The sequence below is a fragment of the Carcharodon carcharias genome, chromosome 2 (genome assembly GCF_017639515.1).
Source record: "Carcharodon carcharias isolate sCarCar2 chromosome 2, sCarCar2.pri, whole genome shotgun sequence".
Taxonomy (NCBI): Eukaryota; Metazoa; Chordata; class Chondrichthyes; order Lamniformes; family Lamnidae; genus Carcharodon; species Carcharodon carcharias.
Window position 1 is genome coordinate 179,948,512 of NC_054468.1, and position 144,179 is coordinate 180,092,690.

A 144,179-nucleotide genomic window follows, 5' to 3' on the forward strand; every position below is an offset into this window, starting at 1 on the left:
TCCCCTTTCCTGACTCCCTCAGACACCCTTACTTCTTTCATCACCCTTAGTCCTTACTCCTTCCCGACTCCTTCCTCCAGCCTTACCTCTTCCTCCAGCCTCAATTCTTCCTCCAGTCTCAATTCTTCCTCCAGCCTTACTCCTTCCCCCTTCCTGACTCCCTCAGACACCCTCACTTCCTCTTCCAGATTTACTCTTTCGCCCACCCCAACTCCTTCCTCCACCCTTACTTCTTCCTCCACCCATACTCCCTCCTCTCTCCGCACTCCTTCCTCCCATGGACTCCCTCCCCTCTCCATACTCCTTCCTCCCCCGGGACTCCCTCCCCTGTCCTCTTTCCTCCCCCACCCCAGACTCCTTCCCCTCTCCTTCCTCCCCATGGACTCCCTCCCCTTTCTGCATTCTTTCCTTCCCCTCTCCGAACTCCTTTCCTTACACCTTCCACCTTCCACCCCCTTTACACCTATTTCTCCAAATGCCATCTTCTCCCCCGTTAACCCCTCCTACCTTGTACTTCCTTACCCCTCTCAACCTCACCCCCAACCTCACACCCCCAATCCCAACCTCACTGCCCCCACCGACATCCATTCCTCTCCCAGTCGATCCTACACCTTCCTCTCCCACCCCCTTAACCATCATCTATTGTGAGCATCAATGGCGACGTTCCAACTTCCATGAGCTGCTTCACAGCAGGGCCATGTCCATGAGAATCCACCCAGCATGCCATGGACGTTCCCCCAGTGTGCCGTTGCTGTCGGACTCCTACATCTTCTGCTCCTTGGATATCTGGGATGTGAGCAAGGCCCTGGCGGTAAGTCCCATCATAGTTGTCAAGATGTGTTCTGCACAGGTGTGTTTTCCCACCAATGTGGGTGGGAGATTCAGCGGGGTGGGGTTAAATCCAGTGGGCTGGCCTTATAATGATTTGCTGATTATTGCAACGAGGTTCCCGATGTCCGATGGTGGGGATTGGCGGGCTGAGCGGACGATTGCAAACAGGTTTCACAACGTCGTGAAACCAATTTTTAGCCTTCTCACCATATTGTCTGCTCACAGCACCAAGCACGCCAGCAGGAATGGAAAATCCTGGCCAGCTTGTTTTACACAGGATTACATGGAATGTATGGCACAGAAACAGAACATTTGACCCAATTGGTCCATGCCAGTTTTAATGCTCCACACTATCCTCCTCCCACTCCATTTCATCTAATTTCATCAGCGTATAATAGTGCCAGCCTGCAATAAATTCAGAAGAATATTCTTCCAGTCAAACCTGAACTTTCTTCCTAGTCTCAAATCGTCAATGTTTCCACACTGCCCTATTCACCTACAGTAAAAAAGGTATTAACAGCTGTGATCAAGTTCCAGCATGACTTGTTAACAGTGTGTCTAATTTTTATCACCAGAATATTTCCCTCTTACCCACTTTTCCATGGTGATGATACATGTCCCAGTGCTCCTTATAAGTGAACTCCCAATGATAAAGATTTTTGTACAAAAACAAAAAAACTGCGGATGCTGGAAATCCAAAATAAAAACAGAATTACCTGGAAAAACTCAGCAGGTCTGGCAGCATCGGTGGAGAAGTAAAGAGTTGACGTTTCGAGTCCTCATGACCCTTCAACAGAACTGAGAGAATATTAGGAGAGGGGTGAAATATAAGCTGGTTTAAGGTGGGGGGGGCGGGGGGGGGGGGGGAGGGGGGGGGGTGGGGAGGGGTGGGGGGGGAGGGAGAGAAGTGGGGTGGGGTGGTGGAGGGGGTCAGAGAGAGAGAGAGAAGTGGAGGGGGTTGGTGTGGTTGTAGGGACAAACAAGCAGTGATAGAAGCAGATCATCAAAAGATGTCACCAACAACAGAACAAAAGAACACATAGGTGTTAAAGTTGGTGATATTATCTAAATGAATGTGCTAATTAAGAATAGATGGTAGGGCACTCAAGGTATAGCTCTAGTGGGGGTGGGGAGAGCATAAAAGATTTAAAAATATTTAAAAATAATGGAAATAGGTGGGAAAAGAAAAATCTATATAATTTATTGGAAAAAAACAAAAGGAAGGGGGAAACAGAAAGGGGGTGGGGATGGAGGAGGGAGCTCAAGACCTAAAGTTGTTGAATTCAATATTCAGTCCGGAAGGCTGTAAAGTATCTAGTCAGAAGATGAGGTGTTGTTCCTCCAGATTACGTTGGGCTTCACTGGAACAATGCAGCAAGCCAAGGACAGACATGTGGGCAAGAGAGCAGGGTGGAGTGTTAAAATGGCAAGCGACAGGGAGGTTTGGGTCATTCTTGCAGACAGACCACAGGTGTTCTGCAAAGCGGTCGCCCAGTTTACGTTTGGTCTCTCCAATGTAGAGGAGACCACATTGGGAGCAACGAATGCAGGACACTAAGTTGAGGGAAATGCAAGTGAAATGATGCTTCACTTGAAAGGAGTGTTTGGGCCCTTGGACGGTGAGGAGAGAGGAAGTGAAGGGGCAGGTGTTGCATCTTTTGCGTGGGCATGGGGTGGTGCCATAGGAGGGGGTTGAGGAGTAGGGGGTGATGGAGGAGTGGACCAGGGTGTCCTGGAGGGAGCGATCCCTACGGAATGCCGATAGGGGTGGTGAAGGGAAGATGTGTTTGGTGGTGGCATCATGCTGGAGTTGGCGGAAATGGCGGAGGATGATCCTTTGAATGCGGAGGCTGGTGGGGTGATAAGTGAGGACAAGGGCGACCCTATCATGTTTCTGGGAGGGAGGAGAAGGTGTGAGGGCGGATGCACGGGAGATGGGCCGGACACGGTTGAGGGCCCTGTCAACGACTGTGGGTGGAAAACCTCGGTTAAGGAAGAAGAAGGACATGTCAGAGGAACTGTTTTTGAAGGTGGCAACATCGGAACAGATGCGACGGAGGTGAAGGAACTGAGAGAATGGGATGGAGTCCTTACAGGAAGCGGGGTGTGAGGAGCTGTAGTCGAGGTAGCTGTGGGAGTCGGTGGGTTTGTAATGGAAATATTTTTGTACAGCTGTTTGTGTCATCATTGAGCCCTCACGGTGGAGAGGGAAAAGCAGGGGACTGGGTTTTATTCTATCCAAGGATGCCTGCAGGTTTTGCAAACTAACCTTCAGCGCTGTACTTGACTGACTGTCAGACTCCAGATGAGCCATCATTTAATCTGTTAGAAGCATCTTCGCAGATCCACCCATGGCCACAACACTGTTGTGTGCAGAATATGCCCTTCTTAAAAGATGCCCATGGAAATCAGAGTCCCTGTTGCCAGCATTTGGAATTGCCAGTCACCTCACCTCCAGTAGGTGCTGTTTGCTCCTCTTTCTTGATCTGTTCCTGCACCTGTCCATTAATTTTAAGTAACTCAGCACTGTGAATGCCTCTGACCTGGTGAGTGTGTAGGGTAAGTGCAGCTACAGAATGCTAGGTGTGCCGCTTCTTTAAGAGGGGCTGGTATATCCTCAGAGGATTCAGCTCTGGAAGCTAGTGAAGACCTGACATAAGGAAAAAGGACTGAATGATTGTAATGGTCAGACTAGACTGCATAGATAAATATTTTGCATGTATTCATTGCTCCTGGAATGATTGGGAACTAATTTTCTACAGGAGTTTCTCTGGCTCATAGCTGTAACTTCAGTGGAAGAGCCACACAATCCCCAGAAAAATGGTTGAAATGCTGTTCAACACCATTTTTCTGAAGTTTCTGTGATTTATCTTCCAAATTTGTGGTGGATAAGTGAAAGAAATCAGTTTTGCCTCCAAAATGATGCCCATATACACACACTTCTGGACTGCACCATCTTGGCATGTTTGGCAGTGGTCTGGTTAGGGTGACTGACAGACAACAACATGGGCACTGCTGGAATAACAGTAGTGGTAGGATGAAAATGCTGTTGCCCTGAGAAGGGACAGCAGCTCATACTCCATGGAGAAACTGCCAGTCCTTCGGGGCAACGGCTTAGCATTCCAAATAATCTGCTGGAGGACAGATTGCTGGACTGCTGTGAGAGCTTACAAACCCCCTTAAAGGTTGTAACCACAGCCATGGTGGCCACAGTTTGACCTTGCATGGCAGCAAGCTGACCTTGCGGGACTTTAGTCTCAGGGTGGAATTTTCTGCTGGCATTGGGTGTCATGATGGGGGTGAGCAGACAAAATGGTGGGAAACCAAAATTCGGTTTCAGGATGTGGTGAATCGTCCGCTCCACCCATCAATAGCGGGTCACCCTTCCCTCCACCGCACTTTGGGAACTTCATTGTAATACCTGCATATTATTATAAGCCCAGCTCGCCAGAATCATCTCCCCACGCTGGATGATCCCGACACAATCACACTGACATTTTTCACAACTGAATATAAGCAGCGTGCAACTGGTGAGCAGCACTTCTCTTGGGATTTTGAGCTTTGTTTGCCTACCTAGCTTTGGGCAGCATTCATGGTCATCATCACCAGGCTCACAGGCAGCACTATGTCACTTGTAGGGGGGGCTCATGGGCAGGTCTCTACTTACGAGACCAGCCGTAAGGTGGGGATGGCGTTTCAATGGCAGCAGGGCAAGGTATTGCTTGGGGAAGGGGGGCAGGTGGCTTCAGGCAAGGGAAGAGGCTGCGGGGCTAGTGCATTACTGGGGAAAGGAGGGTATCCTAGGGTGTGTGTGTGGACACATGTTGATCTAAGCAAATGGTCTCAAGAGGGTGAGAGCTGAGGAGGCAGTCTCCAGAGAGATGAGGCCAGATGAAGATGTGAGGGCATGTGTGAGAGAGTGAATGTTCCTAGAACTGGCAGTGAGTGAGATGCCAGTGAATGTGTGATGGGCTTGTGAATGTGTGAGTTTAGACTGATGAGTTGGTTGCCTTACCTGGCGGCACAGATGAGATCATTCACCCTCTTTAAGCACTGGATGGCAAACTTTTTCTGTGCAGCATGGGCACTGATCACCACTGCCATTGCCTCCCAAGCTGGAGCGGAGGCACTGATGGGCCTCCTGTGACCAGAGCGGTGGTAGAGGACATCGCAGCAAGCTCCAACGGTGTCTAAAAGGAGCCCCAGGGATGTGTCACTGAATCAGGGGACTGCAGTCAGTTTGCCTTTCAGGGCCATGTCTTCCATGCAGCAATCCTGGGCTGGAAATGCTGAGAGGTGTGCATGCAACTTCACTTTAAATATGGCGCATGGCAAGAAGCAGCAAGGTGATGGCCTGTCAGCCAAATTGGAACAGCATGTTTCCCAGGAATGCATGCATAATATGGTGGGTTTGGGAAGATATGGCATGAAAACCCACCATTGTGGCCAGTGGGTAAAATATCCTTTTTCCTGCCTGCTACCACGCTTAGTGCAAATCTAGGACGATTTCACCCTTAGTTTCCGCTTGACACACTTAACACAATTTTTTTGTTCTTTATTTTAGATGGCCTTTTATTTCCCAGAAATAACCTGCTTTGTTGTGCCTAAGATTTCACAATTACCCCAAACTGAACAACTGTGTTGCTGTCTATAATTATTCTCTATAATTATTCATTTTTAATTCTCCCATAAAAGAGGCTATTTCTTCTCAGGAAACATCCAGACTGCTTTTCATTAGTTTCTTTGAATGAAAATTTGATTATCCCCTTAAACTTCAGTTAAACTTTCTCTTATCAAATGCTTGAAATAACAATTCGTATCAATTTAGCATATCGATTCCAATCTCAGAAACAATGATGGCCAAGTTTGTTGACCACATCCAAATATCTCTTCCTGGGCACTTTGTCTCCAAAGCTAACAAACTACTCCATCAGCCTAAATAGGTTGAAGCCAAATCTTTGAAAAACAAAGCTTTTAATTCAAATTGTCAAATTGTGCTGTGATATTTGATATCTACAGATAAGCTCTTACACTCTGAAAGCTTCTAGATCTCTTTCTGTACTGTCAGAATTCAAGGCCACTTTAGGAATTATGGTTTTTTATTTAGTGTATAATGTACCTTTAAGGATAATATTTGCTAGGCAAGATCACATGATCTGTAGTAACCAATAGGAGAATAGCTTGGGCTACCTCAGCAGTCAGTGCAGAGACAGAGTTGGAGTTGAAAGCACACGTGTAGTTCCTGCTAAGTATATTGCAAACAAACTTAAAGTTTCCACCCAAGAAGTGTCTGCTGATCAACTCTATCATTAATAGCACAATGCGGTTGCCCGACAACAAACTGGCGATGAGGATGAAACAGGATTGAACAGAAAAAATCAAGTTAGAAAGAAATTGGCACTGTACCTCACCCAGTGATTGTAAGTAGCAAGCTCCATTAGAATTGAAGAAATTGACCCCTCTCAAAATGTTGCAATTTGGAAGAATTGATCCTTTTGAACCTCCCACAAATGATTGGTCTCAGTTCATAGAAAGCCTCACGTTCTCTTTTCAAGTGAACAAGATTACAGGGGAAAAAAAAAGGTGAGAAAAACCTACAGCTTCATTTGAAGTTTGGTAGCATCCAGTGCCTCAGATTCAAAGAATTGTGATGAATTGGTGGACCTTGTGAAGGGTCATTTTCAACCAAATCCCTCAGTCATGATGCAGAGGCTTAGGTTTAATTCACGAATTAGAGCCCCAGGTGAGACAATTGCATGCTACGTGGCAAGTTTGAAGCAGCTAATGAAACATTGTGAGTTCGACACAACTCTGAATGACGTGCTCAGAGATCATTTAGTGTGTGGTGTGAAAGAGGATACTATTCAGAAAAGATTATTGTCTAAAGTGAATCTGGATTTCAGGAAGGTGCTAGATTAGTGCTGGCCATGGAAAGTGCGGTAAGAGATTCAAAAGCAATATAGGATGTGCAAAATGGCACCATCCTCGAAATTGAAGGATAATTTTAATGGAGGTGGAAGCAATCAGGCTTTTAGCGATTGGCTTTTTAAAACATTGAATACTACTATTGTCACAGAAATGGCCATATAATGAGGCAGTGCAAGGGGAGATTCAAGCAGGCTTGCAAACAAAAGATGAAGCCCAATGAAATCTACAATGTAGCAGAGCCTGAAACAACAAATTCAGACATTTACTCGTTGTTTAATCTGAAAGTTGGAAAGACAGAACCAATATTTGTCACAGTGAAAGTAAATGGCAAACCTGTTAGAATGGAAATGGACACAAGAGCTTCCACTACGGTAATTGGGGAACGTACCTTCAGATATTTGAATAATGGTAACAATCAACTCAGTTTAGAAGAAATAGATGCCAAGTTAAAAACATATATGAGTGAAGACATTCAAGTAAAAGGCATAAGCAGAGTAACTGTCCAATATGGAAGCTAATCGGCAAAGCTATCTTTGATTATGGTAGCAGGCCAAGCTTCCAAGGGCAAAATTGGTTAAAGGAGAATAAGTTGGAATGGGCTGAAATTTTCCAGTTGAGAACAAGTGGACTACCAGAGCTACTTAGGAAGTATGCTGCCGTACTGGGGAAACTGGGGAAAATCCAGGGCCTGCAAGGCAAGATTCATGCGGATCCAAAAATAATCCCTCGCTTCATGAAGGTGACACCAGTGTCATATGTCTTGTGAGCAAAAGTCAAAATTGAACTGAGCAGAATAGAGAAATGGGCATAATACAACCTGTTCAGTTCTCAGAATGGGCAGCACCCATGGTCCCCGTCCTTAAACCCGACCAAAGCGTCTGAATTTGTGGAGACTACAAACTGACGATTAATAAAGTAGCTAAGCTAGACAGACACCCCATTCCAAAAATCGAAGACCTGTATGCCAAGCTGGCAGGAGGGACAATGTACACAAAGCTTGACATGAATCGTGCTTACCAACAACTAGAGTTGCATAATGCCTTCAGGGAATTTGTCACAATAAATACCCACAAAAGGTTGTACCAATATACACGATTGCCTTTCGGTGTCTCTACTGCTTGTGCCATCTTTCAGAGAACAATGGAAAGCTTACTGCAGGGACTGCCCCAGGTTATAGTCTATTTAGATGATGTATTGGTGACAGGATTCACTGAAAAAGAGCATTTGGCAAACTTAGAAGAAGTCTTAAAATGTTTCTTGCAAGCTGGAGTGTGTTTAATAAAAGAAAAGTGCACGTTCCAAGCGCGGGAATTAATCTATTTGGGTCACCGGGTAGATACACAGATCCTCCACCCGGTTGAGGAGAAAGTGAGAGCCATAAGAGAGGATCCTGCACCAAGAACGCCTCAGAGCTCAAATCATTCCTAGGAATGGTCAACTATTATGGGCAGTTCTTACCCAATTTGTCCACAGTGCTGGCCCTCCTGCATTTTCTACTCAAAAATAACCAACGTTGGTCTTGGGAGGCGCCCCAGAAAGAAACAATGGTTGCATTCGTCCAACCTATTAGTGCATTATGACCAGATGAAAGAATTGGTGCTGACATGTGATATATCTCCCTATGGAATGGAGTTAGTGCTCTCTCATCGGATGGACGACAGCATGGATCGGACAATAGGTTACCTATCAAGAACGCTCACCACAGCGGAAAAGGGATACTCGCAGATAGAAAAAGAAGGCCTGTCCATCACCTTTGGCTTTCTCCAGTATGTGCACGGCCATCAGTTTACAATCGTTTCAGATCACAAACCATTGCTAAGATTATTTAGTGAGGACAAGGCTATGCCATTCAGAGCCTCAGCAAGAATACAATGATGGACCTTAATTGTGGCAGCATATGAATACACTTTTGTACATAGGCCTGGCAATCAAATCGCAAATGCCGATGCCCTTAGTCATTTGCCTTTACAAGAAAATGCTGAGCACATCCCAGTTCCACAGGAACTTGTTTTACTGTTAAACCTCTTAGATTCCTCACCAGTATGTGCTCGACAGATCAGAGGCTGGACAAGTTGGGACCCAGTCTTATCTCAAGTACGAGAACAAGTGCTACATGTTTGGTCACAGGAGCCCATATCAGATTAAATAAAACCATAATTCAACAGAAGACATGAAATAACCAGACTGGATGGTATCTTATTGTGGAGATCATGAGGAACCACTTTTAATTGAACTACACAGTGCCCACCCAAGCATTTCCTGAATGAAGACCATAGCACACATCTATAGTGGCCTGGGATGGATGGGAGAGTTTAGTAAAGCACTGTGTGCAATGTCAGCAACTGCAAAAGTTGCCAGTGATAGATCTGTTACACCCATGGGAGTGGCCAGGTAGACCCTGGATGCGGCTACATATGGCCCAAGTTGGACCTTTCCTGGGAACAATGTTTCTGATCATTGTCGATGCCCAGTCAAAATGGTTGGACGTATATGAGGTGAAGTCACCAACATCGGCTGCCACAATTGAGAAACTATGTCAGAGTTTTGCCTTTCATGGACTATCAGAAGTAGTCCGATAACGGCAGGGCATTTACGAGTGCTGAGTTTCAACAGTTTATCAGCCTCAACGGTATACTCATGTGAAAACTGCAGCATACCACCCTTCCTCAAATGGATTGGCTGACAGGGCGGTTCAAGCATTCAAGACAGACATAAAAAAAACTAACTGGCGATTCCTTGACTACCAAATTTTTCATTACAGGACTAATGCAACAACTGGTGTCACACCTGCGGAGTTATTGTTGAAATGCCGTCTCAGGACGAGATTGAGCTTAATAATGCTGAACTTAGAGTGGAAGGTGGAAAGGAGTCAGGGAAGCCATAAAACTAGACCAATTGGCATAGTCACGAGAGAAAATTTACCGTGGGAGAGCTGGCACACGTGAAAAATTTGGGGAAGGACCAAAGTGGTTACTAGGTGAAATAAGTGCGGTGACTAGACCTCTGTCTTACTATGTGGAGGTGGAAGGCCAGATCATCAATAAGCATGTGGACCATTTAAGGAAGAAAGAGACAAATCACCAAGATTAGGTTCCACCAGAGATCATGACTGGATCGGCATTTCCTGTTGGGGATACTCAACTACCTCAGCAGTCAGTGTAGAGACAGAGTTCGAGTTGAAAGTACAGATGTAGTTGCTGTTGAGTATATTGTAAATAAGTTAAAGTTTCCACCCAAAAAGTGTCTGCTGATCAACTCTGACATTACCAGCACAGCTTGGCCATCCTACAACAGTCACCAGTTAAAAAGAAAAAGATAATCCATTGTGGCTGTGCCTAAGAGCCCAAGAAGTGAATTTGTCTACCATATCAATCAATCTAGAAACATAAAATTCAAAATCCCCAATATTTTAATTTACATCGACAATACAAAATTTGATGTGTGCTGAACTAAATGAAAGAAAACTGTCAGTTCACACCGCCTTACACACATTAACTTCTCTGCTTGTTTGCAAGAAAGTGGAGCGAAACATTCTTAGGCCTCTGCAATTTTGTTACTTTGTGTAAATTTCTTTTCCATTGGTTGAAGAAGAACCAAATACCATTCTCAAGTTTTAGTACTTTTTAAACTTGTGTAAATATTCTCCTTAGAAATTGAAAATAACAAAAATCATCAATAGCAAAATTGCTTCAATGGAAAAGCTCTCATCAGAGAAGACTGCATTTCAGATTCAACTTTTTAGTCTTTAATATAAACAGCATGAATTAGTAACAGCTTTAAAAAAAACTCTAGTCCAATTAAAGTGTTTCAAAAATTACCAGACACTTGAACTTCAAGGCTTCGAGATTGAAGCGTATCTTTTATCAAACCAACTATTTGTTGCCTTTCACAGTTGCACATGTACGCTTTAATCATAATAAATCCAAACCAGCATCTTTATTTGAAAATGCTCTTCCTTTCTCCCAATACAGATGGTGCACCATCTTAAATTGAAATTATTATTCTCAACAATCACATTCATACTTCCATATTTTCATGAGTCTTAAAACATATTGATTCCTGAATGAGTTATAAACGCAAAGTGCCAAATTTTATGCTACTCATGAGCTCTAGGAAAAATTCACATTTTCAAACAGCTCAAATTCAAAAGGTTGGCTCCAGACCCCTTTACACATAGAACAATCAACAAACGTCAAACAACATCCAAAACAAGACCACAAAGAGTTCAATCACTTTTAGTCCTGCACACAAAATAGAAGTTGTATTAAAAGACAGGCCTTCAAACAAAGGAAATTCTACACCTTCCACAAATTCACCACACTTTTTCACAAATTGAAACAAGCAGAACACAGACCACTTTTTTTCCCCCCATAAATACAGAACATGTTACCTTGTGCTTTTTTCCAGCAGTTCAGCATTTGCTGTGGGCATCTTTAACTTTTCCTCTTAAAAAAAAACCCTGAAATAGGAAAAAATGTTATGGAACTATTTTAGAATATTTGAATGCTGTAAGTCCACATCCCCCGCACCAACTCTTTACTTCTTCTCATATACCTTTTGTTGGCACATAGGTAACCATGCTGAATTTAGAGTGGAAGGTGGAAAGGAGTCAGGGAAATCATAAAACTAGACACAATTGGCATAGTCTCGAGAGAAAATTTACCGTGGGAGAGCTGGCGCACGTGAAAAATTTGGGGAAGGACCAAAGTGGTTATTGGCGAAATAAGTGCGATGACTACAGCTCTATCTTACTATGTGGAGGTGGAAGGACAGATCATCTATAAGCATGTGGACCATTTAAGGAAGAAAGAGACAAATCACCAAGATTGGGTTCCGTAACAACCTGCTTTTCACTCCTAGGTGTTATGCAGTGAGTTGGTTCTACAGCACTTATCATTGCTTTCCAATTAAGACTGCTCTTCCACTTTAATGAAGTATTAACGAGTAAAACAGTTCTGTGGAAATGTCTTTCACAGAATCACAGAATCATACAGTGCAGAAGAGGCCCTTCGGCCCATTAAGTCTGCACCGACACCATTTACCAGCACTTAGCCCTTAGCCTTGAATGTTATGACGTGCCAAGTGATCATCCAGGCACTTTTTAAAGGATGTGAGGCAACCCGCCTTCACCACCCTCCCAGGCAGTGCATTCCAGACCATCACCACTCTCTGGGTAAAAAAGTTTTTCCTCACATCCCCCCTGAACCTCCTCTCCCTCACCTTGAACTTATGTCCCTTGTGACTGACCCTTCATTAAGGGGAACAACTGCTCCCTATCCACCCTGTCCATGCCCCTTATTATCTTGTACACTCGATCAGGTCACCCTTCAGTCTTTTCTGCTCCAATGAAAACAACCCAAGTCTATCCAACCTCTCTTCATAATTTAAATGTTTCATCCCAGGCAACATCCTGGTGAATCTCTTCTGCACCCTCTCCAGTGCAATCACATCCTTCCTATAATGTGGCGACCAGAATTGCGCACAGTACTCCAGCTGTGACCTCACCAAGGTTCTATACAACTCCAACATGACCTCCCTACTTTTGTAACCTATGCCTCGATTGATAAAGGCAAGTGTCCCATGTGCCTTTTTCACCACCCCGTTAACATGCCCCTCCACCTTCAGAGATCTATGGACACACAAGCCAAGGTCACTTTGTTCCTCAGAACTTCCATGTGTCATGCCATTCATTGAATACTTCCTTGTCAAATTACTCCTTCCAAAGTGTATCACCTCACACTTTTCAGGGTTAAATTCCATCTGCCACTTATCTGTCCATTTGACCATCCCATCTATATCTTCCTGTAGCCCAAGACACTCGACCTCACTGTTAACACTGGGCCAATCTTTGTGTCATCTGCAAACTCACTAATCCTACACCCCACATAGTCATCTATGTCGTTTATATAAATGACGAATAATAAGGGATCCAGCACAGATTCCTGTGGTATGCCACTGGACATTGGCTTCCAGTCACTAAAGCATCTTTCTGTCATCACCCTCTGTCTCCTACAACTAAGCCAATTTTGAATCTACCTTATCAAATTACCCTGTATCCCATGTGCATTTGCCTTCTTTAGAAGTTTCCCATGTGGGACCTTGTCAAGGTCTTTGCTGAAATCCAAATAAACTACATCAACTACACTACCCTCATCTTCACCTGGTCACCTCCTCAAAAAACTCAATCAAATTTGTTAGGCATGACGTCCCTCTGACAAAGCCATGCTGACTATCCCTGATCAAACCTTGCCTCTCCAAGTAGAGATAAATTCTCTTCTTCAGAATTTTCTCCAATAGTTTCCCTACCACAGATGTGAGACTCACTGGCCTGTAGTTCCCTGGCTTATCTCTACAACCCTTCTTAAAAGCGGAACCATATTAGCTGTTCTCCAGTCCTCTGGCACCTCCCCCGTGGCCAGAGAGGAATTAAAAATTTGGGTCAGAACCCCTGCGATTTCTTCCCTTGCCTCCCTCAGTAATCTGGGACACAAATCATCTGGACCTGGAGATTTGTCCACTTTTAAGCCTGCTAACACCTCTAATACCTTGTCACTCCCTATATCAATTTGCTTAAGAACCTCACAGTCTCTCTCCCCGAGTTCCATACCTTCATCCTCATTCTCTTGGGTGAAGATGGATGTGAAGTATTCATTCAACATTCTAGCAATGTCCTCTGGCTCCACCCATAGATTGCCCCTTGGTCCCTTATGGGCCCTATTCGTTCCCTGGTTATCCTCTTGCCATTGATATACTTATAGAAATCTTGGGATTTTCCCTTCCTTTACCAGCCAGAGCTTTCTCATATCCCCTCTTTGCTCTCTGAATTGCTTTCTTAAGCTCCACCCTTCACTTTCTGTACTACACTAATGCCTCCACTGATTTCCTCCCCTTGTACCTGCTAAAAGCTCTCTTTTCCTTTGCATCGTAACCTGAATATCTCTGGTCATCCATGGTTCTCTGGGCTTGTTACTCCTTCCTATCACCCTAGAGGGAACATGTTGAGCCTGTACCCTACCCATTTTCATTTTGAATGCCCCCCACTGCTCCTCTGTAGATTTCCCCACAAATAGCTGTTCCCAGGCTACCTTGGCCAGATCCTACCTTATTCTCCTAAAATCCACTCTCCTCCAATCCAAAACATTTTTTTGCAACTTGTCTATTTCTTTGTCCGTAACAAACTTAAGCTGTACCATGTTGTGGTCACTATCACTAAAGTGCTCACCACCACCTCAGCCACCTGTCCGGCTTCATTCCCCAGAATTAGGTCTAGCACTGCGCTGTCCCTTGTTGGACCCTCTACATATTGACCTAAAAATTTCTCCTGTACACATTTCAAGAAATCCACTCCATCCAATCCCTTAACACAATGTCTATTCCGATTAATGTTGGGAAAGTTGAAATCACCAAATATAATTACCTTATTGTTATTGTTTTTATACACCTCTGCAAACTGTGCACATATTTGTTCCTCAATTTCACGCTGACTATCTGGGGGTCTATAATAAATACCTAACAATGTGGCTGTCCCTTTTTTATTCCTAAGCTCTACCCACAAAGCTTCATTTGATCCTTTAAGATATCATCTCTATTTACTGCAGTCACTGACTCCTTAACTAATAATGCAATGCCTCCTCCTTTTTTACCCCCTCCCCTGTCTCGCCTGAAGATTCTATATTCCGGAATGTTGAGCTGCCAATCCTGCCCCTCCTGCCCCTCCCTCAACCACGTCTCAGTGAAGGCTATTACATTACAATTCCACATGTCATTCATCCCTTAACTCATCTGTTTTACCTGTAATACTCCTGGCATTAAAGTAGAGGCCATCCAGCCTTGCCTTACTCCCTTGAAGCTTAATGCAGCTGTATTATCTCTGACTTGATTGTTTTACTGTATTCTCTCTGACTTGATTGTTTTACTGTATTATGATGTGTCCCTATTGTGCTAACATTCTGTGTCCCCTCCCCCGCTGAATTAGGTTAAACTCCTCCCAACAGCACAAGCAAACCCGCTTGCAAGGATGTTAGTCCCGCTCTGGTTCAGATGTAGACCGTCCCGCTTGTACAGGTCGCACCTTCCCTGGAAACGGTCCCAGTGATCCAGGAATCTAAAACCCTCCCTCCTGCACCAACTCTTAAGCCACGTATTCATCTGCGCTATTCTCCTATTTCTGAGCTCACTAGCATGTGGCACTGGGAGTAATCCAAAGATTACAACCCAATAGGTCTTGCTTTTTAGTCTATTGCCTAACTCCCCGAATTCTTGATGCAAGACCTCATCCTTCTTTCTACCTATGTCATTAGTACCAACATGTACCATGACTTCTGCCTTATCACCCTTCTCCTTCAGGATGCCCTGCAGCCATTCAGTGACATCCCAGACCCTGGCACCAGGGAGGCAACACACCATCCTGGAGTCACATCAATGGCCACAGGAGCGCCTATCTGTTCCCCTGACTCTATAATCCCCTATTACTATTGCTCTTCCTCCCTTCCTCCCCTCCTGCACATACAGGCTGCTTGTGGTGCCAGAAGCTCTGTCTGCACTCCCTGGAGGAACCAGCGCTCTCATCAGCCTCCAAAATGGAATATCGATTTGCGATCGGGACCCCAGGGGTCTCCTGAACTACCTGCCTGTTTCTCTTGGACTGCCTGGTGGTCACCCATTCCTTTCCTTCCTCAAGTCCCTTCATCTGCAGTGTGGCCACCTCTCTAAATGTGCTATCCACGATGCTCTCAGATTCGCGGATGCTCCACAGTGTCCCCAGCCACCATTCCAGCTCTGAAATCCAAGCTTCCAGGAGCTGCAACTGGACACACTTCCTGCACACATGCTGGCCCTGGGTACTGGAAATGTTCCCGGCTTCTCACATGGCGCACGAGCAACACACCATGGCTTTGAGCTTTCCTGTTATAACTTATCCCTTTAAATTAAAGCTTTTAAATCAATAACTCTTGGGCCCTTCTTTCCTGATCCTCATTACTATAGAATATACAAACTATAAACCACAAAAAGACCTAAACTATAAGCAATTAAAGTAGTACCCATTCTTTACCAGTCCTTCCTTTCCTTTGTAGCCTCTACTGCTGCAGCACGGTGAAACCATGCTCTGGAGATTTAAGAAGTTGGATAGCAAGGAAAAAATGCAAAGTGCACCCCTTCCCCTCTGCACCGAATTCCCACTGTGCACCAAATTTGCCAATACCCACTCTGGCTGTGTCTCACTCAGGATGAGCTCTCTTCCCTGTTTGTGGGAAAAGAATTTTATCAACCTGTTTAGTTTTTAATGTCTTGCCCTATTGCATTCAACAACATTAACAAACCTAGAGCAGAGCCCAAAATTTTAGATGGCATCTTATAATTTCATAAGGATCTGACTTAAAGCAGGAACACCTCATCCTTCCATCTTGCTGGAATTGTCTGGTTTGGCAAAAAAATAGCTTTATCAGGTTTTATGATTAGATCGTTCTCATTAAAATTGATGCTTTTAAAATGATGCATCTCAAAATATATGATTTTTAAGATAGCACCATAAATTCAAATCATAAGCATCGTGTCAGGGCATGACATGAAAAGTTAACTGGAATTAGTCTTATCCTTCACAGGAATAAATAATGGCCAATGGACATTTCTCTAGCTCTTCTTCCTCGCTGACCGGAGATGTCCAGTAAGTGATGATTGTTCTCCTGGGGCTGTTGCATGCAATATTCCCCTTTGTACTTGTAAGTCGTCTTCTAGCTCTTTGCTTTTCCTCTTACATTCTGATGCTTGTTGTTGCACTACTCTAATTAGCAGCTCTCAATTCCTCATTATTTTTTTCTAACTGTTCTACCAATTTTCTTCAACTGCATGCTTCTTCTTCACAAGCATTGTTTTCATCATTTGCTGCCTCAACCTAGAATTTTCACATTCATAATTATTCACTCGCCATAGCACACTGCATGTAGATCCCTGGTGCACTCTTCTGTCTCTCACACTGGGTCATTACTTTCTATAATAACCCTAATCAACCTCTCTTGCTGAGGCATTTTTCCTGCAACATGTGCTATAGGGGATATACATAGAATCCACCTCTCCTTCGGAGGCAGCTTTCCTGCAACATATTTAGTGAATAACTCATAACTTATGTTGATGTCCTTTTTTAATCCTATTTTAATCGTCTGTTAATTCTCACTCAGGTCCCATCTGGGTTGTCATTTCTGTAAGACCTCACTCCTGGAGCCAGATTTTCCCCTTAAAACCTGGAATCACGAGTCGGACCATTTTCCAAAATTGTGTTCCTGACTTCTAAGAGTTGGGGAACCCCCACGAGATTGTGATCCTATAGAGACAGGGGTGGGCTGCAATTGGGAACACTGCCTCCAAAGCAGACCCAAGGCAGCAATGGAAGCACGTGGGTGGTGAGGTGGGCTATTTAGAAGCCCTCCCTAGTTGGCTGTGACATTGTCCCAGTTTAGTACATGGTTGTTCGGCTCCCTAGCCCTCACCTCTCATCCCCCACCCACTCATGAGCCATGGGCAAGTCCAGCAGGTCTTTGAAAGGCTCCTGAAACTGACACAATAAGTAAATAGGCTTTGAAAATGTTCTTTGAAAAAGCTTCTCATCTTAAAAACTCATGAAAGTGTCAATCAAATGGAATCATTCATAATATAAATGAATAAAGCTTTAATCCTCTTACCACCTATTAATCTTGTCCAACTAAAAAAAGGCATTGAGAAACCACATCAAAGATAGAATAATGTATTACAACTTCATAAAATTGTCAGTCAAGCAAAGCTAGCACTTGCCTCTGTCATATGGATCATTTATTCTGTACATGGTGGATACTGGGAGATTGGGTATGAAAGATGCATTGGGGTAATGGAAGAGACATGGAAGAGGCATGAGAGGTGGAGGGGGCATGGGTACAGAGGGTATATGAAGGGGCATGGAGAAGATTTCAGGGTTATGAGTGGGCAGAGCAGCATAAGGGATCGAGATGTAATGGAGGTGGCATGAGGGGTATGAGGGGAAATAGAGGGGGCATGGGGGATATGAGGGAGCTGGAGGAGGATATGATGGGGCATTAGCAAGACCTTTTAAACTTACTTGTCAAAAAGTTTCCATCTCCCCAGCAGGCTTCCCACAAGGTTCATGAACTGACTTAGCTGGTGGGGTTTCCACAGCCTTCCAAATCCCTCCTGTCACAGGGATGAAATTCCAATTTCCCCTAGGCCTTTACAATAGTGACTCTGATGACACTGGATGTATATGCGGGGTCACAACCCAACACCTTTCCCCACAAGGGGAAGATGGCATGGATTGGCCGTGGATGGGCAAGTTTGAAATTCCGGCCTCATGGGCCTCATTTTACCCATTCCTGACTCAATTCCAGGAGGCATGGGAGGGAAAATCTGGACTCTAAAGATTTATGATTCTTTTACTTGAGATTTGTTAGCAGTTACACAGAGCATACAAATTCCATCAGACAGATTTTATCGTATCGTCAAGACAGATTCAAAACCACCATAACCACACCATTTAAAGTAATGTATAAAAACGCTACTATGTGAGCAGTACACCAATAATGTTGCAAAGGATAACCATATATAGAAACATCAATGGATGATCAGCTCTTGTTGATTGCAGGTTCCCCGAACAAGGTGGCTGGCCAATTCACCTCTTTCCAGTAGTACCTTCCCACTGGTTCTGGGCCTCGCAACCTAGGGAGGTGCTGATTAAGACCATAAGACATAGGAGCAGAAATTAGGCCATTCAGCCCATCGAGTCTGCTCTGCCATTCAATCATGGCTGATAAGTTTCTCAACCCCATTCTCTCACCTTCTCCCTGTAACCTTTGATCCCCTTACCAATCAAGAACCTCGGTCTTAAATATACTCAATGATCTGGCCTCTACAGCCTTCTGTGGTAATGAAATCCATAGATGCACCACTCTCTGGCTAAAGAAGTTTCTCCTCGTCTCTCTTCTAAAAGGCCTTCCCTTTACTCTGAGGCTGTGCCCTCGGGTCCTAGACTCTCCCACTAATGGAAACATCTTCCCCATGTCCACTCTATCCAGGCCTTTCAGTATTCTGTAACTTTCAATCAGATCTCCCCTCATCTTTCTAAACTCCACTGAGTAGAGACCCAGAGTCCTCAAACGTTCCTCATATTTTAAGCCTTTCATTCCTGGGATCATTCTCGTGAACCTCCTCTGGACCCTCTCCAGGGCCAGAACATCCTTCCTGAGATATGGGGCCCAAAATTGCTCACAATATTCCAAATGTGGTCTCACCAGAGCCTTATAAAGCCTCAGCAGCACATCCCTGCTTTTATATTCTAGTCCTTTCGAAATAATGCCAACATTACATTTGCCTTCCTAACTATCGACTCAACCTGCAAGTTAACGTTAAGAGAATCCTGGACTAGGACTCCCAAGTCCCTTTGCACTCCAGACTTCTGAATTCTCTCCCCTTTTAGAAAATTGTCTATGCCTCTATCCTTCCTACCAAAGTGCATGATCTCACACTTCTCCACATTGTATTCCATCTGCCGTTTCTTTGCCCATTCTCCAAACCTGTCCAAATCCTTCTGCAACCTCCCCACCACCTCAATACTACCTGTCCCACCACCTATCTTTGTATCATCTGCAAACTTAGCCAGAATGCCCTCAGTTCCTTCATCTAGATCATTAATGTATAAAGTGAAAAGTTGTGGTCCCAACACTGACCCCGATGGAACTCCACTAGTCACTGGTCGCCATCCTGAGAAGGACCCCCTTATCCCCACTCTCTGTCTCCTGCCAGACAACCAATCTTCTATCCATGCTAGTACCTTGCCCCTAACACCATGGGCTCTTATCTTACTGAGCAGCCTCCTGTGTGGCACCTTGTCAAAGGCCTTCTGGAAGTCCAAGTAGATAACATCCATTGGCTCTCCTTTGTCTAACCTACTCGTTACCTCCTCAAAGAATTCTAACAGATTTCTCAGGCATGACTTCCCCTTGATGAAACCTTGCTGACTTTGCTTTATTTTACCATGCACTTCCAAGTATTCTGAAATCTCATCCTTAATAATGGACTCTAAAATCTTACCAATGACTGAGGTCAGGCTAAACGGCCTGTAATTTCCTGTCTTTTGCCTCACTCCCTTCTTAAACAGGGGAGTTACATTAGCAATTTTCCAGTCCTCTGGGACCCTCCCTGACTTGAGTGATTCCTGAAAGATCACCGTTGACACCTCCACTATCTCTTCAGTTATCTCCTTCAGAACTCTGGGGTGTAATCCATCTGGTCCAGGTGATTTATCCACCTTCAGACCTTTCAGTTTTCCTAGCACCTTCTCCTTGGTAATGGCCACCATACTCACCTCTGCCCCCCGACTCTCTTGAATTTTGGGGATGTTACTCATGTCTTCCACCGTGAAGACTGACGCAAAGTACCTATTCAGTTTCTCCGCCATTTCTTTGTTCCCCACTACTACTTCTCCAGTGTCATTTTCCAGTGGCCCAATGTCCATTTTTGCCTCTCTCTTACCCTTTATATATCTAAAAAAACTCTTGCAATCTTCTTTTATATTACTGGCATTTTTACCCTCATATTTAATCTTCTCCCTCCTTATTTCTTTTTTAGTTGTCCTTTGTAGACTTCCCAATCCCCTGGTTTCCCACTGCTCTTCGCCTCATTGTGTGCTTTCTCTTTAGCTTTTATGCTGTCCTTGACTTCCCTTGTCAGCCATGGTTGCCTCATCCTCCCTTTAGTATGCTTCTTCTTCCTAGGGATGAATTTTTGCTGTGTCTCCCAAATCACTCCCAGAAACTCCTGCCATTGCTGTTCCACTGTCTTTCCTGCTAGGCTCATCTCCCAGTCATTTCTGGCCAGCTCCTCCCTCATGCCTCTGTAGTTGCCTTTATGCAACTGTAATACCGTTATATCTGATTCCAGCTTTTTCCTCTCAAATTGCAGGGTAAATTCTATCATATTATGGTCACTTCCTCCTAAGGGTTCCTTCACCTTAAGCTCCCTTATCAAATCTGCCTCATTACACATCACTAAATTTGGATTGCCTGTTCCCTAGTGGACTCCACCACAAGCTGCTCCAAAAAGCCATATTGTAGATTGTAGATTCATAGCTTGTGTTTCCACCATGGCTATCTCAGCCAAAACTTGCATGAGCTGAGCCTGCTACACTGATCCATGTGGACCTAGAGGAGTGAACCTTTATTAAAACATGTGCTTCAAATCCTCAATAGTGGAACAGAATAGAGGCACATGCATATCAATGGCTGTGAAGGCATATGAAGGCTGCACTGGAATTGACACTCTCCCATCATCATGGCTTGCAATGCCATTGGATAAAAATTGCAAATCAATTAAGATTGTGTGGCTTTCCATTATGCACTGACTTCCTCATTTTAAGTGATGACATGGGCAGTCCTCTGTAGGGACAACGCCCTATGGCAATGAACGAGTGGCATTGGAGTCAGGGCTGTGAACTTGGAGTCTCTCATCACAAATCTATGTGTAGGCAGTGGATGGATGCCTGTACGAATCACTTTGTATTCCGTTTTTTCCAATAGCAGACAGGATGTTAGACTGACAGAAATTCCCTGTCCATAGTCAAGAAGCTTGAAACCATCCAGGACAATGCAAGCTGCTTGATTGGCACCCCTTCTACAAACATTCACTACCTCCACCACCGATGAACAGTGGGCAGTGGTGTGTACCATCTACAGAATGTACTGTAGAAACTCACCAAGGCTCCACAGACAGCACCTTCCCAGCCCACAACCGCTACCATCGAGAAGGGCAAGGGCAGCAGACGCATGGGAACACCACCACCTGGAAGTTCCCCTCCAAGCCTCTCGCCATCCTGACTTGGAAATATATCGCTATTCCTTCATTGTTGCTGGGTCAAAAACCTAGAACTCCCTCCTGAGCAGCACTATGGTTGTACCTACACCACATGGAATGCAGTGGTTCAAGGAGGCAGCTCACCACCACCTTCTCAAGGGCAAGTAGGGATGGGCAATAAATGCTGGCCTAGCCAGCAATGTCCACATCCCATAAATGAATTTAAAAAGTAAGTATTTCATAATATAAATTATCCAATGAAACGTTGGGATTTGTCTGAACCGTGGGGTTAAAGCCTGCCTTGATATAATCCACTATTCATAAGTTTTGAGCCTTAATCCGTCAGGTTGTACACCATTTTATCTTATTTCATGATGTGCCATTGTCTTTGACCAGTTTTATTCTTCCCTTGAAGGATCCCTTTCTTTGGCCTTCAAAACAGCATTCGGAGGTTTCTTCGATCATGATGTCACATTATCAGTTATTCATGTTCAGAGCTATTCAATTCAATGGTTCTCATTTCTTATCGGAATATTGAAATATATATGTTTCAGCAAGGCCTACACAGCAATTAAATTTGGCATCCCAGCGAGCCTTTCATATTTAAGGCATGATTTAACTGAAAGACTTAACACAGCTTTGAAGCATGGAACTAAATTTTATGGGCCACCCATGGCTGGGAGATTGGGCAGGTGAACCTGTAAAATAGGATGTCATGCCAGCAGCGGTGTGTCTGCTGTGAAACCTGTTGCGGTTCTCTTACAGTCTGCTGCCACCATTCATGTTGAGGGTCACGATGTAGACATCAAGGGATCTGTCTCTCTATGCTGCCTATGCTAAGCAAGATATTGAGACTGATAAGGGTTCTGGTCAAACACAATTACATGACGTTTATTACTAACAACAACTATATACAACTCTGTGCAGGCCTTGATCTAGCCTGGGTCCTGACAGTCACATTGGCTGATTTCTTGGCCGTATGCCTGACTCATAAGGTTTACATAAGATCTTCCTCTTCCAGAGACACAGACAGTAGTGAACATCTGCAATAGAGATTGCAAGCAATAGTGAACATCTAACATGGAGGCTGTAGCATTTATCCTCCAGCCTCTGTCGCTCTGCAGCTTCTTAGAGGTACATGTCATTGTCTGCATTGGCATGCATACAATATCACAACAAGACCCACCTGCCCCTCTATGTTGCAATTTTAATTGCGGGTGAGGAGGCATTGGGTGGGCTGCCCACCTGTGGCCCCATCGAGACCCTTAAGTGGATACCTAATATTCACTTAAGAGCCTCATTCCACCGCCGCTCAGATTTAATGGGAAGTTGGGGAGATCTGCGCCCAACATACATTCTGGAAGAAAAACAGAGAATGCTGGAAAAACTCAGCAGGTCTCTCTGTGGAGAGAGAAACAGTGTGAAAGTTTCGAGTCCGTATGACCCTTCATCATGCCATCACACACTATTTTGTGCTCGAGTGGGTCGGGTGCCACCCAGACACCGATCTAAAACTTCTTCCCCAGGACTCTTATGTGACCCTGACACCTTCCCCAGTGGCCCCCATGAGCTGACACCTGACTACTCTTGTCACCTACCTTGGGTGCAGGCCACTTGTGCTGGTCTCTCACCTCATGCAGCTCTGCCTCCAAGCCATCCTCTGAAGTATGTGTAGGTATCAGTATCTGATGGCTGCAAGCATGAAAGCAAGTGATGGTGTTTCTTCTTCATCACTGTCTCCCTGCTCTTCCAGTTCTTAGTCCACTACAATTGCCTGTTTTGTGCAGTTCTTAGGTATCTGGAAGGAAAAAGGCACAAGGTTATTTGTTTTGATGAGGTGAAAGTAGGAAAGGAAAAGGTGCAACCTCACCTTGTAAATCAGTACAGATTGTGATGAAAGAGGAGTGGGATATGAGAAGGGTACGTATCTGAATACCATCATCTTCGATTATTTCAGTCCTGCCACTGGCCACGATCTCAGCGATGGATGCTCCAATCCAATGATGGCGATTACCGTTCCCTCCATTGAGGTTAGGACATGCAGCTGTGACTGTCCCTAGCCAGTTTGGTGATGGTCTGTCTGGTTATGTGCCACTTTGTCCTGCAAGAAAGAGGAAAGTGTGTTATTAAGTGTTGTGTAATGTGTTTGGGTGATGTGCTTTCATAGTTGAACAACTGGCAGTATGTGTAAGCTGTGAGGTCTGAGTGTGAGGCTTGCAGCGATGCTGTGTGAGGATGGGCTGAAACTCTAAATGTGCGGTATGAGTCAGGAGTGATAGAGCTTGTTGGTAAATGAGTGATGAGGATGTGGTCCATTGAGATGTGTGAGGCTGGTGGCATAAATGTTGGGATTTGGCATTTGGAGATGAATTTATTGACCTTGACGATCCCAATGAGGTCTTTAAGCATCCTGCAGCACTGTACCCAGATCTTTGGGGCTACACTCCCATCATTGACCGCTACGACAAATGACTCCCACTGTCCTCATGGAAGGCCTCCTGGCTCCCTACAAAGAGAGGACCTCTCTCCTCCTGTTCACCTCCTTCACCAAGGCATTATTAAACGCAGCATCAGAGAAACCCAGGGCACATTCTCTGCTGTGTTGCGCTATAACTTAGCATTCTTATCCATGCTTTCCAGTTCCAGGATATGCTTCTATGAGAGATGCAAACTGGCTTTAAGTAGTGCAAGCTAGCTTTAAATGGTGCTAGCCTTGCACGAACTTGGGGTCCCCTGCTAAGGCATGCAGTCAATCAGTAGTGCATTGAACATTGTCCTATCATATAAATCAGCAGGCAGCATACGGTTTGTGTGCTGTCTGCAGTGACAATATCAGACATGGGTTAATTACGCATTGCAATTCCCAGACCCATTTCTGTTCAATTTTGAGACCAAAATCTTTACCTGATGTCAGAACTCAGATCCAAATAGAAGGTTTGAAGCTCCTAGATTAGTTGAGACTAGAAAAAGATGCTGCAGAAGCACAGAGAAAATGCTTTGAATATGTGCTGCTGCAACAGGCCTAGGGAGATAAAACAGATGAAGTTCAGGCCAGTTTGTTACATGTTTGGCTGGGAAGCAATGGAGATTGATCATATCATTATATATGGTGGGGGTGGGGGAGCGGCATAAGTAGAAACTTAAGGATTTAATGAACAAATTTGAGGAACATTTTCCACCTCAGAAGCATGTTGCATACCAAAGATATCGTTAATACTGGGATTCAAGCTCAGTGAGAGCCCACTGATCAATATGAAATGGATTTAATGGGGATAAAACAAGCCTTGTGATTGTAGTCTCATTAGATGCAGAGTTGTCGTTAGGATAGTAGATGACCAAGTAAGAGCCAAGTGATGGAGAGAATGTGGATTTACCCAGAGTGCAGTGGATACTTACAGCAGCAGAAAGACAGGAAAACCTATGCCCTTTAGCAGTTTTATGAGGTGGAAATGTCATACAAACAGTGAAACAGAGATGGCACTTCATATAGTGCAACACAAATATTAGATCAATCTAGCCAACAAAAGATCATAGATTGCCATCACAAGAGGAAATAATGCCTTCTGTATGAATAAATATGTATGTAATGTGGTAAAAATGAGACCATTGGCTGAATTTCATGCTGGCAATAGGGACCGCTGCCACCAGGCCCGAAGACAGGGCAAGCGAACCAACTAATTGGCTGCTGCCGAGGCTGTCATCCCTATTAAGGATGGCAGTCAGCTCCCACTCTGCAACACAGCAGCCTCAGCAGCACCACAGGGAGCTGTGGCCACTGCTGGGGTTGCACTTGGAGGAAGAGCAAACATTGATAGACATACACCCTCACAATCAGCTAAGTGGGGTTTGTGTGCATCATTGCCAGTGTTATGATAGAGCAGGTGGTATTTGCCAGGTTGACCAAATCCACAAGGGAAACTTGGCCAGGCTATCACAACGGTTATGCAATTTGTGTTTATAATGGGAAGGTTTGTGCATTGAATTCAGAAGTAATGAGTCCACTAACACATTTAGAGATTGAAAAAAATAAACTAAAACATTTATTAACAAAAATAAATTAAAACACATACACAAGATTATGGTTACACCATTACTTAATATTACAACAAATCACAAAATTCCTAATTAACCTGACTCCCAACTATATACCCCTTTAAGGCAACAATCCAAAATAGATTTTAACTGGCAAGGTTTCCACAGTACCCACTTGACAGTGGAATTCCAAAGGCTTTTTAACACAACTTTGGTTACTTGAACAGCAGACTTCTGCAAAGTGGCTAGAGGCTGTTTCCCCAAGTCCGTTTCACATGATGTATCTTTTAGATCTTACACAGCCACCCCGATACAGCCTTCCATCCTTCTTTAAATATATGGTAGTTTTGTGACACCAGTTAAGCAGGTCCTGGTGGAGTGAGTGGTGTGGGTCGATGAGGCCAGGTAGTGCTGTTGCTGTGGGGTGCTCCATCGCTGCCAGGTTGCCCCTTTTGGGCCAAAGAGTTCCCGAATAGGAGGACACCCCCCTCAACCGGAACCACCAGGAAGCCACCAGAGTTTACCTGGTGATTTTCCCATCTGACACAGGGCCCCAGCCAGTGGAGGCATGAAGAGGTCCTTAATTGGCCATGTAAATGGTTCAGTTGGGTTCTGAGAGGGAGGGCTCTTTGCAAGATGATGGGGCTGCGGAAAGACATCAAAGCTGGGAGACAGTGGCATAATGGTTTTGTCACTGGAATTGTATTCCAGAGATCCAGGGTAATGCTCTAGGGAAGAGTTCTGTTGAAGGGTCATGAGGACTCGAAATATCAACTGTACTCTTCTTCGCCGATGCAGCCAGACCTGCTGAGTTTTTCCAGGTATTTCTATTCCTGTTTCAGTTTGTTTTGGATTTCCAGCATCCACAGTTTTTTGTTTTTATATTAATACTCTAGGGACTTGGGTTCGAATCCCACCACGGCAGTTGGTGAAATTTTAATTCAATTAAAAAATGTATCTGGAATTAAAAGTCTAGTGATTGCCGATTGCTGTAAAAACCCATCTAGCTCACTAATGTCCTTTAGGGCAAGGAAATCTGCCATCCTTACCTGGTCTGGCCGACATGAGACCCACAGCAATGCGATTGACTCTTAAATGTGCTTTGAACAAGGGCAGTTAGGGATGAGCAATAAATGCTGACCTAGTCAGCGAAGCCCACATCCCATGAACAAATAATAAAAAAAACCCAGTCTTCCTGCACATCTTGCCAGCCTTCCTGTCTCCCAGACTGTCTTCACAGGGTTGGTAAAATCCAACCCATTTTTTTGAAATAAAAGTCACCTATATAGCCACATATGCCCCATTTAATAATAGCCAGACATTTATCAACAACAAATGGCACCGCTTGATATGAAACTTGTTCACAACCAGAAGCGTGCCATCTTCTCAGTGAATGCTTACTCTCCTGTCAGCTATTTTTAAGGTAGTCCATAGTGCCAGCAGTAATTCTCCATGCCTTGACATCACCCTACAAGTACCAAGCATCCCCTAAAATACAAGTGCAGATTCTCAGATTGTCTGCTTTGGTACAAATTTATAAAATATGGAATTGAAGTGAATGCCTGAGGAAGCAGGTTAAGGTGTTGGATACCTTTGCCAGAAAGTAGTTCAGGGTGCTCTTAGCAGCCATCTTTGTAAGTGGGGTTTATTTAAGTCATTAAAAAAAAAAATTGTACCTGGTTGCTATGACTTGATTCCAGCCTGGATCTCAAGATACTGTCCACTTCCATCCCAGTCACCGTCCATATGCCAGGTTCTGACAGCCTGGACGACAGGACATTCTGACTTAGGGATTCCATCCCCTCTCCCTCCACCCTTCCCACTTTCTGCCTCGCTTCTGGTAATGGCACAGTTGGAATAGATTGGGAGAGGTTCTTTTGTTTCTTGTTTATTTGGATTTTTTTTTTTGTTTCAGGTTTTGTCTTGTGTCTATCTGCCATTAATCTGAGTATTGAGCAGAAGGACACAGAATGTCTGGAGACTGGGAGGGCTAAATTGGATAGTCCCTGAAAATGGGCAGACAGCATGTTAACTTCCTGCTGTATGACTGTTATCATGATTTCTGCATACAGCTATCATTCACCTCAGCGTTCATTGCCTGCATGCATCGGCACGGAGGCCCAGAATTATAAAACTCTGACACATTTTAAAACACACCCACACTGTTTAAAGATAGCCTGCACCTTTGAAAGGGGAGGTGCGTTGTAGGGGATACTTCTGCTCTTCCTGACCCACAAGTGCTGATCGAAGGACCATTTACCTTATGGAGCTAACAGTTGCTGCCTCTGTTTTCACTGCCAGGTCTGCTAGGTTTAACGATCATTGAGAAATCCATGTAGCTGCAACCATTTTTAAATTGGGCACCTCATCTCTTCACCATGGAACACATGGTGTACCAAGATGTAAAAAAGGCAACTTGTCTGTGCACGGTGGGTTGGGGGGTCACATGGCACATATTGCATTTTTTTAACCCTCAACACTCTCCTGCCCATCGTGGTGAGTGTGCGTGTGTGGGGTGGGTTTGGGGGAGGTGTTAATGAAAAGGCCATTGATTATACTGTTCTGTATTTTCAGGAAAGAATGGGATTTTAACAGAAAAAGTTACATTTTAAGCAAAATCGACAAAAGAATGTCTTGCTGAAGCAGAAAACCTGCTGAAATCCGAATAAATTGAGCTTTAAAATAAGCAGAGAGAGATTAGAATGGACAGATGCCTGAAGGAAATTAAGAAAACACACAATAAATTGTTTACAACTTCAGACTCTATATAAATATATAACATTATGTAATTTTGGCCACTTTGTCTGCTTATAAATTTAGATACCTGTACAGACCTGCCAAGAGAAAGTTACTGTTTGCTTTCTCTCAGAAACTGTCACTTATGATCTCTTCTGCTCTTTGATTTTTTCAGAAACCCTCTGCCTCTTGTGATTTTAGTTTCACTACCAATCACATGTCTTTGTCTTGATCGTTTCTCTCTCTGAAAAAAATCCATTTTGCATTCTTTCACCTTGAAAATGTTCCTTGCTTCTGTACCTGTGTCTCTCTCTCCTTTTCTTGGTGACAATCTCAAACATTACTTCTGGAAAATGGGAGCATTTTAACTGGCTCCATCGAGCATAAGGAGGTCTCTTACTGTCCTGTTTATATTGGTGACCTGGCTGCCATTTTAGATAGGGTCCTAAGAAGGGCAGTTTCAGATAGGAAGCCACTTGTAATATGCACAGTAAATTCTTCACTGGACATAGGAATGCAGTTGCAAATCTGAGGTACGAATGGGTGGAGCCGGTATCCAGTTGTCAGATGAGAAATCTTGCAGCACATGGATATGCCTGGGGATCAGAGACAGAAAGGGAGGAAGATTTATTCAGGCATGTCTTGTGGTGAGGGCAAGGAAGAGATGACAGGGGACGGGCCGTGGAAGGGGGAAGAGATGGCGATGGAAGAGATGGTGGTCTGAGGCAGAGATAATCATTATGGGAGCAAGAGAGCGATCAGTGGGGTGTCTAAGTGAAGCTGCACATCTTCTCCAATGAGGAGGACATCGACGTGGATGAGGGTGATGAGGTCCTCAAAGGTGAGGATGATGGGAATGAGGCCATCGCGTTATCCAGGCAATACAGACGTGCTTGGGAGGCCCTCATAGCCACCAGATTTGTGGAGGATAATGACAATGACATGCAGTGAAGACACTCCATCGATCCTCGCATTGCTTATGTGAATGTTTGACTCCTATCTGGCTGATGGCAGGTCGCTTGCGCTCTGTGAACAGGGTCATATTATGGAGATGCGGCGGGGAAACTTTAACTACTCCTGATCCTTTGGTATCCTTCGTGAGCTGAACCCTTCATGTTGACACTGTCAGCGGACACAGATGTTGATGAGATGTGGGGCATAGCCGCACCTCAAAGGCGCTGAGAGCACACAGACAGACCTCTATGCCACCAGCCCCAGGATACTCTGGCAGTGACGATAAGCCCCATCGAGGTGCAGGCATGAATGATGTGACCAGTTTTAGTGAAGGCGCACCATTGGTGTGCTGGGAACGTTGCACAAAGCACAGGGAGGAGGCCCAGGACTGAGACACCTGCCTTTATCTTGTGCAGGAACCAAGCTTTCACTTCAGACTGACACGAACACTGCACATCATAACCAGGAGGTATGAACAGGTTGACATTGGTGAGAGCTTATTGACAATAGACAACATTATGTACAAGTGAGTAACAACACCAGTGCCCACACAGTGAAACTACATTCCTAACTCTGTCGCTATATTTTGGTGCTCTCCTGACATCCACAGCGAAGATGGAGGCAACCTGTTCACTGCTGCGCCCTGTCTGTGCTAACCTTGGTGGGTGGCCAGAAGACTTGGAGGGCCCTGGCCTGCTTTTGGGAACTGCTGTGTGGCAGTGGCACCCTCCTCGGCCTGTTGAGCTGGAGCTGCTGGGGTCACAAGGAGTGGGAATTTGGATGGGCCGGACACTCCCAGAGTCGCCTGGGTGGATAGGCCTGGGATGTGCACCTGCTGATCCTCCTCCCTATGCGTGCCCGAGGGTCCCTGGCTGACTCCTTAAGGAGAAGGGGAAGCTGGAGTGAGATAGAGCTGCCCAGCATTGCTCTTGCATTGACACTGTTGGGGGCCAACTATGGCATCAGCGATGGAGTTCAGCCCACGCAGCAGTACAGAACTGATGTCCTGGACCAAAGCCTCCTTGGCAGCCACCATCCTACTAGTGTTGACCTCAATGTGTTGGCATGCCAGCGCTATCAACTTAGCCTGAAGGCAGACAGACTCCTCCATTGTGCCTTGCAATCTAACGAGTACAGTGGGCATTCCTTCCTGATGTTCCCGAGCTTGCCTTTGCAACTCCAGCAACTGAGGTATGACCGAGTTCACAGGCTCCTCACCTGACTCGGATTCAGCAGATTTCTGGCCTCCAGCAGTCCCCAAATGCTGGAAACCTGGCAAGTCCCTGTCGCCACCTGCTGCGGATTACACAGTGAGATGTGCTCACCACACTGTGATCCCATGGCTATTCGAGCTAGATCCCACTGAGGTGTGTGTCTCTGCACTGTGGAGGGTGTGGGTGAGTGCTGTTTTTTTTTTATTTGTCTTCAATTAAGGTGTCACCAGATCCTTCTTCCTAGATGTCTTCGAGGCTAGAGTCTAGGGTTGTGGACCCCTCGGTTGCTTCCCAGACGTGCCTGCGAAAGCAAGGCAGGGGATAAGAGAATAGGGGACCTAACTCACAGCATGGTTATCTGATGGATGTTGCACTGCTGTATCCTCACTTGTTTGAGCACCGCTGACCTCACTATCAGTGCAGAAATGGTCCAGATCCTTGCCAGCCAGCTGGATGGATTCTATTTTTAAAGTCTGTTAGAGCCTTGATGTCAAGCATTCGTCTGTGACCTTTCCTCTTGTGGTGTGCCAGCTTGTCCTGCATAAATACAGATGGAGAGAGTATAAGCAGGATACCTGCCAGGCCAGGTGATAAGGATGCCTGGCATGTGTGGGTGATGAGTGGTCCCATGGACGGGATGAGAACAATTGCAGTGAGTGTGAGAGAGAATGAATCCTGATGTCCCTTCTGGCAGCAAATGAGATCACTGTGGATGTGTGATGGGTTTGTGAGTGTGTGAGTTGAAAGTGATGAGAAGAGTGACTTACCCTGGCATAACAGAGGATATCATTTAAGTATTATAATGAGATTGTGTGCCTTCATTTTAACAGTCATTCTATTTTTAACTCAGCATCTCTCCTTCGCCCCCTTCCTATTTCTCATTTACGGACTACCCCTCAGTGACCTACCCCCCAAAAACATAGGGTGGAATTTTACGCGGCGGGATTTTATGGTCCCGCTGAAGTTAATAGACTTTTGAATGGTTTGCCACATTTTACGGTTCCGCCCCTGCCACAACAAGGCAGTAAAATTCCACCCATAATGTTAGCTTTCACATATATGCTAGCGATACCCAGTTTTACCTCACAACCACCACTCTCACCTCCTCCACTGTTCTGAAGTTATTAGACTGCTTATCTGATGTCCAGTACTGGATGAGCAGAAATCAGTTCACAGTCTGACATTGGCTCCCGGTCAACCAATGCCTCAGTTTTAAAATTCTCATTCTTGCTTTCAAGTAGCTCTGTGGCTCACCCCTCCCTATTTTTGTAAGCTAGGGGAAGACGGTGGTGTAGTGGTATTGTCACTGGACTAGAAATTCATGTTTTGGGGACATGGGTTCAAAACCCACCACAGCTGCTGGTGGAATTTAAATTTAGTTAATAAATCTGGAATTGACAGCTAGTTTCAATAATGGTAACCATGGAATGCTTGTTGTAAAACCCATCTTGTTCATCAATGTCCTTTAGGGAAGGAAATCTGCTATCCTTACCTGATTTGGCCTACATGTGATTCCAGACCCACAACAATGTGGTTGACCCTTAAATGCCCTCTGAAATGGCCAATCGAGCCACTCGGTTCAAGAACAATTCGGGATGGGCAATAAATGCTGGCCTTGCCAGCAAAAGCCCATATCCCACAAAAGAATAAATAAAACCATGTTTGCTCCCACAGCCCTCAAAGATATCTGTACTCTTATAATTCTGGCCTTTTGAGCATTCCTAATTTTACTTGCTCCACCATTGGTGGTCAGCTGCCTAGGCCTTAAGCTCTGGAATTCCCTTCCTAAATTACTTCACCTATCTATCTCTCTTTTCTCCTTCAGCCTACATTTTGATCAAGCCTTTGGCCATCTTCCCTAACATTTCCTTATGTGGTTCAGTATCAAATTTTGCTCTATAAGACTCAGATATAGCACCATAGGCATGTTTATGACATTCAAGATTTTCCATAAATATAAATTATTGTGTTAGCCGGATTTCCCAGGCTTTGAAAAACCCAGCAGGTTAAATGAGTCAAGAAAAGCTTTACAACACTGCTTGTAAGTCTGGAAGAATAGGAGAGCTTCCTCCAATAAGCTGCTCAGTAAAACTGCCTCCCCCTCTATCTGTCTATGTTCCTACCTTATCATTTCCCACTCCCTGCTTATAAACTACTTTCCCACCTCCATCACACTCTCCACACTCACCATGATCTGCTTCAGCCCACCATTAGAATCTCTGTCCCCCACTACCATCTGCTCCACCCCTCCCAAAGGATCTTCCCTCCCCCCAGCCACCATCAGTTACCACCTTTGATTGAATCACCCTGGAAACCAGCCCCCCAGCCCCTTGCTCGTATTCCCCTGATCACCATTGGATCCTGTTCCATTGATTGTAAGCCCTCGCGGTAATTAGAATCCTACCTCCAGGAAAGCTTGTTCCCTGATGTCTCGCATCCCTCCACTAGACCTATCTGCGCTCTCAGCTGCTGCTTTGTACTGCAGGCTTGCCTGCCGGATAGGCCTCCAGCTTGTCAATCAGGTTGCCTGTGGAAGGGAAGTGAACAGAAAGAAAATTAATGGACACCTGCAGTATTGAACTGCCAGGCATTTGGGAAACCTGTTCCTGCGGGTTTCCTGAACTCAAAACATGGAACATGCTTCTTGGCTAAAAATAGACCATTAACTCTGTTTCTGTCTCCACAGGTGATGCTTGACCTGATGAGAATTTCCAGCATTTTCTGTTTATGTTATTGTTTTACAAATGGGTATCAGTCAACCATTGGTGGAAGAGAAACAATTTTTACTGGACCTGGTTCTTAGGGCCAAACTGAGCCAATGAATCTGAAGAGAACAACATTGTTAATTAACAACTACACTTTGGCCAGGATATTAACAGAGGTTTCAGGTGGAAAACCTGAAATTTAGGTTTCCCTGCACACAGTGGAGTTTTAACTTCACAGAGTGCTTCTTTTTTCTTTAACGTGTTCCCCACCTGGAAGTCAAGATTGGGTTCCAGTCTGTTGGAAGGGAGAAATGGGGGGGGAGGTGGTGGGGGTGGGGTGGGTGCTGGAGTTGGGGGAGCTCCAGTGCAGGTCACAGGATAGAATTGAATCCCAACCCTGGGTGGGAAAGTGGGTTCCAATCCCTCACCTTGGAGGTGTTTGGATGGGGAGAGGATATGAGGATGGAGTAGCTTGCAGTAGCTGGGGAGAGACACTTTTGCTTATTCTGGCCCACTAGTAGTGCTGTAAAGGCTCTTAGCATCTCCCCAAAGTTGTCTGAACCTCACTTCAGCTGCCAGTTTCCCTGAGGTCTGGAAATCCTGACTGGCCACTGTAGAACTCGCAAAACAGGTTAAATCAGAGGCTGCCAGCCTCTTTGAAATGTTTTCCAACTTGTCTCCTGGCAATGGATTGGCTGTCCTCTCCTTGTCCTGCTTATGTTAAGGTCAGAAGTGGACAGGTTGGAGACAGTTAGGAGCTGGGTTGAGATATTTGAGATTTGAACATCAGATCAATGGCAATACACTTGCTTTGGGGGGGTTAAATTCACCCCTTTGTTTCTGCTGTGAACAGGGAATGTCACAATATAAAAAAAACTCAACATGATTAGGAGTTATTTTACTTGACATTCCAGTGGGTCACAACGAAATTGTAAGACTATGATTACATATTTCTAAGCCCACTGTCAAATTTCAAAGTAAGCCTTGATTTTTAAAATGCATAAATAATATATTTATGCATATATTTATGCCACTGTTTGATCATAGAAGTACAATGTGATTTACATAGAGACTGATGGATAATTGTGAGTAATTACAATCATTAATCTCATTAAGGGATTCAATAATTTCCAAACCTTGGAGTTGAAATCACATGGTACAATATTAGTCACGAATGTGCTAGTGAATTTATATGAAAACTCTTTGCTATTTCAACAAATATGTCAACTTGTTTATTTTAAATAGGTTTAGCCCTTTGAAGAATTTCTTTAAAATGCACGATATGTTCATTTCCAATATCATCAAGCTAAGATTCAACCCACATAAGTTTCTAAATGTCATTTGAACTTCAGTTTAAGTCTAAAGACCTAATCTCACTCTGAGATAGTCATACTTTCCAGGGTGTTTTGGTGAACATCTCATGGCAATGCTCACAGTAAGTCAGATGACATCTTAAAGACAGGAATATAATAACATAATAGAATCGAGGCATGAGTCACTTTAACTCTGAAAGGTGTAAGCTTTATGGACTTATGAAATGAATGATGGATCAAATTGCAGGTCAGGTTGTGGCTTGGAATTCTGATTTTGATTTATTGATAGGCTAATCAAGAAGTTGCATGGGGAGTGTATAGTGCCAAATATCAATGGCATTTTATAGGGGCTCAGCCACCATTTCTCAGTATGAACCTGCAGGGACCACATCCCCTAGAACCACCCCCCAACCCCAACCCCAATCCCACTTCCTCAACCTAATGGGCTCACACTGGAGTCTTACTATTAATTGTAGTCATTCTGGTCATTGCATAATGTGGACAGGAATCCTTGCTTACAGAATGCAGTGGGGATAATCACCATTAAAGAAAGAAAAGAAGAACTTTTATTTATACAGCATTTATCATGACCTCAGGACATCTCAAAGGGTTTATCAGCCAATAAAGTGTTTTCAATGTGTAGTCCCTATTGTAACATTGGAAAGAACAAAATCAGGAAGACTCGATTAAGAGCTCTGAGAGGAGAGGGAAGCACCGGAAATAGATGACAACGAAAAGGAGGCAAAGGGGAAGAAATGAATGATATTGAAGGGACAAGAGGAAAATGTGGTATTGTCAGGAGGGGGTCAGTTCAAACAGCACTGAATTTTCCTCTTGCCATTTGTCCGTGAACAAAAGGTGTTTGGATTTTTTTTGAATAAGCAGAGGTGTGTTTCTCAACCCCTCGATTTTTGTGTGATATGATTTCCATTAATAACCCTACAGCAAACTTGAGGAGCTCTGAAGGTTAGTTTATAGTACACATTCAAAACAAAAATCACAAAAAGGAGTGTCTGCAACTTCCCACTCCACATTCATACAGTAAAGGGAGGGATAGAGAGAAGGAGGTTATAATGTACAAGAGGCAAAGAGAAATGAATATTGGTTCATGTAAGTTCCGGAGTCCAGAATCAGAGTCCAATGAGAAATTCTTTCACACAGGTTGGCTGGCTGAAGACCGGTGGTATGAGATTCACTTTTCTGATGGTGTTGAAGTCACAAGATGAAATAGGCATGCAGGGACTGAACCAGTTCTGTAGGTGATAGTACAAAATCTTTCCAGCAGAGTCAAGTTAGATGAGGGCCAATTATCTATTACGGAAATGACTATGCCTCTAATTCCTGGATGAAAACCTGTTTCAACATTAAACAATCCAGACTCATAAACAGTTTACTACTGTGGTGCAATCTCTACCCAACGAGATCCACCTAAACCGAGGTAGACAACACCATGACAAATCCTGCAGGAGCTGTGAGGCCCCCTTCGAGTCACTGGCTCACATCTCCGGCAGCTGTCCGTGTATGAAAAATGCAAGAATCAAAAGACAGTCAGAGCTTGCTTCTGTGTGGCCTACCAGTCAGATGTTAAACAGCAAATTGGGGTATGCAGCTCAGAGAGTAATATTAATCTGTTCTGCTAACCAGGGTCTTAGGTCATGTGACCTTACAATGTCTTCAACAAGGGATATTTATCCAGTGTCTGGAAACTGGGCTTTGTGTCTCGGACTGATAACATATCAACCATTATGGGCTAAAAGAGGTGCTATTTCTTGAGGGTTGGGAGTTTGGAAAATCATTGTATCCATAGATTCACCAACTCTGCTAACACTTTTGGCTTATCAAATGCAAGTGGCCTTTGTATAGCTCTCTTTGAACTTGGTCTGTGCAGCTCCAGGTATGACATTTCTGAAACTAGAAATGAATTATTTTGTTCTGGTGACTCACAGACAGAGGGTCAGTGATCTTAATTGTCTTCATTCAGCAGAAAAGTCCAGTTTAAAGTAAAAAACAGCAATAAGGATAATTTCTTGAAAAATATATAGTGTTGGGTTCTGTTCCATCACAAATGGAAGAGGGGGAGGGAAAGGAAATGAATAGGAGTGAAGGGCGAAAGAAAGGGTTATCTGAGGCAGTGAAGATGAAAGAAGTTGGGAGCAGTGCTTTGTTGACAGAGAGGAAGGAGGGTGACATCACTAACTGAGGGAGTTGGAGGGAGACTGTCAGTATTAACACAATGGGAGTGAAAGAATGCAAACCTTAATGGAGGAAAGTTCAAACTATGAAGGAAAAGATTACCAAACAGGACTGAGGAATATGAAAGAGTGCCACTTTGAACAGGGAAAGAGGAATGCCAAATTGAACTGAAGGGCATGTCAGCCTGAAAAAGCAGCTGGAAGAACAGGACTAGGTTGAAGTGAGGTGAAGCTAACCATTTTGAACTGGGATGTTGGAAAAGCAGACTTCAGTGGTAGCTCACACTTTGGCAGGAGTGCAAAATATGTGATGTTGGACCAACTGCCTGCTATACATTCTGCCAACTTTCTTTTCCATTGAGATTATTAAAATTTACCCCATTGTGTTGGAGGTTATTTGATTTGTTCTGTCAGCAAAAATGAATAGTAGAATTTAGACACTTTGGGATAGAAATTTGTCAGTGCCCTGCCTCACAAGATGGCAGTGTGGTCTCAACATTGCCTGAACCTGCAGGCTCCAGGCAAGTCACAAATTAGGCCTCATTTAAATAACTAGATGTCATGTCTCCACAGGCAGCATCCTGCATCCATGAATTTCAGGCAATGAGCCCCACCAGCAGTGGCCTCAGGTGAAAGGACTGAGGCAGGAAAAGAGGAGGGGAATGGCAGTGGGAGGAGAGCAGGACTTCTATGAATTCAGTGGAGGTTGGTCTCCAAGGCTGCATCCATGCTGAGTGAAACCTGCTCTGATCAGGACACCAATTTTAGGAGAGCTTATTTTAAATACCAAGAAGAATGCCTAATAAATCATCAAAACCAAAATTAATGATAAAATCAAGTATGGTTTAAATGTGTGACCGATCTGAACATGTCCCATTCCCACCAGGAGGGTTAGATTAAAACTAGACCTAATGTTTTCTCATCTATTTTAACTGAAATTTTAATGGCAAGAAAGAGGGAAAAAAACTGCTACAAAGTACCAGATGATACAGTTACCATGGAAATATGTAAACCCCTGCCAGCATGCATGACTATAATAAGAAAGTCTAAACTGTCATTTCCTCTATGTTTATCTCTTACTGTCACATTTGTTCAAAAAAGAAAAAAAAAAATATATACTGTGACTTGAAAAGGGAAGCATTAAAAACTTCTGGATAGCAGTGTCAGCTGGATAATATATTTATTACTTCAGATATACAATTGCAGTTCCTGAGCTGGAAAAGCTAAATAATAATATAACATTATGAATACAGATATGTAATTTCACAGTTTGCTTCTACTTGGAAGGGTTAAGTGCCAAGGTTACACCTTCCCACCTCTTCAATGCTGCATTAAAGATTACATGTAAATTAAATGGTCTGCATTGATAAATGTCAATGTATTTGTCATGTTACAACAAAATTTATATTATATGTTTTTTTTAAATGAATGGTTTAAATTCAGACTTAGCAACTCAATGTGTAATGGAACCAAAATAAGAGTAGATATGTGGAGGCATTGAACACCAATATATTTGGAAAGTAGAAGACATGTATGGAAATAATTCAAATCTTGAACTCAGGGAATGAAGAAAGATCTAAAGGTTGAATCTAATAGAGTTCATCATTTCAAATGGCAACTTGTCAAATTAGGTATACCAAGGAACAACTCAGTTCCTGTAGACCACAGCATTAAACAACTGAAGAAAAGTTTGGAAATCTAGGACCCCTGGTGTGGATGGAACTCATTTTCTAACAAATAATACTTATGATATTGAAAATAAAGAATTTTGAACTAATGAGAGAGATTTTGAGACCTCTTATAAGGTGGAAACAGAACAATAACACGACCAAAATGATGTGGGATGACTAACAGGCCCATTCCTGCCAACAGTGTGGCTGATGTTTTATTCCCAAGGATTCTTCACTAGGTGGCCTGAGGAACTTCCTGACTTGGGTGGTAAATCCTTAATACATAAATCAGAGCACTAGGGATTATGCATAGGTAGGATGGAATGCACTTGGGCTGTGTGGGCAAGTTACAGTCATGGGAGAGACAATTCATGAGTCTTCCTGGCTGAGTTTCCATATGAGTGACTAGTGCAGCATCATCAGAGTAGAGGAGTTCTCTGATGTACAGTATTTTTGTCTTTGCTTTCAGTCTGTATGGATTGTAGAGCTTGTCTTCTGACCTAGTATGCACGTAGATTCCTTCAATACCTGCAGGGAAGACAAAAGTCAGGAGTATGGAGAAGAAGATACCAAGCAAAGTGAGGGCTAGTGCACAGCCCTGTTTCACTCCATACTTCACTTCCAAACTATCAGAAGTGGTAAAGTCAAACTGTACAGTGCAGTGCACCTTTTCATGGAGAAAGTGGATGAAACCGTTGAACTTTGTCCCAAAAGATCTTGGAGAGTCCTTCCTTGCTGATAGAGTCCAATGCTTTATTGAGGTCTATGAAAGTAAAGTAAAGAAGTAGATCTTGTTCCCTCCACTCCTCTTGCACCTGACGTATGGAGAAGATCAAGTCCAATGTAGATCTGACAGCTCGGAAACTGCACTGTACTTCTGGATGCATTCGGTCTGTAAACCCATGCCTGTAACTTCTTCTCCCTTACTGCAAGCATCAAGAAAACTATGGGCATAAGACAGGGTGTCACACCTCCTCCCCCAGTCATACTAAATAACACCATGCTGGAAGTGGTTAGCAAATTCTGCTACCTTGGTGACAATCTGCCTTTAATTGCAGAACTCAATGCACGCATAAGGAAATCAGCTACCAACATTGGCCGACTCACAAAATGTGCATGGAATAACATCAAGCTAACTTTTAGGACCAGGATGTAGGTTTATGAAGCCTGTGTTCTCAGCACCTTGTTGTGTGGCTGTGAAACATTGATGACGCAAATCAATCAAGGAAGGAAGCTCAACAACTTTCATCTTTGCTGTTTGTGGTGCATTCTGGGCATCTCGTGAAAGGACAAAATCATGAATGTGGCATTCTTGTCAAAGGCAAATCTCCCACGTATGTTGGCACTCATCAAGCAGAGGGGATTTCACTGGCTCGTTTGCCAGATGGAAGGTAGTCGTATACCTCAAGGTTCTCTGTATTGGCGAGGTAGCCAGAACCAGAAGACCAGTAGAATACCCACAGCTCTGCTTACAAGCTCTGCTTGTAAAGGTGGACATGAAGGCCCTAAACATAGATTCTCGCACTTGGGGGACACCATCTGACAACAGAGGAAAATGGCGACAACATCTGTGGGCTGGCATGCACCACTATGATGATCAATAGTTACAGTGGCTTGGCAACAGGTACAAAAGCTGAAAAAAAAGCTCACAATGACACCTGATATCCACTCTGTCTGCAGCACTTGAGGCAGCACCTGCCTTTCAACGATTGGTCTCTTCAGCCATCAGCAAAACAACACATGAAGCCGCCCCATCCCCAACAGATTTGATTTGCTGCATGTCCAACATCTTGCGTAGATGGAAGGATGACGACAACAATGTGTGGACAAGTAGGCAGGCTGGGAACTACTTGTGGGGGATGGATGAGAGTACAGGAAACAAGTCCCTGAGAAAAACTTCTGTTGTGTGGGGGAACAAGTAGGCCTGCTGGGAAGTGCTCAGGTAGATGAGCATGTAGGCAGGCAAAAATCATTATCCCAGCACCCCAACAAAAGAAGAGTAAAAATGCATTTGTATTTCATGACTTCGGAATCTCTCATTTTATTCATTTGTAAATACTGAACTTTTAAGATTTTGATGGAACTGAACATATTGCTCAAAACGTGCATTTCCAAACATTTCAAAACAGTGTCGCAAGGTGCTTTACAGCAAATGAAGTACTTTTGAAGAGACGCCACTGTGTTCATGTTGAGAAATGCAACATCAATATATACACACCGAGGTCCGAAAAACAGCAGTGAAACAAATGGGCAGGTAATCAGTTGTTTTTGTGATTTTGTTTCAAGAACAAATGTCGAGAACTGGGAGAACTCCTCAACTCTTCTTCAGTGTCTTTTATATCCACCTGCGATAACAGATGGGTCTTCAGGCTATTTTCTTGTACAAAAGATTTCTGACCATTCAGCATTACCTCAGTAGCAGAGGGTCACTTGAAACAATAAAAATAATTCAATTCAATTAAACTTCGGCGAGCGTCCTGACGTCATTGCGCACTTGCATGATATTTCAGTCAATTAACAGGCATATTAAGACCATTAAAATAATAATTGAATAAAATTTTTTGCTGCCCGTCCAACCTTACCAACCGGGCAGGCAAAAAGGCCAAGAGGTCTTTGGATTTTCTAGGAAACCTCATCCACAGGCAGGGTGAGGTTTCCAACAGGTATTACAAATTAAATAAAAATGTAAACATTTAATTAATCCCCCTCCCACTGATTTTCAGATATCCAGGCTCCAAGCTATGTTAACTTTGCTCCCTCGGCCCCCTAGTGGAACCTAGCTGTATCCTTAAGTAGGCGGATAAACCTTATGTCATTTGGCCTCTGGGCTTACACCAAGTTAATCTGAAGCTGAGAAACTGAGAACTCCCTGTTTAGGGAGTCCCTAACCTCAACGTTGCGCCCGCTGTGTCAATACCCTTGTTTGGCATGGAATGTGGCTCTACCGCTAAACTAGACCACTGGAAGTTCCAGTGTAAGGCCAGGGTCAGGCACCTCAAAGTGCAGGCATTTGTGGCTCTTCCACCAGGTTCCCTGCCCATGAGTTACAGCAGGAGTCTGCCTGAGTAGCCAAACAATTTCTAGGTGATGATCAATATAATGCATCTTTGTTGATGAAGTTTTTTGCGAATGCTGGTTATAGGTTAGAATGCAGGTTGAATTGCATGGTTTGCTTTCTCTGCTTTTTAGTATAATTGATGAGGTCAGGCAAAGGCTCTGATCAGTCCTCCTCAAGTGTGATTAAGGTATTTTCTGTTGATTGGTGAGGATTTCTTCATAAATTACTAACAATTTACCTTCTATTTTCATTTCCTTTCAAGTTTGTCATATGAAGATACATTTAGGAAATGTGCAGATTTGATTCCATTCCGGCTGCGGTGGAATTGGGTCCTGCCTCCTCGTCCTGCCACTGAGAATCAAAGACAACGTTGTGAAAAACAGCCAAGAAAATAGCTCAGGATGAAGCATCAGCAGACAAGGACCTACCTTCAAGCAGAGTCTAAATGAATGAATGAATATATATTGATATATCTCCCATATCACAGTAATTTGAGTTATGCACTCTCTTAAGAACAGAATAATGCATTTAAGGGGAATCTAGGCAAATACATGAGGGAGAAAGGAATAGAGGATATACTGATTGGGTTAGATTAAGTAGAGTGGAGCAAAACATAGACCTATTGGGCCAAATAACCTGCTACTGCACTGTAAATTCGATGTAATACAAACCATATATTTAATTAAGTTTTATTTTGCTGTTAAGGTTGTGCTGTTTTTACAAAAGCCTGTTACTTTAAAGCTAGATGGATAAATTTTGACCATAGGGCAGCCCTCCCCCATTGTCCAGCAGAGAGGCCTGGACCAATTTGAGATGATTTTGGTAGGGGACAGAAAGCTTCTTGGGAGGTTACAGGAGGTCAGAGAATTTTAAATTTAAGAACACTACTAGCTACTACTGTGTCACTTGTGTTTAAGAGTTAAGTTTCCAAAGACAGAAACAACCTCAATTCCACAGAAAACACAGTGGAAAAAGGAAGAAATATAATGATGACAGATGGAGATTTATGGCACTGATTTCCACTCAAAAGAGCAAGGTTGTATAAACTCCTGGGATTATTGTTAAATCTGCCAGTTACCAGCAATAAGATAAACTAACTAGATTTTAATATATCAGATAGCTTCCTATGCAAATAGGAATTGCCAGCTATATAAAAAGCCTAGTCCAAATAAATATTGCTGACAAGTCAATTTGGGACATTAAACATAATGGTCAGGGTTTTTAACTCGTCGGGCCGGGTGTGTGCCCAACCTGAACCAGCGTAAAATGAATCACGATGATGTCGGCGAGTATCATTAAAGTAATAATTGAATAAAATTTTTCGCTGCCAGTCCAACCTTACCAACCGGGCAGGCGAAAAGGCCAAGAGGTCTTTGGATTTTCTAAGAAACTTCATCCACAGGCAGGGTGAGGTTTCCAACAGCTATTAAAAATTAAATAAAAATGTAAACATTTCATTAATAACAAGTCCTTGCTCATGTGGCAGAGTCACATGAGGGGACATGTTTTTAACAATTTAAAATGCTTTATTTTTATTTCTTCATCTCTCTGAGGCAGCTTTGTGCCTCAGGGAGCTTTACCTGCGCACACCTCTGTGCATGCACGAAGCCCTGCCCTTCCTTTCCCCCACCCCCGATCACCCCAATCGGCACAAAGGCAGCGCTGAGCGCTGCTGCAAACTGGGTGGGCCTTAATTGGCTCGTCAGTGTGAAATCACGGTGCGGCCCTGATTGCAGGCGGTTGACGGCTTCCCACTTGCCCCCACCAAGCCAGCCCAACGAGGGCAAAGTCCTGGCCAATATTAACTTTTAATAAGTAGAGCCCATTGATATTGAGATACTGTGGTACAATTGCACTTCCTCAGCTAATAATTCTGTCAGTTAATATTTTCCACCTAATTACATAGAGTTATACAGAATCTACTACACAGGAACATACTTTTCAACCCAGTTGGACCAGGCTGGTGTTAATGCTCCACACTAGATTCCTCCCATCATATCTCATCTAACACTCAGCATTTCCTTCATTTCCTTTCTCCTTTGTATGTTCATCCAGCTTCTCCTTAAATGCATCTATTCTAGTTTCTTCAATTACTCTTACTTGAAGAAGACTAATTTGCAAGGTTATGAGGAAAAAGTTGGGATTTGGGACTAAATTAGACAGCTCTTTTGAAGAGCTGTCATGGACAAAATATACTATATGGTTGCTTTCTGTCCTGTAAGATTCTACGGGGTGAATTGTAACTCCAAAAAATAATTGGTTTGGGAATGCCACAGTCCGGTATTAAAATTATAAAAATCTTAAACCTAACCCCAACCTACTTCTGACAAGACCACTTCCAGGTTTACCAGAGGCAAAACAAGGGACAGGCAGCCAATCTGCTCACAGTAGGCAGCTTGGCAAGTTAAATTTTTAATGAAGCTGGCAGACTCTGACTTAACCTTCCCTTCAGGTTTACCAGAGATCTACTGGGACCTGGCAAACCTGGCAGCTGAAGGGAGGTGAGAATAGATTTAGGGAAAAGATATGTAGCTTTACAGAACTGATTATGGGCTATGAGCAGCAGGATTGCTTCCCCTCAAACTCTCAAGCTCCTTTCTCATCAGACCAACCCACCCCCCGTCTCAACCCCCGCCCCACCCCAACACACATACAAAGACACTGGGGTCAAATATCAGACCATCTTGCCTTCCCCACCAAGGTCCAAAGCTCTCGGTCAGACCCAACTCAGAGTATGGAATCAGATCACCTCTGCACCCCTCCACCCCTGGCTTCCTCCCTTCACCAGTGAATGGACACTTTCCCAAACCTCCCAGTAGCAACAGTACTCCCCAACTGCTCCGGAGTCCTTCCCGCTCAGTTGGAAACCAAGCCTGTCAAGCAGTGTGAATCTGGAGCAGATATCTGTCAGAGAGAAAAGTTGTAAGCTCTCCCCACACAAACCTCCTGACTGCAAAACCTGCCTCTGAGATTATTAGGCCAATGGTTCTATTGAATTATACTGCAGCTACCATGATGAGTAGAATAAGGGGTTAATTCTAACTGTGTGATATGCTAATGAGAGTATACATCATCACAGGAAGTGATGCAATGTCTCATGATCTTGCTCTCTCTTGTTGAACCTCATGGTAGGATGAAGTCACAGTAAGCTGTTGCTGAATAAAGTTAGTGTTTTCTATACCTCTGCAGACTCTAAATTAGCACAATGAGACCAAAAATATTATATAGTAAGTTCCACAATCTAGGCGAGGGTCTGAAGGTCAGAGATCGTGCCTCAGATGTAGGGGATTTCAGAAGTAGGAGTGGTGGAGAATGTGATGGTATTTGGTAAAAACTTGTTTTTTTAGGATTGATTTGTCCCGAGATGGCTGCCTCACAGTAAACCAATGTTACAGCAGGAACCAGAATCAAGCACTGGACAAAGTATTTGCCTATACAAAGGTCCTAATGGTTGTTTAAGGTGTGGGTAAAAGACAACTCTTGTTTGCCCTTACTCTGGGCAGTGCACTTTTAGTATATACGTACTTCTTGTCCACAATTTCAGGCATTAGGAAACTGCGCAACGCCTGAAAAACATGACCCAATTTAACTCCCAAAATCTTTTTGTAAGAATTAAACACAGAAAACTCCGGAAATACTCAACGGGTCTGGCAACATCTGTGGAGAGAGAAACAGAGTTAATGCTTCAGGGCGTGACATTTAACTAGAACTTTTTTGTAAGAGTTGATTTGTGCAAAAACAATTATGAAAAATGTAGAATAATGGAATATGTTAGACTAAGTCCCACAAAGGATTAACTGTAATAGCCTGTGATATTATAGAAGGAAGTGATATATACACATGTGATCTGAGAGCCTAGGAGAACGTAGCATGGAAAAAGCTAGTGTAAGGGAGTGTTCTCATAGCTGTAAATATGTTACAATGAAGTTAGCGTTTGCAGCTATTGTCTTTGGGTATTATCGAAGCTGCTACAATTCCACAACACAATAATGTAAGGTGGCAACCTGTAAAAAGATGGTGATAGAAAAATCACTACTTCCAGCAGAGAGATTCGAGAAAGTTGTAGGCCTAAATCAGGCTGAAGCATGGTCAAAGTGGTACATAGATTTGCTTGATGTTGCACCACATTGGGTCTTGCAGTGAAGCCAGACTGGAAGCAGGTCAGTACACTTTGTATGCAATGGGCAACTGTGTAGACAACATTCAGGTTATCCTGTGGATCGATAAGGGTAAAGCCACATATGCTGATGTTATTGATGCTTTGGAGACATATTTCAATCTCTGCAAGATCACCATCGTGGAACGTGCAAAGTTCAATAAACATCCAGAGAAAGGAAAAGCATTGATGCATTCATTAATGATTTGTACCAATAAGCAGAAGAGTGTGGGTATGGCAATCTGAAAGAGAAGCTAATTCATGACAGAATAGCTGTTGGAGAAGTGAATGATGCATTATCAGATAATTTGCAGTCTTGAGAAGACTTGACACTGGCAACAGCGATTCAATTATGTAGGCAAACCAAGATCAAGAGACAAAACCGATCAGTAGACAGAGGAAAGAGAGAGAGAGAGACAGCCCAAACCTCAAAATAACAGATACAGTTGAATCTGCCGGACATAAAAAGGGGAAAATAGAGAGAAGGAGACACAAGCGGCAACATAAACAATTAATGGCAGCAACCCAGTCTAGCTGAGCCTGCAGGGAAAAGAAAGGCACAGGCATGGGAATTGTCCCACCAAAGACACACAATGCCATTGGTGTAAAAAGAATGGAGCATTTTCAGGCAGCATGTTGCAACAGAAAAATTGGGCAGAACACTCAAAAAGAGAGAGTTTAAAGAGAAAACAAGACATCTTAGAATGATTAAAAAATTATTGAACAGCAGAGATCCTGGTAGAAGAAAGTCACAGGATACATTTTAAGGCAGATACTGGAGCAGCAGTTCCAGTACTTTTGGTCACTGAACCATGGTTAAACAAGAGGGTTCTTCAACTATCCTGCAAAAAGCCACATTGACCAGGAGGAACAGAGCTGGAGGTTCTGGGGAATTTACAGCTACTTTAAAGAACAGAAAGAAAATAATTTCTTAAGTACTGTCCATAATTTGAGATCAGAGACGTTTGCTGTTAAGTAGAAAGGCATGTATGGAACTGAATCTAGTTCGCAGAATAAAAGAAAAAAAGAATGGGAAAGGTCAAACAGGAGACTTCAGAGCAGAATTCCTGAAGTTGTTTACAGGATTGGGAAAGCTAAGAACAGCATATTGTATAACACTAAGCCCGGATATGAAACCAATATCCTTATAAACACTCAGGTTCCACATCCATTACTTCCAAATGACTCAATGGTAAGACAAGGAATCATTTTGCCTGTAAAAGAGGTTGATGCTCAGGGATGGTTCCGAAGTTGAAGGGTTCCATATGAATATGTGATCATCTCATGCAACTCGAAAACGTTGTGGAAAGAGATGTCCATCCAATGGTATCAGTAGATGAGAGTTTAGCTAAATTAGGGAAGAACTCAATATTCTCTAAATTAGATGCTAACAATGGACTCTGGCAAATACCACTAGAAGAGGAGTCCTAGCTTCTCACGAGGTTCATAACACTATTTGGAAGATTCAGTTTTGACAGGTTACCTTTTGGAATAACATCAGCACCAGAGATCATTCAAAGAACAATGTCAAATCTTTTAGAGGGCTTCCATGGAGTTGTTTGCCACATGAATGACGTGTTGATACAGAGTCCACCCAAGCTGAGCATGACATAAGAGTGGAAGTAGTACTGAGAAGACTACAGGAGGCAGGACTGACATTCAACAGCAAGTGCAAGCTTTCAAAGCCAACAATCAGGTGTCTTGGTCACATAGTGAGTGCATCAGGAATAAAGAGTCATTGAAGATCAGAGTCATAAAAGAATTTCCAGCCTAAGGAGCATCATTAAAAAGGTTCATGTTGAATCAAATGACAAAGTTTTTGAAAAAAGTTTTATGGAGCTCAACGAGCCACTACACCAGTTGTTACACCAAGACAGTGAATGATGTTGAGAAGAAACACATAAGGAATCATTCAAAAGTCAAGGAGAGGTTGCTGTCATCAGAGATATGAGCACACTAGGATCTGGAATTACCTACAATAATAGCAGCAGATGCATCCTCAGGATTGGGGCAGTACTTTTTCAGATACAAAGAGATGGAAAATACAGACCAGTCTATTATGTATCATGTTAATTTACAGATACAAAGAAGAGATGCACAGTAATCAAAAAGGAAGCATTAACAGCCATATGGACATATGAGAAATTTGCTGACTACGTCTTTAGGTGTCCACATTGCGATAGAAACAGACTTTAAAGCTTTAGTCACAGAATTGAATTTGAAAGAGCTTGCAGCGATGCCATCAACAGCTCAAAGTTTAAATTAAGATTGATGAGGTTTGATACTCATTTGGTACACATTCAAGACAAACAACAGAGTACAGCAGATGCTTAATCATGCATTGAAACAGAGACTCCAGAAAAATGCAATATTGAATTTGTGGAAGAAGTCGAGGTGTTTGCTATAATGGCAGTCCAAACATTACCAGCAGCTACACAAAGATTGAGTGAAATCGAAGAGGCTCAAAATTCAGATGAGGCATGTAAGCAGATCAGAGAACTTTGTATTAGAGTATGCCGAACATATATACAAAGTCCTATCTTGAGACCATATTTTGAACAGAGAGCACATCTTGACAGTGATTGGTGATTTACTGGTATATGATGATGCAGTAGGAATCCCAAGAACATTGAGACTTGAGATCTCACAATGCCTACATCAAAGTCATTTAGGTATTCCTAGATGTAGAGCAGGGCACAGTATTTGGTTTGTTGGCCAAGTCTCTCAAAGTTAATGGAAGAAATGATATTCAGATGTATCATATGTATAATTCACAAACAGGGATCAAAAGAACCACCTACTAGTTTGAATTCTGTTCAACAGTGTCCAGAGGACCAACAGTAGAATGAGAATGCTTTATCCCCGACAAACGAGGAGAATGAGGTACGGTGGCCTAGTGAAGCCACAACGCTTATCGGTGTGAAGGTGAGAATCTAAAAAAAAACTGAAGTAATCAGAGGGAAGAAAGAAGAAGAAGAGAAATGAAGAGAGAAAGGAAAACAACATTTACGTAAGAGGGCAAAACGAGGCTACATTTCCAACAAGACTTCAAAACACTGAAATGTTCAGAATGACTAGGATACTGAAGAACTGAGTTTCCAGGAATGTCAAAGAACATTGAAGTCTGAACAAAGACTTGGGGAGAACCGCAGTAAATTGGAGTATGTTAGACTAAGTCCCATGTCTGTGATGTCATAGTGCTGTGTACTCATGTGATCTGAGAGTCTAGGAGAAAGCTAGTGTAAGGGAGCTTTCTAATAACTGTACTATGTTACAATAAAGTTAGTTTTTGCAGCTAGCAGTCTTTGGGTGTTATTTAAACTTCTCCAACCCAACAACACAATAATATAAAGAAGACCCAGTTGTCACCAACATACATTTACCAGAATAGTGATTAAATATGTTTTCCTCCTTTCTGCATCAGTATGATTTTTTTTACCCTACTCCACAGGGTCATGAAAAGTCCACTATGTAGCCGGAAGTTAAAATTTGTTATTCCCTCTTCAAGAATTAACATGGCATAACAGATTCTTGGTATATTTCTTGTTGTGACCAGGGAGGCTCAAATCAGCTTCATATTTATTTCAGGTTGAGCTGAACTGACCTTCAACCTACTGACCCTGGAGGCAAAACAACATCACTAGCAATTATTGACACAAGAATCAATGGAAAAGTCTCTGCTTGTTACTTAACAAGTTGTCGCAATATTTTACTTGGATAGGCTATGTACTTAAAATAGTGCTGCATGTGACTCATCACGGCTGTATATACTGCCCCTGTGTGTTGACCTAATGTCTTGCTGCACTCCTCTTTCATTGGGAAACACAAGTGAGACTTCTTTTCGCAAAAAAAAAGACTATTGTAAAATCAAAACCTTCAGGTCTGTTTATTTGTGGTTTAACATAAAACAAACAGTGTGTTGTTATATTAGATGGTACAAAAGGCACCATTGTTCCATTTTTGAATCTTCTGCCCTCGTGGATGGTGAGCTCTGAGCCCATTTACTTAGATGGGGTGGTGGCGTACATGAAACCTGCCCCCCAATTCTGCCTCCATCAGAATTAAGTTCTGGATGGGTAGACCTGTATGGTCGATGTTCCCATCCCGATGTCAGCTGAGGCCCCAAGTGACTAATTAATGAACACTAAGGGCCTCAACCGCCACTGCCAGGATTAACCCAGTTGCAAGTGGGCCTGTTGCCATGAAGTGTGCAGGACAGGTGAATCTGTGAGGGCCGCTTGTCATCTTGTGAAGGGGCAATAGTGGATAGGGGAATAGCAAGCAGTGCCCAATTGAGAGAGTGGGCATTGGGACGGGATGGGGGGTGGGTGTGCTGAGAGCCACCTCTCTGCCCTTGCTTTCCAACCCCCTATCCTTGACTCCAACCTCCTGCCCCTGCTTCCTGCGACCCCACACTGTGAAACCACCTCCCCACCATCTGCCCCCCCCACCCGACTCCCCGCACCCAACCCCGCCACCCCTGACCCCAACATTACTTACCTGTAGCCTGGATTGCTCTGCAACCCTAGGACTCCAGGACATGTTCTTCTGCAGCAAACACGGCCTCTTTAGTGATGCTGCTGAGCACAAAAGCTGCCGGCCTCTGGCTGGCAGCTCTCGCTAGGCAGGAATTTCGACCCTGGGGTCTTAATTCCAGGGGAAGGTTCGTTGGTGGCCTTGCCACTGCCTGATTGGTGTGTGGTTTGCCTGGCCTCCCCAAATAATGGCACTGCGAGTCTCTCACTGGCTCTTCAGTCAGCATGCAACATCCCTGACACCAAAACAAGATTTTGCCCAATAGATGATTTTAACAGATCCTACAGTATTTTACTGGGAAAGGTGCATTAGTCGCCAATAGGTGGGGTCATCATCTTTCTTTGAATGAAAATTTTACTCCAAATACCATAGCGGTATTGAGGTAAGATATGTAACTAGGAAAATAATAATTATAAAATAAAAGCAAAATACTGTGGATACTGGAAATCTGAAATAAAAACAGAAAATGCTGGAAAAACTCAGGTCCAGCAGCATCTGTGGAGAGAAAAACAGAATTAACATTTCAAGTCCATTTGACCCTCCAAAATTATGTCTCTACTAAACAGCTTCTCTCAGGGGAAACATGTGATTTTCTCTTATGGTTCTAAAATCTATAAAAATATATTTAATCGTAAAAAGATGACCTTACCAAGTGTTGCTTAGTTCTTTTGGCCGGATGAGATACCTCAACCTAAACAACTGAGAAGAAATATATGGATCTTAATCCTTTGAGATTTGCCTCATGATCAGATCATATTATAAATAGTGAATACTTACGTTCTAATTGAAAAGCTCTGCCCAGAATAATAACCCAGCTTTCTCTTTACAGATGCGTTGTATTTCTGTTCTTAAATAAAATTGTAGTTAACCTCTTAGAGTTGAGGTGGGGGTGGGGTTGTAGTGGCCACACAGGGGAAATCTGTATAAAGTGGCCATTCCTCTGCAGCTCAGATAGTTTAGGCGCAGCCACATTGATATGATTGGAGTCGGACTTCTAGTTTATCTGCCCACTTAAACAATACAGAGGCGACACAGATTGCAAAGTCAGGCGCATTTTAGTGGGCGATAGAAGAGTTGGACAGACTGCACACATTGTACAATCTCCTCACTAAAGCTGGCCATGGAGCAGTCACTGGTGGAGGTGCTCACAGCCCCTTGCAATGTCAGCATCCCGATTTGGACCAGTCTCCCCCATAGTTAAATCTAACAGTGCAGCCTTGCAGTGCAGGTTCGGAGAATTCCTGAGCTGAGAGCACAGCACGCCGTCCAATGGGCAAATCTGCCACCTATTGGTCGAGGGGACTGGGGTGGAAGAGGTAGGGATTCAGGCAGCCATGCAGCGCACTAATCTCTGGCCATCCAACTGGTCACCAGCAATCTCCAGGAATCATTAAGGGGCCTTTACACTTAACCAGGAAAGGTTCTTAGTACACCCATGCTAACCACGCGTTGCTCTCTCTCTCTTTCATCCTGCGGGAGGAGTACATCAGGAGCATGGTGAGCCAGCTGTATGTCTGATAGCCTACAGAGCACGATGACAATGGAGGAGAGAGTGACTGAGGCACATGGCTGTGCAGAGGCAGGAGCAGCAACTTCAGGAAGAAGGGGTGGCTGGGGCTCCCTCACATGCTGCCCAAGAGCCACAGCGAGCTGTCGGAAGCCGGTACCTAGCGACACCCAGGGTCTATAGACACCACCTGCAGATGACCAAAAACCAGTGTTGTCGGAGACTGCGCATGACTAGGGAACTGGTCGGTCACATCTGCCAGCTACTGCAGGATTTGACACCACGGGGTCATAGAGTGCATCCCTGCTAGTGACTGTGAAATTGAGCATGGCGCTCAATTTCTATGCCAGTGGCTCCTTTCAGGGCTCCACAGGTGACCTCTGGGATCTCTGAAGCCTCCACCCACAAAAGACCCATGAGGTCATTTTTGTGAGGGCACACAACTTTGTGCATTTCGCCCAGGACCAGGACAGCCAGGATGCAAGAACAATTGGATTCACCCTGATCTTGGGTTTCCCACAGGTGCAGAATGTGATTGACTGCACTCATGTGGCGCTCAGATCTCCATTGCAAAACACGATGGACTACATCAACTGCAAGGAGTTCTATTTGCTAAATGTGCAGCTGGTGTGCGACCACCAGAAATGCATCCTGCAGGTCTGCGCACGGTTTCCAGGGGGTGTACACAAAGCCTACATCCTGAGTCGGTCACAGATCCCTGACATCTTCCAGGGCGCACAGAAGCTGCAGGGATGGCTCCTCAGGGACAAGAGCTATGTACAGAGGACATGGCTGATGACACCCGTGCGGTGGCCTCAGACTGCAGCAGAGGCGATGGTATAAGGAAGCTCATGCTGCAACTCACAACTTAGTGGAATAGACCATTGGGATGCTGAAGATGAGGTTCTGGTGACTGGACAGATCTAGTGGAGCCCTGCAATACAGACGGCAGAGGGTGTCACGCATCGTTGTCGTCTGCTGCACCCTTTACAACCTAGTGCCGAAATGGGGAGACGAGCTGGCTGAGGAGGAGCTGGAGGTCTTCTCCAATGAGGAGAACGCCAATGGAGATAAGGCTGAGGAGATGCTTTGATAATGGCAGGGATAGGGCCCCTGCACTGGCTAGATGAGGCAGGCACACTCAGGAGGCCCTCATAGCTGCTAGATTTGTGGAGGATGATGATGACGTGCAGTGACGTGACCCCATAGATCCTCACATCGCATGTGTGAACGTTTGACTCCAATCTGGCTTCTCGCAGCGCAAATACCCTCTTTGATAATGCTCCTGTTACCGAGATGCAGTGGAGGCCCTAATAGTCGCTTGATTGCAGGAGGATGATGACAACATGCAGTAAGGACACTCCATAAATCTTCACATAGCCTCTGAGAATGTCTGACTCCTGTCTGGCTGAGGGCGACTCCCTTGCGTCTGTGATCAGGGTCATGTCATAGAGATGCAGCCATGAAAATTTAGAAGCATCTGATCCTTTTATTCACCTTCAGCATCTGAGCCCTTCAGGAGCATGGCATCAGTGGTCACAGATGCTGAGAGATGGGGGCCAGTCCCTCCTTAAAGGTAAAAGCAAAAAAACTGTGGATGCTGGAAATCCAAAACAAAAAGAAAAATAAAAATACCTGGAAAAACTCAGCAGGTCTGGCAGCATCTGTGGAGATGAACACAGTTAATGTTTCGAGTCCATATGACTCTTCAACAAAACTAAGTAAAAATATAAGCTGGTTTAAGAGGGGGTGGGACAAGTAGAGCTGGATAGAGGGCCAGTGATAGGTGGAGATAGCCAAAAGATGTCATAGACAAAAGGACAAAGAGGTGTTGAAGGTGGTGATATTATCTAACGAAGGATAAAAAGCAGGACAAGCAAGGTACAGATAGCCCTAGTGGGGGTGGGGTGAAGGAATCGAAATAGGTGGAAAGGTAGAGATAAAACAATGGACGGAAATACATTTAAAAATAATGGAAATAGGTGGGAAAAGAAAAATCTATATAAATTATTGGGAAAAAGGTGGGGATTGGAAAGGGGGTGGGGATGGAGGAGAGAGTTCATGATCTAAAATTGTTGAACTCAATATTCAGTCCAGAAGGCTGTAAAGTGCCTAGTTGGAAGATGAGGTGCTGTTCCTCCAGTTTGCATTGAGCTTCACTGGAACAATGCAGCAAGCCAAGGACAGACATTTGGGCATGAGAGCAGGGTGGTGTGTTAAAATGGCAAGCGACAGGGAGGTCTGGGTATTGCTTGTGGACAGACCGAAGGTATTTTGCAAAGCGGTCCCCCAGTGTGCGTTTGGTCTCTCCAATGTAGAGGAAACCACTTTGGGAGCAACAAATGCAGAAGACTAAATTGAGGGAAGTGCAAGTGAAATGCTGCTTCATTTGAAAGTAGTGTTTAGGCCCTTGGACGGTGAGGAGAGGGGAAGTAAAGGGGCAGGTGTGGTACTTTCTGCGGTTGCATGGGAAAGTGCCGTGGGAGGGGGTTGAGGTGTAGGGGGTGATGGAGGAGTACATCCTGTTAGCAATGACAAGCATCGCCAAGGTGCAGGCAGCAGTAATGTTTCCAGGGTATGTGAGGCTGGACCATCACTTTGGTCTGAAGGCTGCACAGAGCACTGGGAGGGGGCCCCAGAATGAGTCACCTGCCTTTATCTTGTGCAGAAAGGTTTCCCATCTGAGTGACAAGAACACTGCTCATTAGAACAAGGAGCCACCGGCAGGGAGACATTCTTAGGAGTTTATTGATAATAGTGAACAGTACGTGCAAGTGATTAGCATTTGTGCCCAGGTTGCGCAATTAGTTCTCCTTAACTTTCCTAACCTTGCCGCTATGTCTTGGTGCTCCTCTGACATCTACAGCGGAGGTGGAGGCAGCCTGCTGACTGTGATGCCCCGTCTGTGATGACCTTGGTGGGCGTCCTCTGGAGGCCAGAGACTTGGAGGGCCCCAGCCTGCTTTCGGGGTCCTGCTGTGTGGCAATGGCACCCTCCTTGGCCTGTGGAGCTGGAGCTGCTGAGGACACAGGAAGGGGGGAGTCAGATGGCCAGACGATCTCAGAGTCTCCTGGATGGATGGACCCGGAGAGTACACCTGCTGCTCTTCCTCCTTATGGGTGCCCAGGGGCCCCAGGCTGATCCCTTCAGGAGCAGGGGTAGCTGGAATGAGATTGAGCTGCCTGGCACCACTCTTACGTCCACACTGTTGAAGGCCAACTATGGCATAAGCGAGTTGAGTCTGCGCAGCAGTGCTGGACCAATGTCCTGCACCAAGGTCTCCATGGTGGCCGCCATCCTACCAATGTTACCTCAGTGCATTGGCATGCTGGTGCTATCACCTCAGCCTGAAGACAGATGGACTTCTCCATCATACCTTGCAATTTGAGGAGTGCAGCGGACATCCCTTCCTGATACTCCCGAGCTTGCCTTTGCAGCTCCAGCAACTGTGACATGATCGAGTCTAGAGGCTCATCATCTGACTCAGACTCAGCAAATTTCTGGCCCCCAGCAGTCCTCCGAGTACTGGATGCCAGGGGGTTCACTGCCGCTGTCTGCTGTGGATCAGACAGTGTGATGTGCTCACCAAATTGTGATCCTGAGGCAATGTTAAAGCTAGGTCTCATCGAGGTCTATGTCTTTGAGCTGGTGGAGGGTGTGGGTGAGCGCTGCGATGGGACTTCAATGAGGTTGCCTCCAGATTCCTCTTCAGAGGCTTCTTCGGGGCTTGATTTGAGGTCCTGGGTCATGGACCCCATTGGCTGTTTCCCAGGTAGGCCTGTAGCAGCAAGGGAAAGTAATTAGTGCATGGCAGTGGCCTGCAAAACAATACACATTATTCACAGCATAGTTGTCTGATGTGTGTTGCACTGCTGGACCCTCACTTGGTAGTGGACCGCCAACCTCAATGTCAGTGCAGGACCAGTCCAGATTGTCGCTGGCCAGCTGGACGGCTCTGTTTTCAAAGTCCATGAGGACCTTGATTTCAGGCATTCTGCCATCGGTCAGTGACCTCCCCCTCTTGCTGTGTGCCAGCTTGCCCTGCATGAATAGAGATGGAGAAAGTGTAAGCAGGATACCTGCCAGGCCAGATGATAAGTGTGCCTGGCATGTGTGGGGTGATGAGTGGTCCCATGGATGAGATGAGGACAATTGCAGTGAGTTTGAGAGAGACTGAATGGTGATGTCCCTTGAACTGGCAGCAAATGAGATCACTGTGGATGTGTGATGGGTTTGTGAGTGTGTGAGATGAAAGTGATGAAAAGAGTGACTTACCCTGGCATAATGGAGCAGATCATTCATCCTCTTGCAGCACTGGGTGGCTGTCTTTTCTGAAGGGCATTGGCGCTGACCACCGCTGCCACTGCCTCCCAAACTTGGTTAATGCTGTTGCTGCTCATCCTGCGGCCAGAACGGGGGTAGAGGATATCCCGGTTTGGACTCCACTGTGTCCAAAATGTGCTCGAGGGATGTGTCAGGGCCACATCTTCCATGTAGCAATGCTGGTCTGGAAGCACTGAGATGTCTGCTTGTGGCTGGACTTTAAACATGGCATCCAGTGTGATGCAGCGGTGGGGTGATGGCAAGCGGGTGAATGAGAGCCCATTGCCAAGGAAATGGTGTTTCCCAGGAGTGCATAAATAATTTGACGGGTTTGGGACGATACGGTGTGAAAACCCACCATTGCAGCTGTAAGGTAAAAAGCCGTTCTACCTGCCTGCTGCAGCACTTGGTGCAAATCTGGGAAAATTCCGCCCAATGTCCCAGACACCGCCATCACCAAATCACCAGAGGTAGCAGCACAGTGGTATACTTTTGGGAGGGAGTTGCTCTGGGAGCTCTCAAAACTGACTCTGGACCTCATGAAATCTAATGGCATCAGGTCAAACATCGACAAGGAAACCTCCTGCTGATTACCACATACCGCCCTCCCTCAGCTGATGAATCCGTACTTTTCCATATTGAAGACCACTTGAAGGAAGAGCTCCAAGGGTGGCAAGGGCACAGAATGTACTGTGGTAGGGGACTTCAATGTCCATCACCAAGAGTGGCTCGGTGGCACCACTACTGACCAAGCTGGCAGAGTCCTAAAGGACATAGCTGCTAGGATCTTCAACAGGTGGTGAAGGAACCAACAAGAAGGAAAAACCTTCTTGACCTCATCCTCACCAGTTTACCTGTCACAGATGGATCTGAACATGACAGTATTGTAGGAGTGATCACTGCATAGTCCTTGTACAGACAAAGTCCTGCATTCACATTGAGAATACCCTCCATCGTGTTGTGTGGCACTATCACCATGCTAAATGGGATAGATTTTAAGCAGATCTAGTAACTCAAAATTGGGTATTCATGGAGCGCTGTGGGCCATCAGCAGCAATGCAATTGTACTTGACCACGATCTGTAGCCTTCTGGAACAGCACATCCCCTACTCTATTATCAAACCAGGGGATCAGTCTGGCTCAATGAAGAATGTAGGAGGGCATGCCAGGACCATACCTAAAAATGAGGTGTCAATCTGGTGAAGCTATAAGACATGACTATTTGCAAGCCAAACAATGAAACCAACATATGATTGAAAGAGCCAATGCAATCTCATAACCAACAGATTAGATCTAAGCTCTGCAGTCCTGCCACATCTGTGAATGTTGGTGGACAATTAAACAGCCAACTGGAGGAGGCAGCTCCACAAATATCCCCAACCTTAATAATGGAGGAGTCCAGCACATCAGTGCAAAAGATAAGGCAGAAGCAGTCGCAGCAATCTTCAGCCAGAAGTGCTGAGTGGGTGCTATGGCTTGGTCTCCTCCTGAGGTCCCCAGCGTCATTAATGCCAGTCTTCAGCCAATTCGATTTACTCCACATGATATCAAAAAATGGCTGAAGGCACTGGATAAGGCTATAGGCATTCCAGAATGCCCATTCCAGAAATAGTACTGAAGACTTGTGCTCCAGAACCAGTTGCAGCCCTAGCCAAGCTTTACCAGTACAGCTACAACATGGATCTACCTGGCAACGTGGAAAACTGCCCAGGTATGTCCTGTTCACAAAAAACAGGAGAAACCCAACCCTGCTAATTACAGCCAGACAACTCTACTCTCAATCACCAGCAAAGTCATGGAAGAGGTTGTTGACCGTGCCATCAGGCAGCATTTGGTAATAACCTGCTCACTGGCACTCAGTTTAAGTTCTGCCAAGGCCACTCAACTCCTTATCTCATTACAGCCTTAGTCCAAACATGGACAAAACAGCTGAACTCCATATGTGAATTGAGAGTGACTGCCCTTGACATCAAGGCAGCATTTGACCGAGCGTGGCATCAAGGAGCCCTAACAAAACTGAAGTCAGTGGGAATCGGGGAAAACTTTCCATTGGTTGGACGTAGCTTGCACAAAGGAAGATGGCTGTAGTTGTTGGAGGTCAATCATCTCAGTCCCAGGGCATCACTGCAGGAGTTCCTCAGGATAGTGTCCTAGGACCAACCATCTTCAGCTGCAAGTGCCAGGCAATGACTACTTCCAACAAGAGGGAATCCAATCATCTCCCCTTGACAATCAATAGCATTACTATCACTGAATCCTCCACTATCAACATCCTGGGGTTTAACATTGACAAGAAACTGAACTCGACCAGCCGTATAAATATTACAAGAGTAGGTCAGAGGCTCAGAATTCTGCAGCGAGTAGCTCACCTCCTGACTCCCCAAAGCCTGTCCACCATCTACAAGGTACAAGTCAGGAGTGTGATGGAATACTCTCCACTTGCCTGGATGAATACAGCTCCAACAACACTCAAGAAGCTTAACACCATCCAGGTCAAAGCAACCCACTTAATTGGCACCCCATCCGCTCCCTTCACCACAGACAGACATTGGCAGCAGCATGTACCATCTGCAAGATGTGCTACAACAACTCATCAAGGCACCTTTGACCTTTCAAACCAACGCCCTCTGCCACCTAGAAGGACAAGGGCAGCAGATCCATGGGAACACCACCGACTGCAAGTTTCCCTCCAAGCCACACACCATCTTGACTTGGAACTATATTGCAGTTCCTTCACTGTGGCTGGGTCAAAATCCTGGAACTCACACCCTAACTGCCCTTGTGTGTACCTACACCATATGGACTGCAGCAGTTTAAGAAGGTAGCTCACCATCACCTTCTGAGGGGCAATTAGAGATAGTGAATTAAAAATGTTGGCCTATCCAGCGGTGCCCACGTCCTGAGAAAGAATTTTTTAAAATATGCTTCAACTATTTGTGGTAATCCTGAGGTGCAATACACCTTTAAGCGAATGTGAGCAGATTGATCACGTTACTGTACGACCCAATAGCTGTGTAGTGCTGGCTACAATGCTAATGTTAGTCTAGCGTAGGGTCTGGTTGGAGAAGCACGCATCATGTCAGTGCTCTGTTGTCTGTTTAAATAAATAGTTTGTGCTTCATCTCATATAGGTCTCTGCATCTGCCGTATATTGTAATCGACTCACCCACTGACAGATAAGCGTGCAACCGGTTCACAAGCAAAGCGGCCCCACAGTAGATCATAACACTATTGGACTATCAAATCTGGGCATGCTAGTGCATTGTTTTGATGCTGGCCAGTCCACTTCTTGTATGGAATAATGTAGACTTTCAAGAGGGACTATCGGTGAAGATTTAATGTTACATACAAAGAGATTGGTTGGCCATCCATTTCTTTTTCTTTTTCCTCGTTTAAGATTACAATTTATTTCCACATCATAATTTCCACAAAACACATCATCTTTCCTTTGAGTGACACTCTCTGATTAAGTGCCTTCCTTTAATTCATTGGTAGGATGGCAATTTATGATTTCTATGCTGCCTCCCCATGGCTTAGTGAAGGTTGGCAGATTTTACTATCAATTTTTAAGTCACTGCCTAATTCTTTAAACTTATAAATGAATAAAACAAGATTTTATATTACTTCAGTTTTTATGTAATATGATTGTCTAATCAATTTAAAAACATTTTTTCTGTTATTATTAGCACTCGATCAGTTATTTGCTAACGTGAAGAATCAATGAACTTTTCACCTTTAATGCCTTTTGCCCTAACATACAACAGGATTTAATTTATTCGGATTTGGTGCAAAGTTTCAGGTATTGTTGTCAGCCTGATGCCTAGATGGCCACATCAACTGTAAAAGCCTATTCATCAGATAAAAACAAAAAACTGCAGATGCTAGAAATCCAAAACAAAAACAGAATTACCTGGAAAAACTCAGCAGGCCTGGCAGCATCGGCGGAGAAGAAAAGAGTTGACATTTCGAGTCCTCATGACCCTTCAGCAGAACCGAACTCAGTTCTGTTGAAGGGTCATGATGACTCGAAACGTCAACTCTTTTCTTCTCCGACGATGCTGCTAGACCTGCTGAGTTTTTCCAGGTAATTCTGTTTTTGTTTTGGAAAGCCCATTCATCGCTGGAGACAACAAAACTAAGCTACAGGACGCAGCTTGAAAGCAGCACCAGCCTCCAATTATGTACTTAACAGGCTGCCCAGCAGCAGCATGAGTCTGAAGAAAACAAAAGTAACAGATTGATATTTTACTACGGTTCATTGTAGCTAGGTAACTGATAAAGGTGCACATGCAACAATACTGAAATAAAATACTGAAGAAGTGTGACTAAAAATTAGAATCTCAATTCCCAAGGGTGGGTAATAAACTGACTTTAATCACAGAGCAGCTAATAACTGCTGTAGATTGCAAAACGGTGGCAGAAAGGAAATATAGCTACTAGCAGGGAAATATAGACAGTAGGCAGAAAATCTAAAGAGTCAGCAAGGGGCAAGGGAGCCGGCAGGACAAAGAATGTATTCCATGGTGGTTGTTGCAGCTTATTTTGTTGATGAAAGAAAGGCTGAATGCACAATCATATTGCATAAAGAATCAGTAATAGGAATGGGTTAACATCTCTAATAATTTCAGGGATAAATCTATTGCCTATGTGATTCTAAGATTCAGGCAGTAATTTGACTATTGAGAAGTGTATGTGTTTAGGCGGGGGTGACCTTTAATAATTCAGGTGCATTAGACTGCATGTGCATAATTCCCTCAGGCGAGGTAGATTCGCAATTTGAATATTTAAATCACTGAATTTCAGAAATATTTTAATCAGCATTTAAAGTTTAATACCATATGCACAGATTTCTTGGACTTCCTGAAATGCTCCGTTTAAACTCAGGTGAGAAGAATATGTCAAATTCATGGAGCTCATTAAAAATCAAGTATACTACAACAGTAATTAGCCTTTGCTCATAGCTACCTTTGGGAAAGGGTTTGTTGAGTGTACTTGTGGTGAGAAGTGCATTTCTGCATTTGGAGGTAATGAGACTCAAGATCAGGAGGGGTGGCACCTTGGCTGTTCTAAATTCACCTTTGGACAAAGGGCAAGATGAGCATCAGCAGCAGCAACATCCTGCTGTGGAGAGACCTGCAGGTGCTCAGAATAGAGGGGACAAGCAGTGAGGGGAACAACAGAGGGGTTGAGCTTTCAGGAGGTACTATCTGCATAACAGAATGTACAGGCAAGGCCCGGCTTCCTTGATTAGTGCTTCTGGGAGCTAAGGTTGTTGCACCGGGTGGTGGCAGACATCTGCAGCCTCCTAGAAGAAGCTCTGCTCTCTACTGGTGATCACTCAATTCTGGTGACCATGAAAGTGACCATCACCCTCAACCTATTTGTGCAGTATCCTTCCAAGGTTTTAACAGAAGCATATCCAGGATCTCCCTGTTGGCTGCTTATACATGCTCACTGATGGATTGTTTGCCAGGCCTGGTAATTAAATCAATTCCGTCTGTGCTGATGCTAATCAGAATGAGCAGCCATTTGGGTTTGCGCCTCAGACTAGTGTCATGCGGAGATATTAATGTGTATAATGTTATTGGAAAAATGTTTTAAAAATAGAAATTTAGTCTGTGTCTGTGAGTGTGTGTATGTTAATTGGATTAAAGCCAGCTAGTCTGGTGCTCTAATGTATAGTAATTTTGAGATGTTAAACAGTAAGGAAATTAAGGTAAAGAGTATATTTGCATTTTGCTGAATAAACCATTCAAAGACCGGGGGTGAAATCTTGCACCTAATTAGGAGACACCAAGCAATATGTTTATATTACTAATAAAATTGGCACTATGAAAGGGGTTTTATTGTTAGAAGAGGTAGAGTTCAAAGGGCCTAGTGATACAATGAGAATATGCATTCAAAGGGAAAGGCTGGACAGAACAGAAAGGAGTTTGTGTGTGCAGGGCAGAGGCATGGAAAATCTAAGCCTGTAAGCCTACATCTGTCTGCAAAGGAACCAAATTGAAAGGAATCTCATTTTGAATTTGTAAGGTGAAAATGCTTTGCTTGGCGTTTGTTTAAGTCTGTTGGTAATTATTGCTTTAGTGGAGATTAATTTGTGAATTTGCTAAAAAGCTATGATGGTAGTAATTTGTAGCCATGTGTATGTGTTTAATTTGTTGTAAAATAATAAGTTTTTCTTTTGGTTTAACATAAAACCTCTTGAGACTTGGTGGTCTTATTCCTGAATTTAGAGCTGCAACTCAAAACACACCAATTGAAAATATAAGTTATGACAGTTGCTTAAAGTTTTCCTCTGGGATTTTAAATAACTCAACCTTTAACAACTGCTATGTCATAATACTTGCTTCCCATAGGTTCAATGTGTCATTGACTGAATGCATGCCATAATCTTTACAACCCCTCAAATCAACCAGCAGTATTTGTAAACTGCAATGGCCTCCAATCCACCAGGGTTCAGTTGGTGTATAATCTCGAATAACAGTTTATGAAGGTGTGCACCAGATTTCCATGGAGCTGCCATGATGCTTTCATCCTGTCGCAATCCAAGCTCCTGGACTTCTTTGTATCTGCAAGCAAACTTAAGGAATGGCTGCTGGGCGATGAGACCCACTTCAAATTTGATGACACCTGTAAGAAATCCAACCCAAGTTCCCATGAAGGATACAACAAATGCCATTTGACAACCAGATGTGTGATTGAGCAAGTGATTGGCATACTCAAGATGTACATGAGGTACTTGAACAGATCTAGAGGTGTCTTTCAGTACTCGTGTGGGCCATACCATGATTATTCAAATCCAATGAAGAGGAGAAAGCAGAGGAGGAAGGGCATGATGACTCTCTCATCGCAGCACCAGCTACTCACGTAGGAATTCCCTTATACTTGTAAAAGTTCAATTCTTCTGAAGAGGAGTCATATGGACTCAATGTTAACTCTGTTCCTCTCTCCACAGATGCTGCCAGATCTGCTGAGCTGTTCCAGCATTTTCTGTTTTTATTCCATTTAAGGTGCTGGACATGTTCATATCCAAAGTCTGCACAGCATGCTTAAGTTTTGCATGGATTCATTTTGTTTCCAAGCTTGCTGTTCCACAGAGTTGACTACTCTATTCATGTAAGGAAATATCCTCACCCTGCCCTGTGAGATCAACTTGCTAATGCTTAAGAAGGATTCCTCGACACTCTTTGCAATCATGGATAGTGTGCATGGAAGGCTTACAGATTTTCTGTTGCTCCAGAGTTTGTCTTACCATAAATGGCCACACAACCCTCCCAGCCCTGGTGCAACTTCTGTGTCCACCTAAGCAGAGTTTGGAGAGGACTGTGTCCTCTAATGCACTCTCCATAGTTGTTCCTACCATCACTGTCTGCTCTTGCTCACTTGAGAACTGTGAGACACCACATGGAAACCCAACTGTATGTCTAACTGGACCCACCAAGTGTTAGTATCTGCACTGATGCATGGTATACATGAGTTCTATGTTGGCGCATCCTCAAGATTCAGTGAAGATTCAGCATCCGGAGTGTAAACCAACTGCTAATGTACATATGATGGCCGTAGTGGAGAGAAAAGTTATGAATTAGTACTGACAAGATAAGAATGTTGCAACTTAGCATAATGAAGATGATCATACTTCCCTGAATGCTGAAATCAAGTCAACATGGTGTAGGGCATGTGGATTGCTTATAATTAATTCTAACACCAGGTAGCAGGAACTCCCAATCTAACTCCAATGGTCAGAGATGCTTAAATGCCACTGACCTCCAGCGCTTCATCCTCTGCAGTTGTCAACTTCAAAGTTCTCTGGAGGACCAGCTCCGGTCCTTTCCCTTTCCCCAGTATTTGCGCTCTCTCTTCCGGCAATGGGGGAAAGAACAGACTTCTGAATGAGTGTAATTAATGGCAAGTGTCATCCAATGGATGCAGTGCATTGGTGAAGATGACTAACAGGAAGAGGCAGCAAACTGCACGAGAATTAGGATCACTGACAATAGTAGACAAATAATTGGGGATGTGCGGAAGAGCACAAGAGAATGATAAATGTGCTTGCATGAGATGATTTTTATGATGGAGTAGGCTTGACAAAGTAGAGTATTGGGGTGGGTGGGGTTAGGTGGGGGGTGTGTCTAATGTGCACAATATTATATAAGGTGAATGTGCAACTGTGCTCAACTTTCTTCATTGGGTTAGCTCATTACAATGCTTCTTGCATTGAAACTAGGAGTGTGACACAATGTTCCTATTGCTGACCACCAGGGCAATCTCCAGCCATGCTGTCTTTGTTGCACCACAAGTCTTCTTCTCCCATTTCTGTGGAAGAGGGTGACTCCCTTCCATTCCTCACTTACCCTAATGCTGCATTAAGTGATGGATTGTTATATCGATGTGGAATCCTTAACAATTTTGAATCCTTTGTGAGACTTCCTCTCTTGGTTCAAACTCCAAACCCCTCCAAGTTTCATCTTTGATTTGGCTTTTTAAGTATTCTAGTTGAGATAGTGTCATGCAGAACTGCACATGCTCACTGCCACTTGTCATTGGGAAACAGGAAAATTATATTATAAGAGAGAGGTGATGGTGTAGTGGTCTTGTCACTGGACTAGCAACCAGAGACCCAGGCTAATGCTCTGGGGACATGGGTTCAAATCCTGCCATGGTAGACGGTGGAATTTACTCATGCCCTTTGGGAAGGAAATCTGCTGTCCTTACCTGGTCTGGCTGACTCTTAACTGGCCTAGCAAGCCACTCAAGTTGTATCAAATTGCTATAAAGTCACAAAAAAGGCATTGACCTGGGCACCAGAAAAGATAATGGTAAACTCAGCCCTGTTATGAACATCTGGGAGCTTGTGCCAAAATTGGGAGAGCTGACTCTCAGACAAATCAAGCAACATGGAATCATACCTTACAGATGATGTCCCAGACAGCACAATCACCATCCCTGGATATGTCTTGTCCCACTGACAGGATAGACCCAGAAGAGGTGGTACTCAGTTGGGAGTTACCCTGGGAGTCCTCAACATCAACTATGGATCCCAAGTCTCATGGCATCAAGGAAACCTCCTGCTGCTTATCACATACATCCTGTGAACACCACCACCAACCCCCCCACACCCCCCCGCCCCCCAAGCCTTAGCTGATGAATCAGTGCTCCTCCATGTTGAATACCACTTGGAGGAAGCACTGAGGGTGGCAAGGCAATGTATAATGGGTGGGAACGTCAATCACCAAAAGTGGCTCAGTAACACCACTACAAGCTGGATGAGTCCTAAAGGACATAGCTGCTAGACTGGATCTGTGGTGAGGGAAAAACATACTTGACCTTATTCTCATCAACCTGCCTCCTGCAGATGCATCTGTCCATGACAGTATTGGTAGGAGTGACCAGCGCACAGTTGTTGTGGAGACAAAGTCCCGCCTTCACATTGAGGATACCGTCCATCGTGTTGTGTGGCACTAACACTGTGCTAAGTGGGATAGATTTTGAACAGATCTGGCAACTCAAGACTGGGCATCCATGAGGCACTGTGGACCATCAGCAGCAGCAGAATTGTACTCGAACACAATCTGTAACCTCATGGCCTAGCATTCTCCCACCCTACCATTACCATAAAGCCAGGGGATCAACCTTGGTTCAATGCAGAGTGCAAGAGAGCATGCCAGGAGCAGCACCAGGCATAGCTAAAAATGAGGTGTCAACCTGGTGAAGTTATAACACAGGACTACTTGCATGCCAAACAACATAAACAGCAAGTGATAGAGCTAAGTGATCCCACAACCAAGGGGTCAGATCTAAGCTCAGCAGTCCTGTCACATTCAGTCATGAATGGTGGTGGACAATTAAACAACTTACTCAAGGAGGAGGTTGCATTGATGGGGGAGCCCAGCATATCAATGCAAAAGATAAGGCTGAAGCATTTGCTGCTAACTTCATCCAGAAGTGCGAGTGGATGATCCATCTCAGCCTCATCTGGAGGTCCCCATCATCACAGATGATCACAGCCCTCAACCAATTTGATTCAATCCACATGATACCAAGAAATGGCTGAAGACACTGGATACTGCAAAGGCTATGGGCCCTGACAATATTCTGGCAATAGTGCTCCAGAATTTGCCACACCCTTAGTCAAGCTGTTCCAGTACAGCTGCAACACTGGCATCTACCCAGCTATGTGGGAAATTTCCCAGGTATGTCCTGTATACAAAAAGCAGGACAAATCCAACCCGGAAAATTACCGCCCCATCAGTCTACTCTCAATCATCAGTAAAGTAATGGAAGGGGTCATCAACAGCGCTATCAAGTAGCATGCACTTAGCAATAACCTGCTCACTGATGCTCAGTTTGGGTTCCAGCAGGGCCACTCAGCTCCTGACCTCATTACAGTCTTGGTTCAAACATGGACAAAAAAACTGAACGCCCGAGGTGAGAGTGACTGCCCTTGACATCAAAGCCGCATTTGACCGAGTGTGGCATCAAGGAGCCCTAGAAAAACAAGCAACGGAAATCAGGGGGGAAACTCTCCGCTGGTTGGTGTCATACCTAGCACAAAGGAAGATGGTTGTGGTTGTTGGAGGTCAATCATCTTAGCTCGAGAACAACGCTGCAGGAGTTCCTCAGGGTAGTGTCCTCGGCCCAACCATTTTCAGCTGCTTCATCAATGATCTTCCTTCCATCATAAGGTCAGAAGTGGGGATGTTCACTGATGAATGTTCAGCACCATTTGTGACTCCTCAGATACTGAAGCTGTCCATGTCAAAATGCAGCGAGGCCTGGACAATATCCAGGCTTGGGTTGATGAGCAGCAAGTAACGTCCACACCACACAAGCGCTAGGCCATGACCATCTCCAACTAGAGAGAATCTAACCATCAACCCTTGACATTAAATGGCATTACCAGCACTGAATCCCACACTATTGGGATTACCATTGACCAGAAGCTGAACTGGACTAGCCATATAAATACTGTAGCTACAGGAGTAGGTCAGAGGCTAGGAATCCTGTGAAAAGTAACTCATCTCCTGACTCCCAAAAGCCGGCCCACCATCTACAAGGCACAAGTCAGGAGTTGATAAAATACTTCACATTTGCCTGGATATGTGCCACTCTCACAACACTGAAGAAGCTTGACACCACCCAGGACAAAATAGCCCGCTTGATTGACACCAAATCCACAAACATTCATTCACCCCACCACCGACGCACAGCAGCAGCAGTGTGTACCATCTACAGGATGCACTGCTGGAGTTCACCAAGACTCCTTAGACAGCATCATCAAAACCCACGACCACAACCATCTAGAAAGACAAGGGCAGCAGATAGATAGGAACACCACCACCTAGAAATTCCTCTCCAAGTCACTCACCATCCTGACTCGGAAATATACTGTCATTTCTTCACAGGGTCAAAATCCTGGGACTCTCTTCCTAACAGCACTGTGGGTGTACCTACACCACATGGACTGCAGAGATTCAAGAAGGCAGCTCACCGCCACCTTCTCAAGGGCAACTTGGGATGGGCAATAAATGCTGGCCCAGCCAATGAAGCCCACATCCTGTGGATGAGTTAAAAAAAAGTTAGGCTGCTACACTAAAACAGTCTGATCCATTAAAACATCTTTTGGGTTTACCTTCCAATATTGGAACCAGACCCAACCCTGCTCTGAATAGGCCTCGGGGTTATTATTCAAGCCTTTAAACAGAGAAAGCACTAATTCATCTCTAGTCAATGCCAATGTCTGCCAGAGGGTTAATAGGATCTTAACTGAAGAGATAAAACATCCCCTCTGACTCATAGGAGTCCCTGGCTTGTGACCAATCAAAATGGGGAAGGTTCATTTGGAAAGGCACTGAATACATAAAGAGACTGCATAAAGAGACTGCTGAAGTGAGAATATGGGAAGGGGTATCATATTGAAAATAAATGTAGCTGTTGAAATGTAATGATCGCTGCTGACTGTCCAAAATGATATGCCATTGCCATGTGCTATTGTCATAGTTCCTGATCATTTATAATTCAGTCTGCCTGGACTCCTAGTAACATACTTATATAACTGCAATGGGCTTTCTTCTTATCCAGGCACAGATTTAGAGTTAATTTATTTCTGTAAACTTGATTTTTAATTTGTGATAATTTGAGGTGCAACACACCTTTAAGAGAATGTGAGCAGATTGACCATGTCACTGTATTACCCAATGGCTGTGTAGCACGGGCTACAATGTTAATCAGTAGTTAAGAATTGGGTCTGGTTGGAGAAGTACATGTTGTGTTAGTGCTCTGTTACTTGTGTAAATAAACAGCATGTGCTTCATCTTATATTGGTCTCTGCATCTGCAGTATATTGTTTGCCAACTCACCCACTGGTAGATAGGCGTTCAACCGCGTTCGCGAGCAAAGCGAACCAGCAGAGGTGGAACATAACATAATTCTAGAAATCAGGACAGGTTCTTTATTTCTTAATTATCTGGAACCATGACAATAGCACAGGTATAATTCGATCTGAGTAATCTGAGAAATGTAATAGCCATCAAAGAACCTGCAGTCTATAGGGGATAAAATGAGCCCTTTCCCAGGGGAGTTGGGGCCAAGAGTCTCGGAAATAGAGAATGATTTTAATTCCCTGTTTGAATGGTGGCTATTGCAGTCTTTCCCTGAGCTTCCCAATAGGATGCCGGAACAATTGCCTAATCAAGCAGCAGACCCTTTTATTATGCAAATAAGTGTCCTGTGATGTACATAATGTTGTAATATGCCTTTAAGGGATATCAGCATGACATCACTAGGAGGGAATTGCCATGTGATCCATTGTTAATTTGACTTTTGCTTTGACCAGAGCACAGATACACATCTCTGATGCCTTCAACCTTTATACCTATGTATAACTGTTCTCATGTGCCTAGTTTTAATAAATGAACCCACAACATGTTTACCCAAACCCTAATGAGTGATTGGAGTGATTACTAACCCCTTTCTAGGTCTGTCAAGTACTGAACCCTCTCTCCGGGTCTACTGAGTACTGACCCCTCTCTGGATCTATCAAGTACTGACCCCTCTCCAGGACTATCGAGTGACTGACCTCCTTACATTCACAGTGGGGAAAAATCTATCCTATGAGTATTTAATTCAATGTTTGTTTTCTTTATGAGTAACGGTGACAAGGAACTTGTGGAACATGGAGTAGTGCATATCAGAAAATTAAGGGTGCATACTAGGATACTGGCCCTCTTTGTGCCTTGTGTTCAACTGGTCCTGTTCCATTCTCAGCTTGGACTTTGCCAGCCATCTGCTCTCTGGCCTCAGGCAATGCTGATCTGTAGCCGAGTACTCGGAGGTATTGGGCAAAGTGACACTCTCCCTGACTTTCAACACAGCCTGAGATGGAGAAACATGTAGTCACCAACTAGATGAAATTGAGAACTGGTTCTTCAACTTCCTGCACTGACCCCTTGTAACTCTGTTTGTATTTGTGAATAGCATAAACTCAGCAGTCACTGCAGAGTTGGCTTCAAACCTGCTGCGGTATTGGCTCATAAAAGGAAATAGACTCTTTCATTACTGGAATTTCACTTTAGTCTGTAATTTAGCTGGCTCCCAAGGTGTGCATTATATTGAGAATTTGATGTAACTAGAATGTAAGTGAGCTTAACATTAACAATGCACTCATGCTGGTTTTAACTTCAAAACACAGGTATTTCCGAAGGAGTGGAACAAAGAGAACTAAAACCCATCTTTTTATTTAGATTGTAAATGTCATTAGTTAACCCACAACCATAATCTTGTGCTGTTATAAAGCTCGTGGTGCGTAGATTGAAATTCAACTTGTATCATTGTAATTTTCTTACCATTGTGGAGTGCTTCATTCTGCAATGCACATAGAGAAACATATCCCGGAGAGCTGCAGCAGACAACTTGCATAAAAAATCTTTATGATAAACCATTAAACTCTTTTATTTGCAAAGCAAAATTCTGTGAAAAATGATAAAATAGCTGCAGATGAAACTAAATATATAAATTGCGTTTTGCTGAGATATTAGTACATCAGTTACAGTGGTTGTTTGTAACAAGGTATTCACCAAGGCAGCATGTTTCTAAGACCATAAGACCATAAGACATAGGAGCAGAAATTAGGCCAATCGGCCCGTCGAGTCTGCTCCGCCATTCAATCATGGCTGATAAATTTCTCAACCCCATTCTACCACCTTCCCCCGGTAACTTTTGATCCCCTTACCAGTCAAGAACCTATCTATCTTGGTCTTAAATACACTCAATGACCTGGCCTCCGCAGCCTTCTGTGGCAATGAATTCCATGGATTCATCACTCTTTGGCTAAAGAAGTTTCTCCTCATCTCTGTTCTAAGAGGTCTTCCCTTTACGCTGAGGCTGTGCCCTCGGGTCCTAGTCTCTCCTACTAATGGAAACATCTTCCCCACATCCACTCTATCCAGGCCTTTCAGTACTCTGTAAGTTTCAATCAGATCCCCCCTCATCCTTCTAAACTCCATCGAGTATAGACCCAGAATCCGAAAACATTCCTCATATGTTAAGCCTTTCATTCCTGGGATCATTCTTGTGAACCTCCTCTGGATCCTCTCCAGGGCCAGCATATCCTTCCTGAGATACGGAGTGCAAAATTGCTCACAATATTCTAAATGTGGTCTGACCAGAGCCTTATAAAGTCTTAGCAGCACATTCCTGCTTTTATATTCTAGTCCTCTCGAAATAATTGCTCACATTTATATCAATGACTACCACTATTTTAATTTGCTGCCAGTTCACTACTCATCACAGCAGGCAGAAATGTTTGTGTCACAGTTCAACATTTTTAACCTTTTTGTTGAAGATGGGAGTTTGGGTGTAATATTTTGTAAAATTATACTTTTCTGCCAAGGGTCAGATTTGCGGATATCCACCTGCTGGAAATACAGACGAGAAATAAAATGAAGCAGCTGTCCAGGTTGCTTGTTACAAAGAAAAAAGAAGTCCCAGTAAGCACTTCTAGGGGTTTTCGGTACTCTATTGGGTGTCTGGGCTTTTGGGCAAGCCTCATCCTGCATTCTTAGCTGACAGACCAGGAATCCATTAGACTGTTGAAACAGCTGAGCCCCAGAGAAAACATTGCTTGATTGACAACTCTGACTCTCTGATCACTTCTGTCAATTGCACAATGATTATTTACACAAGATAAAGATGTTTCAATTGTTTTCAGTTTTAGCTGTTGATACTTTAAATGGTTTGGATGATTGACACTTCAATGCAACTCTACTAGAAAGGAGATTTTTTAAAGAAAGTGGAAAGTTATCAATTACTAACACTTTTAAAGCTTTGTTTTACAAATCCATTGCCACTATAGGATTAATTAGTTCTATACAGTGTATAGTGGTGAATGGGTATGTCATCCCATAGTTTAGCATGGGTGGCATGAGGAGCCATAGGGAGAGTTTGGGGACATTAGATGGCATGGAGTGTGTGGGGGTGCAAGAACTGAGGGGTAAAGGACCATTTTATTATAACTGGGATGAAGTCCCATAGCACCAAGCTGGGCCTTTTAAATGGTCTTGACATTCAGTAACATCTGTGCCTCCCTCCAAACTCCTTCCAGGGTTGGTTGCCCTGACTGCAGGCTACACCTGCAACCTCTACCAACACCCCACCCCCCTCACCTCTCCGCCCCACAACCTCTACCCCCAGCACTTACCCACAATAAATATCCCGTCTTTCCTGGCACTTTCTTCCAAGGCAGGTGGGCTGAGCCGGGAATTTCCCTAATTCCCCCTACATGCATTGTGGATGAAAATCTAGCCTGTTATCTCAAGCTGGTTTTGTTCACATTATCAGTACTGTCATCATCCATCCAGAATTGATTGGAAGTCCAAAGCCATGACTACACAATAGGAAATAGATGGTAGTCTTTCATAATTAACTTGTGGACAACTGCTATTGTCAGATTTCTTTTATTGAATTGCAAAACTGGAGACGTAAAGCCTGGGAGTCCACTGACTCTGAGTAAGCTTCAAACAATGGCAGATGTCAGGGGTGCTGTCTGGGTATGTCCATTCCAGAGGGAGATCCCCCACCCCCCCCCCGCCTCCCCCCGCCCGCCATCCAACATTTTGGAAGCTTTTGAGAACCAGTTGAATAAGCAAATGTCACCTGACCTCTTAGCAGCCAACTTAGTCACCTTTGTGAATGTCCGTTAAAAATATGCAAGATATTCTCAGAAGCTTCCATTGGAAAGCAGTCTATGTTTGAAGTTATGAATAGGACATGCCTTCGCTGGGCATGACATCACAACAGTACATGCGATTTTCCTATCAGATTCACCTGGAGGCTGCCTGGAAAAACATTCTGTTCTAATTACTTCTGTGGATACAGTTTCCAGGTGACCTCATTATGAATGCTTGGTTGAGCTCCACGAATGGCTAATCAGTTAGCTCTCAGCAAAAACCTGTTTAGGCAGAGGCAGAGGGGAGTGTTAGCTTTGTTTTAATGACATATTTATTACCTTGTAATAACCAGAGCTTTCCTTTAAAACTTTTAATGCCTGTGTGTTTACTTATACAAGATTAAGGGGCATAAAGTGGATAATAGCTTTTTTTCTTTGATAGTATGTATGGTTGTGATTGATTGACACATTTATGAGATGGCAAGAGGGGTAATGCAATTCAAAGGGAATTTAGGATGGCTGTTTTGTTTTTTGGTTCCCATCTTGGTTCCCAATTTGGTTCCCTCATGGTTCATAACTCCTCTGAGATGACATGAACCATGTCCATGAACAGAAAGGGCCCAGATCCATCAGTATTGCAGGGGATCTGAAATATTTACCACCCCACTGAAAAAGATTTGGCAACAGTGGGACTACTGCATGTGTCTTGCTAACCTCACTCTTATTTCAAGCCAATGAATATTTCTGGAAATGGGAATGGTTGCAGGAATGTGGGAATGAGCTCCTGCCCATTTTTAAAGGCCTGCCGATTTGACCTGACTCCACAGAAATCCGGGCCTTTGTTTCTTGCTGTCATGTTATTATAACTAACCTTACATATTATCATATCTGAACATTGATACCACCTTGAAAGCTGAACGTTTGTTTCAACTTTGCGATTGAACATTTATCTCATCTTTGTAGCTAAATGTATACATCATTGTTATAAATGGCCACAGAAGGAAAGTTTGCTCTGTGAGCTAATGTATAATAACATCATAAATTTATTCCTAAAAAAAGGTTTGTGCTTTTTTTGCATGAAGGATACAGAGGAAACATCCCCGTACATCTTATTGTCATACTCATGTTGCTCACCACATGTCTGATTGCTATAATTGAAGACATACTTCACCTTTATGGCTGAAATGGTTTATGCTGATGGTTGATTGTATATTTGAGAAAGGCCTGTCCTTAAACAGTCGCCTAACCCGCTAAAGAACACTTCCATTTGACTTCCATAAAGCTTGATCAGTGGCTGCCCTGAAACAGTCCCTTGATGTATAAGGATCCTGAAAATTGCATCTGTACTGTTGTGTGCTGCCACAGGTGCTAAATTCTAACCTCAATAACTGAAAAACAATTCCATAAGTGATTTGCTGTCAACAGATTTATTTCCACATACATGTCTCCTACATATTGAGATGAAATGAGGAAATGTTTTTTTTTGTTCCCTTATCTGGAGCAAATGGAGGTCTTTTGGCACAGAGCCAGAAGCTGTAGGTTTAAGTCCTAGTCCAGTACTTAATGGCCAAGGAAGGTGCATTCATAATGTGGCCAAACAGAATCTCAAAATTGTTGCCAAACAGAAGGAGGCCATTTGGCCCATCATGTTTTCACTGGCCCTTCGAATGAGCATTTCACCTAGTGCCATTTTCCTGCCTTCTCCCCATAACCCTGCACATTGTTTATTTTCAAATAATCTTGTTTATTTTCAAATAATCATCTAATTTCCTCTTGAAAGCCTTGATTGAATCTGTCTCCAACACTTCCTCAAGTGGTGCATCCCAGAGTCTAACCACTTGCTGTGTTAAAAAGTTATTTCACTCATGCGCTTTTGCTTCTTTTTCAAGTACCTTAAATCTGTGCCCTCTGGTTCTCAACTCTTCCAACAGTGGGAACAGTTATCCCTATCTAACCTGACAAGGACCCTCATAATTTTGAATACCTCGATCAAATTTCCTCTTAGCCTTCTCTTCTCCAAGGAAAAGAGTCCCAACTTCTCCAATCTATCTTCGTAACTAAAGTTTCACATTCCTGGAATCGTTCTCCTAAACTCCTTCTGCATTTGCTCTAATGCCTTTACATCCTTCCTAAAATGCAGAGCTCAGAACTGTATGTAGTACTCCAACTGAGGTCCAACTGGTGTCTTATACAAACTCAACTTAGCGCCCTTGCTCTTGCACTCCATGGCCTATTAATAAAGCCTAGGATACAGTACACTTTATTAGCTGCTCTCTCAACCTGTCCTACCACTTTAAATGACTTAAGTACATTTACACACAGGTCCCTTGGCTCCTGCACCCTCTTTAGAGTTGAACCCTTTATTTTGTTATGACTCTCCATGTTCGTCCTACCAAAATGTATCATCTCACATTCTTCCATATTGAACTTCATCTGCCACGTACCCACCCATTCCACCAACTTGTCTATGCCCTTTTGAAGTTCTACACTCTCCTCACAGTTTACAATGCTTTCAAGTTTTGTAGCATCCACAAATTTTGAAGTTGATTCCTGTACATAAAGGTCTAGATAATTTCACCCAATGCCTATATATCAGTCTATATATCAGGAAAAGCATGGGTCTCAATACTGGCCCCTGGAGAACTCCACTACAAATCTTCCTCCAGCCCCAAAAAAAACATTAACAATTACTATCTGTTTCCTGTCACTCAGCCAACTTTGTATCCATGTTGCTACTGACCCTTTTAGTCCATGAGCATACAAGTCTGTTGTGTAGCACTGTATTAAACGCCTTTTGGAAACCCATGTACACCACATCCACAACATTGCCCTCATCAACCTTCTCTGTTACCTCTTCAAAAAACTCCAGCAAGTTAGTTAAACATAACTTTCCTTTAAGAAGTCCATATTGGCTCTCTTTAATTAGCCTGCATTTGTCCATGTGATGATTAATTATGTCCAGAATTATAGATTCTAGAAGTTTCCCACGATCGAAGTTATTGACTGGTTTGTAGTTGCTGGGCTTATCCTTACCCCCATTTTTGAACAAAGACAATTGTTTGCAATTGTCCAGTTATCTGGCACCACCACTGAATCTAAGGAAGATTGAAATATTATGGCCAGTGCCTCTGCGATTTCTACCCTCACCTCCTTCAGTATCCTTGGATGCATCTCATCCAGTCCTGGTGCCTTGTCAGCAGGTTGAGTATCAACTTGTAAATCCTTCTAACACACACCAATGACAGGTGGTAAGAGTGGGAGAGATTCCTGGTCAGCCACTTGTTGGAAAGAAATTGGAGTCTCTACCATCACTATCTCTCCAGGCTACAACAGCTTTTAAAATTCTTTCATCAGATGTGGGTGTCAATGGCAAGGCCAGCATTTGTTCTCCATCCCTAATTGCCCTTGAACTGATTGACCATTTCAGAGGACAGTTAAGAGTCAACCACATTACTATGGGTCTGGTAGATTTCCTTCCCTAATGACCATTAGTGAACCAGATGGGTTTTTACAACAATCAATGATAGTTTTGTGGTCACCATTACTGAGAGTAGTTTTATATAACAGATTTTATTAATTGAAGCTAAATTTCACCAGCTGCCATGGTGAGATTTGAACCCATGTCCTCAGAGCATTAGCCTGATCTTCTGGATTTGAAATGGTAAATGAAATGATTTCATACTCAGATTGATATTAGGATGTACATTTATAGCTTTAGAATAGACAAATGTAGTCATGAGAGCTCTTTCTAGCAATGATGAGAAACATAATCAACACCATAGGTATATGTAGCCAGCACTGTTAAACGTGATTTCTCTTTCACAAAACCATGTTGACTCTACCTGATTACCTTGAACTTATCCAAGTCTCCTGTTAAAGATTCTTTAATAATAGCTTCTAACATTTTCCCTATGACAGATGTTAAGCTAACTGGTCTGTAGTTTCTCGCTTTCTGTCTGTACATTTGCTATCCTCCAATGTAATGGGGCCTTCCCCGAATATAGGGAATATTGGAAAATTAAAATGAATGCATCAACTATCTCACTAGCCACTTCTTTTAAGACCCTGGGATGAAGTTCTTCAGGACCCAGGTACTTGTCAGCCTGCAGCTCCAACAATTTACTCAATACCACTTCTCCAGTGATTGTAATTTTCCTGAGTTCCTCCCACCCTTCCATTTCCTGATTTATGGCTGCTTCTGGGATGTTATTTGTATCCTCGATAGTGAAGGCTGATACAAAATGCCTGTTCAATTCATGCCATTTCCTTGTTTTCCATATCAATTCCCCAGACTCACTTTCATTAGGACCAGTGCTGACTTTGTTAACTCATTTATTTTTAAATTATTTATAGAAACTCTTACTATCTGTTTTTATATTTCTGGCTAGCTTTCTCTCACACTAATTTTTCCCTCCCTATCTTTAATTCATCCTTTGCTGTTCCTTATTTTCTGTCCAATCTTCTGTCCTTCCACCTATCTTTGCATAATTATATACATTTTCTTTAAGTTTGATACTATTTTTAACCTTTCTAGTTAACCACGGATGATGTGTCCATCCCTTGGGCTTTTTCTTACTTGTTAGAATATATCAATTCTGTGTATTCTGAAATATCCACTTAAATCTCTGCCACAGCATCTCTTTGGACATTTTCCTTAACCTAATTTACCAATTCACTTTGGTAGCTCTGCTTTTGTGCCTTCATAATTGCCCTTATTTATGTTTAAAAAACACAGTCTTGGACCCACTCTTCCCTCCCTCAAACTAAATATAAAATTCAATAATATTATGATTGCTGCTACCTAGGGGTGCCTTCACTATGAGATTGTTAATTAATCCCATCTCATTGCACAAAACCAGGTCTAGTATAACCTACTCTCTGGTTGGCTCCAGAACATGCTGTTCTAAGACACAATCCTGGAAACATTCTATGAACTCCTCATCTAAGCTGTTCTTGCCCATCTGACTTTTCCAGTCTATATGTAGACTAAAATTTCCTATAATAATTGCTGTGTCTTTCTGACAAGCTCCCATTATTTCTCTCTTTATTTTCAATCCTACCATGTGGCTCCTGTTAAGGGGCTTGTATATGACTCCCACAAGTGACTTCTTGCCTTTGCCATTGCTCATCTCTAACCAAACCTTTGCCACATCCTGTTTTCCAGAACATAGGCCATCCCTCTCTATTGTGCTAATACCATCATTAACTAACAAAGCTCCCCCTCCACTTTTTCCTCACTTCCTGTCCTTCCAAAAATTCCTCTATCCTTTAATATTCAGGTCCCAATCCATGTCCTCCTGCAGCCATGTCTCTATAATGGCTATCACACTGTACTTATTTATTTCTATGTGCACTCTCAGTTCATCTGTTTTGTTTCAAATGGTTTGTACATTCAGATACAGAGCCTTCAGTTTCATTCATTTATTCTTTTTATAACCTATAGTCTTATCTGCTGATTTACTGTTAGATTTATACTATCTACCCCTTCCTGTAGTAATACCTTTCTTTTTTGCCTTGTCTCTACTCTTTGATTTACCACATCTTTACAAATTTGTACCCTTGCCTCCACCACTTGGTGCCAACCAATCAGGAATTGAATATTGTAAATGAAGATGTATTTTATTGACTCTTGAACTTCAAGGGTAATTTTCAACTTTGGCAGGAGCAGAAACCTGGCAGCAGTGAATCAGGTGCCCATTATAAACCCCATCCTCTAAAGTCAATGGAAAGCAAAATTTGGTAGAGTATAAAATGGGCGCTGATCGACTATTGCCAGTTTTTCACTCTAGTCAAAGTTGCAAATTACCCTATGGTACAGTCTTTGTGAATTGCATAAAATCTTGTACCCAAAATGTCCTGGGAAAGGGAAATAAAGGACAATATGTGAAGTTCAAAGAGGGAAACGATGTAATCGTGCAATTTTTGTAAGCTGCATAATTGATTGTGGAATGCTGCAATCAAAAAGCAATATAAACTGGCCATCAATGTCATTTAAAGAATGTTCAAATAACCACCATATGTCTGTTGGGTAATCATATTTTCTGTGCAATGCATGTACCTTTAGTATGCATCTCTCTCCTCATGAAAAATAAGTTTCTGCACAGCCTTTTTTTTGAACTGTGGTGGTATATAAACATGTTTCCCTAAATTGAAGTGAAACATGCAGTTTGTTTCTGTGATTTACTGCATGAAATTGAAATGGTAAGATCTCATGATTTGGAAAAGTACTATTATTCCTGAGAATACAAGTTGGCTTGCAGACATGAAGAATAGCAGCCAATCATGGTAAAGCTGCTTCTTAAACCAGTCCCAAGCTGCTTAATTTAAGCAAATGTAAAGAAATTCCATCACCCAGACTAGAATGCCAAATTTTGGAAAGGCGTAGCTGAACGAATTAATAAGAGTTTGTTTTGCTGGTTAGGACCTGAACATAGCAAACTCTGTGACCAACAAACAGGAGCTGATATTGGTGGAAAGAGAAAGTTCCCAAATATGTAAAGGAGACAAAAAATATGGCAGAATGACACTTAACAAGTGCCAATCGTTCAATACACCTGGGGCGGTGAGCGGGGGCGGGGCCCGCTCGCTGATGCATAAAATAACATGGGATGACATCGGGTGTGGGTTCCAACATCACGGCGGGTTATTCAGACTTTCAGTTTGGCGGGCGAGCATCCGAGTTGGCTGCACACCTGCCGACTTGTCAACGGCCTTTTAAGGCTATTAACAAAGTATTTGAAGTCATTAATGGACCTGTCCAACCTTAAGGTTGGCGGGCAGGCTGGGAGCCCTGGCGGGCTTCTGAAAAAGCATGAAACCTCATCCACGGGTGTGATGAGGTTTCATGAGGGTTTAAAAATTTCACAATATTTTAAAATATAAGTTATGGGCATGTCCCAACTCATGTGACAGTGTCACGAGGGGACATGGCAGGGAAATTTTTTTCACAGCTTTATTTAAAGTTTAAAATGTGAGCCGATCTCCCTGAGGCAGCACTTTGCCTCAGGGAGATCTGTGCGATCTTCCATGTGCATACGCCCACCCACGTAAAATGGCGGTGCGCCCCTAATTGGGGGCGCCGATTGAAAGTACGCCCACCCGTGCCTGCTCCCGCACTTCCACCCCGATGGGGGATAATGTTGCCCCTGAGGGAAGTTCAGAAGAAATTGGCTAACTTAAAATAGGACATGAAGGTAAGTCATGATTATTGCTCCATTGTTTCAGGACATATGGAGATGAAAGAAAGTATCAGTTGTTAAAGGTACATACAATATTATTTGTTTTCACATTGAGGAATGTAGACTTAGGCATTTTCTACTTGACAGCCGTGGATGACTTGTTAGCTGCAGAGATGATTGGGAGGACTGTCTGTAACACTCTCAGTACTGAAGTCCTACTTTGAGGAAGTGAAGGCCAGAAGAAGGGGACTTCATCAGCACCTGTAACATCACCTTGCTACAATCTTCAGCCAGAAGTGTGAGTCCTCCGGGGGTCCCCAGCATCAGCCAATTAAATTCATTCCATGTGATATCAAGAAATGGCTAAAGGCACTGGATAGTCCAAAGGCTATGGGTCCTGACAATATCCTGGCAGTAGTACTAAAGACTTGCACTCCAGAACTTGTTGCGCCCCTAGCCAAGCTGTTCCAGTATAGCTACAACACTGGCATCTACCCAGTTATGTGGAAAATTGCCTAGGTATGTCCTGTACATAAAAAGCAGGACAAATCCAACCTGGACAATTATCACCCCATCGCTCTACTCTTGATCATCAGTAAAGTAACAGAAGGGGTCATCAAAAGTGCTATCAAGTGACACTTGCTTAGCAATAACCTGCTCATTGATGCCCAGTTTGGCTTCCGGCTGGGCCACACAGTTCCTGAGCTCATTACAGCCTTGGTTCAAACATGGACAAAAGAGCTGAACTCCCGAGGTGAGGTGAGAATGACTGCCCTTGACATCAAAGCCGCATTTGACCAAGTGTGGCATCAAGGTGACCTAGCAAAATGAAATCAATGGGAATCGGGGAAAACTCTCCATTGGTTGCACTCATACCTAGCACAAAGGAAGATGGTTGCAGGTCAGTCATCTCAGCTCCAGGATATCACTGCAGGAGTTCCTCAGGGTAGTGTCCTCGGCCCAACCATCTTCAGCTGCTTCATCAATGACCTTCCTTCCATCATAAGGTCAGGAATTGGGGTGTTTGCTGATGATTGCACGATGTTCAGCACCATTCATGGCTCCTCAAATACTGAAGCAGTCCATGACCAAATGCAGCAAGACCCGGACAATATCCAGGCTTGGGCTGACAAATGGGAAGTTACATTCGCACCACACAAGTGCCAGACAATGACCATCTCCAACAAGAGAATCTACCTATTGCCCCACTATCAACATTCTAGGGGTTACCATTGACCAGAAACTGAACTGGACTAGCCATATAAATAATATGGCTATAAAAACAGGTCAGAGGCTAGGAATTCTGTGGTGAGTAAGACTCCACAAAGCCTGTCCTCCACCTACAAGGCTCAAGTCAGGAGTATAATGGAAAACTTCCCCCTTTCCTGGGTGAATGCAGCTCCCACAACACTCAAGAAGCTTGACACTGTACAGGACAAAGCAGCCCTGCTTGATTGGCACCGCATCCAAAAACATTCACTCACTCCACCACTGACAAACATTAAAGCCGTGTGTACTATCTACAAGATGCACTGCAGGAATTCACCAAGGCTCCTTAGACAGCACCTTCCAAACCCATGACCCCTACCATCCAGAAGGACAAGGACAGCAGATAGATGGGAACACCACCACCTGGAAGTTCCCCTCCAAATCACTCAACATCCTGACTTGGAAATATATTGCCATTCCTTCACTGTCACTAGGTCAAAATCCAGGAATGCCCTTCCTAACAGCGCTGCAGTGTACCTATACCACATGGACTGCAGTGGTTCAAGAAGGCAGCTCACCACCACCTTCTCAAGGGCAACTAGGGATGGGCAATATATGCTGGCCCAGCGAGCGAAGCCCACATCCCGTGAATTAATAAAAAGAAAACCCAAGGGAACTGTCAGGCAAGCCTAACCAGAATTGGCTAATAGAATCAGTGCCATCATCACCCTAATGACCCTGGTTCAATGTATAAAAATATTAATGACCTGACAAGAGCATCAAAGGCTCACTTTCCACCTCTTTCATCAAAATCTCACAAAACTTCTCTTACCTTCTTCCTCCACACTCTGAACTAAGACCTTCAGTCCATTACATCCTTCAACATATGTTAGAATACCTCAAATTTTCATTTCCTCTCTTCACACTTTGGCTAGAATGATTCTATTCTCATGTACAATCACAGGGAAAACCACCAACAACTCCCATCACCTCACTTCACATCATATATATTTTCCTTGACATTCATCATCTCCTCATCCTCGTTCCATTTAGTTTCTTTTGCATCCTCACTATGACCATTATCTGCCCAAACCTCACATATCTGCTCTCATGTTCTCCACACACACTGAGTAATAGTGTAAAATGAACTATGTTGACGTCATTAGGAATGAAACACAGGAGAGATGTATAACTGGCAGCTGATTCAATATCGGCCAAAGTCAAAAGTACCCCTATGCTAATTTGCCCACCCTTTCCTTAGGACATAGGAACAGGAGTAGGCCATTTATCCCTTGAGCCTGATCTGCCATTCAATGTGATCTTGGCTGACATGCAACCTAACCCCACAAACCCAACATTGCCCCATATCTCTTCAGATCTTTAGTTAATAAAAATCTATCAGTCCCAGATTTAAACTTAACAACTGATATAGAATCAATTGCTATTTGGGGAAGGGAGTTCAAAACCCTTTGTGTCTAGAAGTGTTTCTAATTTTACTTTTGAAAAGTCTGGCTTTAAGCTTTAGCCTATGTACCTAGCCCTAGACTCCTCAACCAGAGGAAATAGTTTCCCTCCATCTGTGCTATCTGTTCCTCTGAATATTTTGAAAACTTGATCAAATCACCCCTTAACCTTCTAAATTCTAGACAGTACAAACCTGGTCCTAGTTTATGTAGGGACCATAATTTAAACCTTGGAGCACGGGTATCATTCTGTGAAATCTACGCTGCACTCTCTCCAAGGCCGAAATATCATTCCTCAACTGCCCATGGGAACTCCAGGCATAGCCTAACCAGGGTTTTGTATAGTTGAAGCATGACTTCTATCTCCATATTTTCTAGTCCTCTAAATATAAAGGGCAGCATTCTGTTTGCTGTTCTGATTATTTTTTGCACCCGTTCATATTATAATGGTCCGTATACCCCCATCCTCCAAGTCCCTTTGGAGCTCTACAATTTATGGCTTTTCACTATTTGGAAAGTACCCTGTTCTATCCTTTTTATGTCCAAAGTGAATGACTTCACATTTGCTTAGTTTGAAATCCACTTGCCACATTTTTGCTTATTCACTTAGTCTATTAATGTCTCTTTGTAATTTTAATACATCCATCTACTCTACTCGACTCACAATGCAATCTATCTTTGTCTCATTGGCAAATTTGGATATGTGCCTGTCTATCCCATCATCTAAGTCATTAATAAATATAGTGAATTGTTGAAGCCTCGAAATAGGCTTTGTAATTCATTAAAATGTCATTAACAGGTGCAAAAAATAATCAAAAAGGCTAATGGAAGGGTGGCCTTTGTATCGTGAGGACTAGAATGCAAATGGATAGAAGTCATGTGTCAGAAATACCAAGCTCTTGATAGACCCCATCTAGAGCAGAGGCCCCAACAATGATCCTTGTGGAATACCACTAGTCACACGCTACCAATTAGAGTACCTGTCCATTATTCCATATCACTGCCTCCTACCACTCAGCCAGTTTTCTAACTGGGTCAGTTTGCTTTCAATTCCCTGGGCTTCAACTTTAGCGAACAGTCTTTAATGAGGGACTTCAGCAAATGCTTTCTGGAAGTTAATATAATTAACATCCATACTCATTCCTTGTCCATCAGTCACCTCATGAGAAACAAATTCAATTCATCAAGCATGGCCTATCCTTTCCAAATCCATGCTGGCTCTCTCTGATCAGCTGAAATTGTCCAAGTTGCCCTATCCTTAATTACAGACTCTAGTAATTTCCTGACAACAAAATTTAGGCTCACAAAATAAAAACAGAAAATTGCTGGAAATACTCAGCAGGTCAGACAGAACCTGTGGAGAGAAAAGGGAGATTTCAGGTCATGATGACCCTTTATCAGAACTGAGGAAAGATGGAAATATAATAGGTATTGAGCAAGTGGAAGGTGGGATGGTTTATAAGAAGAGAGGGGAAGGACTGTGATAGAGTGGAGAGCAGGAGAGATTAAATGACTAAAGGTTTCATGGTACAAAGGTCAACAGGGGTGGTAATGGATATAGTAAAGAAACAAAAGATGTGCCAAATAAGGTGTCAATGACTGCATAGCAGCCATCCAAATACAGCTTGAAAGAATAAAGAAATAGGACAAAATTGAACCAGCAAAAAAAATCATGAAACAAAATGAGGCTGACGTTATAATTAATATTGAGTCCAGAAGGCTGTAGAGTGCCAAGTTGAAAGATGATGTGCTGTTCTTCGAGCTTGCGTTGAGCTTCGCTGGAATATTGTAGCAGGCCATAGAAAGAAAGGTCAGAATGGGATCCAGATGGAGAATTAAAATGACAAGTGACAGGAAGCTCAGGGTCATGCTTGTGGACTGAATGGAGGTATTCCACAAGTGGTCACCCAGTCTTCATTTGGTCTCCCCAGTGTAGAGGAGACACATCGTGAACAGAGAAAACAGTACACAAAATGCAAAAAAAAAATACAAATAAATTGCTCTTCCACTTGGAAGGAGTGTTTGGAGCATTGGATGGTGAAGAAGGAAGGAAGTAAAAGGGAATGGTGTTGCATCTCTTTCCCTTGCATACAAATGCTGTAGGGAGGGGATGTTGAGGTGACTGAGGAGTGGAACAGGGTGTCACAGAGGGACTGATCCTTTTGGAATGCTGAAAGGGGAGTACAGAAGAAGATGTTTAGAGGTGGCGTCTCTCTGGAGTTGGTGGAAATAACAGAGGATGATCTGTTGAATATGGGGGCTGATGCGGTGGATGGCGAGGACAAGGGGAACCTTGCTGTGATTCTGAGAGGATGGGGAGGGCAGAAGTGCATGAAATAGATTGGATACAGTTGAGGGCCCTGTCATCCGTGCTGGCAGGAAATCCTTGGTTGAGGCTAAAGGAAGATATATCAGAAGTGCTAATATGGAGGCTTGCATCATTTGAACAGATGCGATAGAGATTGAGAAACTGGGAGAATGGATAAGTCTTTACAGGAAATGGGGTGTCGGGCATTGTAGTCAAGATAGCTGTGGGAATCAATGGGAATCAGTGAGCTTGTAGTGATTATTAGTTGATAGCTTTTCCCCAGTAAAGGAGACAGAGGAGTCCAGGAAGGGAAGGGAAGAATCAGTGATGGATTAGGTGAAGGCGAGAGAAGGGTGGACATTGGAAACAAAGTCAATTGGACCTACCACTGGAGCCTCCACTGCACTAGCAAAATTTTGGCCAGTATTCCAGATGTGAGCTAAATATAAGTTTGCACCAATTCACCATGTAACTCTACTTTTTAATTTAATCCCCCTCTTGATATAAACACCCAAATCCCACTTTCCATCTTAAAGGTTGTAAAATTTATATACCTGCATACCTAGAAGCCTTTGCTTTCCCACTGCAGTGAGAAATGTATTATTGCACTCCTATTCTTTCCCATTATTATTGTTCTATTATTGTTCCCAAATATCATTCCCTCATTTCATTTTGTATTAAACTACAACTGCCATTTATTCCACACTTTCCTACTTTGAAAATGATGGGAGAACATAAACAACCTTCCTTCTGCAGTTTTCTATTCCATTGGTATTATCAACTATCCAAATCTTTATGCCTGAGCCTAAAAATCTTTCTAATGATCATCACTAGCAACTAACCACAATCTACTCATCTGAAAAACTTCCAGTAACTCCTTGCTGTTTTCCTTTCAAACATGCCTCTTTGCATACAAACAGATAAACATACTAAAGTAACACACGGGAAAAGACAACTGATCCATCGAGCCTGTTTTATATGGTCATGGTACATCTTAAAACAAAGATTTCCATCACTGAGCACACCCACCAACAGCACACAATTGTTTAAGAGAGACAAAAAGTAAGAAGCAGCCCTCCGACAATATTGGGATGTAGGGGTGGGTAGGGAGGGTAGGCTGGGGGTTTGGGGGAAAGGCAGTAATCTGTAAATTCCTTTTCAACTTCCAAAGGTCAAGAAACATGTTTCAGGAGATAATAGTGACTTGGCAACACACAACTAACGCCTCACCTGGTGATCTCCATCACAGTAAGTATATTGTTCCAATTCCATTTTGAAAATTTCTAATGGTGCACATTCTGCAGCAGCCAAAACATATTTAAAAGGTTGATGACTGTGAAAACAAGCTTCCTGGCATTTAACATAGTCTACCCCACTTATCCACATGTCCTCTGATCCTCCCTAACATATCTAACAAATAAGCTATTCATATCATCCAAATCTAATCCTTTCATTATTTTGAAAACCTTGATCAAATTTCCTCAAAGTCTACACTTTTCAAAAGGGAAAAAGACCATCATCTCTAAACTCTAAACTACATCTTTAAACTTGGTATCAATCTCATTTGAACCTTTTCCAGGGCCTTTCTACCCACCATCATGTGAAGGGACCAGAGCTGGATACGTTATTCTGTATGAGGCCTAACCAAAGTCTTATATAAGGTCTGCACAGTATTTTTCTTTTGCATTTAATCATTCAACTAATACATCTTAATACACTATTTGTACTTGCTATGGCCTCATGTTCCTGGTTTAAATCTTAAGGGATTCATGAAGCATAACACCAAGATCTTTTTAAATTTAAATTTGCAACCTTGCATGATTGATATTAACCCTAACCATATACATAACAATATGTTTGTTTATATTAAATGATCGTTGCCTGATGCCACCTCATTCACCATCACATCTAGATCAGTTTGTAATTTATGTTTCTTGTCTAAGGGCATACCACCTGCACAAATCTTTATACCATCAATGGACTTGTAGACAGTACCTCCAATGTCCTTATCCAGATCATGAATAAAGGTTGTACAGAGCAATACTCTAACACTGATCCCTTTAGGACATCACTAGTATCTGGCCCCATGCTGAACCACCGTCATTAATAACAACCTTCTGCCTACAAGAAAGCTTATTCACTTTACCTTTATGCCCTGGGCCCTGACTTTTGCAAACAATTTCTTATGCAGCACTTCATCAAATGTTTTCTGGAAGCCCATATTAAGTATATCTATCACACTTACCCTTGTGTACTGACTGTTGATCTATTGAAAGAAAATCTATCAAGTTACTCAAATAAGATTTATTCTTCTAACTCAATGTTTATTTATCTTCAATCAGTCCATCTCAGCCTACATATTTTATTTTATCTCTAATTATGGCCATAAGTAATTTTCCCATTACTACTATAAAGATGATCAGTCAATACACTGTAACCTCTCCAGTTTGGAAATATTTTGTTTGGAATTTTTTGAGCAGACCCTCTATATCATCAGCATTATTTTCGTTTAATACATTGAGAACAAAAATGTGCAAGGTACAGTATTTGAATAAGTACAACCATTTTTATTACGACTTTATAATGCATTGTTTTATGTTTCAGGCAAAATTTTATATCTATGGTGTTTTCCAATTCCGCATATGTGGTTAGGAATTCCAAGCTCATTCTATAATCCAGAAATGATTTGGTCCCAACCATTCCAGACTGGAGAGGTTACTGTATAACTGTCTGGCTTATCTCTTTCCCCCTTTTTTAACAGAGTTGCAATTTTTGCAATCCTCCAGTCATCTGTAATGAATTTTCAAAAATCTTGCAGTCCCTATGATATTTCCACAACTATCTCTTTTTGTGTTCTGGGGTGTTTAATATCTTATGATGGACAAATTTTTTTTTAGCGTTGTCAGTCTCAAAAGATCTCCTTCCTAATGCACAAAGCATTACTTCTTTCACTCTCCTTTGTAAATCCTGCACCAAAGCATCAATTAAGCAACTCTGTAATTTCCTTGAATCTCATTGTGCTTATTTTGAGTGCTGCCTTCTCAATAATTAGCAGAGTACAATTATGCATCACATCAACTGTCCATATTATTAGATATGTTTATTAGCTATAGAAATGTGACCAGGATCATAGAGGGTGAATTAATCATGGGCAATAGCATGAAATGGAAAACAGTGCATTGGCAGCCCTTTTGACGCAATGCCCAGTGTATATTGGAAAAGTAGAAACATAGATCTTCGGCTTGCCGAGGCGTAAGATGATGTGGGGTGACGTCAGGCGTGCATCCCAATGTCACTGCGCGTCATTTAGATTTTCAGGTTGGCGGGTGCGCAGCCGAGTCAAAGTCGTATTACTGCCATTTTAAAAGGCAATTAAGCAATACCTAAGCTGCTTGTCCAATCTTAAGGTTGGTGGGCAGGTGAAGAGCCCAGGCGGCCTTCACATTTTTCATGGAACCTCATCCACGGGCAGGATGAGGTTTCGTGAATGGTTTTAAATTTTCACACAAATTTTTATTAAAATTAATGCACATGTGCCAGTTTCACACGAGGGGTCATGTCATAAAAATTATTTCTCCTCTTTATTAACCTTTCAAAACTTAAAACTTATCTCTCTGAGGCACAGAGGTGTCTCAGGGAGATTTCGGCTCTCTTTTGTGTGCATGTGCGAAAGAGCACACTCCCGACTCAGGGAGCCCCCCCCACCTTACCCGCACAGGGAGGGCACAGCACTTCCAGGTGCACATCTCGTTGGGCGGGCCCTAATTGGCCCGCCCACGTAAAATGACAGCACGCACCTAATCAGGGGCGCCGATCGGGTCCGCGCCTGCCCCTGCACAACTCCTCAACGGGGGGAAAGTTTCGCTCATAGAAACATAGAAAAATAGAAGCAGGAGTAGGTCATTCAGCCCTTTGAGCCTGCTCTGCTATTCAATATGATGATAGCTGATCCTCTATCTCAACGCCATACTCCCCCTCTCTCCCCATACTCCTTGATGCCTTTAGAGTCTAGAAATCTATATATTTCCTTCTTAAATATACTCAGTAACTTGGCCTCCACAGCCTCATGTGGTAGAGAATTCCACAGGTTCACCACCCTCTGAATGGAGAGGTTTCTCCTCATCGCAGTCCTAAATGGTCTACCCCGTAATCTGCGATTATGACCCTTTGTTCTAGAACCCCCACCAAAGCTAGAGGAGACATCATTTGAAGGCAAATGGTGTGCTTGCCTTCATTGTGAAAGAACTTGAGTACAGGAGCAAGAATGTCTTATTGCATCTATACAGGGACTGGGTGAGACCACACCTGGAGTATTGTGTGCAGTTTTAGTCTCTTTACCTAAGAAAGTAAATTGATGGAGCATAAATAGGTTGCTGATTCACTATTTTCTGAACAACCCATATACATATAAGTACCTTTAATGTAATAAAACATCTCAAGGTGCTTCACAGGAGTGTTATGAAACAGAAATTGACATGGAACCACATAAGGTGGTATTAAGACAGTTGACTGACAGCTTGGTCAAAGAAGTAGGTTTTATGGATGTTCTTAAAGGAGACAGAGAGGTAGAGACACAAACAGGTTTAGGAGGGAGATCTGGAACTCAGGCTTTGGCAGCTGAAGGCATAGCCACCAACGATGGAGTGACTAAAATCAGGGATGCTTAACAGGACAGAATTAGGGAAGCACGGGTATTGCAGAATGCTGTGGGGCGAGAGGAGATTGGAGCAGTGAAGCCATTTGAAAATTAGGACATGCCTTAATCAGGAGCCCACATAGATCAGTGAGGGCAAGGGTGATGGGTGAACAGAACTTGGTGCGAGTTAGGTAACGGGCAGCAGAGTTTTGGTTGAGGTAGAGCTTGGTCGTCTGGGCTGTGATGAAATGGTCATGTTTAGAGATAACAAAACTATGGATGAGGATCTTAGCAGCAGGTGAGCTGAGGCAGGGCAGAGTTGGGCAATGTTAGGTAGATAGAAATGATGGTACAGATATATTTGTTTGGTGTATCTGCACAATGTTTTCTTTCTGGAGAGTAGTATGGAGTGTTGAAAGGGTTTTGAAGGCTAATCAATAACCTTTGAGTCACTTGAACACTTCATCCATAGTTAATAAATCCTGGAGTGGGCCTTCTAACTCAGAGGTCTAACCACTCGGGCTCTGCTGCAGATACATGGTCTGAAGCTCATCTCAGTGTCAAATATGACACTAAGGCTGCAAAGAGTCAAAATCAACTTTAGATAGTTTCCAGGGAGAGGGATGGAGTTGATAGAGAAATGGAGTTTATAGGGGGGAACCAAAGACAGTGGTCTCAGTCTGCCTAAGATTAAATTGGAGGAAATTTCTGCTTATCCAATCGTAGATGTCAGACAAGAAGTCTGATAATTTAGAAATAGATCAAGAGAGGTAATGGTGAGATAGAGCTTGGTGTCGCTAACATCTGTGGAAATTGTGCTTTCAGATGATGTCGCCAGGTAGGTGAGAAATAAGAGGGGCCAATGATAGATCCTTGGGAAACACCAAAGGTAATGGTGCAGGAGTAGAAGAGAAGCCATTGGAAGTTATACTTTGGATATGATTAGATAGATAAGAATGGGATGAGGTGAGAGCAGTCCCATCCAGTGGTGAGGCGTTGGAGGGGGTTGGTGTGCTCAGCTATATCAAAGATTGCGGACAGGTTGAGAAGGATGAAAAGAGATAGCTTACCTTTGTGACTTTGGTAATGCTCCTGTGAATCACCTAGGGACATTTTACTATGCATTTAACATAGTACTATAAATGTTAACAGACACGACCTTTACACATCCATGTTGACTATCTCTAATCAGCTCAAGTTTCTGCAGATCTTCAATAAATGGCAACACTGGTTATGGCTCTGAAATGACAAAATATGAATGGCTGTAGAATTGGGTGCTGCGAGATCTTGTAATGTTCCAGGCTAGGAATAAGCCACAGAATGAAAATTCACTCTGGTTTTTTTGTGTGCTTATGCCAAAATTGTAAGGTGTGCATTTGTTATGTAGCTACAAATAACAAATGGAAGAAACCTTGCTGCATTTTGTATTTGGCACTGATATTGGGTGCCTATAAATGGGATTATGTTCCATATTCCAATGTTGATATCCCTTGGACTGACAAACACAGTCAGGGAAAAAATGGTTTTAAAAAGATAGGCTTTAAGAAAGTTTAAGCAGACAGCAATAGTGTCAGTAGTACAACTCTAAACAGATCTTGTTGGTAATGGTTACAGCTGCAATATTATTGGACACCAGCCAACTCAGATTTACTCTGCTTATAAACCTACAACTCAATAATACATACTGTTGCTTAGGTAACAGCAACAGATTTTAGAAAAGTGACCTTTTACTGATATTTACAGTTAAACTCTGTATAATTCATGTACAATTGTGTTACGTTGCTGCATAAATTACTTAAAGAGAAAAATGTGTTTTAATGATATAATATTCAGATTCATGAAAATCAGATTATGATTATGAGATAACTGTCAAGCTGTGGTTATAGAAATGTACCACCATTCATCATCTTTAACCTGGGTTCTCCTCTTCCAAAACATCCATTCTCACATAGTCCTGAGCCATGCAGCATAGAAATTGGGATGGATAGATCACTGCTGCGATATTACATCAACAAAACTTTCCTGTTTTGCATCAGCAAGGATGTTTGCACCTTGCTCTCTGACAGTCACATTTAAATGACAGTGGCCTGTCAGGGCTTGGAAAACTAATTGATTTCCCTCCTTCCTACATCAGTACTACCAGCCCAAATGCAGTGCCAGTACATGGACTGGAACAAATGTTGTGTCTGAGGAAGGGGAGGACCTAGATTTTGGCCTCCACCTCCTCTCCTATGTCTTCCTAATGTTGGCAGATCTCTCTTGAGGGCTCATCTAGAGAAGCCAAGTGCAATGTTTTGGAGATCTTGAGTATTGCTGAGAAAAGAGACGTGACAAAGAATTTCATCTTGTACTCATCATGACACTTCGCAAGAATACGAATATAAGGGGAAAACAACAATTTATCCTGTATGAGAAGAGAGTGCTGATTGGTTGGCAAGTGGCCTCTGATTGATTGGTAGAGATGTTGCCATACAGAATGTACCAGTTGATGGTGACTAAGAGTTAACTGCCAAGCATTGTTTGAAATTTAAACCAAGCAGCTTGACCCTGATTGGCCAAGGCCAATCAGGTATGAGTCAGCGAATGGCTGTCACTTATTTTGTTTAGCTGAAACAGGTGCAATGTCTGTACATGTTCTTTGTCTGCAAAAAAACAAGCCCCTGTGTATTAATATTTGTAGCTTCCAGTGCATGCAAATGCACCACACTGTGAGCAGGCTAACAATCTTAAATTGGTTGTCAGTGTAATTCTTAGCACACTGAGGATTACTTAGCAAATGTTGTCCAATTGCGGAGTCACATCTAATGTTGGGCACCGTGTCTTTGATTTTGCAAGCACGGACTGGTTAGGTACGGTCTGTACCTTGCCCTTTGCAAACAGCAACTGGGACATGTTGTTTGATACAATCCGCCAGTCTTTGGAACAATTGACCTACATACCTAGCATAACACTAGCACTGAAATTCATAAAGTACATTACTCATTTGTGTGATAGACAGAATGACTTTTGGCCTGACAGCAGCATCCTGTTAGTGGTGAACTCATGTTGTTACTGCATAGTAGCAGCATGAAACAGCTCGCTTTATCTGTTGCTCAAATTTTTGAGATACCTTGCCCTTCCAGGGTAATCTGAGGTAGACTGGGCACTTTTCAGGCCTATTACTGAGTTTGCGTGATGTACAGCGTAAAATGATCTGATCAGGGTAGCCATTATCCCATAGGATGCCTTTGATATGCCCTATTTCAGCAACAAACTTGCATGATAAGCAAGTGGCTCAGGCCCTGTTTACAAGATTGCCATTAAGACAATCTTATAGTGCGTGGAATTGTAAGAATCCCAACACGTATATTGGAGACCTTTGGAGAGCATCAGGGTGCTTCTGATCCCATTGGCAGTGACCTTCATTATAGTGCTAGCCTCTCTGCAGAGTGCAGATACTTGCATAAATAACATATCCTGGCCCAGAAATATGCTTCATGATCACAAGGGGTCAGGCTGGGGTGGGGAGTGGTGTCAGAGTAGTGTGCTGTTCAGTGTTGATACTGTCCTTGAGGAAAATCTACAGAGTGTAATGGTTATGACATGGAATTAAATGTGATTTGAACATTTTATGATGTTGAAGAAATTCATCCTCTGCATTCGGTTACAGATCATCCATGGAAAGAGCATTCTCAGTGCCCATAGATTTCAGGTGCAGGACTGGGCCCTTTTTTAAAGGGCCTCACTATGGTGGTATCATTTCTTTTCAGGATTTGAAAAATTATAATTCTTTTGTTCATTGTTTCAGATGGTGAACTAATCATTCAAAAGCATTAACAAAAAAGTTATTACTTTACCCTGGCCATTCATCATCATCCTTTCATTTTTCCCCTGATTTTCCACCACGTTTTTAATTAACTCAGGGAATCCCCGTAGAAGTCTCATAGCCCACAGGGAAAAACAACAATGTTTTCTTTTACTGCTGTGCTCTATTATAACGTTTCTTTCTAAGGCTATATTTTGGTGTTATATAATGTTTTCTTTTCTCAACATTTCCCAGTGTATTTTTTAAAAGTAAAATTGATAGCGCATAACTGAACTTCTTCTCATTGGGGATAAGAATATTGAGAGGAGGTATGTTCAGATCTTTAAAGAGATGAGACCCATGAATAAAACTAATCTAAGCAGGTTAAATGATGGACTGGTGAGCATTATAAATGCAAGATTAAGAAGTTTCAAGTGAGAACAAGGCAATGAATCCTTACAAGTTATTAAGTGGTATAATGTATCTTCAGCAAAAGCACTGAGGCAGTGTGTTTTACATTAGCCCCTTGTATTTCCATTACAGCAGAAGACCTGGCCCATTTTGAGTCATTGACAAAGGGCAAGGCCCTTTACCAGGGCTTTGGGACAGCATGATAGTCCCGAAGCTGACCTGGCCAGGGAAATGGTACATAGCGTAGCTTTATCACGGAGGGAAGATGGCGTGGTGGAGTGGGGGACGAGTGTGGTTGTGGTGATCGTCGGGGATCTTGCTTTTGGTGACAAGGAGATCACTCCTGTTTCTGCTGGCACAGGAAAATAATGGCAACGCTTACCTTTTTGGGTCTCTCCTGTTGAACTTCAAACTTTTTCCGAAAGAGGCATCCGCAGCAGGTGCTCTGCACAATAGGCTTTTAAAATGCCTTCAGGGTCTGATATACATTCTAGAATCCTGATTTGCATAGATTAATGGCTGTCATGTCTGATTCAGGCTAATGCCTCTGGCAACGATCCAGGACACGACCCCAGGAATATTGGAGACTGAGTGGGAGCAAATCCAACACTCTAATTTTAGCTATGCACCTTTTCAGCTGGGTGGAATGAGTTAAAATCTTCCCTGATGTCTTGAGCAGCAACTCAACAGTTTCTGGGCACAAATTTGGTTTCTCGAGCATCTCGGGAGGTGGTGCTTGGTAAGCCTTGCATCCTCATCAGGGCATTTTCAGCATGGCCAGCTGATTCTTGCATGCACCAGAAGCAACCAATCCAACTGATGCGATGCCAGACTTCCTCATTTGGACCAGCAGATCCATTGAACAGCTCATCATTCTACAAAAATCAAAGTTGAGATTTAATATGGGCTCTGTGCCAAATGGACTATAGGCATCCGACTTGAAGATAAGTTGATTTTGAAAAACTTCTGAAGTTGCAAATTGTCTGGAAATACCCTGGGGCATTTTGGGAGGTTTTATGGTGAGTTCCTAGATTTAACAGGGACTGCTGCTGCACTTTCACTGGGATTGAAGAGGAGTAGATGACCTGGTCACACACAGGCTGCAACAGGCATAGGACTAGCAGTGGCAGTGCCACTGGGGCTGCAGCATGACAAGGAAATGCAGCAGAGGCTGGGCAGAGGGAAAATTCTGTGCAATGTCCTCTGCCCAGTTAGGCTCCTCTGTGAACCTTGATAGTGACAGGAGGCTGCCTGGCAGGCAACCCAATGAACCAACATCTCCATGTGTATCCTCATCAATGTGCCCACTTAGCTGCCCTATTGAGGTACTCATTGGAGTCCTCTGTAGCAGAATACATCAACCACTTCGCCCTCCAGTGATCTGGCAAACAAGCCATCCTTTAGCCCTGGTGTGGCTCTAGCCTATTCATGTCTGATGACTAACAACTTGCTGATCCCAATTCTATAGTAGCCTGCAGGCTTTGTGCAGTACCAGTAACTGAACTGGTGGCTGAGTTTCAGAATAAGTGACAGGGCTATAATGCTGGGCAAAGTTCAATAACCTCAAGCAAGTGGACAATGTCAGTGGTTGCATATCAAATGCCATATTCCAGTTACTCTTTCATACAAACCTTACAAGCCACTGCATTCTAGATGGGAAAACACTGCAGCTGACCAGCTTATGTGGAGGCAAGCACTGAAAAATGTTTCAGCATATTTCAAGGAGCAACTACTCCAAATTTGCAATATCTGACATGCCCAGAGGAAGGCCAGAAGTGGTGCAGCTGCAGAAGTTCACCCAAGCATCAACAGTGATGATATCAACTGCCAGTTCTGTGGGCTTCTAAGCTGATCCCACATCGGATGCTGGTTGGAGATGTTATAATCCTTGACCAGATTCCCAAATTTTTGGTAAGGTTCAGTTAGGGAGCAATAATGTTTGTTCAAAGTAGACAAAATTTGAGATTCATGATACTTTCAGAGAATAAAGCCACAAGATTGCACTGGATTTGAACAAAAAAAAACTTTACCAAAGCAGGTCAGAATGACAAAACAATTTACAACATTTATCTTACACTTTAATATTCAGGGTTAATATGAGGTACATGTGAATTAACAAGCAAACTATCTCAGACATACCACACTATACAATAAATGGCAGATGCGACCAAGACAAAGTTCATAGCTTCCTCAACACCTCAGCCAGACATCAGTGAACACTGTCAGTCAACCAGCCTCACTGAAACTCTGTTTCTGTCATGAGGGAGGTAGAGGGTCTTTACATCCGAATATCTAATCTTGGAATTCTCTTCAAAAGCTGCTCCAACTCAGAAGGCCTCAACAAGGCCTCTCACAGGGTTTCACTCTCATCTCCCATGATTCCGTTCCCCTGGATTCCTGAGTTTTCACTCAAGCGCCAACTGACAAGCACAAGCTCAGCACCTTGGCCACATTTAGCAGAACACTACTGCTCCAAAAGGGTACCTTCACTCCAGCTACCTGCAGCACTGAGTCACCAACCTTCTGCTGCCTCCTTCAATTGCCAGGGGTTCTCTTGAGCCCTCTTCAATTAAAGTCTGCTAACTGCAACCCTTTTCCTAGTTTTAACTTAACTGAGACCCTTTCCTGTCCCTGTCTAAGATTCCTCTTTTGTGACCTCATCTAGTCCCCTCTCCCTTTGGGAACTCTCCCCTGCCTGAGACATTTGTCTTCAATGCTGCTGCACTCCTGGTCACCTGACCCAGGTTTTTGCACTGTTTTTCCTTTCTGCAGATTGGGTCAGTCATCAGCTTGAAGAACGCAAAATGCTGAACCGGGCGTATGTAGCCTGCTCCCAGTCAGCGCATGTGTCTGAGGTCTGTCGGGACTTGGAGTTCCTGATCTCCCACTCTCCGAGGTAAGTGCAGTTTTCATAACATATGCAGGGACCTGTTCCCTGCAAACAAAAGGAATATGTTCAAGCCTTGTGCCTTTTTTGATTTATCTGGGAGCTTGGGGAGCCTATAGTTCCCCATTGCTTTCTCCGTGGCAATGCCCCAGCCAATCAGAATCAACTTATGAACCAATCAGCAGCCTTCTCTCCTGTAGTAAAAATTGTTGTGTACATTTGAAATTTGGCATTCTTGCAGTTGGCCCAATGAGTACAATATGAAAAGTTTCGACAACATGTCTCTCAGCAATATTCATGTTCTGTACATGCATGCGGCTGAGTGATGCCTCTATAAATCACTAATGTGGGGTGTGGGCATCCCCCTTGTCTCTGAATGTATGTTCAGCTATGCGTGTTTGAGAGGGAATTTACACAGTGAGGTCCAAACAGCAGGTTACACAATAAATCAGCATTAGAAACTGACTAATTTCACACACAATATGGCAATTGCACGAACCCCATCAGAAGTGGGGAAATGCAGCACCCCCAGCATTTTTTTACCTTAACCAGTTCCCATAGCACTGAGACCACCAGAGCTACGGAGTCAAATTTTGCGCCTTCAACTTTTGCAGTTGAACCACAATATGTTGCATTACTCCAAATAGGGCAGACAAAGGATAAGTGTGCTTTGCATGCGGAAGTTTGAATCAAGATTTATTTGTCACAGGCTGAAACACTATTTGACCACAGTTAATTTGCAATCCATTCTCCAAGTCTTTCTGCCCTCTTTGCAGTTATGGGGTTTAATTTTATTGTGTGGGGGGGGGTCGGGGGATGGTGAATTTGGTCTTGAGTGACAGTGCAAAACAGGCAGTAGCAAACAGGTGATTCATTTTACAGTCAGCCGAATTTCTTCTTCATTGGTGAAAGAAAATTTCCTGTTGCCCATTTTGAATTCCTGCCCAAGACCAATTTCAGAGGTCACGTTCCCTGCCCAGGATTGGTTGTCTCTGGATATATTATGCTACCAAATACATTCAGACTACATTGATTTCTCAGAGCAAATAACTGTGTTACTTGTTTCTTGCAGTGAATTGCTGTAATGTTTTTTATTCATAATGGTAATTCACCATAGAATTGTCTTTTCACAGTTCTCATAGCAACTTACTATAATACCTTCATTTATCACAGGACGTCATCTCAAAGTTCTTGTTTCTTGCTGTGTAGCTGCAATTTCTTCTATTGATTCAGCATGGCACTCAATTCTCACAGCAATTCATTGTCACTTTCTCATTATACACAGAGATTTACCATCCTGCTCATGCTTACTTGAAAATTCATGGCCATGCTCTCACTTCTCACTTGTATTTGCCTTAATGCTGCTTTTTAATCACAGGAATTTGACACAACATTCATGCTTCTAAGAGTAGTTCACTGCAATGCTCTTATCTGCTGGAGGGCTTTTCAAGATACTCTTGTTTCTCACAAGATTTATCATGTGAATGATATTATTACATTTTTCATTGAGCTGCTTAGCACCTACAGCACTGATGCTCCAAATTTAACTTGAGGCAGCAGTTGCTCGAGTGAGTGAAGGGATGGGTCAGAAACATTGTTGACCTCGGCAGTGTGAGGCCCAAGAGACTGTAATTACTGGAAATGCATTAGCTGTGAGGTTGGCAGGATCAGAACGTCAGACAGTAGGAGATCCCAGCCAGGAACTGGGAACAAAGGAATGATTCCTGGTTTTTGGCTGGGAGGAGAATCAGGAGGGCCTCATCACCATGAGAGGAGCCAGAAGCCCAAGAATGGAGAAACCAAAGCTTTCCTTTTGAGGTCCAGAGGAGCATTGATACTCCCTTTAGCCTCACAAGGAAAGTCAAAAAAGGAAAAGCACTTTTGGGCCTCTTCAGGCCCCAACTCTGCTTCCTGCCAAGTTGGCCTAGCAGGGAAACCACCAAAGCTTCCACCATGAAAGCTTTTTGTTAATATTGGAATCGGGCCTTCATAACATCATTGGACATTTTATCAAAGTCTGTTCCAGGTAGCCAGGGCCCTAACTGAAATATAAATGTGAGCAAAAAATGGGACCAATGCCACAGCAACACTGTTTTCACTGGAACTTGGCATAGAACCTATTTTGGTTACAACCCTGCTGGAGAACTTGGCAGGAGGCAGCAAAGTAGCCAGAAAAGGCCATGTTTTTTCATTTTTGAAAAGAATTTTGAAAGGCCTTGAGGAGCAGGAATTCTTTCATGGGCTTTGTGTTGAATCCTTGCACAATGCTGTGGCAACATTTTCTCTTCCTCCCCTGATCAAGTTAAGATGGACCTTCAACTATTAGTGTAAAATTCTGATGGTTGTCATATCTAAATAATGGCCACTTGAGTGAAGTTATGGATAATTTATAAAAACAAAGGCCAGCAAAGAGTTTGCTTTACTATTTTCCATATCCTTTAGTTCCTTGAGAAATAATTTAAACACAGAAGCAAAATTGTAACCAATCCTACTTACTATCAAATAGAGGGCCTGCCCAATTTAGCTCATAATGCTTACACACAAGCTTTGGTGCTCCATACTGAGGTTACCACTGGATAAGCTTGATCCCAGGGTGGAACCCAGCTTCAAAGATCCTAATATTTATTTATTTGTTTGTGGAGAGTAGCTACTGAACAGTAACAGGAGTCAGCTGATGAAATTTTAATAGAAGAATAAAACATTTATTCAACAAGAAAAAATGAAATAAATTACAATAATCCTTCATCCACAACTATATCTTTACAGATATATACAAGTTTGTATGGATAGCACAAATGACAAAAACTATCCTATACTCTAATGATCACAGTAAGTACAGCATATGTAAACCAACTGGCGATCTGTAGTCAGGCACACCACACTCTGAAACCAAGTGACAAATGCCACCTCAATCAAATGCTATGGATCTCTCCTCAACTCCCCCAAGGCACTTGTCCCACCATGAGCCAATCGGTCTCACTGAACTCTATCTTTCACAGAAGGGTTTCCAATTTCCACTCTCTAAGAACTCGCTTTGGAATCTTCTCTCAAATCAACACTTTTCCTCAGATGCCTTTCACAAAGGTTCATCTCCAGGGTTTCAAACTTCCCTTCCAGTGTTCCTCTCCCCGGATCACCACATGCATTCAAGCTTTCTTCCATGCACCCTCTCTCACTGACTTGGCTGTCAACAGTACACCACTGTTTCACATGCCCTTGGCAAAGAGTTACAGATGTTCAGTTGTGTCTTTGGACCTTCTGGCCTCTTGCAGGCTGTTATCACTTTAAATCTGCAGCTTTTGTCTCTATAAATCTGAAGCTTGGAGCCTTTCTCTCTGCCCCTCGCTCTTAACTTCACTTAACAGGACCTTTTCCAAGTTCCTGTCCTTTCTTTGACTAGAAGGTCTGCTTAGGACTTTCACCAGTTCTACTTCCCTCAACTTTGGGGTCTTTTCTCTAGCTTGGGACTGGCTATCTGTCCCCTTTTCTCCAGCTTCTCCTGACAGTTACTTACAAAATCAACTAAACTCAGCTTCCAAATCAAACTACTGTTTCTAGTTTCTTGTGTGTATGTCTGTGGGAGGGATCCTACCTCCCTGGTCCTCCGTAGCTAGGCAAAAGTCCAGTTTTTCTTCTCTTGTTTGTTTCGTTTTGTTGCAACAGTCATAAAACTCTCATTAGAAATGCAGGCACCTTTTAAAGTGAAACTAAAACTCAATTTGACCTTTTCTTTACACACTTATACAGAAATACAAATCAAACTTAAACATTAAACCTAAAACCAATTCCTAATACCCACAAATACAAATATAACTTACTTAAACTCTCTCTATTTCCTAACAATATATCTGCATAAAAAGCTTGCAGGGCATTCTGGGGTGACTTAGCTCAGTCAAACATCCATCTATCAACCTTTGTTGGAATACATATGAAGATAGCTAGATGGGCAAAGAATTAGTGGAATCACCATCTGCAGGAAAAAAAGGTTAAAGAGGTCCCAAAATGTAATAGATGTAATGAGAACATTTACTTTTTTGACCTCAATTGTTGCATTAATTTGTTGGACTGAGACTCGTGGTGTGGAACTGAACACTACATACACCAAAGGCATTGCATTTTTACTTAGTTCTACTATCTAACTTTAATGATCAGTCACATTTACCTGGAAAAGTATTTCTAGGCCTGGATTTTGCCCTACAGCAAGCTTGACCAGCTTTAATTGTCCTTGGTACAAATAAAGCCTGATACCCTCATAATATTTCCAAAGCTGCTGCGTAGGCCACAAATATTCAACCAACATTTGTAACTAAAAATTCCACCTTTTGTGCATGTATAACATTCCTTCCATACAGATAGGTCACCAGATTTTTTGGGTAATTTTGCTGGCCCTTGAAATCAACAAACTTTCTGGCACCATGAACGGCAAGAATTGGCATTCAAAAAATGTCAGCCCTAGACAACTATTTATGTCATAGACAATGGTCTAATTCATTTCCTCTTTTACAATTTGCATTGGCATCACCCAAATACTCTATGCCAGGCATTCATTTTGCTCAATTATGCTGCTACATCTTATTAATATTATTTTCTTCCACTTTCCCATTTCCCTTTGTAAACAGGTTTATAGCTGTGTGCCTGTATGTGATTAAAAGGGGAAAAAAAAAGACTTGTGTACTGGAGATAAAATGAAATAATTGACATACTGCTGCAGCAGAGAGTCTATCTGGCTCACCAGCTACAAACAGTTCTATTTTACATTCCGTTATTCAAAGCACTTGTTCTCTATGATAACTTTTTACTGCTCGTTTCAATCCATTGCAACACCCTTGTACTTGTTTGTGCTCAATAATACATTACTGCACTTTGTTGATGGTATCAGTTTCTAGAGCAGTTTCTTACCATAATGAAGTGGAATGTGTGTGCAGAACTCTAATTAAAGCTCACGGTCATCCATTCATCTAATTGTTACAATGCCTTCCAGGATAATTTCATCCCAAATGTACAATTAGGGAATGGTTTTAAAAAAAAAATTGGATGTTTTCCAGGAAGTAAGGTATGAAAAAATGCACAGCTTGATGTTGCAGTTAAATCCTGTTGATGAGAGCTCAGCACTTTGGAAAGTAGGCTGTTGTCAATTGAACAGCTTGTGAAACCCAGTGCCTGGCGGTATCTAGCCCCGTTTTACTTTGATAAATATCAATTTAGGTTACCACTAATAAGAAAAGAAGTTATCAGCCAAAACCTTTGCTAATGCACGACAACTTGTGTCATCTTTGTTCTCTGATCAACAAAAGGCAGCAGATCAATGAAATTCTCCAGCAGTAATATATTCCTACTGTGAATTAGAGTGTGAAGAAAAGATTAATAATTTGAACTATCAAAAATAAAGAAAAAACAATGAAAAACTATTTTTTGCAATTACTGTCATAGATTAACTTTAATAAGTAACTATAAAGGAGAATAATGTTTCACACATGAAATAAATAGCTAACAATAATTTGTAAATGACTATGACCAGATTTCCAAGTAACAGCAAGCAAGCATTATGGATCTAAGTTGCAACATGAGCTGAAATTTAAAAGAAAAAGCTTGTGATAAATACCACAGTCACATTTATCTTTATTAACAAAGGCCAAGCTTTTGTTGTCAAATATTATGGTAACATTCTAACATGAGGAAGAAGAATAGTGACTCACAAACACATTTCCCCTGTTTCTAAGGGGGAATTCAATTAAATTATTCAATATTTAATTACTGGTCAGTTTATTGAAGAATTAATCATTGTCTCGGGTTTCCACTGTTTGCCACTATTACTGCATTTTATATTTTGCTTCATTGCTTTTAGAGTAAATGGTAATTTTAATTCCTTATTCAGTTTGTTCAACAGCCATGAGGGCAGCAAATGGAATTGGAGTAGGGTTTCCCTTTCATCTGCATATACTTGATGGAGGTAAAATATAATTTAATATAGAATGCCTGTTCTAACCCTCTAGAAAACCAGGTCCAGGAAAATCTTTAGCTGGTTATTTTTATGTTTTCAGCTGAGACATAGTAAAAACACAGTGATAAAAGGACTAATTATAACTTGGCTTGTGCAGCAGAAATGGGGCAGTCAAAATTGTTATGCATCATTTAGCACTGTATTCTTTCTCCACCATCATATTTACAGTGGCCTTCTGCTAGTCAGCCAGAACTTCCAACCGAATCAGGTGACAGCCTCATTACTGTGTGAAATCAGGATCCCATGATGTACATCGGATCCCATTGCAATTTATAGGAACGACTGGGTTGAGTCTGTCCCATAATTATGCTGTGCATCCATTATCCATTTCAACCTGTGCCTCTGGTTATCCATTCATATACCAGGTGAAGCAATCTTTATAACATGAATAATGCCTACTTGGTCAGCTACCAAATGGTAACCTTTGCTTGTGGTACCCATACTGCAACAAGGAATCAATGCTTTCAGAGGAGGGAGAGAATGTTTAGAAAAAGCAGCAATTGTTGCTAGTGAAAAATAGATGATGCATAAAGTGCTGAGGGGTTGGTTCAGCAAAGATGCTTGTTTTACTCTGTTGTTTCTGTTCTGATAATACATCAATTTATTAGTGGAGGAGTATAGTTTATAAAAGTTATGTTCAGGCTTCTGTGCGAATTCTAATCCACTCTATCTTTTGTTTAACTCATAATAGCAAGACATGAAATATACGGAATAATCATCATGTAAACTGAAGTGGCTATTCATGTCAATAAGCAAAATAACAAGGGCCGTGAAGTGACTGCTGAAGCACTATAAATGAAATTCAGTCACTGAATGAATAGCTGGTACCTGGTTGGCTGATGCAGAATCTGAATTATAGCTGACATCTAGTGAAGGTACTTTGTTGATGTACAGCCGTTGTGCAGTGTCATTATCCATTAGTACACAGTTGAGCAAAATCCAATCATCTGATTACCTGGTCAGCAGAAGTACTTGCCCAGAACACAATACCCAGCCTGCAAGCATTTCTTAAGAGACCAGACTAATATGTGTTGGCATAACTCGATAATATATCAAACTAGTGGCAAGTATTTTCTATAACATATATTCTAACAGATGTGGATGATCAATTGGTCTAGGAGCTGCTTGGTCACCCCTTTGCTCTCTTTCCAATATTTCTGGGATTTTATTCTGGATGTGATGGGGAAGGAAGAATACATCCAGTCAAAGATGGACAGGCAATTCATAAGGCTTGCGAGAAGCAAGGATCTGTCATCCAAAGTATTTCATTGTGCCTTGGCATCCAGAGTTATGGAAGGGAATTTAAATTCGAAAGGATATCTAGGAAGCTGAATCGATTACAGGCTGATAGATTTCACTACCTAACCCATGGAATTTATTTTTCCTCTAAAGATTTAAACCTGGGCCTATTCCAGTTGTCTCTGTAGTATAAGGATGTGGCACATAAAGGGTTAATATGGAACTGCATATAGTATTGCCCACACAGTGATTAAAAGAACACATGACCCACACCTATGGGTCAGTGAAATGTTGGAGAGAGTCGTTTGTAGAAGCAAGCATGGAGACAGTTCCTAGTTTTGGTCTTTACTGTACCCATATATATAGTTTCTGGTAATTAATGAATACTTACTGCAGAACTACCTGAGACTACAAATACCTTAATAAGACCTACTGAACTGTGCTCAATGCCTTGCAACATGGTTGCAGTGAATCAAACAACTCAAAACCTCATAGACTGCAGAAGAAAATTAAAATCCTGTAAAATGGAAGGAAAAATCAAAGAAGCACTCTTATCTCAAGAGGAGCTCAAGAAGCAAAGCTGCAGAGCAAAGTCACCGGAGAGGGGCTCCAAGGAAGAGCTTGAAAGTTGGGGGCAGAGTGTACAAAGGAGTGTACTATAGACCCACAAGTAGTGGGAGAGAGCTAGAAGAGCAAATATGTAGGCAGTATGAAGTATTCAGATTGGATTTCTCACTGTGGCAGGGGACACTGATGGAGGTCTAGCTGTGGTGCCGGGGTGTGCAGGGTTGGCAGGCCTAGCAGGAGTGAGCTAAGATTTTGGAATTTCTGGACCACACAAGTCCTGAAAAAAAAGTTAAATACTGCAGTGGTCAGAAATTTCATTTAAATGGCAGTCCGAGAAACTGATTGTTGAGTCAACGCCTGAACACTTATTGGCCGGGCTCATGCTGAACAAAGGATAAGAAAAAGAAAAATTAATCGTGACTGAGAAGGCAGCTTTAAAAACCCAGTAAAAGCCAGGATTCGACACTTCCAAGACCTGAGATCATTGTACTAAAGTGGGAGGACTCTAGCCAGTTGATCCAGGCAGTCATAGTTGAAAAAAATTAAATGTTGAGATCACGAATGCCACTACTGCAGGAGCCCACCAAAACTAGCAAGTGTGCGAAAACCCTTTGTACAGAAGCTTACAGTGGCACCATCTTGGATTTTTGGAAACGTTTTAAAGCTGAAGCTGCAATTTAAAGATTTTAACGTTGGATTAGAATTTGGACTTATCCAAGGCCCAGATCAATCACAAAATTGGGGACTTTGGAGAAAGAGATTCCTTAGTTACATGATTTCTTCAGGTCCGGATAAAAAGACAGAAGCTGAACAATTTAACACACTGTTTTATTTGGTAGGTCCCATAGCAAATGTTATGGTAGCTAGCCAAGCAATCAACAAATTACCTGCAAATTTTGATGAAGTTTTAAAATCATTTGACGCTTATTTTAACCTCAGAAGTAACAAAATCCTTGAAAAGGGCTAAATTTAATCAACATATCCAGCAGGCAGGAGAATGTGTCAACTCCTTCATTACTGAGCTGTACAGAATGGCTGAAGGCTATAATTATGGTGACCTGAAATCAGAGCTAATCAGGGATAGAATAATTGTTGTGGGAGTGGTGGACAACACCCGCTCAGACATGCTTCAAGTGAAGGAAAATCTAACCCTTGAGAAAGCCATCCACGTTCTAAAATCCATTTGCAGTACAAGTCCATATTGGCAGGGGGATGGGAATCTGAGGGCAAAGTCAGAGCAGGGAATGGGAAATGGAGAATTAGTGAGTGACTCCGAAAGACAGAAGAAGCACAGGTTAAAAATTGTACAGCATAGGAACTTGGCAGTGTTAAAAGGTATCTATGTAAATGCAAGGAGTATTGCAAATAAAGCCAATGAGTTGAGGGCACACAGAAACACATGGCAACATGATATCATTGCTACAATGGAAATTTGGCTTAAGGAGAGGCAAAAATGGCAGCTCAGTATCCCTAAATGTAGAGTTTTCTGACAGGATAGGGAGGGGGATATAAAAAGATAGGGGTGTAGCATTATTGGTTAAAGAATCAATTAAAGCTGTGAAGAGGGATGATATACTAAATGATGTATTGAATGAAGTCATATGGATTGAGTTCAGAAATAAAAAAGGAGCAGCCACACTACTTGGAGTATACTATAAGTCCCCAAAATAGTGGAAGAGAGTTAGAAGAGCAACTATGTAGGCAGATTTCTGTGTGCAAAAACAATAGGGCAGTAATAGTTGGGGACTTCAACTACCCTAATATCAATTGGGATACGAACAGTGTGAAGGGCACAATGGATGTAAAATTCTTGAACCACATTCAGGGGAACTTTTTTAGCCAGCACTTAACAAGCCCAACAAGAATGAGTGCAATTCTAGATTTAGTCTTAGGAAATGAAGATGGGCAAGTGGATGAAGTAGTGAAGGACCATTTTGGAGATAGTGACCATAATACAGTTAGATTTAACATCATTATGGAAAATAATAAAGATAGAACAGGACTGAAAGTTCTAAATTTGGGGAAGATAAATGTTATGAAGCTCAGAGGTGAGCTGGTGAGAGTATACTGGATACAGCTATGAGAAGGGAAAACAGTGTCAAATCAGTGGGTGGCATTAAAAAGTGAGATTCTATGGGAACAAAGTTGACATGGCCCCACAAAAAAAGGGTGGCACTGCCAAATCTAGAGCTTCCAGGCTATGTAGAAGCATGCATGCCAAGATAAAGCAGAAAAAGAAAGCTTATGACAGTCACAAAAGACTTAATACTGTAGAAAGCCTAGAGGATTATAGAAAGTATAGAAGTGAAGTAAGAATGGAAATTTGGAAAGCAAAGAGAGGATACGAAAAAATATGGGCAGGTAAAATCAAAAAAAACCCAAAGGTGTTTTACCAGTACATTAAGAGCAAGAGAATAACTAAGGAAAGGGTAGGGCCTTTCAGAAATACACATGGTAACTTGTGCGTTGATACAGAAAATGTGGACAGGGTTCTCAATGAGTACTTTGTCTCCATCTTCATTAAGGAGAGGGACTATGAAGACATTCTAGTTAATGAAGAGCAGTGTGAAACATTAGATTCAATAAGCATAGTGAGAGAGGAAGTACTGGAGCGACTGACATCCTTGACGGTGGATAAGTCACCAGGGCTGGACGGATTGTATCCCAGGCTGTTAAAGGAAGGCAGGGAGGAAATAATGGATGCTCTGATGATCATTTCCCTATCCTCATCAGTGAGGTACCAGAGGATTGGAGGTCTGTAAATGTTACACCATTATTTAAAAAGAGTGCAAGGGACAAGCCAGAAAATTATAGACTCAGTCTGACTTCAGTGGTGGATAAATTATTGGAATTAATTCTGAAAGACAGGATAAACTCTCACTTGGAAAGGCATGGGTTGATCAGGGACAGTCAGCATGGTTTTGTTAGAGGAAGATCGTTTCTTGCCAACAATAGAATTTTTTGAGGCAGTAACGAGGAGGATTGATGAGGGTGGTGCAGTGGATGTTGCCGACATGGATTTTAGTAATGCATTTGACAAGGTCCCACATGGCAGACTGGTCAGAAATATGATGTCCCATGGGATAGAGGTGAAGATGGCAAGTTGGATGCAAAATTGGCTCAGCGACAGGAAACAAAGGGTAATGGTCGATGGATGTTTTTGTGAATGGAAAATGATTTCCAGTGGTGTTCCACAGGGCTCAGTGTTGGGGCCCTTTCTGTTTGTTGTATATATTAATGATTTGGACATAAATGTGGGAGGTATGATTGGGAAATTTTCAGGTGACACAAAAATAGGCCATGTTACTGATAGTGAAGAGGATAGCTGTTGTCTCCAGAATTATATCATTGGCTTGGTTGACTGGGCAGAAAAGTGGCAAATGGAATTCAATCCAGAAAAGTGTCAGGTAATGCATTTGGAGAGGGCAAATAAAACAAGGGAATACTTGATAAAAGGGAGGGCATTGGGAGGGGCTGAGGAAGTGAGGGATCTTAAAGTGCATATCCACAGGTCCCTGAAGATGGCAGGACAGGTTGATAAGTTGGTAAAGAAAACATATGGAATGCTTTGTTTATTGGGTGCGGCATTGAATAAAAAGCAGGATGTGATGATGGAACTGTATAAACTGCTGGTTAGGCCACAGCTGGAATTTTGTGTACTGTTCTGGTCACCACATTACAGGAAGGACATAATTCCTTTGGAGAGAGAACAGAGGAGATTTACAAGAATGTTGCCAGGGCTTGAAAATTGTAGCTATGAGGAAAGATTGGATGAGTTAGGGTTGTTTTCCTTGGAACAGAAGAGGCTGAGGGGTGACCTAATTGAGGTGCACAAAATTATGAGGGGCCTAGAGAAGGTAGACAGTAAAGACTTGTTTCCCCTAGCTGAGGGGTCAATTACCAGGGGGCATAGATTTAAGGTGATTGGTAGAAGGATTAGAGGTGACATGAGGAAAAACATTTTCACCCAGAGGGTGGTTGTCACCTGGAATTCACTGTCTAAATCATTGGTTAAGGATGAAACACTCAGCTCATGTAAAAGGTACGTGGATCTGCATCTGAAGTGCTGTAACCTGCAAGGCTACAGACCAAGTGCTAGAAAGTGGCATTAAAATGAACGGCTAGTTTCTTTCTCATCTTTTTCTGGCTGGCACAGACATGATGGGCTGAATGGCCTCTTTTTGCACCATAACTTTTCTGTGGTTCTATGGTTAAGGGGAGAAAGCAAACCATGGTACAAAGTAAACCCCACAGTCCAGCTAGTGAAATGGCACAGAAACAGGGACACTCCAGGCCAAAGGAAGCCTGACTATACCTGCACTGTGTAGCAAAACACCTCACAGGCATTATCAGTGTCCAGCATTTTCAGCCCAACACTTTCATTGTAATGGAATAGAACACTTCAGGAAGCTGTGCAAAGCCAAAGCATCAAAATGCACAGACGATCCCAAGAGGATTCACGAGGTCTAGACAGTACACCAAGAGGAAACACAACCATACTTCTTGGGTGAGGTCAAAGATTATGAATTTTCATTCTGGAATGTGGGCATCTCAGTTAATAGCCTTTTCACAAACTTTAAGTTGGACATGGAAGTCAGTGTTACTGTCCTATTGGACAAAGAACCGTGGCTGAGCGACCTCTGACTATGAACAACAGATACACCACTTTATGGGAGGAATCCGACATCTGGTCATAGGCACAATTCTGGAACCACTAAGGTATGGCAGCAAACAAATCTTCCAGCTGATGTATGTCATCTGTAACCAGTCTTTTTCTCTCTAGAGCAGAGATGCCTTTGTAGCTCTCAATCTCCTCAAAATGGCAGAAGATGTTGTAAATTGTATAGAACTGCAAGTTCATGAAAGCGCCAACAAGAAGGATTATTTTGACTCAGACTTCAACTCTGGGTCTTCTCTCTTTGCAGACCGGGTTTGCCAACTTTTGTAATAGGTGCCGGAAGCCTCTCATTGGCCAGACCAGCCAAACACTCAGATGGCTGGATGACGCGTGCCCCGCCATCGTATTTAAAAGGCACCTGGACATCAACCTACCCACCGTTGAGGAGATGGCCCGCCAATCACAGGTAGCTCCAGCCCCCATCAGTTATGCCTTCCTGGAAGTGCTGCTTAACACAGTGAAGGGCAGAAGGGATGTCCTCTACCCAGAGAATGGAAAGAGGGGGCCAAGCTGACAGACCAACCCGGCATGGGAGAAAGTCTTAAGGTTGGTCAGTGCCCAGGGCCTCCACCAGGGGACTGCCCTGCAGTGCATGAAATGAATGAATTACTTCATCTGCTCTGCCAGGGTAAGTGAAACCTTGACTGCTTTCACACACCTCACTGAATGGTACAGGGGACATGGGCCTCAGTGCCAATGTGTTAAGGTAATGCCTCATGGCCCCACTGCAGTCCATCTAGTCTGCACGTGGCGAGGCCACTGTGAGTTCCTCACTCTTCCACACAGAGAGCTCACATGCTGTCTGGGAGGGGGTGGTGGAATGGGCTCAGGCGATGAGGGCACCAGCAAGTACTGCTAATGACATGCCTTTGTGAGCCATATCCTTATATCTGCATGTTTTCACCACTCTGGAGGGTGCTGCCCCAGAGCCCTTGTGGACATCTGAAGTGCAACAATCACATGGCACACAATCTAATGGGTTATTTGTAAGGCTGGAAGCATGAGAAAGATACCTGAAACCCAATCGCTCTCAACCCCTTCATCTCTCTTTGTGCAGGAAACATTAAGGCATAATAGGAGAAGGTGAAGATGGGAGGGGGCCGGCCTGACTTCAAGAACCTGACGGACTTTGAGGAGCGCAGCTGGCAGGGGAGGAACATGACTGAGCCTACGGAGATGGAAAGGTTGGCTTGCAGCCTCTGTCTAGCAAGGATCCATGCATAGAAATCTAAGGGTCATGCAATCCTCCATGTTGGAGGCAGCTCATGCAGTCACTTGTTCGCTTCTTACAGGGGCCAGCAGGAAGAAAGCAAGGCAAGAGGATGAAGCCCTGTCCAGCACTCACACTAGCCTACACAGAACAAAGGACACAGGGGAGGAGGAAGAAAGTGCCCCTGTAGAGGCGTCACAGCAGTCACCTGCACCCTTCATCATCCCAGAGACACAACCCTCGGTAGGTACTAGATTTAGTTCAGGAAGGATCTCACATTCTGGTGGTCACACACAGACACGTGTCCACGGCAGGATCAGTTCAGTTCACCGACACTCAGAGGACTGCTGGGGAAGAGGCATCTGTGAGGTCCAAGTCCGATGACGAGCCTCTGGGATTGAACGTATATGAGATGCTAGAGATGCAGCAAGAGGCAGGGGAGCATCAGGCAGAGGTGGCGGAGACTCTCAACACAGTGCCACATGAGGCAGAGGAGTCCATCCGCCTGCTCTCTGATGAAGTGGTTCTGACCTGTGCACACACAGGGAAGGTGGCAGATGCCATGGAGAAGCTGGTCCAACAGCTTCTGCCGGATATGCACACAGATCTACAATCCATTGCAGTAGCCATGGGTGAGCTTTTGCAGTGGCTACATGAAAGGAGGATAAGGCAACTCAACCTCCTCCAGGTGCCCCTTCCCCTCAAGGTGTCAGGCAAAGGTCCTTGGGCACCAAAAGGGAGGACGAGAGGCTGTTGGACACCCTTGGGACATCCGCATAGGACTCTCTGAGGGTGTCTGGCCGTTCAGAATCTCCCTTGCCTGTGACCCCTTCAGCTTCATCCTCTGTGGCTGCAGAGGGAGCAACTGCCCCACAGCAGAACAGCCAAGGTAAGCCGCAGTCCTCCAGGCCTCGAGTCTCCAGAGGACGGCCGCCAAGGTCATCTAAGACAACAGGGCAAAGTGGTCAGCAGACGGCCTCCACCCCTGCTGTGGATGTCAGGGGAGCACTTAGAGAAAGTGTTAGGGAACAAAAGATTGTGAGAAATTTTTATTTCATATGTGATTACACGGGTGCACTATGATTGTTAATATTATTACATTTTTGTAAGTATAGTCCACTTTAGTGAGGTCTGATGTGGTTTATTTGCTAAATAGTCCTTAAGCCTATGTGCATCTGACCCCACCACAAACATCTTCCGAGGGCCACCCCAATCTGCATCTATTCCCCCTGGAATCAACCATGTGCATGGAGATAAAGGTATGTGCAGGGCCCTTGTGAGTCATTTTCAAAAAGTCTCCCACGCATGCTGAGCCTTTGTCCTTCACACACTCATCTGTTGCAGTGCCCTAGCATTGTAAGTAGTACATGCTGGGATTCCCCTTCTGTTGTCCAGTTGAGATGACCTGCATCTCTGCCCAGCCCCAATGACCCAACTCCCATGCAGCATCTCACGGTCACTATCCCGAGGATCTGTATAGTTTGGAGCAGCAATGGTTATTGTGAACTTCAGCATTGAATCAAATACCTTTTCCCCTCCCCTCCATCACCCATACCCTTCCCTCTTAACCATTGCCCTTCCCCCCAAGGTATAACATTTAACCTTCCCACTGTTATCCTTCAACCCTCCCCATCACCCTCCATCCCATGCAGATGAGCCCACCCCCACGACAATAAACATGCCCCCTTCATCCTGCTGACACCCAGAATCCGTCTTGCCTCCTGCATTTGCTCCAACAACACTCATGCCCCTTCACCCACCATCACCGACCTCTCACCCTACCACATTCCACTGCCCTCTTTAACCCTCACCATCCCTTCCTATCACCTGTTCCCTGAGTATGCCCCCCAGCACTCCTCAACTGATACTGCAGACCCTCCCTCTGAACCCCTTTCCCCTCTTCCCTCCCATTCCCATTCAGACATGCACACCCACCCCGTGCCCATTCACACATACAAAGCCCACCCCACCTGCACTCCAGCATGACCCTTCCCACACTCCCTCTCCTTACCAGCTCATCTATTCGACGACCCCCGCAGCATCTCTCTCTTTTCCCAATCTCCCCTGTCCCCCTCTAGGTCTCCACACCCACCCCACCTCTTCATTCCTCTCCTCCCTGTCCAACCCCCCTTCCCAGCACAAACCATCACCGCCCAACAGTATCTCCTGGAGCCCTCCACCTGCGGCTTGAAGATCCACCTCCTGAAAGAAGCTGCTCCTTGAAGATCGATCTCCTGGAAGAAGCTGCTCCTTGAAGATCGAGCTCCTGGGAGAAGCTGCTCCTTGAAGATCGAGCTCCTGAAATAAGCTGCTCTTTGAAGATCGATCTCCTGGAAGAAGCTGCTGCTTGATGGTCCAAAAGCTGGGTGCTGCTGCGCAAAGAACACTCACCTCCTGGAAGCTGCCATGCAGAGAAGATCCTTGTGGTTGGTGCTCCGCCCACCCAGTGTGGCATGTGGTGTTCCAGGGTCCAGTTGCTGGAGGCCCCCATCTTCTGAGCTCTGCTGTCTTGCAGGTAAGTTTGACATTTGCACATGACGTGTTCTGGACCAGCGTGAAAATCTGTTAGTGGCGCGGATGATTAGGTGGGGGGTGGGGACAATTCAGTTTGGGCTTTCATCTGCATCCCACTAAAGGGATGCAAAACATTGTCACACAGGCCTCTGGTAGGATGGGTGAGCCGCCACGACGCGGGAACATTTTTTTCAGGTCCTCTTATGTGAGTGGGTGTCATAGCGTCTGATTTTGGGTGCTTAAATAAACAATCATCTTTCTTTATTTAAGTACATAAAATGTTTGCTGTTGATTATTTGAATTGTCTACACAATTGGGGGTTAAAAACCATACACACATCTCCCTCTCAAGAAACTTACTGAATACTGACAATTGGGAAGGGGACATGGATTGGAGCAGTTCTCTCTCACTTTGCCTGTAACACCATGTATTCTGAGAACTCCACCAGATAGAAATGCACCTTACATGAGGCATCAGGATACCACTGCAACGCAGTTTATTTCACAGAATTACGATGTTTCATTATCAATCTAACTTTAAGCACAGTGTTTCCCCTTTTAAATACGAGCTGTCTTTAATGTTTGACTAAGTATGCTGTTTCAACTCAGTGATTCCACTAAGGAGTCAGCGACTGTATGTCACTTTAAACCTCTGGATGCTGAGGTGGCTCTCCACATCTGTGAACCTGTGTACAGATGGATTGCTTCATGCTCAAACACTGCTGCAGGGCAACCTGGCACTTTTACTAATCAGGGCCTGCTCCCTAGAACTTCAGTCAAATACAGCAATCTTAATAGAAACTCAAGTTGAGCCTAGTCAGCTGCCAACCGTAACACCAAACCACTGGAGTCAATGGGAATCAAGGGGCAAATTCTCCACTGGTTGGAGTCATACTGAACACAAAGGTTGTGGATGTTGGAGGTCAATCACCTCAGTTCCAGGACAAAACTGCAGGAGTTCCTCAGGGTTGTGTCTGAGGCCCAACCATCTTCAGCTGCTTCATCAATGACCTTCCTTCCATCGTAAGGTCAGAAGTGGGAATGTTTGCTGATGATTGCATAATGTTCAGCACCATTCGTGACTCCTCAGATACTGAAGCAGTCCATGTCCAAATGCAGCAAGATCTGGACAATATCCAGGCTTGGGGTGACAAGTGACAAGTAACATTTGTGCCACACAAGTGCCAGATAGTGAGCATCTCCAATAAGAGAGAATCTGACCATCATCCCTCACATTCAATGGCATTACCATTGCTGAATCTCCCACTATCAACATCCTGGGCATTACTATTGATCAGAAACTGAACTGGACTGGCCATTTGAATACTATGGCTACAAGAGCAGGTCAGAGGCTAGGAATCCTAACTCACCTCCTTATTTTTGTCTTATGTTATCAGTCTTATTTTAATCAGTAAGGGAATCAAGGGTTATGGGGAAAAGGCGAAAAGTGGAGTTGAGGATTATCAGATCAGCCATGATCTCATTGAATGGTGGAGCAGACTCAATGGGCCGAATGGCCTACTTCTGCTCCTATTCCTTATGTTCTTATGGTCTCCTGACTCCCCAAAGCCTGTCCACCATCTACAAGGCACAAGTCAGGAGTGTGATGGAATACTCTACACTTGCCTGGATGAGTGCAGCTCCAACAACACTCAAGAAACTTGACACCATCAGGACTAGGCACCCAACTGATTAGCACCCAATCCACAACTATTTAGACCCCACCACCAACGCACAGTAATAGCAGTGTGTACCACCTCCAAGATGCACTGCAGGAACTCACCAATACTCCTTTGACAGCACATTCCAAACCCACGACTGCTACCATCTAGAAGGACAAGGGCAGCAGACAGATGGGAATACCACCCCCTGGAAGTTCCCCTCCAATCCTGACTTGGAACTGTATCACTATTTCTTCACTGTCACTGGGTGAAAATCCTGGAAATCACTCCCTAACAGCATTGTGGGTGTACCTACACCACATGGACTGCAATGGTTCAAGAAGGCAGCTTACCACCACCTTCTCGAAGGCAATCAGGGATGGGCAATAAATGCTGGCCTAGCCAGCAATGCCCACATCCTGTAAAATGAATAAAAATAATGTCATTATTGTCACTGTAAAACTAATCTATTTGCATAGATTCTTCTCTAGAGGAGTAGAAATTAATGAAGATATTTCCAAATAAGTTGTCTTATCTCAGGAACTTATGAGAGACAAGCTGAAAGCTGCACTTTCTCAAATGCAACCCATTACTGAATGCTGGTTGACACCATTCAAACTGTAAAAATATTCCAAAGCATGACTTAATTTATCAAACTATATTTCACTCTGCTCCCCTCGTTAATACTTTTCTATCAGATTCTTTCTACAGATGTTAATTAAGCCTTCCTGTTACTGCTAACATTGAGTTTATAAATTGACCAAATTTAAAGGGGCAACATCTTTGTGAAATTGTGGCAAAATACATTTCATTTGTTTGCAGTGTCAAGTTGAAAAGTCAATTTGAAATTGAAAACTTAAAATGCTGGCAATACTCAACAGGTCAGACCGCATCCATGGAGAGAAACAGACTTAGCATTACAAGTCATAACGACCCTTCATCACAACTGAGGAAAGATAGTAATGTAATAGGTTTTAAGCAATTGGAAGGGGGGTGGGTGTGGAAGAACAAATGGGAAGTATTTTGCTTTTGAAGTGGATTACTTGCAAGTGTTATCAGATGATAAAAAAAATGCTTGATTCTGCTGCTTCTGTCCAAAAAAAACATGAATTGGGTTTTCAAACATTTTCTTCACGTATTCAATGCTCCCTTGCGAATTCTTCGGTATCATGTAATATTCATAAGAGGGTCAATTCAAGTACCTTTAGAAAATGAAAGAAGTCAATGGTTCTGAACGATATCAATCCGGTATTTCATTAGATATCATCATATTTGTATAGACAAAACTTGAAAATGGTGTTAAGAACTGTAGGGATAAATTTTCACCTTCACTGCATTGAACAGTAATCTGATGGATTGGATCTCCCACTAGTTGTAGAATCTGCCCAATATTTATCACATTGCTTTTGGTTTTATGGCAACCAGGGGGTCAAAGTGTTGATATTATAACAACTTTATTTTTGTGTCTTTCACACAATGGAACGCTTCAAGCAGAAACATTAGGGAGAAAGATTAAGGAATGCAACTGAAGATGCTGTCAAAAAATTGAAGAAACTGTCATGACTTTGTTTAGCATGGAGCATCTGGAGTGGGTGATAAAAGATGAAATGAATGCATATTCTAGTAACAATAATTTTCTTATCATAAGCTTCCCTATACACATTAACGGATCTGAAGTGTCGTCAGGAATTAGATCTTCTTTACAAATAATATTTGCTTTGCAAAACTTTGGATGTTCATATTTTACATGTACATTAATCAAATATTATCTAACCTTGTATTTTTTACCATAGAATATCCTGTACCAGAGCATAATTGTATGGTCTGGCACACCAGAAGGCACTCATGCAAACATTACTATCATACTACACATCAGTAGGGTGAGGCAGTGAGTCATCAGTGCAAGTATGCGTGAATTGGTGTGCAAAGGCAAATGGTAGGTTATGGACATGCTGTCCAAAGCTGGAACAAAGGGAGTGGCATGCAGAAAAGTAAATATATTTACCTTTTTGGTGAGGCCTTAAGTTTCTTTGGTTAACACTGGGAGAAATTGGATCTGGCATACGACTCACATGCCTTGAACTTTTCTTTTTGAACATTGCTGTTGGGGTCCCAGAACAGATGCAGATCTCAAATAAGTGTGTTTAAACAACCAATGACCTGTTTTGAGTGGGAGTGCTGAGTGCTGAGTACCTTTTTAAAGGCGTGACTGAAAATTGATTCATGTTAGCAACTAGCTGCACAAGGGTCCTACTCCAGACCTTAACTGCACCAGCCCATTTTTCAGGTGAGAAATGGGTAACCAAAAATTGAAAGTCTCCCCACCCTCCCCCTCACCACCGTGCCCCCCCACCCTCACCCCACCCACCCTATGTAGAGTCTGCTCTCAGCCACTATGTGGCACAAGGGATTCTGTTAACTGAGATGGGTGGCAAACAGGTTTTCATCAACTTTCCATTAGTTTTCTTATTTGTCTGGAAGGATGGTGGCCATCACCAAAACACAAATGCTGTTCATGGCTATCTCAAGTATCCTCATTGGAGGCAGAGTGGCCTTCTGTATCCTAAGCTGAAGCCACTCGAGAAGCAGCTCAGAGGAACACCACTACAGATGGAAGAACTCTTAGGATGGTGGTCTGGAGCTTATAGCAGGGGCAACAATAGTTAACAGTATCTGCAAACATCACTGTGAAATATATCCTTTTCCAAAATTCTTGTACAACTTTTTTGATGAATATTTATTGAACAGGCAATGTAATCTCTCAGACAACGCCACCCCATATTCCATGCTCATGTTTAGATTGAGTGTAATTTGAAGGATGGTTGAAGGACTGAGATGGCTGTTATGAGGAACTATTAGTGGCAAGTTGGTGGGGTGGCAACTGAGAGGGATGGAGAGAGTGGCTGAGGTCAGGTAGGGTAGCAGTGCCAGAGATTGTGGAGGGGCCAAGGCTGGGGTATATTGAGGGCATTATTGGGGTAGTCAAGGTCATAATTCAGAAAGGGGACTGATGACTGGCAGTGGCTTGTATGGTTTGAATGTTGAATTGGGAGGAACATTGAAGTTGAAGGAGGAAAGGTGTGAAGATATTTTGGTGAGAAACTCAGGGTGGAGCTTAGATGGCTCAGTTGAGAAAGTGGATTTTAAAGATGAGGTGAGTGGGATGGAACAAGATGAGATATTCAGTGGAAGAGAAGGCACTAGAGTAACAGATGAGTGACCAAGGTAAGATTTGGTGATAGAGACCACCACAGCGATTTGGATGGGGCAGGCCGTGGAGGGTATGAGGTAGCTTCAGTAAGCAGCACAGTGCTGTTATCCAGGAGCCAGGTTTATAACAAGGCCTTGATTATATTGAAAACATCCACAGTAAGGTCATGGAAGCATGGGCCTTGTGCACAAGTGAACAGACATTCTGGGGGAGATGTGAAGAGAGGGTGGTGATTGTTGAACCGCTAGAAGATTTCAAGAGATCAAAGGTGGTCGGAATATTGTTGAGATTAGCTCCGAGTGTAGGTGCTGGGTGGGATGGTCAGCAAGAGTGGAGGATGTCGTGATTGGGACTTCTGTTTGAAAAGAGGTCGTGACAAGTGCATTTATGGGCCCTTTGTAAAATCCTGATAGAGACACAGAGCATAGCTCATGAAGAAGGGATTCAAGCCTGGGGAATGGCAGGAGACTAGAGGCAGATGGATGGATGAGAAACTGAAATCTGGGGATAAACTACCTGTGGAGGAGAAATGAATGGTGGCATGTTGGGTGATAACAGAGGTAGAGACACCAGAGAAGTGCCAAATGAGGTTAAAGAGGAAAGGTAAAAATGGAAAGTTGGAGTAATGGGCTCTGGGCCAGATGGCATTGTCAGCCTGAGTGTTGAGATAGCAAATATTTCCAGTTCAGAGCAATGACTTTAGTTCTGGATATCTGAAAACAGCTGATGTTTTATCAGCAATTGCACTAAAATATTTGGAGTGGCAGATTAAGCTTCTGAAGTCTATCTTATTTGGCACAATGTACAGGTTCTACAGTTGAGCAATCATAATTAATGTTGTGAACCATTTCGTTGAGCAATCTAGACTTTCATCTCCCAGCCAAGACAGCAATACATCATCTGAAGCCAGAGGCTGCTGGATGTACCATTTTCCTTTTCTTTACCTCTCATTGATACCATTTTTTTCAGAAACAAGCATGTGTTACATTTAGTTAATGTACCTGTGGCTAGAAGACTGTTGATGTCCCCATGTTAGATAACAGTGACCTAGTTTCATGCAGCACCAGTAAATCAAATACAGTTAAATATGAATTCCATCATTAAGCTGCTTTAAGGCCAAAAAGTAGATTTGTCCACAGTTTCTATCCAGTTTAGCAGTTTATTTATGTTGTAGCAAATCATTGTACACACATGGCCTGTTCCAGATCTTGCACTGAGAAAAGATGCTCAACAAGCAATTGTATGGCAACATATTTTGGAGAGTGGCAATATGGGTTAATCGACCCAAACTAGCCCAAATTATCAAGCTGATTAAAAGAAACTGAAATGTTTTACTATAATTCTATCCTAGTTAAAACAAATTATCAACACTTCACAACCACAAAAAGATCTGCAAGAGTACAGTAGTATAATAGTCATGAATGCTACTGTACTAGTAACTGAGACACCTAGACTAATAATCAAGAAACATATCAGACTGAATGGGTGCTGGTGTATTATTAGGCGTGATGATGTTGGGACGCATTCCTGATGTAATGATGCTGGAACGTGATGACATGGTAGGCGAGGGGCCTAGAAATCGAGAGCCCACCCACCTTACTCAAATTGAATTTAATTACTTTATTAAGCTTGTTAAGCGGAATTTGACTGGAAGAATGCATGCTGGGAGCAATAAAACACTTATAAAGTGTGAATCACGCCAAGTGGGGATCTCATACCCTTAACTGAAAGATTGTAAGGGCAGTTTCAAAATTACTAGCTGGGTTCTTAGTTTGATCTCAGTAGTCCAGGTTGCTGTGAGTGCTATCATTTGTTCCTGGAAGCTATGTTCTTGGGGGGGTACTTTTGCTGTTTTAAGGCCCCATTTAGCCTTCAGAAAAGTGCATTTAGACCCTCAACTGCACCTCAGCCTGTTGTTGTAAAAACATTGGGATTGTGGTCTCCATGGGAGCCATCCTCCAGCGCACTGGAGAGGAGAAGATTGAGAGGAAGAGGAAGAAGGCCAGATATGCAGAGGTAAGATGCATGAGTGTGGCAGACTTGTGCTGGAGCAAGTAGATGATGGAAGCATAATGCTGTAACAACAGAGGTGGAGAGCAAGGACTAATGTTGCCAACTGAGTATCCTAGAAAGAGAATGACTTACCTTCAGATGTTGAGAGACACAGTGCCGGAGCAGACTCGGGCTCTCTAGAGCCACAGCGACCTCTCTCTGTGAGATGATAGCAGGGGAGATTGCTTTCAATTACATAGGTGGTCACCCAATGTCTGTAGCCATAAAGGTGACTGTGGCACTGAAAATCTTTGCCATTGGATCCTTTCAGGCTGCCTGTGGAGACTTCAGTGGCATTACACAGCCTGCTGCACACCATTGCATTAAGGTCTTTACAGATGCAATGTTCTGGAGAGCAGGTCAGTGCATTGCATTTTCAGTGGACTGCTACAGTCAACTTGAACGAGCCAGAGGCTTTTCAGCAATCACAGGGTTCCCAGGGTTCAGGGAGCAATGGACTGCACTGTTGTCACCATAAAGACTCAACAGGCTAGCCTCATATAGGAAAGGCTAGTCCAGTTGGTGTCGAAGAATTATGCAGGTCTGTGCTTGGTATCCGTGCAGCAGCCATGACTCCTACACTCTCCAGAACTCCCAGGTGCCAGATATGTTTAATGCACCTGATGCCCTAGGTGATTGGCTTCTGCATGGAAAGAGTTATCCTTTTAAGAGATCGTTCTTGACACCTGTGAAGGTCCCTAGAACAGAAGCAGAGAGGAGCTATAATAACAGCTACAGGGCCACCAGGGCCATCGTCGAGCAGATAATTGGGCTGCTAAAGATGAGGTTCTGATGCCTGGATAGATCAGGAGGCGCAATGCAGTATGCTCCATCCAGATACCGCTGATGGTCATTGTGTGCTCCATGCTGCACAACCTCGCAATTCAGAGAAGGGATGCCCTGGACGAAGAGGAGATGCAAGATAGTGGGCAATCGTCTGATGATGAGGTCAAGGAGGAGGTGAGGGGACAGTTCGACGGAGAGGTGCAAGGATAGCCGTGACAGACGGGAAGCCTTAAGGAGGCAGAGGTTCCATTAGGTCCAGCATCCTTGCTGTGTGTCAGTGACATTCCATTACACTGTAAGCTCACCGAAAAAGTCATGTCAGCACACTCACAATCTCGATTCCATAGGCAACGTTCATTACTGACAATTCATGAATCTTTTCTCCATACATATTCTGTAAGCCTAAAGTGCTTACAGATAAACTGAACCTCTCCATGAGGGATAAGACATGGAAGGTTTATTAATATGTGGGCAATGGCCCATCTAATGAGAACATCAGCAGGACCCACACATGTGACCCTGCTCTGTGACTACTGTGGAGGTTTCTTAATTCTTTTCCATGTGCAGTGATGTAATTTTCCCCCCCCAACCCCTCCCTACCCACCCCCTCCCTTACTTTCTGCTGAGCTGGAGAGAGGCTGCTTATCTGTTTATCCCCCTGTCCTGGATGACTTTGATAGGCTTAATCTGTGAGGCTGAGGCTTTGATAGCCCTGCCTTGTTAGCTGAAGACTCCTGATTTGCACAAAGAGTTTCTGTCATCATGACAATTGTGGAGGGCTGTGCCAATGGCGGAAAGGTGGAGGAGAAAGCTGCCCCCATCAGAAGTGCCCTGAGAGGTGGTTCCAGATGACTGCAGCTGATTTTCATACTCTGCCATGAAGACCGATTGGCCCTCCCTGCCTTCTCGTAAGGTCCCAGGACCTGGATCAGTGTCCAGGCTCCAAGTACCCCTGTCACCCTGGCTCTGGGCCCCTGAGCTCAGAGCCGGGATGATGGTGTGCAGTCCAGAATGCATACCCATAACTGCTTCTCCAGTCTGGTGGGTTTGCCTGTCCAGGACAGTCTCCAGTCTGTCCATGGAGGAAGCTTGGTGCTCCAAAGAGTGGGTGATCACAGTGCACATGGCCTGGATGAACAGTTTGAGCCAGACCCCTCCAGTATATCCGCCAAAGCTCCATGCACCTCTCATTGGACATCCAGCATCTGCTGCCCCAAAGGTGACTCCAGAACTCATTATCTGACTTGGACTCAGTCTCTGAATCACCTCGAACACACCTCTGACTACCTGAGGCCCTGCTCCACTACATTCTCTGGTAGCTGCACATGCAAATGTGAAGTACTCTCACCCAATTGTGCTGGCCTTCGTTCCGCTGCGCTAATCCTTGCCGAGGTGCCAGTATCTGCGCTGGTTCTTGGTGCTGGAGAGGATATGAGAGGTGGCCCTGCAGGACGCCTTCAAGTAGCTCTGAGCCTAGAAGGCCTGGCTTTGTACTGCACTCAACATGGATGGCAGCAGTCTGCCTGGCTTGCTAATAAGCTACTTCAGAAAATCAGCAGAGTGGCAGTGGTGGGTTCATGGTTGCTATCAGCCTGTGAGAGGATGACATGATCTCCATGGAGCTACTGCCACTTTCCTAGAATGTTACCTCAGCAATCTGAGTAATCTGGTGGGGCACAGAGTGCTGGACTGCTGTGAGAGCCCCTTTGAACTCTGGTATCTGCAGCCGTAATGGCAGCAATTTGACCTTGCATGGCATCAAGCTGGGCGTGCACGCCAACAAGTTGAGAGCTCATGACCTCAGTCTGAGCTTTCAGTGCAAGCATTGAGTGGCTTCTGCAATGGCAGCTGAGACATCAGCATCAGACGCTACATCACGGTCGGTTCCGCAAGTCTTGGCTGACCCGGACTCCTACAATGGAGCTCCGAGCTCTAAGCCCTGTGCCAAGTTGAAGGCAGTCTCCTTTATGCTCAGTGACATCAGGCTTTCTGACAAGCCTGCCAATGCACCAAGCATCTCCGTGTACCTGCTCGTCAGCCTTTTTCCATACACTGCCCCATCAAAGTGCTCCTCTGTAGCAGACCCCATGTGTGACCTTGCCCTCCAGGAGCTGGCACTCATGCTATCCTTTTCCCCTGCCCTGTCTGCTGGCTACTTGTGCCTGGTATCTCATTATAAGCAGATCCCACCTCTAAAATATGTACAGCATCAATATCTGAGCTAATGGCTGTGAGTGTGAGATTGAGTAAAATATTTCTTCTTCGTCAGTCTCTCAGACTTCAGGCTCCTGTGCCAGGTCTTGACTAGGTGGCAGTTCCTGGTTATCTTCAAGGAGAAAGGCACAAACGTAGGGTTGGAAAGAGGGAAGTGCAGGAGGAAAGAAAGAAATATATGCTTACACCATCTGCAGCTTGTAAGCCAGAAGAGATTTTGGAAATAAGGGGGAAATGGAAATTGAGATGATAGATTGTGTAGAAATGTACCATCAACCTCTAACTTTTCATCTCAGCCACTGGCCACAGCCTTAGTCATGGCCATTTCAATGATGATCAGCATTGTCTGTTCCATGAGGTTGAGGATATGCACCTGTACCTGTCCCCCTTTGGTTAGTGCTGCTGCCTTCAGTTATGCAATTGGCCTGCAAGAGGGAGATAATTATATCAGTGAGTTTGGTACAATGTGTTTGGGTGATTTGCCTGCCATAGCTGAATAGCTGGCAGTGTGTGCATATTGTATGATATGAGTGTGAGGCTTGCAGAAATGCCAAGTGTGTTTGGATGAGGTCACAACGAGTGTTAGATACGAGTGTGCTTGTTAGAGACATGCTTGTAGGTGAGTGAAGAGGGTGGGATGATTTGAGTAGTGTGTGAGGTTTGTAGTTCAGTTATAAAGATATGGCATTTGAGGATGTGTCCCCTGACCCTGACCATTCATTAGGTCATTGAGCCTTTTGCAGTACTGCATCCAGGTCCTAGGAGCCAGATTTCTGGGGTTTATTATGACAGTTAGCTGCTCCCAATGCCGTAGTAATATTTATCTGCTGGTTGCCTGAGGGAAGAAGACTGTGTTATCATAATGATATAATAGCTTGGGCTTATTTACTGTGGAAGGCATAAGGCACCAATCGCTCATAAGGGATTGGGTTAACACATGCCATCTTTATTTATTAAGACTAGGCACATAAGAACAGTCATATATAGGTATAAAGCTTGAATGCATCAGAGCTGCGTGCATATGCTCTGCTCAAAGCAAAAGTGAAACTAAAACTGGATCACAGTTTCCCTTCTTGTGATGGTATGCTGATATCCCTTAAAGGCATATTACAACAAAGACCTCTTTCCTCCTGTCTAGCTCCTGCTGCCAGTGCTGCATTGGAGTATACCCTCTGGCCTGTTATACTCCCAGTCCCTACAGCAGCAAGAATGTGCCTACCCTTTAACAGGTGTAGCTTGGCTTTAAGCAGAGTTCAATAGCTTTAAGCGATGCTAGCCTCACAAGAACTTGGGCCCCCTGCTGATGCTTGCAGCCGCTCAGCAATGTGCCTGATGCTGGGCTGCATGCCATTATCATTTAAATTAGCAGGCAGCATGAAGTTTGTGTGCTGCCTACACCATTACGCCTGAGTGGGGCTAATGGTGTATCATGATCATCATGCCTATTTTCAGTCTTATCCAATTTTTCCATTTTTTATTTTAAACTAGGGTCACTCATGATCATTATAAAATGTGAATCACTGATGCTAACTGTTAGATATTTTAACTGTCACACATCATATATAGACTTTCAATGTTATATTTGTCTTGTAATGTAGATTAATTACTTTATAAATTAATTTGTGTTTGTTGTGATTAAAAAAAATTCCCTTGTATGGATATTAAACTGCCTGGGATCCAATGTTAGACTTATTTCAATTTTATAAAAGAGCAATTCACCCATTCTTCAAATAAGAATAGCTTGTCCATTCTACATCCTTTAAATAAGGTAAATAATAAAGTTATGATATTACTTTCTAGGATGTGAAATTTTATTGAACCATATTTGATTTCAAGGCTAGCATTCGTGTTGGCAAATTCCCTGGTGATAAGAATTTTGCTATTGTTATCCCTTTGTCTTTCAGACATCAGTGTGCTAAGGGACGCTGCTTTTAAAATAAGTTAAATTAATTTCAGTTCTCAGTTGCAGTGAAAGAGGTAAGGAAAGTGGTATTCATCTGGTTGGGAAGATGAGTTGCTGTGAAGAGCAGCCCATTCCTGCGTTGTGTTTAGAAATCAGCTCTATTTGAACTATATTTTTAGCATCAATCATCTTATAATACAGATTTAGTCTTAGCAGCTGCTTTGCAGTTTGTGTTTCTGCAAGTGTCACAGATATTTTCACATGATTTTCTACTATTGTATCAATTCTGATGACAAGCAATTAGATTAGTTAAAAACACAAAATCACAAAAAGACAACTGCGATCCCAATGTACCTAAATCCATCAGATAATAACAGAATGGACTTTCCCAACTCCACTGTCTATTTATGATAAATTCTAATTTCAAATTCTATGACCTGTTGTGGATCTCAGAACTTCATGTGATGCTGGCTGATTTGTAACAAGTCAATTTTATAATCTCATATGTGTTCCACTGAACAAAGAAAAAGCAAATACTTTTCTAATCAAACTTGCTCTGTTTCTCTCATCTCCCATGACTGATTCCCATCCCTCACCTCCCGGTGGGCTTGATAGGCAAAAATGCTACTCAGTGTAATATTAAAGCATGCAGGCAAGAAGACCCAAGTGTAAGAATGGCTGCTGCCTGTTGCATTGCCAGAAGTGCAGCATGGTAGTTGTTCCACCTACTATTTTGCTCCCACCATGATATTGCCAAATCCTGTGGGTTTAGGGGCAGGAGCTCATGACTACAGTGGCACAACAGAGTACCCACCATGCTTGAACAATGGCCTCTGGGAGTGGTGTCCAGCAGCCCTGAGATGGAGAGTCATAGGCCTGGTCAGTGTGAAGATGACTGATTTATCCTTTTATTTCTTTTGATCCAATGTTAGCAGGCCCACCATGGGATGGATCTCCATTTGCAGTTGTCATTGTGCAGCCCATATTTGGTACAGATCAGCGTTTACAGCTGCTCTGAACAGTACCACTGGGCATATTAGAGCTTTTCTGGCTGGATTCCTGTGTTACCCCAGGAATGTGCCTTAAATGCAGTGCAATCTGCAGTTGTGGGGTGGGGTGTAGAACATTACAATTTTTTGCTGTTATTCTTTACACCTGAAATGTTGACATTAATCATTATTTTGTAAAGCATTCTGATTGGCTGAGTGAAGACATCAGTATGTATACAGATCTAAGGAGGACCATAGAACAAGTTAACTTAAAGGAGGGAAACACTAGAAGAAGTTTACCATTTTTCGACTTGGGGAGAGGTGAATTCTCAATAAAATTCTTGAATCTAAGCGTATTATATAAGCAGAGGCATTTTACTAACACCATGTACTTTTGCCAAAGTAATCGATTAAAACATTCAAATTAGTTTGGCCACTTCTAGATTTTTATAATTTTCTCCAAATAAAACCCCTCACATTAACCCTTTGAAAATGTCAGTTATTTTTGTTGAAAGGGAAGACTTATTGTATTTAATCTCTTTCAAGAAAAAAAGACTTGCATGTATGGATCCCTGGCATCTCAAAGTGCTTTACAGCTAATGAAGTACTTTTGAAATGTAATCACTGTTGTAATGTAGGAAACAACAACAGTCAATTTGCGCACAGCAAACTCCAGCAGTATGGTAATAACTAGATAATCTGGTGTAGGCATGTTGATTGAGGGATAAATATCAGCCAGGACACTAGGGATAATCCCCCTCTATTCTTCAGAATGGTGCCATGGGATCTTTTACATGGGATTGAGGGCAAACAAGGCTTTGGTTTAAAGGCTTATCTAAAAGACAGCACCTCCAACAATGCAGCATTCCCTCAATACTGTAGTAGAGTGACGGCTAGACTTTTGTGTACAAGCAACTGGACCACAGCTTGAACACACAATCTTTGAATTCAGTGGTGAAAGCGTGAACCACTTGTTTAATGTTTAACGTGTGCATGCTTCAGCAGAACTTAAAGCAATAGCAAATTTCAAAATTTCAAAAGAAACTGAAAATAGAGAGGCAGAGAGGGCAAAACATGGAGATACAAAAGAAGGAATATAACAACTTGTAAAGTGCTGAAATAAAAATCAGCAGGCAGGTAAAAATAGAAGAATGAGATGCTGGCAAAGTGACATGGTCTTCACTAAGCCTTGCTGCTCAATTTCTCCTCAAGTGACAGTCCTCTCTATAGTATAAGGGTCGAGCATAAAAAGTAATATGTAACTGGGTACAATACCACCCACAGTGTGATGTAAAGGAACCCATGACCTGAGTCTAGAGGGCAGTCTTGTACTGGATTGAGGCTTGTCTAGAGGCAAGCAAAGAGACAGCTCCTAGCTTAGACCTTATACTGTATATATGTATATAGTTACAAGTAGTTAATAACTACTTACTATTAAACTATACAAGAGTCAGAACCTCTTCATGAGACCTACCAAACTACACACCACATTTTACAACACTCTTATCTAAGGAATCAATCTAGTGAGCATTCATTACACCCCCACTAGCTCAACTATAGCCTTCCTTGGGTTAGGAAACCAAAACTGCACAGAGTACTCTGGGAGTGATCTCACCAAAGCTCCATATAATGATAACAAGATGTCTTTGCCTTTATACTTTATAACCCCTTTGCAATAAAGGTCAACATAACATTTGCCTTCTTAATTGCTTATTATACCTGAATGTTCACTGCCTGGGAATTTCTACAAGGATGTCCAATCCCTCTGAATACCAACTTTTACTAGCCCCTCTTTTCAAAAAAAAAATCCTGCTTTTCCATTCTTCCTAATAAAATGTATAATTTCATACTTCCCCACATTATAATCTATCTGCCAATTCCTTGCCTGTTCTCTTTACCAATCTATATTCATTTGCAATAAAACAGAAAGTGCTGAAAATACTGGCAGCATCTGTAGAGAGAGAAACCTAGTTTATGTCTTGAGTCCAATGTGACTCCTCTTCAGAACTGGCTGTTGCTCTCATTATTCTTCTATTCGTTTGCAGACTGCTTGCATCCTCCTCCCTACTTACTTTCCCACCTATTATCAGGAAACTTGGATAGATTACACTCAGTCTACTCATCTACGTCATTGATATAGATTGTAAATAGCTGAGGCCAAATCACTGATTCTTGCAGCACTCCACTAGTTATGCCTGCCATTCTGAAACTGACCCTTTTATTCCAACCCTCTGTTTTCCGTGCATAAAACCTCAATCCACATTAACAAATTAATGTAATCCAATGAGTCCTATCTATTTTAACAACGTACATGGATGTATATGCATTAGGAGCCGTTCAGAGAAGGTTCTGTTGACTGATATCTAAGGTGGGGGCTGGGCAGGGTGTTATCTCATGGGGAAGGGTGGCACAAGTTGGGCCTGTATCCGTTGGAGTTTAGAAAAATGAGAGGCGATCTTATTGAAACATATGAGATCCTGAGGGGACTTGACAGGATGGATGCTGAAAGGATGTTTTGCCTTGTGGGAGAGACTAGAACTAGTTTAAAACTAAGGGCTGTCCCATTTAGTTGAGGCTACAGTCAGATCAGCCATGATCTTATTGAATATCAGAGCAAGCTCGTGGTGCCGAATGGCCTACTCTTGCTCCTACTTCATATGTACATAAGTTCATTTGATCCAGGGCAGCCTTTCATCTCCCATGCTACTGGAGGAGCACCTTGTTGAGGAGACAAGAGATCAATTATTACAAATGTTATGGGTTCATACCTCGGAGATAATTAGTCGGTGGGCATCTGTGTAACCCATTATGAGGCGTACTTGAACCATAGATCTGATTGCTGTGCAGTTTGGCCATTGAGCATTGATTTTTGAGACCAGTCATGTGCCAACTATGCTGGGAATAGCCCTTTCCTTCTATCAGCCAGATTTTCACTTGCTGTGTGTGGGCAATGTGGACAGGTGAATGATTGTTATAATTTAAGTGATCATGGCTACTGCCAGGAAATCAGGCATAGAAATGTATGATGTGCTGCTGGTACTCACACACTAGTTGCACATTAATGGTTCGGAAGCCAATGCAATTCAGGAAAGTAGTGGCTTGTTTAAGGAAGTCTGCAAGGCGATTTGGGTGCAGTCATTGGGGCCCTAGGCTGAATGAAGCCTATAGTTTGTGTGAACTCCAGAACTGTAGCATGCTGCTTTCGGTTGTTGATCTGGAAAATGAGGATACTGTTTTCATTAGAAAACATGTCACGAGTCACCTGCTTAATACAGGCTTGAACTGCAGGCTGACAGCATCCCTTGTTGTAGCCTGAAAGAAACCAGAGGCAAAGTAGTTTAGGCTTGTAGTGACATTGACTTCAACATACTACCATAGCTTGCACAACATTGTAAGTTAATGGTCATGCTGAGGGAGATGACACAACTCTGTGAAAGCATCCCTAAAGAAACACAGCTTCCTTCAGTTTGTTACTTAGCGAAGTGCAAGTCCAAGGCCTACATACTCTATAGGAGTAGGGGGAGGGTATGGATTCTCCAAGAACACTTCCTTCCACCTGAACCTTCCACATTCAAGCTGAAGCCCTTCCTCCTGTTGCTGATGCTCCTCGTCCTCTTCTTCTGCCAGAGTTGCATTATGAGAAGGTTTTTCAAGTAGTAAACAGATTTTCATGTCATGCCTAGTCAAAAGCATGTCATATTCATAACTTTAAACATGGGCTGTGCTCTTTTGGAAGCTTCTGGAACTGCCTTTAGTTATCTAAAATTGGACATTGATGAATTGTTAAGATGGTTGTCAAGGGGGTCAGGTGACTTTTGCAACTTCAACACAGAATATCAAGGTTCCTGAAAGTTCTGAATTGAATTGTAATGAGCGGGGGTCGACCCCTTGCATGGACGTGCTTAGACAACACTCCTTTGTGGAATTCACACCTGTCTTGTTTGAAGCTTACTCAAATAGACAAAGTCATTGGACTCCTAGACTCTATATTTCTAGGTTTGTGATGTAACAAAGGAAAGCTAATGAGGCCAGTTATTCACAACTTAAGAGTGAAAGACCACCATACACCTTCTATTGTATATCAATGTTCATTGACCATGTGACTGAAATTGGTTCTCTGATACTGATATCCATTCATCCCAAAACTCAGAAGAGACCGAGGGGGCAGTCTGCAGAATAATACCGACAAGACAACAACTGCAGAGAAAGGCTGTACCACCATTGCTTTTTAAAAACTGAGAGTGTTTTTATGAGACTCCTGGGCTGATTCCAAAGCTCTGCATTCCCCTGAAAAAAAATTGGACCTCCTGATACGACAGCCATGATTGACTGACTTCACGACCTGCTGAACAGTCTTCTCTTCGAAAGAATTCTGCAGCAATCCTAATATCTGATCACAGCTATCTGAACCTACCTGAGCTATAATTCCAGAGTGGGAAAAACCTCCCTTCTTTACTGGACTCTCAAAGACACAAACTATTAACTATTCTTTTGGTTTAATACTTGTAGAAATGCACTACCTTCTTTAAATGTATCTTTCTTGATTGTGTAGTGTGTAACTGAAGTATCATTTAGAGCTTTTGGGGTTAAGAGTGTGAATAAAAAATCTACTTTGCTTAAACCCATGCAAGCCTGCTGCTGGTACTTTAAAATTGACCATGCACAATTGGGGGTTTAGAAACACACGCATCTACCTTTTCAAAAATAAACCACACTGATTACAGACCGAAGGGAAGAGAATTGGGGGCTTCAGTTTATCTCTCCTCCCTGTCCGTTATGTTTACCAACATCATTTTAAGTTTTCTAAAAGTTCTGCAGCCACTATCAGCACTTCAAAGTCATCTGAGCAGCAAAGAAAATGCTATAAGGTGCTAGAAAATATTTTCCAGTTCTTTCCAGTGATTTAAGGGAGAGGAGGTGAGTATCCCTATAAATAGCACAATAATAGCCCCCTCTTGAGCAAAAGCATGAATAGTATGTGGAGAGGTTGAGGAAGTAGTAACAGCAGTGCTGATTGACACAACAATGGCATTTGGAGTCTTAACAATGTCAGTTGATTGCTTATGAGTGTTTTAATTAGGCCCCACCTGTTTCCATGGGAAATTTAGCCCTATAGCAGTGGCAAGATGAAAATCAGCTCCTCTAAGCTTTTGAACATTATTACAATTATAGCTCCATAAAAAAGGGGTCCTTAAGTAGTAATCTCACTGATGACAAGATCAAAAATGATAATTCAGCAATATGAAGTAGCACTTAACTACTATCAGGGAAAAAACACTAAGCTACAGCATTCACTTAAAACACACTAAAGGAGCTGACAGGAGGCAATTTCCCATAATAAACAAAACATCTCACCAACAATGGCAAATTCTAGACATCCTTGCAGATACATGAAATAGTGTCACAACTTAAAGGCACAATGAAAGAACTGTCAGAATATATAGTCATTTGTGAAGTGCTCTGGCTGCAAAATTGGACAGGGCCTAAAAATGGTCCAAATTGTGCTCCAACCTTAGTGCTAAGAATGTAGTTTAGTAGCTGCATGCCTGAGCAGAAGCTACAAAATTATGAGAGGCTAGCATGAATTAAATTCACTATGTGGAACATAGCATGAATTAAAGCTGGTGTTGTAGAGTGGCCGAGTTATGCTATTAATGATAGAGCTGATCTGCAGACACTTCTTGAGTGGAAACTTTAAGTTTATATACAATATACTCAGCAGCAACTACACGTGTGCTTTCAACTCCAACTCCAACTCTACACTGACTTCTGAGGTAACCCGTGCTACTCTCCTATTGGTTACTAATGATCATGCGATCTTTCTTAACAAGTATTATTCTTAAAGGTAGATTACACACTAAATAAAACCATAATTACTACATTCCTCCCCCTTTAACTCAGCTATACATATATTCACAAGTATGCGTTTTTCAAGACAACATAAAATTTACACTGGGCAAGGAATTTACAAGTTCAGTCATCCAGGTGTTTCCTGGTACATGTGGAACATCGCAGCTCCACAACTTCAGATGCTTTGAGAGGAACCTCCTTTTCTGGAGTTGCCTGAGCATCAGGTGCTTCAGTGGGCACTGGCAGTTCTATATCCTCAACTCTTACAGGAACATCAGACATGTCTGCCCTGGGTTGAGTATCCTCAACAGGAAACACAGATTCAATCATGATCACTGGTGGAACCATATCTTGATAATTTGTCTCTCTCTTCCTTAAATGGTCCACATAATTACAAATGTTCCAATCATCCACCTCCACATGGTAAGATAGAGGTCCAGTCACTGTACTTATTTCAACCAGTAACCACTTTAGTCCTTCCCCAAAATTTTTCATGTATACTGGCTCTCCCACGGTAAATTTCCTCTCATGACTATGCCAGTTGTGTTTAGTTTTCAGATTTGCCTGACTCCATTCCACCTTCCCCTCTAAATTTGGCATTGTTAAGCTCAATCTAATCCTGAAACGGCGTTTTAATAAAACCTCCGCAGGTGTGACACCTGTCATTGTTTGAGGGGTAGTCCTGTAATGAAAAAGAAAGCGCGCTAGCTTGGTTGCCAAGGAATCACCAGTCAGCTTTTTCATGCCTGCCTTGAACGTTTGAATTGCCTTGTCAGCCAATCCATTTGAGGAAGGGTGGTATGCTGCAGTTTTCACATGAGTGATACCATTGAGGCTGATAAACCGTTGAAACTCAGCACTCATAAATGCCGTGCCATTATCAGAAATGGCTACTTCTGGTAGTTCATGAATGGCAAAACTCTGACATAGTTTCTCAATTGTAGCAGCTGACGTTAGTGACTTCACCTCATACGCGCCCAACCATTTTGAATGGGTATCGACAATGAGCAGAAACATTGTTCCAAGGAAAGGTCTAACGTGGTCAATGTTTAACTGCACCCAGGGCCTACCTGGTCACTTCCATGGGTGTAACGTAGCTGTCACTGACAAGATTTGCAGTTGCTGGCATTGCACACAGTGATTTACTAAACTCTCTATTTCACCATCCATCCTAGGCCACTGTAGATAGCTGCGTGCTATGGTCTTCATTCAGGAAATTCCTGGATAGGCACTGTGTAGTTCAATTAAAAGTGGCTCCCTTCCCTTTGGAGGATCTATCACTCGTGCTCCTCACAATAAGATGCTATCCTGGCTGGTTATTTCATGTCTTCTGTTGAAGTACAGTTTTATTTCATCAGATATGGGCTCCTGTGACCAACCATGTAGCACTTGTTCTCATACTTCGGATAGGACTGTGTCCCAACTTGTCCAGTCTCTGACCTGTGGAGTGCAAACTGGCAAGGGATCTAAGAAATTTAACAGTAAAACAAGTTCCTATGGAACTGGGACATGGTCTTCATTTTCTTGTAAAGGCAAATGACTAAGGGCATTGGCATTTGCAGTTTGATTGCCAGGTCTATGTACGAAAGTGTATTTGTATGCTGCTAGTATTAAGGCCCATCATTGGATTCTTGCTGAGGCTCTGGGTGGCATAGCCTTGTCTTTACTAAACAACCAGGTGAAGGCCTTGTGAATCTACGCATTGACCCAAATAGATTACCTCCCTTGCTTGGAATGTGCACTTTTCCTTTTTTAAACACATTGCAGTTTGCACGAAACGTTTTAAGACTTCTTCAAAGTTTGACAAATGCTTTTTTTCAGTGATTCATGTCACCAATACATCATCTAGATAGGCTACAACCTGGGGCAGTCCCTGTAGTAAGCTTTCCATTGCTATCTGAAAGATGGCACAAGCGGAGGAGACACTGAAAGGCAACCATGTGTATTGGTGCAACCTTTTGTGGGTATTAATTGTGACAATTTCCCAGGAGGCATTATCCAACTCTAGTTGTTGATAAGCATGATTCATGTCAAACTTTGTGTACGTTGTCCCTCCTGCCAGGCTTGGCATACAGGTCTTTGATTTTTGGAAGGGGGTGCCTGTCTAGCTTAGCTACTTTATTAACCGTCAATTTGTAATTTCCACAAATTCGGACGCTTTGATTTAAGGATGGGGATTATGGGTGCTGCCCATTCTGAGAACTGAATAGATTGTATAAAAAACTCCCAGTTTCTCTGGTCTGTTCAGTTCAATGTCGACTTTGTCTCACAGGGCATATGGCACCAGTCTCGCCTTCATGAAGTATTGGGGATCCATATGAATCTTGGTCTGCAGGCCTTGGATTTTCCCCAGTTCATCCTTGAAGACGGTGGCATACTTTCTAAATAGCTCTGGTAGTCCACTTGCTCTCAGCTGGAAAATTTCAGCCCATTCTAACTTAATCTCCTTTAACCAATTTTGCCCCAGGAGGCTTGGTCCTTCACCTGCTACCACTATCAAGGGAAGCTTTGCCGATTGGCTTCCATCACAGACAGTTACTTTGCTTATGCCTTTTGCTTGAATGTCTTTACCCATATATGTTTTTAGGTTGGAGGCTGCATTTTCCAAACTTAATTGACGTTCACCATTTTTCAAGTATCTGAAGGTATGTTCCCCAATTACAGAAGCTCCCGCGTCCACTTCCATTCTAATAGGTCTGCCATTTATTTTCACTGTGACAAATATTGGTTCTTCCTTCAGATTAAACAATGAATAAATGTCTGAATTTGTTTTTCAGGCTCTTCTACATTGTAGATTTCATTGGGCTTCTTCTTTTGTCTACAAGCCTGACTGAATCTTTCCTTGCACTGCCTCATTATATATATCTATTTCACTGACAATAGTAGCATGCGATTTTTTTAAACTTTCAATCGCTAAAAGACTGCTTGCTTCCATCTCTATTAAAATTATTCTTTGATTTCGCTGCTAAGCTATTTTTCTTTATTCTTTGGCAAGGAGGGGCTGTTTCCTACTTCTTGGCAGAGTCTCACTTTTTCACGTATCTTTCAGCTGCAGTTTCTTGCCCGATGTGGAAGATGGCGTCATTTTGCGCACCCCATATTGTTTCTGAATCTCTGACTGCGCTTTCCATGGCCAGCACTATCTCTAGCGCCTTCTTGAAATCCAGATTCACTTCAGACAATAATCTTTTCTGAATAGAGTCCTCTTTCAAATCACACACTAAACGATCTCTGAGCTTGTCGTTCAGGTTCGTACCAAAGTCATAATGTTGCGTTAGCTGCTTCAAATTTGCCACATAGCATGCAATTGTCTCACCCAGGGCTCAATTTCATGAATTAAGCCTGAACCTCTGCATTGTGACTGAGGGCTTGGGTTGAAAGTGACCCTTTATGAGGTCCACCAATTCATCAAAATTTTTCAAATCTGGGGCATTGGGTGCCATCAAACGTTGAATCAAGCTGTAGATTTTGCACCCACAAGTACTCGAGGATCACTCACCTCTTCTCTTGCCCCATAATCCCGCTTGCTTAAACAAAGAATGTGAGGCATTCTATGTATTGAGACCAATCATCTGTGGCAAGTTCAAAAGGATCAATTCTCCCAAATTGTGGAATTTTGAGAGGGGATAACTCCTTCAATTCTAATGGAGCTTGCTACTTACAATCACTGAGTGAGGTACTGTGCCGATTTATTTTTAACTTGATTTCTTCTGTTCAATCCTGATCCCGTCCTCATTGCCAGTTTGTTGTAGGGTGACCGAGTTGTGTTTTTAATGGTAGAGTTGATCTACAGACACTTCTTGGGTGGAAAATTTAAGTTGGTTTACAATATACTCAGCAGCATATGCTTTCAACTCCAACTCTAACTCTACACTGACTCCTGAGGTAGCTCACCCTACAGACCATGTGATCTCCCTTAACAAGCATTATTCGTAAGGGTACATTGCACACTAAATAAACACATAATTACTACAGTTAGTGTCCACTACTTAAAACTAGCTTGCATGCTTGAAAGTCGAAGTGCACTGTCACTGGAGTAGATGCTGGGACACTTTCTAAGACTGATTATGTACTGGGAAAGACTTAGAACAACACAGTAAAGCAGAAAGCAGTCTCCAAGATTTTGTTGGATATTTTGGTGCAGGATGTGGTGATGAGGAGGAGGCTCTCCAGGCAAACTTTGCAAAGGCAGTGGGAACACATAGCCATGTCGGTCAATGCCAGGAGGCTAGCCGCAAGGTCCTGGATGCAGTACCGCAAGAGGTTCAATGATCTCGAATGTCTGGTCAAGGTCAGTGAATGTTACTATCTTCAATGCTATATCCTACTAACTGAACCACTAGCCTCAGACATTGCTCAATTCACCACGTCCTCATCACTCACCTACCTACAATTCCTATCAACCACAACTTATACATAATATTCATTGTTTCATGTCACCCTCACACACTTAACAGAGTTGCAAGGCTCACTCACACATCTCACAGTTTGCGCACACTGTTAGCTATTCAACCATGACAGGCACATTGCCCCAACAGGTTGAACCACGCTGACTGATACATTTCCCTCTATCGTGCAAGAGAAAATGTCACGTAATAGGAGGCAGCAGCACCTAACCAACATAAGCCATTCATGACTGCATGACCTTACCACCATGTAAGAATTAGTGGTCACCATCATTGGGATGGCCATGGCTGGGGTCATGACCAGTGACTGGGCTGAAACCATTGAAAATGACTGTATATTCATACCTAATCCTCCTTCTCACACTTCACTCTCTTCTAATGTACAAGCTGCAGACAGTCTCAGCATGCATCTCTTGAATTTACTGCCTTTCTTCAACATAATCCTACCCTTACACTTTTCTCTTTCAGACACCTAAGAACTGCAACCTGATCAGGAGCAAGAGACAGAAGAGCAAGAGAACAGTGACAAAGAAGAAACATTATCACTCGCTCTCACTCTTTTATCTACCAGCAGATATTGACACTCTGTACTTCATTACATAGCTTGGAGATGCGAGCTGCATGTGATGAAGATAGCACAGGTGTCAGCTTACTGAAGTATGAGGTTGCAAACTAGTTCCCTGCAGAGTGCTCAAATGAGGAATTAGATGGGGCAGCCTGCAGAAGAAACCTGACGTAATGTTTGGTACATTGGCAGGACTGTCAGAAAAGCCTGCAATCAATGTCAAGAAGCATGAAGGAGTTCAGCACCAACTTGGGAGAGAGCTTGGAGCCTATCCTTTCCAGGCTGCAAGTGGTGATCAACTACATTAGTACACAACAGTGACGTAGCTTCTGATGGCTGAAGTTGCAGTGTCCATTGTAGAATAAGCAAAAAGACTTTGAATGTTTGGGTGTTACAGTGAAGGATCAGCCCGAAGTCATGCAAGCACAGGGTGCTGCCATGAAAGCTCCAACAGCTCTGGTACAACTTCATCTTGTTGCCACACAAGTTCAGATTGCTACCATCATGGATGTGGATACCAGTGTTCAAAGGGGGCTTGCAGAGTGTCATAGCAGTACTGCAATTTGCACTTCAACAGATTACTAAAATTGTTGAAGCACCATCCTGGGGAGTGGTCGTGCCTCTGTGAAGCATGAAACTACTGTCCTCTTGCAGGATTACAGCTTGGACAAAAGAGTTGAACTCAAGGGATGAAGTGAGAGTGACTACCCTTGACATCAAAGGAGCATTTGACCAAGTGTGGCATCAAGGAGCCCTAGCCAAACTGGAGTCAATGGGAATCAGGGGGACTCCAACCTCCGCTGGTTGGAGTCATACCTAGCACAAAGGAAGATGGCTGTGTTTGTTGGAGGGCAGTCATCTCAGTCCCAGGACATCACTGCAGGAGTTCCTCAGGGTGGTGCCCTAGGCATCTTCAGCAGTTTCATCAATGACCTTCCTTTCATTTTCAGGTCAGAAATGGGGATGTTCGTGGATGTGTGCATAATATTCAGTACCATTCATGACTCCTCAGATCCTGAAGTGATCTGTGTCCATATGCAGAAAGACCTGGACAATATTCAGACTTGGGCTAATGAGTGGCAAGTAATATTCATGCTACGCAAGTGTCAGGCAGCAACCATCTCCAACAAGAGAGAATCTAACCATCTCCCCTTGACATTCAGTGGCATTGCTATCACTAAATCCCCCACTATCAACATCCTGTGGGCTTACCATTGACCAGAAACTGAACTCGATCAGCCATATAAATACTGTGGTTACAAGAGCAGGCTAGAGGCTGGGAACCCTGCAGAGAGTAACTCACCTCCTGACTCCTCAAAGCTTATTCATCATCCATGAGCCAAAAGTCAGGAGTCTGATGCAATACTCTCCACTTGCCTGGATGAGCGTAGCTCCAAGAACACTCAAGAAGCTTGGCACCTTCCAGGACAAAGCTGTGCTCTTGATTGGCACCCCATCCACCACCTTCAACATTCACTCCCTCCACCACCGAACCACAGTGGTAGTCGTGTGTACCATCTACAAGATAGCAACAATTCACCAAGGCTCCTTCAACAGCACCTACAAAGCCATGACCTCTACCACCTAGAAAGACAAGGGAAGCAGATGTATGGGAACACCACCACCTGCAAGTTGCCCTCCAAGTCACACGCCATACTGACTTGGAACTATATAACCATTCCTTCACTGTTGCTGGGTCAAAATCCTGGTACCCACTCCCTAATAGCACTGTGGGCATTCCTACAAAACATGGACTGCAGCGGTTCAAGAAGGCAGCTCACCACCACCTGCTCAAGGGCAATTAGGAATGGGCAATAAATGCTGGCTTAGCCAGCGACGGCCACACACCATGAACAAAATTTTTAAAAACATTCATCTTCCTAGCACTGCCACTTCACAATTTCCCTTGCAGTTGCTTGTCAGCCAGTCAGTCCACTCTGATGCTACCTATACCGAGATGTGCAGCTGAATCTCTTAGGGCTAAAACTACTTGAGGTTGTACTGCAAGCGCACCTGCAGTCTCCCCCAGTGAAAGTCAGCAGCTTTCCACCATCCCTGCTGCAGCCTTTAGGGTTGCACTGCATTGGAGCACAAATATAGACAAAGGCACATGGAAAATAGGCACTAATAAAATGTACATGGGTGATTAATTGTCATTTGTATGCGCTATGGCATGATCTGCTTTATAAATTTGCTTTGGGATATTTATTTTGTGGTGGCTTTTACTTCTGTATTGTGACCAAGCAGATGCTATAATGGTCAGTAGCAAAGGCAAGAGACGATGTGAGACTGTTTGTGAATGGGGAGTTGGAGTGACGTTTAGTGGTTTTGCTGTCAATTGAGTCAGCTAAGGAAAGCCCAGCTTAAAAGGAGATGTGTTGATTGCTTCCGACGTTCCTCCTGCTCCTTCGCCTGAGCTGATCTCTGCGTACATGATGGCTAGGGCTCTGCATTCATTATGGTGAATTTGTGCATCATACAGTAGCCCACCATGAACCATGCATGGCACGTACTCTGCTGTGTACTGCAGCACTCCTCCTGAACAATCCAGACAGATGCAGCACTGTTTAAGTACCCCAGTGGTCTCTCTATTACACTTTGTGTGGCAGCCTGGCTTTCATTGTATGCATGCTGCCCATATGTGGATGTTTTACTCAATTAAGTCATGAACCATGTCATCAAAGGATTTCTACTGTCAGCTAGTAACTATGCATGGTTTGCCTGGTGCCTCAAATACAAGGATAGAATAGGGGCAATGGGTCTGACTATATTGCTGTTCAGAGAGTCAGCATGGAGCTGATGGGACAAATACCGCTGTGACTGTATGGCCAGGATTTTGTCAACAGCTAAGCACTACTTCTGTTTTCTCTCTTTTTACCTTTTCCCATGTAGAGCTAAATGTACTGGTACACCTCATGGTGGGCATTCGTTGACGATTACAAGGGAGTTATGGACGTTTCCTTTATTGTGGAAGAAACAATGTTGTGTTTTTCTTCATTCTTTATTTAATGTTCATGTTAGTGTCCAGCATTTTTTGTTTTTGCTTGGATTCTTGCTGGTTGACTTCCACTTTCCTGCTAAGAATGAGGTTCATACAGGCTCTTCACCTTAAAAAAGAGAATTCCTGATTTTGTATAATATACAATGTTTTCAATATCTGATTCCCTCATACTGGAGTGTTGCCTATAACTTTTCTTTGGCTTTTCATTTGATCCCTCCTAGACCATATAGCTGGGTTTCCATTGGCTGTGGGCAATGCATTGGTAACCACAGTTTGTTGTCTGATAAAACTGTTACACTCACTCCAATATCTAGTTTAAAGTTGGTGACATACCTGTTGACATATAGATCTGCATTCCAGAATGCCTGATTGGGGTCATTATTCTCAGCCACCCAGTCCCTGCTCCCTGGAAATTCATCAACTCATTGATAGCCTTATGCGAGAAGACTTTTCCTTTGAAATCTGTGAACTTAGAGGTTTTACTCTGGCATATCTTCCCAAAATGGCCAATTCTTCTGCACAGAAGGCATTGTGCAATGCTTGTAGGGCACTGTTCATGCTAATGGATCTTTTTGGAACCACGGTGCTGGTAGGATTTTATGGCATCTTGTGCTTTCCCTCCATATTATACCTTCTTCTCTGATGCTTCTCTTTCATTCCTGGGCTTAACAAATTGTATGATTACTGGAGGTGTCCTGAGCGAAGGTTTTTCTTCATCTCTTGGTCTTGCCCTTTTCTGTTCACAGACTTCTGTTTGTCTCACCAGCTGTATTGCTTCTTCTAAGATAAGATCATCCTTTGATTGCCAGAATTCTGATAGGGATTCATTGGTAACATGGACTAAAATGCGGTCTTGTATTAATTCTGTTTTTAGGTTTTATACTCACATCCTTCAACCAGCCTGTAAAGGTCATTAATAAAAGCATCTACTGGTTCACCTGGTTTCTGGATTGTTTTGTTGAAGTTGGTCTTTTCCAGAATCTTGTTGCTCCTCAGGTTGAAATAGTTATCAAAGGCTTTTAAGAATTCCTCAAATTTATCAGACATCTCATTGATGCCCTGTTTTGCAAAAACATCATCTGCTACCGTTCCTATGGAGTAAAGTAACATGTTGACCTGTTCAGCTTCAGACTTACTGCCCAATCCTGAAGCAAGTTGGAACCGCAAGGATCTTTTTCTCCAAGGTGCCCAGTTTTGAATTTGATTCGGTCCTTCCATGTGTCCGAACCTCTCAGGTAGCATGAATTTAGGATCCAAAGCTTTTCTAAGCCTGTAGGTGGTTTACCCAAAGTTTGAAATTTTCCTTCCAGTATTTGAAGCTTTCCAGCACTGTCAAGTCTCTCACTGAGACCCGCTGTGGTCACTGTCTCTCCCTGGGGGATTTCTTATCGAGATTTGGGCATAAATTTTCAGGATGGCGGTGACTGAATCCCCACCATCCGAAGTGCTGACTTCAGCAAGCCCAATGCTATTTCATGCTCCAAAGCACATTGATTGGCATAAGGCAGGACTTATACCTGTCCCTCTAGGAACAGCGTTGCAGGGGGTGGAAGAGGCACTGCAGGGAGCTGCCTGGGACTAAGTGCCAGGAATCAGAAGAGGGATAACTGGCAGGGATCTCAGGATGGGGACTGTAGGGAAGGTCTGGGGGGCTGCGTGGGGGGATGGTGGGGGGCACAATCAGGGTCCCGGGGATGGGTCATGGGGGCAAAGGAGGTCCAGAGGTTAGCGGGCCTTAAGGAGAGGGCTCTGCCAGTCAGAAGGGGCTTCTGATGGAGGCGCATTTTCCCCACCACTTCCCATCCAAGATTGAACTCTGTTTGCTTTTGGGTTTGCACCTCTGATCTGTCATCCGCCTGCCAGCCTAAAAATTGAGGCTGGGTAGGAAAGGGCACTTAAGTGGCCACTTAAGGATCTTAATTGGAGCGAGGGCAGGCTTGTCTGAGGCCCTGCCTGCCCCACTGTAAAATTGTGACCAAGTCGGGACTTGTGGGATCCTGGAGAGAATCTCGTCCATGCAATTTCATGCTCCCCTGCCCCTGCCCCAGAAACTGCTGAGGGTAGTGTATAATTCTGGCCTTGGTGATAAAGCTGTTAAAGACTACTTTGCTTTAAATTATTTCAATAATGTCTTCACTCCTTGCCTCTGGATCATTGAGTATTTACAGCTGTTATTTTTCTCTCTTTTTGTGCTGTCTCATGGTTGCCACATGTAATGGTGCCAATGTCAGACCCAGGCTGTAGCCTACCTTTGCTAGGGGTCTGGTTTTCCCACTGCTGCCTGCCCAGTGCACCATTAAAATCAGTTTTCACCCTTTTGAAGGGTTTCTCACCAGTTCCACGATTTTTGCTTTGTTCTCCGACTTGAAGCATATGATAGCTGGATCAGGATTTTCTTTCCAAACCACCATGTGTTGTGGTGCCGCCCTAAATGACTTGAAATTTGATTTTCGACTCTTCCTGCCTCCACTTTGTCTATGGAGCAGCTTTGGAGTTCTCCAATTGTGTCTTACAGAGTTCTGCAGTTTTGGCGCCATTTTTACAGTTCTGATATTTAATCTTCTTTAAAGTTGAATTTTCAGTGTTTTCGGATCCATCACCATTACCATCATGTTGATTAGTCTAGAGTCAAAATGATTACTGAGACCTTGGTATGTTCAAACAACAACTGATTTATTTTACACAATTGAACTTTGTACAGCTATCCGTGACTAGGTGCTACAATACTAAAGCCAAGAATATTCTCCCTCTCCTCTGCTAATCATTTGTTCTCTTTAACCATCATCATGTTGGGAGGTGTTATTTACACATTACACAGTCCTGCACATTAACCCTTATAGACTCTAATACTACAGTGGTGAGCTACCTTCATGAACCACTGCAGTCCACCTGGTGTAGGTATACTCACAGCACTATTAGGAAGGGAGTTCCAGGATTTTGACACAGTGACACTGTGGCAATATTCAGTGTTCACCATTTAGATTGATGTTCTAGTAGGCAGCATTGTACACTCAGCTCCCATGATTTGACAGCAACAACTTGCATCCATCTAGCACCTTTAACTCATTTTAAGGTGCAGCGTGACTTAATTAGGCAGGATGCACAATTCTGATATCCCAAGTGGGTTGAGGTGCAGTGATAAAGTTTGTAGCATGCTGAAAATGGCGCCAGCCTGTGGTGCGTTTATATTTGTAATAAATTCAATGAATACTCATTACCTAAAACAATTTTTAATAAAGTCCTACCCTCAGGATAAAATCAACGCCGCACGTGAGTCTCATGGTCTGTTTAAAGGTGGCGTGCACTGTCGGCTTTGTGCTGTTGTGTGTGGGTCAGTGGTTTTCCTTGTTTAACTCTAAGGCACAACAGAGGGGAACAGGAAAATGGACACTTGCATGGAGGCTTGGGAGTCAGTGGTGAGGGAAATTTTGAAGTAGTGTCGGGGGCATGGAGGAGTGAATTTGGGAAGGGCCTGGTGTCTTGGCTGTGATGGGGGTTGGGGGGGAGGAGGCAGTCAGTGAAGGTAAAAAGTGAGGGGCCTAAAGGTGGGTATCAGTTCTGTCCAAATGTGTGTCCATCTCAGGCTGCAGACTGACAGAGTCCTTACAACGTTTTGAGTTCACCTGCCCAAAGAAGTGAGCACGGAGACGAAGGCGATAGAAGAGTCCAGCATCATGCTGAGCCTGAAATTCATTGAGGTGAGAGCATAAGAGGATAAAACTGAGTCCTTTGCTGAGTATAGAACATCTCAACATCAGAGAGGGGAAGGTCAGAGGGTATAGCGAATACACAGCAAGGGCTGGGATTAGAAGAAGGAATGGGGTCAGAGGGGCAGGAATGGATGGACGCTCACGGATGGGCATTGGTATCATCAAATTGTTGGAGCTTGTGTTTTCTTTTTATTCATTCATGGGATGTGGGCATTGCAAGCATTTATTGCCCATCTCTAATTGCCCTTGTTCAGATGGCATTTTTAAGAGACAACCACATTGCTGTGGGTCTGGAGTCACAAGTAGGCCAGACCAGGTAAGGATGGTAGATTTCCTTCCCTAAAAGACATTAGTGATCCAGATGGGTTTTTACAACAGTCCGCAATTGTTTCATGGTCATCGTTAGGCTTTTAATTTCAGATTTTTATCGAATTCAAATTTCATCACTTACCATGGTGGGATTCAAACCCAGGTCCTCAGAGCATTACACTGGATCCCTAGAATATTAGTCCAGTGACAATACCACTATGCCACTGCCTCCTTAACACCTGAAATGAAGAGAAAAAGTTTCTTGTTAAGGTGTCGGATGAGACGGAGAATAAAATGGGATTGGGGACAAAGATAGCTTTATATTAGGGTGAGTTGGTGCTGCTGGAGAGAGAGGTCAAGTGTGTTCATATGGTGACTCATGACACTGCGTGGATTGCAGGATGTGGCAAGAACAGCAGTCCGAGGAACGTTGCATGTCCTAGAGATACTTGTAATCCTGGGTGGGTTCAAAACATGAGAGATAGAACTTCAGTTGGAATCCACATGGGGTAAGTTGGAGACGGAGACAGTTGCTGAGGAAGGAAATACGGCTGTGAAAGCAAGTTTTAGTAAGCACCTTGTCAAACACCAGGAGGGAAATGGAAAGCAGTGATGGTGAACAGATTGAAAGGGACAAATGGAAATCCTGAGTGGCAGTGAATTAAATACTAAGATAAAAGCAAAATGCTGGAAATCTGAAATGAAAACAGTACAAACTCAGCAGGTCTGACAGCATCTGTGGAGATTGAAACAGACTTAATGTTTCAAGTCCATATGACTCTTCTTCAGAGCTAAAGGAAGTAGAAATGTGTTGGATTTTATACACAACATAGAAACCTATGACAGATAGCCCTGTGGAGGTTGGGTGGTGGAGTGAGGTTGGAAGGGGGTTGGTATTGGGGAAAAAGGATAAGATGGTGAATAAATAAATAAATAAAAATGAAAATAAAAAGTAAAATTAAAAAAAACAAAAAAAAAATTGGATTTAAAATAAGGGTAAAGGTGGAGGAGAGAGCTCATTGTCTGAAGTTGTGGAACTCAATGTTAAGTCCAGAAGGCTGTAAAGTGCCTAATTGGAAGATGAGGTGCTGTTCCTCCAGTTTGCATTGGGCTTCACTGGAACATTGCAGCAGGCCAAGGACAGACATGTAGGCATGAAAGCAGGATGGTGTATTGAAATGGCAAGTGACAAGAAGGTCTGGGACATGCTTGCAGACAGATCGAAGGTGTTCTACAAAGTGGTCACCCAGTCTGCATTTAGTCTCCCCCAGTGTAGAGGAGACCACATA